We start from the raw sequence: 117,502 nt of genomic DNA on the forward strand, positions 1-117,502 counted from the left end.
GGAATGTTGTCCCACTCCTCTTCAATGTCTGTGCCAAGTGCCTGGATATTGGCGGGAACTGGAACATGTTGTCGTACACGTTGATCCAGAGGATCTCAAACATGCTCAAAGGGTGACATGTCTGCTGAGTATGCAGGTTATGGAAGAACTGGGACATTTTCAGATTCCAAGAATTGTGTACGAATCCTTGCGACATGGGGCCATACATTATCATGCTGAAACATGAGGTGATGGTGGCGGAAGAATGGGTGGGTGGCAGGGTAGCCTAGTGGTTAGAGCGTTCGACTAGTAACCGGAAGGTTGCAAGTTCAAACCCCCGAGCTGACAAGGTACAAATCTGTTGTTCTGCCCCTGAACAGGCAATTAACTTGTTCTTAACTGACTTGCCTGGTTAAATAAAGGATAAAAAATAATCATAAATTTAAATTAAAAAATGATACGCCAATGGGCCTCATGATCTTGTCATGCTATCTCTGTGCATTCAAATTGCCATCAATAAAATGCAAATGTTTTCATTGTCAGTACCTTACGCCTGTCCATACCATAACCCCACCGCCACCACGGGGCACTTGACATCAGCAAACCGCTCGCCCACACGACGCTATACACGTGGTCTGCAATTGTGAGACCGGTAAGAAGTACTGCCAATTTATCTAAAACGATGTCAGAGGTGGCTTATCGTAGAGAAATTAACATTAAATTATCTGGCAACAGCTCTGGTGGAAATTCCTGCAGTCAGCATACCAATTGTACCCTCCCTCAAAACTTGAGACATCTATGTCATTGTGTTGTGTGACAAAACTGGACATTTTAAAGTGGCCTTTTGTTGCCCCCAGCACAAGGTGCACCTGTGTAATGATCATGCCGTTTAATCAACTTCTTGATATGCCACACATGTCAGGTGGATGGATTATCTTGGCAAAATAAAAATGCTCACAAACAGGGATGTAAACAAATTTGTGCACAAAAATTTAGAAAAATATGCTTTTTGTGCATATGGTAAATCTTTTGGATCTTTTATTTAAGCTCGTGAAACATGGGACCAACACTTTATATGTTCCATTAATCTTTTTGTTAAGTGTAGTACAGATACCCCAAAACACTACGTAAGTAGTATTTCACAGTGTTTTAACTTAGTTACTTTCCACCACTGCTCAAGTATGAGATTTGGGTACTTTTCCACCACTAAATCATACGAGCATCCACATTAATGTAGATATCACAAGAGTCACAAGCTTGATGTAGTCATTGCGTGCTAGGAATATGGGACAAAATACGAACCTCTTGACAACTTTTGGTTCCCTAAAATGGAGGGGACTATGTACAAAAAGTGCTGTAATTTCTCAACAGTTCACCCGATATGGATGAAAATCTAATTGTATTTGTCACTTGCTTCGTAGACAACAGGTGTAGACTAACAGTGAAACGCTTACTTACGGGTCCTTTTCCAACAATGCAGAGTTCAAAATAAGATTTAAAAAATATAGGAATAGTGGCACAGTGAATAACAAATAAAAAATAAGGAGTAGAAAGTAACATGGCCTTTATATAGGGAGTAGGAAGTAACATGGCCTTTATATAGGGAGTAGAAAGTAACATGGCCTTTATATAGGGAGTAGAAAGTAACATGGCCTTTATATAGGGAGTAGAAAGTAACATGGCCTTTATATAGGGAGTAGAAAGTAACATGGCCTTTATATAGGGAGTAGAAAGTAACATGGCCTTTATATAGGGAGTAGAAAGTAACATTGGCCTTTATATAGGGAGTAGAAAGTAACATGGCCTTTATATAGGGAGTAGAAAGTAACATGGCCTTTATATAGGGAGTAGAAAGTAACATGGCCTTTATATAGGGAGTAGAAAGTAACATGGCCTTTATATAGGGAGTAGAAAGTAACATGGCCTTTATATAGGGAGTAGAAAGTAACATGGCCTTTATATAGGGAGTAGAAAGTAACATGGCCTTTATATAGGGAGTAGAAAGTAACATGGCCTTTATATAGGGAGTAGAAAGTAACATGGCCTTTATATAGGGAGTCGAAAGTAACATGGCCTTTATATAGGGAGTCGAAAGTAACATGGCCTTTATATAGGGAGTAGAAAGTAACATGGCCTTTATATAGGGAGTAGAAAGTAACATGGCCTTTATATAGGGAGTAGAAAGTAACATGGCCTTTATATAGGGAGTAGAAAGTAACATGGCCTTTATATAGGGAGTAGAAGTAACATGGCCTTTATATAGGGAGTAGAAAGTAACATGGCCTTTATATAGGGAGTAGAAAGTAACATGGCCTTTATATAGGGAGTAGAAAGTAACATGGCCTTTATATAGGGAGTAGAAAGTAACATGGCCTTTATATAGGGAGTAGAAAGTCACATGGCCTTTATATAGGGAGTAGAAAGTCACATGGCCTTTATATAGGGAGTAGAAAGTCACATGGCCTTTATATAGGGAGTAGAAAGTAACATGGCCTTTATATAGGGAGTAGAAAGTCACATGGCCTTTATATAGGGAGTAGAAAGTCACATGGCCTTTATATAGGGAGTAGAAAGTCACATGGCCTTTATATAGGGAGTAGAAAGTAACATGGCCTTTATATAGGGAGTAGAAAGTAACATGGCCTTTATATAGGGAGTAGAAAGTAACATGGCCTTTATATAGGGAGTAGAAAAGAAAGTAACATGGCCTTTATATAGGGAGTAGAAAGTAACATGGCCTTTATATAGGGAGTAGAAAGTAACATGGCCTTTATATAGGGAGTAGAAAGTAACATGGCCTTTATATAGGGAGTAGAAAGTAACATGGCCTTTATATAGGGAGTAGAAAGTAACATGGCCTTTATATAAGGAGTAGAAAGTAACATGGCCTTTATATAGGGAGTAGAAAGTAACATGGCCTTTATATAGGGAGTAGAAAGTAACATGGCCTTTATATAGGGAGTAGAAAGTAACATGGCCTTTATATAGGGAGTAGAAAGTAACATGGCCTTTATATAGAGGGTAGAAAGTAACATGGCCTTTATATAGGGAGTAGAAAGTAACATGGCCTTTATATAGGGAGTAGAAAGTAACATGGCCTTTATATAGGGAGTAGAAAGTAACATGGCCTTTATATAGGGAGTAGAAAGTAACATGGCCTTTATATAGGGAGTAGAAAGTAACATGGCCTTTATATAGGGAGTAGAAAGTCACATGGCCTTTATATAGGGAGTAGAAAGTCACATGGCCTTTATATAGGGAGTAGAAAGTAACATGGCCTTTATATAGGGAGTCGAAAGTAACATGGCCTTTATATAGGGAGTAGAAAGTAACATGGCCTTTATATAGGGAGTAGAAAGTAACATGGCCTTTATATAGGGAGTAGAAAGTTACATGGCCTTTATATAGGGAGTAGAAAGTAACATGGCCTTTATATAGGGAGTAGAAAGTAACATGGCCTTTATATAGGGAGTAGAAAGTAACATGGCCTTTATATAGGGAGTAGAAAGTAACATGGCCTTTATATAGGGAGTAGAAAGTAACATGGCCTTTATATAGGGAGTAGAAAGTAACATGGCCTTTATATAGGGAGTAGAAAGTAACATGGCCTTTATATAGGGAGTAGAAAGTAACATGGCCTTTATATAGGGAGTAGAAAGTAACATGGCCTTTATATAGGGAGTAGAAAGTAACATGGCCTTTATATAGGGAGTAGAAAGTAACATGGCCTTTATATAGGGAGTAGAAAGTCACATGGCCTTTATATAGGGAGTAGAAAGTAACATGGCCTTTATATAGGGAGTAGAAAGTAACATGGCCTTTATATAGGGAGTAGAAAGTAACATGGCCTTTATATAGGGAGTAGAAGGTAACATGGCCTTTATATAGGGAGTAGAAAGTAACATGGCCTTTATATAGGGAGTAGAAAGTAACATGGCTTTTATATAGGGAGTAGAATGTAACATGGCCTTTATATAGGGAGTAGAAAGTAACATGGCCTTTATATAGGGAGTAGAAAGTAACATGGCCTTTATATAGGGAGTAGAAAGTCACATGGCCTTTATATAGGGAGTAGAAAGTAACATGGCCTTTATATAGGGAGTAGAAAGTCACATGGCCTTTATATAGGGAGTAGAAAGTCACATGGCCTTTATATAGGGAGTAGAAAGTCACATGGCCTTTTATATAGGGAGTAGAAAGTAACATGGCCTTTATATAGGGAGTAGAAAGTAACATGGCCTTTATATAGGGAGTAGAAAGTAACATGGCCTTTATATAGGGAGTAGAAAGTAACATGGCCTTTTATATAGGGAGTAGAAAGTCACATGGCCTTTATATAGGGAGTAGAAAGTCACGTGACCTTTTATATAGGGAGTAGAAAGTCACGTGGCCTTTTATATAGGGAGTAGAAAGTCACGTGGCCTTTATATAGGGAGTAGAAAGTTACATGGCCTTTATATAGGGAGTAGAAAGTTACATGGCCTTTATATAGGGAGTAGAAAGTTACATGGCCTTTATATAGGGAGTAGAAAGTCACATGGCCTTTATATAGGGAGTAGAAGGTAACATGGCCTTTATATAGGGAGTAGAAAGTAACATGGCCTTTATATAGGGAGTAGAAAGTAACATGGCCTTTATATAGGGAGTAGAAAGTAACATGGCCTTTATATCCGTGTGACTATCGGCCTTCGTCGATTCCGGAGCAAACATCAATTATTCCGGAGCTAGTAAGCTCCGTCAATCACTCCTGAGTTCCATCAATCACACCTGGGCTGCAGTCACCTATCCGGACCCGTTTTACTGCCTTCGCGGAGCCCCACCGGGCCTTCACAACTGGACTGCCGACGTTATCTACCCGAAGGAATTATTCGGCTGGCTCCTCCGTCGCGACGTTACCTGAACGCCCATCTGCGGCCTGCTAACCGTTAGCTGTCTTACCGGCTGCTATCTGAATAGACAATCGGACAATTTTTTTTAAATTATTTTTATTATTATTATTATGTTTTCTTCTTGGGCCTCTATAACTATATCTATTGTTTTTATTTTTGTTGTTGTTGTGTGATTTGGATTAATCCCCTCTACCACACGGAACCCCACTAATCTACTGACGGAACGCAAGAGGTGGCTAACAACAGACCTCCATCCTATGCTAGCTTGCTACCGATGCCCTGGCTAGCTGTCTAAATCACCAACCAACCTCTCCACTCACCGGACCCTTTTGATCACTCGACTAAGCATGTCTCTCCTTAATGTCAATATGTCTTGTCCATTGCTGTTCTGGTTAGTGTTTATTGGCTTATTTCACTGTAGAGCCTCTAGTCCTGCTCACTATACCTTATCCAACCTATTAGTTCCACCACCCACACATGCAATGACATCTCCTGGTTTCAACGATGTTTCTAGAGACAATATCTCTCTCTTCATCACTCAATACCTAGGTTTACCTCCACTGTATTCACATCCTACCATACATTTGTCTGTACATTATACCTTGATGCTATTTTATCGCCCCCAGAAACCTCCTTTTACTCTATGTTCCAGACGTTCTAGACGACCAATTCTCATAGCTTTTAGCCGTACCCTTATTCTACTCCTCCTATGTTCCTCTGGCGATGTAGAGGTGAATCCAGGCCCTGCAGTGCCTAGCTCCACTCCTATTCCCCAGGCGCTCTCTTTTGACGACTTCTGTAACCGTAATAGCCTTGGTTTCATGCATGTTAACATTAGAAGCCTCCTCCCTAAGTTTGTTCTATTCACTGCTTTAGCACACTCTGCCAACCCGGATGTTCTAGCTGTGTCTGAATCCTGGCTTAGGAAGACCACCAAAAATTCAGACATTTTAATTCCAAACTACAACATTTTCAGACAAGATAGAACTGCCAAAGGGGGCGGTGTTGCAATCTACTGCAAAGATAGCCTGCAGAGTTCTGTCCTACTATCCAGGTCTGTACCCAAACAATTTGAACTTCTACTTTTAAAAATCCACCTCTCTAAAAACAAGTCTCTCACCGTTGCCGCCTGCTATAGACCACCCTCTGCCCCCAGCTGTGCTCTGGACACCATATGTGAACTGATTGCCCCCCGTCTATCTTCAGAGTTCGTGCTGCTAGGCGACCTAAACTGGAACATGCTTAACACCCCAGCCATCCTACAATCTAAACTTGATGCCCTCAATCTCACACAAATTATCAATGAACCTACCAGGTACCTCCCCAAAGCCTTAAACACGGGCACCCTCATAGATATCATCCTAACCAACTTCCCCTCTAAATACACCTCTGCTCTCTTCAACCAAGATCTCAGCGATCACTGCCTCATTGCCTGCATCCGTAATGGGTCAGCGGTCAAACGACCTCCACTCATCACTGTAAAACGCTCCCTGAAACACTTCTGCGAGCAGGCCTTTCTAATCGACCTGGCCGGGGTATCCTGGAAGGATATTGATCTCATCCCGTCAGTAGAGGATGCCTGGATATTTTTTTTAAATACCTTCCTAACCATCTTAAATAAACATGCCCCATTCAAGAAATTTAGAACCAGGAACAGATATAGCCCTTGGTTCTCCCCAGACCTGACTGCCCTTAACCAACACAAAAACATCCTATGGCGTTCTGCATTAGCATCGAACAGCCCCCGTGATATGCAGCTGTTCAGGGAAGCTAGAAACCATTATACACAGGCAGTTAGAAAAGCCAAGGCTAGCTTTTTCAAGCAGAAATTTGCTTCCTGCAACACTAACTCAAAAAAGTTCTGGGACACTGTAAAGTCTCTACGCAGACGACACCATTCTGTATACTTCCGGCCCTTCTTTGGACACTGTGTTAACAACCCTCCAGGCAAGCTTCAATGCCATACAACTCTCCTTCCGTGGCCTCCAATTGCTCTTAAATACAAGTAAAACTAAATGCATGCTCTTCAACCGATCGCTACCTGCACCTACCCGCCTGTCCAACATCACTACTCTGGACGGCTCTGACTTAGAATACGTGGACAACTACAAATATTTAGGTGTCTGGTTAGACTGTAAACTCTCCTTCCAGACCCATATCAAACATCTCCAATCCAAAGTTAAATCTAGAATTGGCTTCCTATTTCGCAACAAAGCATCCTTCACTCATGCTGCCAAACATACCCTTGTAAAACTGACCATCCTACCAATCCTCGACTTTGGCGATGTCATTTACAAAATAGCCTCCAATACCCTACTCAACAAATTGGATGCAGTCTATCACAGTGCAATCCGTTTTATCACCAAAGCCCCATATACTACCCACCATTGTGACCTGTACGCTCTCGTTGGCTGGCCCTCGCTTCATACTCGTCGCCAAACCCACTGGCTCCATGTCATCTACAAGACCCTGCTAGGTAAAGTCCCCCCTTATCTCAGCTCGCTGGTCACCATAGCATCTCCCACCTGTAGCACACGCTCCAGCAGGTATATCTCTCTAGTCACCACCAAAACCAATTCTTTCTTTGGCCGCCTCTCCTTCCAGTTCTCTGCTGCCAATGACTGGAACGAACTACAAAAATCTCTGAAACTGGAAACACTTATCTCCCTCACTAGCTTTAAGCACCAACTGTCAGAGCAGCTCACAGATTACTGCACCTGTACATAGCCCACCTATAATTTAGCCCAAACAACTACCTCTTTCCCAACTGTATTTAATTTTAATTAATTAATTTATTTTGCTCCTTTGCACCCCATTATTTTTATTTCTACTTTGCACTTTCTTCCATTGCAAAACTACCATTCCAGTATTTTACTTGCTATATTGTATTTACTTTGCCATCATGGCCTTTTTTGCCTTTACCTCCCTTCTCACCCCATTTGCTCACATTGTATATAGACTTGTTTATACTGCATTATTGACTGTATGTTTGTTTTTACTCCATGTGTAACTCTGTGTCGTTTTATCTGTCGAACTGCTTTGCTTTATCTTGGCCAGGTCGCAATTGTAAATGAGAACTTGTTCTCAACTTGCCTACCTGGTTAAATAAAGGTAAATAAATAATAAATAAATAAATATAGGGAGTAGAAAGTAACATGGCCTTTATATAGGGAGTAGAAAGTCACATGGCCTTTATATAGGGAGTAGAAAGTCACATGGCCTTTATATAGGGAGTAGAAAGTAACATGGCCTTTATATAGGGAGTAGAAAGTAACATGGCCTTTATATAGGGAGTAGAAAGTAACATGGCCTTTATATAGGGAGTAGAAAGTCACATGGCCTTTATATAGGGAGTAGAAAGTAACATGGCCTTTATATAGGGAGTAGAAAGTCACATGGCCTTTATATAGGGAGTAGAAAGTAATATGGCCTTTATATAGGGAGTAGAAAGTAACATGGCCTTTATATAGGGAGTAGAAAGTCACATGGCCTTTATATAGGGAGTAGAAAGTAACATGGCCTTTATATAGGGAGTAGAAAGTAACATGGCCTTTATATAGGGAGTAGAAAGTAACATGGCCTTTATATAGGGAGTAGAAAGTGTGTGGTGTGTGCCTGTGTGTGTTGAGATGTCAGCAGGGGTGAAAGGGGGTCCGGTGCGGCATCCCGGCAAAATAAATGGTGTGGGTACGGGTAAAACGTGTGAGCCTATCACAATTAATACAACCTGCCAAAAATCTATAGGTTATTAACAACATTATTGAACATTACTGCATGTCAGTCCAGAAGGCGAGTGGAAGCTAAGCTTTCCCTCAAGTAAATTCAATTACATTGCCAAAATTATATAATTAGCTTAATCCTGTCTATAGCCTACAGTCGGAAGGGCCAGCAATTGGGGCAGCGTGAGCTACAAATACCAAAATAGATGATTGTTGCGTTGCGACTCTCAGTGAAAAGCAGAGGGACCCAGCCAAACATGTCGCGATATTTAAAAATACAATTGCGGAAAAACTGTTTGGAAAGCTAATGGCTGTTGGTGTAAAGACACGACAATGGAAAGACTCCTAATTTAATGGAGCAAACAGTAGCCCGTCTTATTGGCACCCGCGGAGAACATCGGCCATATCCTCAGTGTGTTCATATTCACTTTTGTTTATTTTTGGACAATCATTTCCTCCCCCTGGGTTAGATGGGCTTTATATTGTATTTTAGTCTCCCCTTTTCATAGGCCAATTATATTGATCTGACAACATCATTTTTGTTGATCTGTTGTCAGTGTCACTAGAGTAGGCTATCTTGTCATTTTTGCAGTATAAAGTATGTGTGGGCACACTTGGGTGTCCCATACCGGTAAGACATTAAATCTACTTTCACCCCTGGGTGTCAGTGTAGGTATGTGTGAGTGTGTGTGAGTCGAGTCAGTGCAGGAGAGTTAGTGCAACAAAAGGGCCCGTGCAGATAGTCCTGGTAGACATTTGTATGGCTATTTAGCAGTCTTGTTTAGAAGTTTTATGGCTTGGGGTTATAAGCTGTTAAAAAATACCCTCAGATGAAAGCTTGTCCGTCTGCACTGTAACCTCGTAGTCATTGTATAATTTCAAATCCAAAGTGCTGGAGTACAGAGCCGAAACAACATCAAAATGTGGCACTGTAAAAAAATACTGTTGGACCTTTTGGACTGTATCAAATGAGTGCTCTCCTCTCCCCTTGCTTCCAACTAGCAACTGCCCGTCTCCCACTCAAATGAGTTGGCACTACACCGGAGGTAAATTTACTCAAATTGGTGGGTTGAGGCCTAGACTATTAGCCAGTCCTTCTGAACACACACACACACACACACAATGAGGCCGCGGGGAGTAACTGCGGCTTGTAGAGCTTTTGGAGTTGATGCGACATGGCGGCAAATTCAAGATACAAGAATAGTTTGCTTATTACAACGGATGAAAAAGCGGAAAGAGCCTGGAGAGGTGGAAATGGACAGTGAGGAAGAAGGTAAGGAGCTGAGAGGTGGAAATGGACAGTGAGGAAGAAGGTAAGGAGCTGAGAGGTGGAAATGGACAGTGAGGAAGAAGGTAAGGAGCTGAGAGGTGGAAATGGACAGTGAGGAAGAAGGTAAGGAGCTGAGAGGTGGAAATGGACAGTGAGGAAGAAGGTAAGGAGCTGAGAGGTGGAAATGGACAGTGAGGAAGAAGGTAAGGAGCTGAGAGGTGGAAATGGACAGTGAGGAAGAAGGTAAGGAGCTGAGAGGTGGAAATGGACAGTGAGGATGAAGGTAAGGAGCTGAGAGGTGGAAATGGACAGTGAGGAAGAAGGTAAGGAGCTGAGAGGTGGAAATGGACAGTGAGGAAGAAGGTAAGGAGCTGAGAGGTGGAAATGGACAGTGAGGAAGAAGGTAAGGAGCTGAGAGGTGGAAATGGACAGTGAGGAAGAAGGTAAGGAGCTGAGAGGTGGTAAAGGACAGTGAGGAAGAAGGTAAGGAGCTGAGAGGTGGAAATGGACGGTGAGGAAGAAGGTAAGGAGCTGAGAGGTGGAAATGGACAGTGAGGAAGAAGGTAAGGAGCTGAGAGGTAGAAATGGACAGTGAGGAAGAAGGTAAGGAGGTGTAGAGGGAAGCGGTGCGATGAGGAAGACTGGCCGTAAGTACCAAAAATCACCTGCGGTGAAGACCGCAGAGTTCTGGCCTTGCCCCGATGATGACAAGTGACAAGTGACAGGTGAGATGTATTTTTTTTTTGCCTTCTAGCTGATCTATATAGGGTGTCAGTATGGGTGGAGAAGAGGTTGGGGAATGTTGACCCAGTGGAGAGCGTGTTGAAACCAGAGAAAACACTTTGTTTGTCATGCTGAGTTTTTCGTTAACGCGCCAGAGCTTTTTGGTCCCGAACCCATTGAAGTTGTTATACGTGCCAAGCTTATTACGGTCATGTGGCAGCAGTGTGTAGGAGGGAGATTCCTAGATGTGAGAAATGTGCAGGAGAACGTGAGGCAAAGGAATGTGTAGTATTGGTGGGAAAAGTTGTGTGTGTTAACTGTCTGGGTACCCATGGTGCTGGAGGTCAGAGGTGTCCGGTGTGAGAAAGGCAGGTTGAGGTTTCCAGGAGAGCGGTACAGGAAGATGTGTCCAGGGTGAGGAATCCTAAGAGGATCCCTGTGAGTCAGCAGAGGCCCAATAGAGAGTGATAGGAATAACATGTTTCAGTAAGTTTGGCTTCTTCACGTTCATGGGCCATGGTTATCGTCTGTACTGCAGAAGTAGAACGCAAATCACATACATTGCTGTGGTAGTGGCAGCTGCAGAGAAGTATTTGGTGCACGAGATTTTACTGCAGAAGAGTTACAAGCTGTGTTGAGCGATGGTGTCCTGTCGTCCCAGGCTGCCGCCCCCGGTGTAGGATCAGATAGGGCCAAGTCGTGGAATAGTGGTGAGGTTTTAATGGGTGTAGGGTTATTTGGTAGTTTGTCATTTTGTCATCCCTTTTCCCCTTCCCTTTTGTGTCACAGTGTAATGATCACACTCCAGAACAGTAGGCAGGAACACAGGGCTTGATAAGAGAAATAGATGAATAGGAGGTTGTGACCGGCCTCACACTCCAGAACAGTAGGTGGCGGTGGTTGCAATCCGCCAATACAAATTTGAAGAAACACACACACACACTCCTCAAACATTTAATTGACACACTTGACTGCTGCAGGTGAAACGTTTGAAAACATGGTTACTGTGGCAGGATATGAAAAATGACTAAAAACAGGGCTTAACGATCAGAACCTTTTTTTCATTTGTCACCTAAAATGACATACCCAAATCAGGACCTGAAGCAAGGATATGCATATTCTTGATACCATTTGAAAGGAAACACATTGAAGTGTGGGGAAATGTGAAATTAATGTAGGAGAATATAACACATTAGATCTGGTAAAAGATAATACAAAGAAAAAAACATGTGTTTTGTAAAAGAAAGGCCATAATGTACTATTCCAGCAAAGGCGCAATTTATATTTTGGCCACTAGATTGCAGCTGTGTATGTGCAACGTTTTAGACTGATCCAATGAACCATTGCATATCTGTTCAAAATGTTGTCTCAAGACTGCCCAAATGTGCCTAATTTGGTTTATTAATACATTTTCAAGCTCATAACTGTGCACTCTCCTCAAACAATAGCATGGTATTATTTCACTGTAATAGCTACTGTAAATTGAACACTGCAGTTAGATTAACAAGAATTTAAGCTTTCTGCCCACATCAGAAATGTCTATGTCCTGGGAAATGTTTTTGTTACTTACAACCTTATGCTAATCACATTACCTTACGTTAGCTCAATCATCCCACAGGGGGACACACATGTAGAGGTTAACACATTAACTAACACTAACACATTTACATTCACGCACAACATCGGGAATGTGAGAATGTGCCATGATCCTCACAACTTGTTTATTGGCATCCAATGACACAATGGTTACTATTAGTTTTCTCACAAATGTCTCAAGCATGAAAAGGGGCTGAATTGCCAACTGCACATAGAAATGCTTCCTTAGATGTTATTTTGCTCTTTCATTCCAGTCAAATGTTTCAAGTTCAAGATTTCCCCAAAACAGGAATCTGACACAAAATGTAATCTTTTACAATTTCAGTGTGACATGCGAAGCAAATCAAACTATCTCAAAGCAAAATAATATGAAGAGCTGCCTGATTTTTTGAAAGGATCAATTGGGAATAGTTTTAGAAGAAAGCCTACTGAATTTACAGTATCTCATTCTATCAGCTGTTATTCACACACTACATAACCCCTAGATCCTCTGCGCATTAACATCAGGGAGGCAAACTAGTCAACTTTCTGCAAAATTCGAGTGTGGTGGAACAAGTATTAGCATTGTTAAGTATCTTGCTAGCTGGATCGAATTCTCCATTAGCTAGCCAGAGAAAAGTTGAGCAACATTAGCCAACTCATCTGATCAAATAATTGAGTTTATGGTGTGAAAATTAGCTTGCTAATAAAGTCAGACAGCTAACGTTACAGCTAGCAAACGTTACATCATCAGATGAGCTGACATTAGTAACATAACCAATTTGCTATAGTATTAACTGGTAGATGACTCCTTGGCGGCGGTTCCTCAAGTTATAACGCGTTAGTTGCTTACTGGACCCTGGCAATCTGTGTGAAACTAGCTAACGAACTAGCCACTATCTGTTAACTCATTAGGTGAAAATGAGTTGTTGCTTGTTAAACAAGTGGATTCAGGGATCAAGTGTAGCTGGAGCCGGGCCTGGTTTAAGATGGATGCCACTACAGAGGTGAAAGGAACCCCACACACTTCCCCTCTTTCTCACTGCTGCTGGCACATTGTGGAACAGATGTCCACAGGCAGAAAGTGTGCAATGTAATAATGTGCAGTGTAGCCCAAAGATATTGTTTTTGTTGTGTTGAACTTGACAGTAGCGTGTGTGAGAGTGAGTGAGGGGGGATTCTCTTTTATTTTTTTTACTCAGTGAATGTTATTTTTGCTCACATGTAGCCGTGTGCACTTGATCAATGTCTATAGTGGCCTCTATAATAGAGCAAAAAATATAATACCTGTTTGTTTCATTCTATTTCTACTTCAAGTGCAATATTTATGTGTGTGTGTGTGGTCACAAGCCTTCTATTATAAAGGCTGTCATAGCTAACTGCAATATTAGTGGATTGTTTTTTTTCTCAAGACTTGAGTGTTTTGCAGTCGATTCTAGGCAACACATAATTGGATTGCTTTCTTTACATTTTTTAGCTGTGAGTTAGGTTCACATTAACCACTTTTTATTTTTTCATGTAGATCATATTCTTTGTTGTTTAATTAGTTAACCTGCATTTCCCCCTAGCAGGGATTTTTTTTTACACGTTTCAGTGCAACAACAAAAAAAGGTGTCACCTTTTTGGGCCCTCACAAGTTTGCATCCCTGCAACTTAGAATCATAGAGAGTTAAGGAGAAACATTCACACAGACTTATTTGCCTACAAATTGTATCATTAATCATTAGCCTTACATGACTACATTTTGGTGACGCGCTCCTCTTTAATCGCGATGAGACATAGTGTGAGACGTCGGCTGCGTCCCAAGTGGCACCCTATTACCTACATAGTGCACTCGTTTTGGCCGGAGCCATATACGCCCTGGTCAAAAGTCGAGCGCTACATAGGGAAAGGGTGCCATTTGGGACGCAACCACTCTTTGCTTCATGGCCCCTGTCTTTTGGCCCCCCTGTCAAAGAATAAAGGAAGTTTGTTTCTTTCCACACAGACATGGACAGTAGTGATTCGCAGTTACTAGCTGTGCCACTTGAGATCCTGGTTCGGGTTAAGCGGGCATTGTGTCAAGCGGCAGTGCGGCTTGGTTGAGTCGTGTGTCGGAGGACGCACGGCTCTCGACCTTCGCGTCTCCCGAGTCCGTGCGGGAGTTGCAGCAATGAGACAAGACTGTAACTACCAATTAGATACCACGAAACTGGGGAGAAAAAGGAACAATAAAATAAAGACATGTACAGTATATATGTATATATGTGTATATATGTATATATGTATATATGTGTATATATGTATATATGTATATATGTATATATATGTGTATATGTATATGCTACATGCCCCCCTAGGCAAGTCATAAGAATTGTATTAGCTTTTTTTCCATATATCCACAGCACAATTATTGTCACCTCTGTGAATTTTATGTTTGGTTTAAAACAATTGTGTGGTATGAATTTCCCATGCGTTCGAAAATACACAACAGTGTCAACTTCTTCCATTCCTACAGTAAAGTACATAGAGCCCAGAGAACCGCTGGTCAGGAAGCATGAGGCCATCTAATTGACAAGGCCTGTGTCAGCTTGTTGGTGAGGACAAGGTAACTTGCTTTTTCCATCATACTGTTTGTGACACATGCAACCTGATGAAACAAAGTCTGGAAATGAAAAGGTCCAACTGCCCTGCTTTTTGGCTTTGTAAACGCAACGTGACTTTGGAGCTCTCGAGATAATTGGGACAAAATAGTCCAAAATATCATTATCATCCCAAGTAACTTTTTTTTTCTCCTTCCCATTTGTCATTCTCTGATTCTCACAGCTGAGGTCATTGCTTAGCAACAGATCACTGGTGCTACATGACTAAATCCCAGAGTACATAGCAACTCTTTCAGCCTTTTATTCTGTGTCTCTCGTTCTCTCCTTCCCCCAGTGCCGGTGAATTAAAGGCAGGGTGAGTACAAAAAAAGGTCTTCTAACCTTTGCCCCGTGTCGCGGTCCGTGTGAATGAGTTGAGACGAGGCAATCTGTGGCTTTTGATTTCCTCTCTCCTCTCCCCTGTTGGGTTGGGGTGGGCAGCAGCATTCACACAGGCGCAACAACAAAAGAAACGCCTGACACGGCGAGATGGGATCAAGGGCAGAGAGAGGTTACGGTTGCAACGGAAGGCAAAGTCTTCTAACGAAATTGTGTGTGTTCTACATCCCTGTTGTTGTGGCTCAACTAAGGGACAGAGGGCCGAACCCCTCCTCCATGACACTGTACAGTGGACATTAGAATAACGCTTAGCTCAACAGTGACATATCTAATCCTCACTCACTTACTCAGTCACACACACACACACACACTCTCGATCCTCAGCAGAGCCCAATGAGCTGCCCTCATGGGAATTCAGGTAGAGAGGCTTTCGTATTCACCCATGTCTCTGCATCCTATCCTGTAGTGGGACATTAAAACATGTGGCTAAACTCATTTGTTATTTAGATTCGTCAGTGGTGTAAAGTACTTACATAAATATACTTTAATGTATTACTTAAGTTGTTTTCTGAGGTATCTGTACTTCACGACACTGAACAGAAATATAGACACAACATGTAAAGTGTTGGTTCCATGAGCTGAAATAAAAGATCCCAGACATTTCCCATAAGCACAAAAAGCTTATTTCTCTCAAATTCTGTAAACAATTTTGTTTACATCCCTGTTAGTGAGCATTTCTCTTTAGCCAAGATAATCCATCCACCTGACAGGTGTGGCATATCAAGAAGCCTATTAAACAGCATGATCATTGGACAGGTGCACCTGTGTTGTGTGACACAATGCCACAGATGTCTCAAGATTTGAGGCCTCACAACCCCAGAACACCTGTATGGCATCGTGTGGGCAAGCGGTTTGCTGATGTCAACGTTGTGAACAGAGTGCCCCATGGTGGGGTTATGATATGGGCAGGCATAAGCTACGGACAATGAACACAATTGCATTTTTTCAATGGCAATTTCAATGCACAGAGATAGCATGACGATATCCTGAGGCCGATTGTGGTGCCATTCATCCACCGCCATCACCTCATGTTTCAGCATGATAATGCACGGCCCCATGTCGCAAGGATCTGTACACAATTTCTGGAAGCTGAAAATGTCCCAGTTCTTCCATGGCCTGCGTACTCAGACATTTCACCCATTGAGCTTGTTTGGAATGCTCCAGATCAACTTTCCAGTTTCCAATTTCCAATATCCAACTTTGCACAGCCATTGAAGAGGAGTGGGACAACATTCCACAGGCCACAATCAACAACCTGATCAACTCTATGCAAAGGAAATGTGTCTTACTGCATGAGGCAAATGGTGGTCACACCAGATACTGACTGGCATCCCTACCTTTTTTTAAGGTATCTGTGACAAACAAATGCCCATCTGTATTCCCAGTCGGGAAATCCGTAGATAAGGGCCTAATGAATATATTTTGAGAACTGTAACTTAGTCAAATCTTATAAGTTGTTGTGTGTTGTGCTTTATATTTTTGTTCAGTATATTTATGGATACTTTTACTTTTACATTCCTAAAGAAAGTAATGTACTTTTTGCTCCTTACATTTTCCCTGACACCCAAAAGTACTCGTTACATTTTGAATGCTTAGCCGAACAGAAAGTGGTCCAATTCACACACTTATCAAGAGAGCATCACTGGTCGTCTCTACTGTCTCTGATCTGGACGACTCACTAAACACGCATGCTTCATTTGTAAATTACGTCTGAATGTCTGTAAATAAATAAAAATAATTATGCCACCTGGTTTGCTTAATTTAAGGAATTTTGTATATTCTAGCAATTATGTTTCCTTTTGATACTTAGGTATATACAACAAAATACTTTTACTCAAGTAGTATTTCACTGGTTGACTTTCACTTTTACTTCAGTCATTTTCTATGAAGGTATCTTTACTTTTACTCAAGTAGTATTTCACTGGTTGACTTTCACTTTTACTTCAGTCATTTTCTATGAAGGTATCTTTACTTTTACTCAAGTAGTATTTCACTGGTTGACTTTCACTTTTACTTCAGTCATTTTCTATGAAGGTATCTTTACTTTTACTCAAGTAGTATTTCACTGGTTGACTTTCACTTTTACTTCAGTCATTTTCTATGAAGGTATCTTTACTTTTACTCAAGTAGTATTTCACTGGTTGACTTTCACTTTTACTTCAGTCATTTTCTATGAAGGTATCTTTACTTTTACTCAAGTAGTATTTCACTGGTTGACTTTCACTTTTACTTCAGTCATTTTCTATGAAGGTATCTTTACTTTTACTCAAGTAGTATTTCACTGGTTGACTTTCACTTTTACTTCAGTCATTTTCTATGAAGGTATCTTTACTTTTACTCAAGTAGTATTTCACTGGTTGACTTTCACTTTTACTTCAGTCATTTTCTATGAAGGTATCTTTACTTTTACTCAAGTAGTATTTCACTGGTTGACTTTCACTTTTACTTCAGTCATTTTCTATGAAGGTATCTTTACTTTTACTCAAGTAGTATTTCACTGGTTGACTTTCACTTTTACTTCAGTCATTTTCTATGAAGGTATCTTTACTTTTACTCAAGTAGTATTTCACTGGTTGACTTTCACTTTTACTTCAGTCATTTTCTATGAAGGTATCTTTACTTTTACTCAAGTAGTATTTCACTGGTTGACTTTCACTTTTACTTCAGTCATTTTCTATGAAGGTATCTTTACTTTTACTCAAGTAGTATTTCACTGGTTGACTTTCACTTTTACTTCAGTCATTTTCTATGAAGGTATCTTTACTTTTACTCAAGTAGTATTTCACTGGTTGACTTTCACTTTTACTTCAGTCATTTTCTATGAAGGTATCTTTACTTTTACTCAAGTAGTATTTCACTGGTTGACTTTCACTTTTACTTCAGTCATTTTCTATGAAGGTATCTTTACTTTTACTCAAGTAGTATTTCACTGGTTGACTTTCACTTTTACTTCAGTCATTTTCTATGAAGGTATCTTTACTTTTACTCAAGTAGTATTTCACTGGTTGACTTTCACTTTTACTTCAGTCATTTTCTATGAAGGTATCTTTACTTTTACTCAAGTATGACAATTGGGTACTTTTTTCAACATGGAGCAATTTTCTGCTTGGGAAATGAACATGCAGTTGAAGCTCACCATAAATGTAGATCGTTCAGTTTGGCCTGTGGGTGCTTGCAGGACATATGTTTTTATCAATTGTGAATCATAAATGTCTCGTACTGTTTTGTGGAGTTGTTCCCTCAGGTATTTAGTTTGACCCCTTATTTGCATTGAGTTATTTGGAAAAAGGTGAATGCAAATGTCAGTTGCATATCATCCGGGTTCCATTCCGATATTGCTGGAATTCCGTTTTATTTCAAGGTGAGTCCCTGCTGTTCTGAGGTAGAGCAGCAGCAGTAGCGGGGGGGGGGTGTCTCTCATACTAGGAGAGATGAAGTGCTGAAAGACAACATTGTAAAGGCAAATGCTTGTCTGAAGGTAAGCACACATGACACCTGACACTAGGAACAGGATCAGGAAACGAGAGTGACTAACCGGTTTGTTTACCCCCCCACCCCCACTGAAGAGACAAGTAGGAGTGATTCGTATACTGTATTTCCCTGACAATAACCTAGTATGACTCTAGGGAGGAGGTCTCTTTAGATATCACTAGTATAAAACTGGGGAATCGAGTATGTATGTTCAATATGTATTTTTTTTTACTGTGTATAAAATACAATATTTATCATACAATACACATGTGATGAGGTAGTCGGGAGTCTCAGATCTGTTTTGTGCTGTCTTGCCAAGCACAACCAGATCTGGGACTCAGGCCAGGGATCATAGAATGACATATACTGTAGAATCCCTGTGCTTAGGGACGAGGTAGGATGAAGAAACAGAGCACTCAATCGTTTAGCTTCTTGGGAAAGGTTTTCCCAGAACATTACAGATGTTTGTTCTTTAAGCTCTTGAACCTTTGTAACAAAAGTCAGGACATGGTATTGTCTGGCTGCTGCCTGGATTGCATTACACGGTGTCCATCAATTAGAGAAGAGAAGAGGGAAAATTAAATTGTGTGTGAGTGAAAAGGGAAAGGCTTTTAATTTGACTAAAAGCAGCACTTGTATAGTGAGCTTGTGCCTCCTCATCAATACATCACACATCCAAGACAAATTCAAGTCAAGTCCATTTGTGGGCTTCAACAAAAGGATCGCTCGCAGTAGATGGGAGTGTACCTTTTATGCTGGAAGTACAGTATAATACTTTCCATGTTGCTCTTTTACCTGCAAATGAGTCATTCATTGTAGTGTCTTTTACCTGTCTGAAACATGTTTATTGATTAGCTGGGGCAGTTGGCGTGCAGTCCTTTGTTAGAAACAGAGTCGGTTGATTGGTTGGGCCAGAGGGCTGTCACTTAAAGTATAATTACTGTACATTTGTCAGGCAAGTATTTCTCAATACTGCACTAATGGTTTAATTACTATTGCCTGGTGCATGATTACGATGGCCAATCAAATCCGTTGGGAAAGGATGACACTATGCAACTTTATCCAAACCAGTGCACATCGCATTCAGGAAAATGAATAATTAAAACATGAATCTTATAATCACTATTCAATCTACAGGAAGCTTGTTTCCTGCTAAAGTAATCCAGAACTAATCCAGCCACTGTTTGTTTAATAGAATCGCAAAGTCTGCCATTGCTTGGACAAGCTTCAGCATGGACCTCCGAGAGAGAGAATAATCAAATGTGAGCGAGGGGGAGAGAGACCTGTTTGGTAGATGTTGATTCTCTATTATCCAATCGTTGATCTTCTCCACTATCAACATTCTCTCTCTTTACTCAGAGGGGTAGTAAAGGGTAGGGTTCCGTATGGGACAGCTTGGTATAGGAGCTAGTGATATCAGGAGAGTCTGGGGGCCTTAACCCACCTCCACAACTTCGCATCAACAAAACCTTTGGCAGGATTTACTTAGATGCTCGGGTGGCAAAAGCATTTCAGAGAATTGAATAGCCACACAAACACACGCGTGCATGCACACACACACACTCTCGGCACACACTTCCCTATTGTCTTTTATGTAAATGTGGTGTGAATAATGCATGCCTTTGCTCCACGGAAGCACTTGCAACTTGCATAACAGTGAAATCTCCCAGCAGCTCCGAAGGAACCTTTTCCTTCATAGTGCACCACTGCCCAAGGAAACCATTTCTACCACATCGCTAACACCGATAGTTTGATGCAGAAATATGTCTGTAGAAAACACCATCTCTAATTAAGATAAACTGACACTCTCTACTATTTTCTGGCTGTTTTTATAAGCCGTTAGCAAAGGCCTATAGGGAACGTTACTGTTATGTAGCGCTACAGTTGTTGGTTGTTGAACGTGAAGCGACCCCTTTGTGTTACTCTGATCCCCTCTGCTGGCCTTTATATGTCATGACAGTCGCACTGGACCTGATGTAGATGCCCCTAGACGCTGACCTCGCATAAGTTTAGCATTTTCAGTTGCGCAATAATTATGGCTCGATGGCGATATCGGGATTTCGATTTGTTCTTCGGGAGCAATTTGCGGGCCAGAAAAAGGGCAGTTATTTGAAAACGTGTAGGTCCATACATACTTTCTCTAGTTTTAGACGTTCAAACGCGGCCTGGAGTTTTTTTTTTTTTAAACCCAAAATAATAATTTCTGCACTAACAAGCAAAACCCTTCTACTACTTAAATGTGCATTAGAATATTATTTTTTTATCACAATAACTACTAGTATAACAGCCCTTGCTAAAGGTTGCTTCCATTGACAGTTGACACAATGGAAGGCATGCTCTTGAAAGCTGAGGAGTTTGCGTAATCAATAACTAACTTAATAATAAATCAACGTAATAAATCACTTAAACCTGGATTGGGGGGCTCAGTGAATGTGGATAGAGAAGGGATTGAAATTTAAAGGATAGGTGTACATTGAAACAGATTAAATTTGTATTGCACAAGCTTGACCATACAAAAATACATAATGACACTAGAGTAATTTTTTAACACATCATATACATTGTGTACAACAAATCCGGAACACGTTATTATTATTGAGTTGCAGCCCCTTTTGCCCTCAACATGGACTCTACAAGGTGTTGACACCAATGTTTCCCACAGTTGTGTCAAGTTGGCTGGATGTCCTTTGTTGTGGTGGACCATTCTTGATACACACGAGACTGTTAAGCGTGGAAAAACCCGGCAGCGTTGCAGTTCTTGACACACTCAAACTAGAGTGCCTTGCACCTCCTACCATACCCCGTCCCAAGGCACTTAAATCTTTTGTAGTAGTGTACAATGGGTCATATGACCAATGGGTGAGTGTTTGTTATATTGTGTTGTTGTTGAATCCTCATGTACTTTAGAAGATGGATGAAGCCGAGGAGGATCCCGGCCAGTATTCATAAAGTGTCTCAGAGTACTAGTAGGAGTAGTGATAAGGATAAGGATAAGTACCCAGGATAGGTACCAGAGGTGTGTGACTCGAGTCACATGACTTGGACTCGAGTCACAAGTATGATGACATGCAACTTGACTTTGGCTTTAACACCAATGACTCGTGACTTGACTTGGACTTGAGCGTTTTGACTCGAACTGACTTGATACCCTACCCAAACCCAAATATAAAAAATTATGCTTTTTAAAAAAGTGTGCAGTGCATGAACTCTTCATTTAACGGATTACAGTTTGAATCGGACAGCAGCCAATCAAATTGTGCCAGCAGAGAAAAAGTTGTACGTGGAACGTCGGCGAGTGAATTCAGATGGAGTCCTTGGAAAGATGATACCCCAAATTATTATTTTTGAATATAAAGACTAGGCTGTATCAACAAAAAACGGATTGCAACCTGCAGAACATGCGGGAAGAAAATGACAGACGGAGGCGCACCAACTTCCAACTTTGTTCGACATTTGAAGCTGCACAAAGAACGGTAAGTCGTGGCTAATATAGCCGACAGCTATATCATTCATAACTTTGCCAGTGTAGCATGTTGGCTAACGTAACGTTAAATCAATGAGCCTCCACACAGTCAGTCAGTGCGGGAACATGATCATTGCACCCAAGATTGAGCTCCAACTGGCTAGGCAGTTGGTAGCCCAAATCCTGCCTGATGTTACTGCTGTTCCAAAGTCATTGACATATGTTAGCCTACTGTAACCACACACACTGTGTGTGTGTGTGTTAAGGTTGGGCAATTGTGTACAAGCCTACATCGCCCGATTGCGCCCCATAGCGATCCTCGGTAGTCGATCGCTATTGGGGGGTGGTCTTTCTTATGGCTACCCATGTATTTCCATGGGAATATAAAGTTTATTTGGAAAGTAATAAATATATTTTTAAAAGCATTCATGATTTGCATAAATGTAATATTCTAACTATTACTCTTGATAAAGATATGAAATGGTATTACATTTCGTGAAGAGCACATTATGACTTGTTTAGGCCTCGAAACTCAATGTTTAGGACTTGAGACTTGACTTGATACTTGACTGTCTTGACTTGAGACTTGAGACTTGACTCAGACTTGCCTGTCTTGAGTGCTAAGACTTGAGACTTACTTATGACTTGGTCCCACCTCTGCTAAGTACACACTATTAGAATAGGGATGTGATATTCAGCACATCTGCCACTGAGATCTGAGATCCATACAGGCTACCCTGCCGCCCCAATTACCCTGCCGTAATGGGACCAACGCTCACCTCAGTGTCTCCAGTTTACAGAGTGGATCCTCTAGTGCAGGCTCACGCCGGAGTCCCCTGGATTTCTCCCACTCATATCCAACTCTCTCAGGTGGGAGGGGTTTGACTTCAGAGCTGAAGCCAGAGAAGCACAGCTTTTCCCAGTGACTCTGCAACCTGAGAGCCTGCACAGAGAAATGGTTGAAAACAGCATATGTGGTGTCAATATCAAACATTTATTCTAGTGTCAAAATTGACTACAAAGTGTAAATATAATTGTTTAGGTCATAAGCCAGTCTTGAAGGGTGAAGGGTTCGTGAAACGGTTTTCCTTGGGTTGGGTTTATCTCAATCCTGCCCACATACTGGAAGCACCCAACTAATCACCAATACTTACAAACTTCAATAGCTCCCAAGTTCAATGACTTAAAAACCTCAAACCAACATTAACTTGTATGTTGGCTAACGTAACGCAAATATTGAAAGCATTTAAAGAGAACTTAAAGGCGTTTAACATTAAATTATTGTCCCAGTTACACTGTGAAATGTATCGACGGTCCTGAACTAGCCCCACAGATTGGCTATCCAAAGTTGAACCAACTTTGCCAGTCACACACCAGCCGGTTGAAGCTAATTGGCAAAAGAAGTTGGCCTCGGCTACTGCGAGACACAAGATCTGATTAGAGTGTTTCGGGTTGTTTAGAAGGGTGAGTGACCGTAACTGTGTACTGTTTTGGCCGAAGCAGTGAATGACAAAAATGACTTTAACTCAGGGACTCAGGTTTACATTGTGGACTCCCCAGTCCAATGGAGAGCAGTGCCCCTCCGGAATCCTTCAGGTCATTTTTACTCAGGTCCAACTCTCTCAGACCCGATGAGGTCGAGCTGAGAGTTGAGGCTAGGGCTTTGCAGCATCTCTCGGTGAGGTAGCCGTAAGTTAGCCTGAGGACAAATGGCGATACTCAAAGTAGTGTAGCTTCAAATTAGTATTGTTTCTAGAGCAGCTCGAAACTAAATGTATAACATGATTATGGAAATGGCTATACTATATTATGTATGAAAATATGACTACATGCAATATCGCGAACAAGGCTTTCTCAAGTTGCTCTATGGGAATGGTCTTATTTTCCCAACTGATCTGTGATCTTTATTTGGTTATTACTGATCTGTGTATGATGAGCGGTACTGTATGGCAGTACTCACACAGCTGTTCTGGAGGCTTTGACCACCGGTAGCATCCTCAGAAGACCCTCATCCGATCTGGAGTATTTTCTCAGCTCAAACACATCCAGCTCCTCTTCTGAAGTCAACACCACAACAACCAAAGCTGACAACTGTGCAGGAGCGAGATCTTCAGAGAGACTTCCTGAGCTCAGGTAGCTTTGGATCTCCTCCACTAGAGAATGGTCATTCAGCTCGTTTAGACAGTGGAACAAGTTAATGCATCTCTCCAATGAGGGATTCTCCCTGATCTTCTCCTTGATGTACTCAACTGTTTCCTCATTGGTGCGTGAGCTGCTTCCTGTCTGTGCCAGTAGGCCTCTTAAGAGAGTCTGATTGGACTTCAGTGAAAGGCTGAGAAGGAAGCGGAGAACAAGGTCCAGGTGTCCATTGGCACTCTGAACGGCTTGATCCACGGCACTCTTGTAGAGGTCGATTGTAGGTGTGGACTTGGATTGCTGTTTCAACATTAGATTTCTGTTGTCGTTCACAAAAGAGAGAAACACGTATAAAGCAGCGAGAATCTCCTGAATGCTAAGATGCACAAAGCAGTAGACCTTCCCCTTGTTCAGCCCACACTCCTCCCTGAAGACTTGTGTGCACACTCCTGAGTACACTGAGGCTTCTTTGACATCAATGCCACACTCTCTCAGGTCTTCCTCATAGAAGATTAGATTGCCCTTTTCCAGCTCTTTAAAGGCCAGTTTGCCCAGTTTCAGAATCATCTCTTTATCCGTGTTCCACTCAGGATCTGTCCCACTTTCTCCCAGAATATTTCTTGTTTCTTAACCTCGTCTGAAAGATCAGGAAGTGAAGGTTCATTTGTGACAGCATCTTGGGGATCTCTCCACTCTATGCACCACCCAACAGCCTCTCTAGAACAGTTGCTGCAATCCAACAGAAGACTGGTATGTGGCACATGATGTCAAGGCTCCTTGATGATTTCATGTGTGTGATGATTCTGCTAGCCAGGTTCGGAGAATGGATTCTCTTCCTGAAGTATTCCTCCTTCTGTGGGTTATTGAACTCTCGTACCTCTGTCACCTGGTCAACACGGGAGAAATATGATTGGCTGCTGCAGGTTGGGATGTTATCCAGAGGAGAGCATTAGGAAGCAGATTCCCCTCAATAAGGTTTGTCAGCAGCACATCCACTGAGGTTGACTCTGTGACATCCCTCAAACTGTTATTGTTCTGGAAGTCTAAAGGAAGTTGAAATTCATCCAGACCATCAAAGAAAGATAAAGGGAACTTTGAAGTCATCATTAATTAATATTTTGGATTCTTTTGTTTCCTTGAAAAAACAACGAAGGAGTTCTACCAAACTGTGTTTTTTTCCCCCTACATCAAATTCAGCTCCCTAAAAGGAAGAGGGAATATCAACTGGATGTCCTGATTAGCTTTTCCCTCGGCCCAGTCTAGAATGAACTTCTGCACAGAGGCAGTTTTTCCTATCCCCGCAACTCCTTTTGTCAGAACAGTTCTGACATGTTTATCTTGTTGTCCCGGCAAGAGTTTAAAGATGTCATTGCATTTGATAGGTGTCTCTTGTGTTGCTAGTCGCCTGGATAGTGTATCAATCTGTCTCACCTCATGTTCATTGTTGACCTCTCCGCTTCCACCTTCTGTGATGTAAAGCTCTGTATAGATCTCATTGAGAAGTGTAGGGTTTCCTTGCTGTGCTGTCCACTCAAACACACACTGAAACTTTTCTCTTCGGCTTGGATTTGAGCCTATCGTTGATTTCTGCCATAGACACCACAGCCGAGGACAGGAGACTCTGATCTCTCCTGTTGAAGCCTGTCAAAGGCAAAAATAGAAAACACTGTTTTCAGCTGGAATAAACAGAAATTGGTTCCTGTCTGTATGCCTAAAATGCCTGACTCAGAATGTAGTGGTGGCAGGGCCACTGGCAAAAATGGTTGCAATCTGACAAATCCAGAACAAATTCAGGAAAGCGTACAGTATTATATAGAGCCCTTATTGCATGGAACTTCCTTCTATCTCATATTGCTCAAATAAACAGCAAACCTGGTTTCAAAAAACAGATAAAGCAACACCTCACGGGACAACGCCTCTCCCCTATTTGACCTAGATAGTTTGTGTGTATAGTACGTGTGCTTTTTAATATAAAAAAATAAAATGTAGTTCTGTTTTTGTCTTGATGTTCTGTATTATGTAATTCTGCATTATGTTTTGTGTGGACCCCAGGACGAGTAGCTGCTGCTTTTGCAACAGCTAATGGGGATTCTAATAAAATACCAAATACCATTTGCCCCAGGACTTTTCTATCGGGTGTGGCAGCGCCCCACCACTTTAGATGTCCTTTAATAAAAAAATATTCATGCAAAAGCATTAAAAAGAGGGACAAAGTACTGTTTTTTTTAAAGGCTGATTTGCCTCATGAATTCTACACTCGCGCACAATTTATCAGCCATTCACATCGGAGTGCTGCAGGTTCTGTGTGTGTGTCTTGATTACGGAAATCACGGATCACGCGGGCCGGGCACAAAGCATGTCGAGCAAAGCTCAATGCGCAATCTGACATGCTGTATTGGATGAAAACGAGATCATGTAGGCTATTAACAGCAGCCTACTATACACCCTGTCCATCTGGGAGGGCATGTAATGTTATGTATTTACAGTGCCTTCAGAAAGTATTCATACCCCTTGACTTGTTCCACATTTTGTAGTTACAGCCTGAATTCAACATTTATTAATATATATTTTTTCTTCTACACAATACCCCATAATGACTAAGTGAAAACATTGTTTTTTTTGCAAATGTATATAAAATTAAATACAGAAATCTAATTTACATACAGTACCAGTCAAAAGTTGACAAACCTACTCATTCAAGGGTTTTTATTTATTTTTCGTATTTTCTACATTGTAGAATAATAGTGAAGACCGCAAAACTATGAAAAAACATATATTGACTCATGTAGTAACTAATGAACACGAGGGGAGACAGAGCTGGTTTCAAGCACAGGGCTCAGCAGGTGTTTATTGCAAAGGACCACAGGAGGAGGCAGGTAGCTGGGTCCAGGGGCAGGCAGAAGGTCATCAAATCAAATCAAATGTATTTATATAGCCCTTTGTACATTATTTATTTATATGTATACATATAGCCCTTTATACATCAGCTGTACAGAAACCCAGCCTAAAACCCCAAACAGCAAGCAATGCAGGTGTAGAAGCACCTAGAATAATAGTCATACACAGGGGATCCAAAAGGACAACAGTACAGGCAGGGAAAAGGCAAGTAAAGTAGTCTGGGAGATCAGGCAATAGGTAGAGAACAGGAAATCTGAAAGTACAGGCAGGGAATAGGCAAAAAGGTAGTGAGGCAAGCCAAAACGATCATACACGGGAGGAGTAAATCACTGGGAAACCAGAAAGACCTGTGTTACAAAACAAACAATACCTCACAGTGATGGGGTGCAAAGAACTGAACTAAATAGTGTGTGATAATGACATACCCTTGTGTGAGCAGGTGATTAGAATTCAGGTGTTTGGGAGTGTGAGTCGGGAGCAGATGTTATAGTAACCAAAAAAGTGTTAAACAAATCAAAATATATTTCAGATTCTTCAGAGTAGCCACCCTTTGCCTTTATTGTAAATAAGAATTTGTTTTTAACTGACTTGCCTAGTTAAATAAAAGGTTGAATAAAAATATATGCTGAGCACTTGTTGGCTGCTTTTCCTTCACTCTGCAGTCCAACTCATCCCCAACCATGTCAATTGGGTTGAGTTCGGGTGATTGTGGAGGCCAGGTCATCTGATGAAGCACTCCATCACTCTCCTTCTTGGTCAAATAGCCCTTACACAGCCTGGAGGTGTGTTGGGTCATTGTCCTTTTGCCAAAAAAATATTGTCCCACTAAGCACAAACCAGATGGTATGGCGTATCGGTGCTGAATGCTGTGGTAGCCATGCTGGTTAAGTGTGCCTTGAATTCTAAATAAATCACAGACAGTGTCACCAGCAAAGCACCTCCACACCATCTCACCTCCTCCTCCATGCTTCACGGTGGGAACCACACATGCAGAGATCCTTCGTTCACCTACTCTGCGTCTCACAAAGACACAGTGGTTGGAACCAAAAATATCAAATTTGGACTCATCAGACCAAAGGACAGATTTCCACCTGTCTAATGTTCATTGCTCATGTTTCTTGGCCCAAGCAAGTATCTTCTTCTTATTGGTGTGCTTTAGTAGTGGTTTCTTTGCAGCAATTCGACCATGAAGGCATGATTCTCCTCTAAACAGTTGGTGTTGAGATGTGTCTGTTACTTGAACTCTGTGAAGGATATATTTGGGCTGCAATCTGAGGTGCAGTTAACTCTAATGAACTTATTCTCTGCAGCAGAGGTGACTCTGGGTCTTCCTTTCCTGTGGTGGTCCTCATGAGAGCCAGTTTCATCATGGTGCTTGATGCTTATTGTGACTGCACATGAAGAAACGTATTGACTGACCTTCATGTCTTAAAGTAATGATGGACTGTTGTTTCTCTTTGCTTATTTGGGCTGTTCTTGCTATAATATGGACTTAGCCCTATTTGGTAAAGGACTATCTTCTGCATACCACCCCTACCTTGTCACAACAAAATTGATTGGCTCAAATGCATTAAGAAGGAAAGAAATTCCACAAATTAACATAAGGCACACCTGTTAATTGAAATCATTCCAGGTGACTACCTCATGAAGCTGGTTGAGAGAATGCCAAGAGTGTGCGAAACTGTCAAGGCAAAGGGAGGCTACTTTGAAGAATCTCAAATATATTATGATTTGTTTAACACTACATGATTGTGTAGTAATGTGTTATTTCATAGTTCTGATGTCTTCACTATTATTCTGCAATGTAGAAAATTGTCAAATACATAAAAACCCTTGAATGAGTAAGGGTGTCCAAACTTTTGACTGGTACTATATGTGTGTGAGTTTGTGTGTGTCTTTTTACCCAAAACATGCAAACACTATCAGTTAGAATGCATAGCAAGCAGTGTGCTGGAATGACATTCATTCTGATGGGATGGGTGGCCGAAAAGAAATGAAAGCCACATCAACCATTAAGCCACAAAATTGACCGCATTGAGGCAGACTGTCACTGTGCTTCTATGGCTATACGCACCATGCCACCCACCACTTCATTTGGTCATTTAGCAAATAAGACAGCTCATATGCCTTCATCATATTGTGTGTGTGTAGTCTGAACACAGATAAAGCCAAGGTCGGTGATTTACTGCCACCTGCAGTTTGCTTAGGAGTAGAATTCATTGGCTGATCCCTCCCGCTGACCTGGATGGAATTCTGTGATTTACCCTTAGGAAATCCCACCATGTTGACTACTTTAAAATGGTGTAAGCCTTCAATAATGCTGCCCTTGCTAAAACAGGATTTTTGGCAAGTGCGCCCTCTTATCAATCTCTGTAGTGTCTACGTACAGTGTGTGTGTCATGTGAATATGCCAAAAAGTACATGCACACACATTCTTCTCTAACCTCTTAGCTTCAAAAGGTGTGGGGTGGTCTGTAAGGACACTCGTTTGGGAGGTGGAGGCCTCCTCTCTCTCTCTCCCCAGAGACTTGTTTTGCGAGCCTTGCCCCCTTTCCTATGGGACAAACCAAGACAGTCCAGGACTAACTTCTGACCATATCAGCTGACCTGTGCTTCTGCTTTCACTTCATGTCCTGACATGGGTGAGCTGTCAACACACCATCACACATCCATGGCCAAGCTGACTTCTTTCACAAACTCTACAAACATTGGATAAACTCTGAAAACACTATACAGTGTCAATTGGACTATGGACTCTACAATGGCGGCTACAATACTTTCTGTAGCTTTCTGTATTTTGGTAATAAATTAAGAGGTTGTTTGTTTTTGTTGTTTCCAAACTAAGTTTGAACCATGTTCTTTAATGTACACTAGAGAGCAGTATTGCTACAGCGCAGCACTGTAAAACACCAGCAATGTAGAGCGCACAGAAAATCTGTTACACTTTATATATGGAGAAAACCTTTTACAGTAGTGACCTACCCCTGACATGACCTCCGTTCATGTTGCTATGTTATTAAAAATATACATTTTAATAGAAAGTTGGCAGGGGCATGATGAAAGGTCAGGTAATTCACTGCAATTGGTTTTAAGACCACTGCCACACGTGGAGAGGAAGCTATTCATTTGTATTTATAGGTAAGACTCAGCAATATTACGTAGCTGCACAAAGTAAACAGTGTAGTGGGTGAACTTCCGCGAAGATCGTTGAGGGGTGAGGGTAAAACGTCTCCGCTGTTTTAGTCCCGTAACAGCGTGAATCGAATATGTGCGCATGCGCAGGTGTCTTGCATCTCGCTCGTCGCGATATCTGCGGTGTTGCTTGGTGGCAACTTCATTTCGCTCAGTCAACCTTTAGAAAGGTGATCAGAGTTCAGATCGATGATTGACTGATATTGGGAGGGGATGGTCTATGAGGAAACAGGAGAGGAGAGGAAAGCAGAGAAGAGAGAGAGAAGAACAGGGTGAGGGGGTGAAAAGGAGAGAGTTCCACTTATTTATTGTTTTAGATTATAAAGAAATATATAATATATATAAATATAGTACCAGTGAAAAGTTTGGACAAAGCTACTCAAGATTGTTGGAAAAGCATTCAAGATGAAGCTGGTTGAGAGAATTCAAAGAGTGTGCAAAGCTGTCATCAAGGCAAAGGGTGGCTACTTTGAAGAATCTCAAATATAACATATTTGGATTTGTTTAACACTTTTTGGTTACTATATGATTACAAATGTGTTATTTCATAGTTTTGATGTCTTCACTGTTTTTCTACAATGTTGAAAATGTTAAAATCTACATCACGAGGCGATGGCTCCATCAGCTGAACGTGCCAGGTCTCGACGGGGTCTCCGGCGAGGACAAGTTGGGGCTGATGGGGAGTTGGTGAATAATCAAGGGCTGATTGCTCACCAGCTGTACAAGTCCCATAAAGCTGCCAGAAGGGCAACACACAGAAGAGAGAGTGGGGGAAGGAAGGACTCCCGTATAGTTGGTGACGGTACCAGAGGTAACAGGAGGGAGTTCAGTTTTTGATCCCCACAGGATACAGCAAGACCCGGAGCCCAGAAGACGGTGTCCCGGAGAGGGACTCATGGGGGAGACCTAATCTTACTCTGTCCGGGTCTGATCTGTGTACACGTTTTGAACCAACCCACTGCCACTATATACACACTGCTCAAAACAATAAAGGGAACACTAAAATAACACATCCTAGATCTGAATGAATGAAATATTATCATTAAATACTTTTTTCTTTACATAGTTGATAGTGCTGACAACAAAATCACACAAAAATGATCAATGGAAATCAAATTGATCAACCCATGGAGGTCTGGATTTTGAGTCACACTCAAAATTAAAGTGGAAAACCACACTACAGGCTGATCCAACTTTGATGTAATGTCCTTAAAACAAGTCAAAATGAGGCTCAGTAGTGTGTGTGGCCTCCAAGTTCCTGTATGACCTCCCTACAACGCCTCGGCATGCTCCCGATGAGGTGGCGGATGGTCTCCTGAGGGATCTCCTCCCAGACCTGGACTAAAGCATCCGCCAACTCCTGGACAGTCTGTGGTGGATGGTGCGAGACATGATGTCCCAGATGTGCTCAATTAGATTCAGGTCTGGGGAATGGGCGGGCCAGTCCATAGCATCAATGCCTTCCACCGCCAAACCGGTCATGCTGGAGGATGTTGCAGGCAGCAGAACGTTCTCCACAGCGTCTCCAGACTCTGTCACGTTTGTCACATGTGCTCAGTGTGAACCTGCTTTCATCTGTGAAGAGCACAGGGTGCCATTTGCCAATCTTGGTGTTCTCTGGCAAATGCCAAACGTCCTGCACGGTGTTGGGCTGTAAGCACAACCCCCACCTGTGGACGTCAGGCCTTCATACCACCCTCATGGAGTCTGACCGTTTCTGACCGTTTGAGCAGACACATGCACATTTGTGGCCTGCTGGAGGTCATTTTGCAGGGCTCTGGCAGTGCTCCTCCTGCTCCTCCTTGCACAAAGGCGGAGGTAGCGGTCCTGCTGCTGGGTTGTTGCCCTCCTACACGTCTCCTGATGTACTGGCCTGTCTCCTGGTAGCGCCTCCATGCTCTGGACACTACGCTGACAGACACAGCAAACCTTCTTGCCACAGCTCGCATTGATGTGCCATCCTGGATGAGCCGCACTACCTGAGCCACTTGTGTGGGTTGTAGACTCCGTCTCATGCTACCACTAGAGTGAAAGCACCGCCAGCATTCAAAAGTGACCAAAACATCAGCCAGGAAGCATAGGAACTGAGAAGTGGTCTGTGGTCACCACCTGCAGAACCACTCCTTTATTGGGGGTGTCTTGCTAATTGCCTATAATTTCCACCTGTTGTCTATTCCATTTGCACAACAGCATGTGAAATGTATTGTCAATCAGTGTTGCTTCCTAAGTGGACAGTTTGATTTCACAGAAGTGTGATTGACTTGGAGTTACATTGTGTTGTTTAAGTGTTCCCTTTATTCTTTTGAGCAGTGTATATTTTAACAGTTAACACATTTATAATTTGTCAGCATTTCAGAAATCTGCTGATTGGCACAAACACACACAGACACAGGATTACACAATTGTCTTGTCTGAACATGGGAGTCAAGGGCTCACTCCTACACAACCCACTCTGCAACCTGTAAAACAAACAAAGCGTTCTTAATTTGTTAAATACTATTAAGGTTCTTAAGGATATTGTGTCCTTCCCAAAAGTTTAGTGTTGTGCATTGGCAGTTCATTGGTATTTAAACATTTTTAAAAAGACAGAAAAAGACCATGTTCAGAGCTTTTTTTTAACCAGAAACATCAGAAATCATATTCATTTGCTGGGTTTTAAATCAAAACCAGAATGGAAAAATAAATCTACTCAATCCAATGCTTAAATGAGTGGTGCTATTGGTGCACAGAGCAGGATAGAGCAAGGTTTCTTAAACTATGGGTCAGGACCCAAAAGTGGGCCCTGGGTATTGTGAGAGGTGGGTTGCAAGTTATACATTGATAATCACATATAATAAATACTATTTCTTCTTAATTTGGGTTGCTGGAAGACAGTTCATTCCTAATTTGGGTTGCTGGAAGACAGTTCATTCCTAATTTGGGTTGCTGGAAGACAGTTCATTCCTAATTTGGGTTGCTGGAAGACAGTTCATTCCTAATTTGGGTTGCTGGAAGACAGTTCATTCCTAATTTGGGTTGCTGGAAGACAGTTCATTCCTAATTTGGGTTGCTGGAAGACAGTTCATTCCTAATTTGGGTTGCTGGAAGACAGTTCATTCCTAATTTGGGTCACGAGCTGAACCCCTGAGGTAGAGAATCAGGACATAACACAAATCATGTCATATACACACAAAGGTGATGAGAGAGAGAATGCTGTATTGGTCAGAGAGCAGACTGGGAGCAGGAACCTCAGCAGAACCCTGACCGGGAAAGACGGTCACCACCTGAGCCAAACTATTGTAACTGACCGACCGTTGGTGTACTTTGTAAAAGCCATTTTGACAGTCTACTTTCTGTGTACCAGTGACACTGGTTGTGATGGCAGTGCGTCAAATTCTACTTATCCTGCATCATCAAAAGTCTCTGCACTCACAATGACTAAGGCGGGAATGGCAACTCTTTCTGTACATGTTCCTGCTCTTGAAAGAGAAACTTGTGTTGAAGGAACAAGAGAGAGAGAAAACAGAAGAAAAGTAGGCAGCTTAAACTGGACATCAAATATCGAGCCAAACTAGTGGCCTCCATGTTTTTAAAGCAGTGAGGATAGACTCAACAAAAAAAACTCAGTCTTCAATGGCTAACACGGAAACAAGGACCAAGGACAATATTAATCCTCCTCCCGGACCCCATGAATCTCTTAGGCCTCTGGTCCATGTCTCAATCAGACCCCCAGAAATGTTTGGGTTCAACCATGTATCCGTGAAAGCCCTTGATTCCACCAGTAGACTCGGGCCTCTCTTTAACCCCATAAGTCAAACTCTCCTAACGCTGTCGGAAAATACACCGCATGCATGTCGTATGATCTGTGAAGATGGTCACTCAGGGGAACAGTGTTCAAAAGAAAGGAGATGCACAAGGAGAAGATCACCTTTCTACAGGAAGATGGATCTATTCTGGCTGCTCATAGGAACCTTGCTGCCTATCTCTCAACCAGACCAACAGCATGGAGGAGACATGAAGGAGACGGAGAGGTGCGTCACAAACAGTAACCCACGTATCAAGTGGCTAATTAGAACCATATTGCAAAAGTGTCAAATGTTCAACTATGCCATCCCAGTACAGCTTAGCTTGGCTCCGTTTTTGTTCTGTAGCGTAAAATTGAACCCGTTTCAGTTTCTTCCCTTCATTTCGGTGGCGCGCCATCTTCAGTAGGGCTCCTTGGCACGCTCCTCTAGTAACAACATACCGAAGGGCAGTTATAGAAACAGGATTGTAGGAACAAATGCAACAGAAAATATGATTTTTCTATGACTTTCTGTAAACAAATATATAGTGATGTAGCCTATCATGATGTGGTCAAAGTTACATAACCTGGACTAAAGATTCAGATAGACATAGGGATGCAAAAACTTTTCAATAAATTCTGTGGTTTCCCAGAAATTCTGGTTGGAGAATTCTAGATTTCCTGCTTTATTCCCTTCTGATTCCGTAAAAATATTGGAATTTATTGACAGTTCAATGCTTTTGCAATACAGTGCATTCCATTCCACATTTTGTTACATTACAGCCTTATTCTAAAAAAATAATCATATTATTTATTACATTTATTTGTTATTATCCTCAGCAATCTGCACACAATAACCCATAATGACAAAGTGAAAACAGGTTTTTAGAATTTTTTGCTAATATATTCAAAATAAAAAACAGAAATCTCTTATTTACATAAGTACTCAGACTCTTTGCTATGAGGCTCGAAATTGAGCTCATGTGCATCCTGTTTCCATTGATCTCCGTTGTGATGTTTCTACAACTTGATTGGAGTCAACCTGTTGTAAATTCAATTGATTGGACATGACTTGGAAAGGCACACACCTGTCTAAAGAAGGCCAGTTTTATTGCTTCTTTAATCAGAACAACAGTTTTCAGCTGTGCTAACATAATTGCAAAAGGGTTTTCTAATGATCAATTATCCTTTTAAAATGAAAAACCTGTATTAGCTGACACAACGTGCTATTGGAACACAGGATTGATGGTTGCTGATAATGGACCTCTGTAAGCCTATGTAGATATTCCATTAAAAATCAGCTACAATAGTCATTTACAACATTAACAATGTCTACACTGTATTTCTGATCAATTTGATGTAATTTTAATGGACAAAAAATGCTTTTCTTTCAAAAACAATGACATTTCTGTGACCCCAAACTTTTGAACGGTAGGGTATATATTTATATACGTATATATATATACACAATAAAAAAAAAAGTGAATCACATTTTTACTTGGCATACGCCAGATTGGGAATACCTGTTCTAGATGATTCTGTGCTTCCAACTTTGTGGCAACAGTTTGGGGAAGGCCCCTTCTTGTTTCAGCATGTCAATGCCCCCATGCACAAAGCGAGGTCCATACAGAAATGGTTTGTCAAGATCGGTTTTATGGTGGCTAATTTCTGCATTACCAAATGAGAAACAAATTTCACACAGCAGTCTGAGTTATACTTAAACTTCATGTTTAATAATAAGAGCTTTGCAATTAACTTTCAATGATGTGAAGAAGTTTAAAGCCGGATTTGGATACAAAAATATTTCCCAAGCTTTAAACATCCCAAGGAGCACTGTGCAAGCGATAATATTGAAATGGAAGGAGTATCAGACCACTGCAAATCTACCAAGACCTGGCCGTCCCTCTAAACTTTCAGCTCATACAAGGAGAAGACTGATCAGAGATGCAGCCAAGAGGCCCATGATCACTCTGGATGAACTGCAGAGATCTACAGCTGAGGTGGGAGACTCTGTCCATAGGACAACAATCAGTCGTATATTGCACAAATCTGGCCTTTATGGAACAGTGGCAAGAAGAAAGCCATTTCTTAAAGATATCCATAAAAAGTGTTGTTAAAAATTTGCCACAAGCCACCTGGGAGACACACCAAACATGTGGAAGAAGGTGCTCTGGTCAGATGAAACCAAAATTGAACTTTTTGGCAACAATGCAAAACGTTATGTTTGGCGTAAAAGCAACACAGCTCATCACCCTGACCACACCATCCCCACTGTCAAACATGGTGGTGGCAGCATCATGGTTTGGGCTTGCTTTTCTTCAGCAGGGACAGTGAAGATGGTCAAAATGGATGGGAAGATGGATGGAGCCAAATACAGGACCATTCTGGAAGAAAACCTGATGGAGTCTGCGAAAGACCTGAGACTGGGACGGAGATTTGTCTTCCAACAAGACAATGATCCAAAACATAAAGCAAAATCTACAATGGAATGGTTCAAAAATAAACATATCCAGGTGTTAGAATGGCCAAGTCAAAGTCCAGACCTGAATCCAATCGAGAATCTGTGGAAAGAATTGAAAACTGCTGTTCACAAATGCTCTCCATCCAACCTCACTGAGCTCGAGCTGTTTTGCAAGGAGGAATGGGACAAAATTTCAGTCTCTCGATGTGCAAAACTGATAGAGACATACCCCAAGCGACTTACAGCTGTAATCGCAGCAAAAGGTGGCGCTACAAAGTATTAACTTAAGGGGGCTGAATAATTCTGCACGCCCAATTCTTCAGTTTTTGATTTGTTAAAAAAGTTTGAAATATCCAATAAATGTCGTTCCACTTCATGATTGTGTCCCACTTGTTGTTGATTCTTCACAAAAAAATACAGTTTTATATCTTTATGTTTGAAGCCTGAAATGTGGCAAAAGGTCGCAAAGTTCAAGGGGGCCGAATACTTTCGCAAGGCACTGTATCTGACGCCATTTCTAATGAACCATTGAACCTGACAACACAAAAGCACAAAGATCTTTTATAGCCAAGATACACCCCTCTCAACCTATCTGACGAACAACAGCTACATAGAATGGTCACAAGGTTAAGATTTGTATGAAAGATATCTATAAAACATAGCAGACAGTTACAACAGTTTGCATTGTAAAGACCAGTGTCTGGCCCTCCTACTCCAAACTGGAACCGTCTCCCTGGTACGGTATAGAACAGAACCATTAGCTCATGTTCTCTGGAATTCTCTTTAGGCTTCATTACCCAAAGACATCATAAATCTCCTGTCAGTGATATCCAGGACTACCTGACATGATGACTCCTTGCTGTCCCCAGTCCACCTGGCCATGCTGCTGTTCCAGTTTCAACTGACCTGAGCCCTAGGACCATGCCCCAGGACTACCTGACATGATGACTCCTTGCTGTCCCCAGTCCACCTGGCCATGCTGCTGTTCCAGTTTCAACTGACCTGAGCCCTAGGACCATGCCCCAGGACTACCTGACATGATGACTCCTTGCTGTCCCCAGTCTACCTGGCCATGCTGCTGCTCCAGTTTCAACTTCCACCTGACTGTGCTGCTGCTCTAGTTTCAACTGTTCTGCCTTATTATTATTCGACCATGCTGGTCATTTATGAACATTGAACATCTTGGCCATGTTCTGTTATAATCTCCACCCGGCACAGCCAGAAGAGGACTGGCCACCCCACATAGCCTGGTTCCTCTCTAGGTTTCTTCCTAGGTATTGGCCTTTCTAGGGAGTTTTTCCTAGCCACCGTGCTTCTACACCTGCATTGCTTGCTGTTTGGGGTTTTAGGCTGGGTTTCTGTACAGCACTTTGAGATATCAGCTGATGTACGAAGGGCTATATAAATAAATTTGATTTGATATCTCATAGAGGCCCTTCGTAAAACACACACACGCAATAGTTAACAGAATACTCTATTCTGTCGAATAAAACTATTATAATACAATAATCTTGCAATTTCCACGACAGTTTGTAAGAACTTGACTGGTCTGCACAAAGCCTTAACCTCAGCCCCATCGCACACTTTTGGGATGAATTGGAACGCCGACTGCGAGCCAGGCCTAATCGCCCAACATCAGTGCCCAACTACACTAATGCTCTTGTGGCTGAATAGAAGCAAGTCCACACAGCAATGTTCCAACATCTAGTGGAAAGCCATCCCAGAAGAGTGGAAGCTGTTATAGCAGCAAAGGGGGGACCAACTCCTTATTAATGCCCATGATTTTGGAATGAGATGTTCCACGAGCAATTGGTCTGATGTGAAAATATCTGGGATTGATCAATTGACCAATTAGTAGAAAAAAGATCAGAATTGGACTGCCTGTGTAAACACAGCCTAAGGGACATAGTGTGAAAATAGGTAGGCAACTAGATTTATGTGGAGAATAGGTGAATATTGAAGTGAATGAAGGGAATTTTCTGCAAGATTATACAGAAAATACTGACAAGCCTGGTATTGTGGAGATGAATTGACTCATGTCAGCTCTATGCATTACACTTCTATCTGCAGCGGTGTGAACTTCCACTCCACTGAACACTCCCCAGGTGACCACACCCTCCCTGCTTTGTAGACATGTCACTACAATCTGAGACAGAAAGCCTTTTGCCTTCTCATGGAACAGCTGTGCCCACAAAAGGCATTACATATAGACGTGACACATTATGCATTCAAGTTGACATTGACTTCTGTGTAGCTATGGCGACAGAGATATAAGTTTGGTTGACCTCACACAGAAGGGTCAAAGTATACCCCCCACTAAAATAATCACACCGACCGAAGTTTCATTCTGATTCAAGTTATTTCAATTGTTTATTAACTGTAGTATGATCACGAAGACCATCTGTTAATTATTTTAGTTCTAAATACACCACTTATCTGAATTAAGATGAACATTTGAAACAAGCTCCATAGGGCATTAATAAATTACATTGTAAGGTATACAAAAAAACATTACATACATTAATGTTGAATAATAACTATATCCAATATAAAAAAATCAGTGCAACAGTGTTGAGGTACAGTGCAGGTAGAATCCTATTGGCCTAAAACCACCATCTTTCCATTATAATTGACCTAAAACCATGTTGCATTGCAACCAAGCAAAAGTTCTCATTAGGAAGGCATGGTAAAACATGTATGTTCAGAGCTCATGGACCAGGGGCAGGGCTGATGTTCAAGTGCTTAGCAAATTTGCCCGAAGCGTGTCTCTGTGTGATTGACTGAAGCAGTAGCCAATGGCCTGCTCGGTTTCCTGGATCCTCTTTCGGAACCGGTCTCTATCGCGGGCTAGTTCCTCCCAGGGTCCTTTGCGAGACATCTGCCGGGCAAAGGGCCAAGTATGCATCACATGGACCTGGACAAGTGGTGAGAACCGCACCTAAAATACACAAACAGGTACACACACGTCAGATGAGAGCATTTGACTGCAGTGTTGGGAGACAGTCACGCAACATTACTATCCGCTGACTCATGACTCTCCTATCATATGACAGGTTTAGTCATTACAACCTCTGTTGCTAAGCAACAATAAATAAGGGATTGGGTAAGCACACAAGTAAGCCTACGCTGTGTACGAGGCAGATGAGCCATTGAACGACCTCACCATCAACTGTACTACAATTTACATTGGGGGAGATTCCACACTAGCGGAAGCAGGAAATATATTTTCGGTAACTCAAGATTGTTCGGGCAATTTTCACATGGAAACTCCATTGAGAGGAAGGCCGTTTAACATGCTTTTTACATTTGTATCCCAAACAATCTGTACATAATACAGACATCGTGGTGGCATTACACTCCTTATAGTGTTCTCTAAAATATGGAGCATGTCTGGATTCTGAAATACAATGGTTGACATTTATTCAACATTAAAAATACTCATCTCAAAACTACCCCTTTTTGTTCATTTTAAGACATCGTTTGGAACAATATACTCTAGAAGTACATCAAATTTCCAGAAGGGGCTCTCTGCTAATGCTGAAGTTATGGTACATTTTCTGAGCATCACCAACAAACACAGTGACTGGTAAATGGATTCAAATGGAACTCCCATCTGCTGGTGATTTGCAATCCTAAAGGAGGGCTGTGACTGGTTAATGACCTATAACTTCACTTCCTATGTATAAAATGGATTATATCGTTAAGAAGTACCAGAGAGCCCACTCTGGAAATGTGACATGTTTAAAGAGAATAATGTTCTAAACAATGTCAAAAGTTAGCTAAATCAATAAAGTGTAGCTTTGAGATATTCATATTTAAAATGTTGAATAAATGAATGTTTTTTCTTCCAGAATCTAGACATAATCCATGTTTGAGAGCTCACTATAAGGAGTATAAATGACACCAAGATGTTGTCGGTTCACCGGTCTCAAAGGAGGCATATATAAATGTCTAAAAAGGGCCTAAAATGGCCACTCACGATTATCTCATACAGTTTGTGATACAAATGGAAAAAGCATATCAAACATCCTTTCTTGCCCAAATAAGTTTGTGAAAATTGCCAAAACAATCTGGAATACAGAAAAATATTTGTGCTTGTGTGGAATCGCCCATTACCTTTCTTATATATTTGTTTTGTATTTCTGAGTAAATAAGTGGTTCCCCCTTACTAATATTCAGTTCCTAATATTCAAGTATTATGTTTAGCCAATATGTAAACTTGAGCTATTAATAGTACATCATGTTTGGTTGCTAATGTTTATATGGGAAATGTGATGGACATATCATTTTTAAGGCAGTAAAACTACAACTATAGACTGAGGGATGTAGAACAGGGAAAACTAATAACCTTTTTAAGAGGGTGGTTGATCTTCTGAGGTTGTCCTTGTCCTCCTGTTACTTTAGCTTCAGGTCTCCTCCAGGGCACTAGTGTAGTAGCTGGGTGGCAATGCTGCTTTAGCGGTCTCTTGGGTAGACAAGGCTGTGTGTGCCTGGTTGTTTGGAGGCTCTTGGCCACAACGCCCCTCCGCTTACCCTGGCCGGGTGGTGTCTGTGTGGGACAGGTCTGTGGGGTGAGTGGGTCTCCAGTGCTGAAGGCAGGTGCCTCTGTGGTTGTAGGGGAGCTCTGGAGGCAGGCACGGAAGTTCAGAGGGTGGTAAGGGTCTTCATTTTGGGAGCGGGACCTCCATAGCTCCTCCTCTGTGTCATCCTCAGAGGAGGAAGGGCCAGGGGTCTCGCTGTCAACGGTGTCAGAAGAACATGAGGTCAGGACTGAGGCCCTTTCAGCCTCCTGGGAGTGTGTAAGTGTTTTGTCTGTGTGAGGGACTGAGCTGGCTACAGATGCTGTGAAACACAGGGGGTTGTATGGGTCGACGGGGCTGGTGAAGAGCGCCCAGAGTCTGCCGCTCTCCTCTTCATCCAGGTCTGCGCACGAATCCTCAGAACTCCCCCAGCTGCTTTCGCTATCTGAACGACTGGTCCAGATGTTCAAGCCACCGAGGCTCTCTTGAAGTTCTCCACCCGGCCGACTGGACAAGTTACAGTCGAGGCCGCCGCCGCCAACTTGATCTTCAATTTTTGTTTCCTCCATATTGGAGCAGCTTGAATTGCAGGAGGGGAAAGAGAAGGGGTTGTAAGGGTCGCTGGAGATGGCCAGGGACTCGCAAAGTGCTTTACTGTCCTCACTGTCAAATGCTCCCATGTTGCGGTCATCCTCTTTACCCCAGTAAACACTCAGATCATCTTCGGTGGCGTCATGTATGGTTTTAAAGTCAAACACTTTCTCCTTGTTGTTGCGAGACATTTTATCCAAGCTGGAGCTACAGTCAGCGCTGCTCACTAACAGGTTACATTCACTTGGAAAGCCCAGTTTCCAGCTGGGGTGGTGTCCAAGATAAAGTCCATAATCGCTATCCATCCTGGCATGGGACACAAAGTCATCCAATCTGCAGCACATCCCCTCAGCCTGTAGACTGGACAGAAAGGCCCCTGTGTGGGAATTTCCGGAGACAGAGTTGATTCTTAGGTGAACTTCAAACCTGAACATATGGAAAACTGTAAATAAATAAATAGGTTAGGCTACCTATATATTTTGCCAAAACGTCCCTCTTTTTGCCTGATTAACCCAGACTGTATGGTTTAAACAATGTACAAATTGTTGACGTCATACCAAATAGACATGGTTCTATGTCCGGTGTTGTTATTTGGACAATAAGTACCAACCCATTCTCCCCCCCAAAATGTTTTATCAAATAAGGACATTAATGAACTTGTTATATTGTTACGGTCGCATGTTTTACGGTACCAGGTCAAAACAAGTTACAATCCGTGCGACCAGAGCCACATTTCCCCACACATAAAGGAAGTGAGGTTTCTGCATCCATTTTTTTAATTTAAAGCAAAGCAGTTCGACAGATACAACAACACAGAAATGGAAATGAACGTTACTGTACCTGACAAGAAACTGTAGTAAATGACATGGACCAACGACCGTAGTTGTTCCCACAGTACGGTCAGTATATGCATGATCCACGGTAGGAGTGCCATACCACGGTCGCCAAACCTCTCCATCGCAGTTCGATGAGAACTAGTCGCAGAAGAATTGATGCCACTTGATGCCATTTTAACTCGAGCCATGTCTATAATTCGAACAATTATCCTCACGTATTCTGATATCGCTCGTCGAAAACAACTAGATTACTCTCCCTCGTCAGTTGTCGTACCGTAAGAAAATACTTCATTTTCCCCTGAAGTATTACTTTCTACGTTGGTAAAATATCTCAAACGTTGAGTAGTCGTGCAGGCATATTTTCAGTTGTGTTGTTGTAGTAGAGTGAATGTCGAACGATTGCGACGACACTCTCCTTAAATAAACAAGTTCGCGTCGTCGTATCATGCTGTGATTGGACAAGGTAAGCGTCAGTCACACCCAAGTGCCCCCTCCTCATTGTAAACTCTACCGCCACTCACGTGATTCAGTGACGCATGGAAAGTGCATGGAAAGTTCCCGTAAATTCCCCTTGGCTGCCACTGTAGTTCAGTCTAAAATAAACGTATGACAACACAATAACACAAATAGAAACTCCCACTACATATCCATATTATGCCGCCATGTAATTCATTGAGACGGCTTCATAAAAACATGTACAAATTATTCTCAAAAATAAACACAAGACAAATACATATTTGAATCCCAATTATTTATTTATCCAAAACGTGATGATTATGCCACCAAAGCAGAAGCTGTCGAAGACTCGCTGGAGAAGAAACATAAAGGAAATGATTAGAGACAGGAAAACGCAATAATACTCTCACAAACCAAAAGTGAACCACCTAACCAAGCATGAAGAGAATACAAAGAACTGCTTTGCGTTTCAATTTATAACACAAATCAGGGCACCCCACTTCAACATTTTTTATATTTTTAAAATAATGACTCACATTCTAATTGGTTATATTTGACCCAAGATCAGACAACCCGGAAATAAACCATGGTTATTGTGTATAATACAGTGCTATATGAAGGGGACTGGCAGAGTTGGCAGTGCAGCCACTCTGATAATTGACCTCCAGCATTCCTCTGGCACAACAGAAATATCTCAGCTCTTACAGGACAAAGAGTAGGACATAGAATTGTGCAGGAGTCATAGCGACCAAATTAAATGGCATAGACAGAGGTCTGGTACAGTAATATAATGGACATGTTATGGAGCAATTTGAGCTTAATTAAGTATGGCAGTTTGCCATACAAAAGAGCAGTAATTGTGTTTACTGGTACATACTACTTCCAGTTGGGAGCAAGTACTCTCTTGGTCTTGTAGTAACGGGCCAGTCTGTGGATCCTGCTCTCGGTGAGAATCAGGCGGAACTTGGCATCTTTGTCCTGCAAAAAAAACAGGGGTACAGACATTAGCATCTCTAGAAACAAAGTAGTTTAACAAGCTATTCTTAAAAGAGTGCACACTTGACTCATCCCCACATGCAGTACAAAAACACCAGACCCAGACAGGAGAGCTGTCCCTGATATGGCTCAAAATGTAACACATCTTGTGAGAGACCAAAACGTGTTTACATCGGTCTACTTTTGACGATTGTGCGATGGGGGTCACTTTGGCCATCAGATATAAATATACTGAACAAAAATATAAAACGCAACATGCAACAATTTCATTGATTTTATTGAGTTACGGTTCATATGAGGAAATCAGTCAATTGAAATGAATTCATTAGTCCCTAATCTATTAATTTCACATGACTGGGAATACAGATATGCATCTGCTGGTCACAGATACCTGCTAGGGGCTAGGAGCAAAAGCTAGGAGCATGAATCAGAAAACGAGTCAGTATCTGGTGTGACCACCATTTGCCTCATGCAGCACGACACATTTCCTTTGCATAGAGTTGATCAGGCTGTTGATTGTGGCCTGTGGAATGTTGTCCCACTCCTCTTCAATGTCTGTGCCAAGTTCCTGGATATTGGCGGGAACTGGAACTTGTTGTCATACACGTTGATCCAGAGCATCCTAAACATGCTCAGTGGGTGACATGTCTTGTGAGTATGCAGGCCATGGAAGAACTGCGGCATTTTCAGCTTCCTGGAATTGGGAACAGAGACTTGCAACATGGGGCCGTGCATTATCATGCTGAAACATGAGGTGATGGCGGCGGATGAATAGCACAACAATGGGCCTCAGGATCTCGTCACGGTATCTGTTTATTAAAATTGCCATCGATAAAATGCAATTTTGACCATTGTCCGTAGCTTATGCCTGCCCATACCATAACCCCATCGCCACCATGGGGCACTCTGCTCACAACGTTGACATCAGCAAACCGCTCGCCCACACGATACAGGTGGTCTGTGATTGTGAGGCAGGTATGTTGTACTGCCAAATTCTCTAAAACGAGGTTGGACGAGGCTTATGGTAGAGAATTAAACAAATTCTCCGGCAACAGCTCTGATGGACATTCCTGCAGTTAGCATACCAATTGCACAGTCCCTCAACTTGAGAGATCTGTGGCATTGTGTTGTGTGACAAACTGAACATTTTAGACTAGCCTTTTATTGTCCCCAGCACACGGTGCACCTGTGTAATGTTCATGCTGTTTAATCAGCTTCTTGATATGCCACACCTGTCAGGTGGATGGATTATCTTGGACGGGCGGCAGGTAGCCTAGTGGTTAGAGCGTTGGGCAAGTAACTGAAAGGTTGCTAGCTCGCTTAAAGGGACAGCGTTCTGAATAAAATACGGCTTATGAAAATATCTTCCTCCCTGCCTTGAAGTAAACACTGAAATGTTACAACTAGATTTCACCCATCAAGCCATATTAGATCCTTCCTTGAGGTAGGCCAATGACTGATGTATTTTCAAAGTGTCCCATCATAGCCTATTATGTGAGCCTGCTCACCTTTCTGTTCCTCTCCAGATGCTTCCTGACAGCCACAGCCTTCTTGATGAGGTGGTACAGGTCCTCGGGAAGATCTGGGGCCAGGCCCTTGGTCTTGAGGATCCTCAGAATCTTGTTGCCGGTGACAAACCGCACCTGGGCCACACCGTGGGAGTCCCTCAGAATGACACCTGGACAGAGAGGGGGAGGAAGGAAGGGACAGAGTCAACTGGACAGTCAAGAGAAATGACCATAATCATGGTTGGATACCTTTCTGTTTGGCATGACACCAAAGCAGTTTGCCCATGAGGAAACAGACAGGCACCCCTGTTAGCCTAAATCCAGCTTTATTCAGAACTCACCCAAAGATGACAATTCAACAACAATGAATAGATAAAGCTCTCTCATTCATGGACCGTCAGCTGGTATTTGCTATTGTTGCACTTACCAATCTGAGATGGAGTCAATCCCTTCTTGGCCAGCTTGAAGATCTGTTCCTTGACATCATCAGATGTCAGCTTCAGCCACTGGAAGAGAACACCATAAGAGTGTTATGCCATTGAAGGCCGGGACATGAGGAGGGCTGACTTTTCATCCGATGATGACCTCACCCAGACCAAAAACGGATATGAAAATGTTCCTTAATCCAGGCTTGGAAGGATAGCTACTCCCGATTATAAGGAGTACACTGACATCATCCATGCCTGGATTGACAAACCTTTTCATATATACCTGGAGTCTGGGTTCAGCAAGCAGACCAGGAAATGAGCAATCTAAGCTCCAACCAGTGTAACACCTAGCCACATTCTGTAACCAGGTGTGTGAAGCTCCCGTACAGAGTTAATTATTGGCTCCATACTCACCAATTACAGAAGAATGTCCACCAAACTAAATTTAGCAGTACTTTCTTAATAATTTCAGAAGGCTCCGTTGGCTTATAAACTCCTGTGGCTAGTTGCCCATGAAACCAGGCAATTAGAAAATGGTGAGTTGTTTAATAAATTTTTTCCAATATGCACAAATAAAATAATATACATGCTATCATAATTTTTTCCAAAATAATCTCATTGATCAAGACAGGTGGGTGTCATTTTCCACCTTGCCTCCTCTGGGATTTGAACCAGCAACCATTCGTATACATTATTTGTCTTCAGGAAGGACTGCGCAACAGCTTTTTTTTTGAGAGGAATTGGAGATTCCATATAGGCTGATACTTAAAAAAAAATCCATGTCAAGGTTTGGCATTTCGAGGAGAGGCTTTATTACTGCCACTTTTTGTGAGTTTGGTATGCATCCGGAGGAAAGGGAGCTGTTTATTATCTTCAACATAGGAGGGCCAAGCACAGGAAGTAGCTCTTTCACTAGTTTATTTGAAATAGAGTCCAGTAGGCAGCTGGAAGGTTTAGAGGCCATGACTATGTTTGTGAATGTATAGAGATACGTGATTTAAAAACTTGATTGTCTCGATTGATCTTAGGTCCTGGCAGTTCTTGGCAGACTCGGGCAATTGAGTTTTGGAGAAATACGCAGATTCAAAGAGGAGTCCATAATTTGCTTTCTAATTCTCTTTTCGTCTAAGAAGTTCATGAATTCAACACTGCTGAAGGCCATCCTCTCTTGGGGAATACTGCTTTTTAGTTAGCTTTGTGATCATATCAAAAATACATTTGATTGTTTTTATTCTACTCAATTAGGTTGGAAAAGTAGGCTGATTGAGCAGCAGTGAGGGCCCTTTGATATTGCACGGTACTATCTTTCCAAGATAGTCAGAACACTTGCAGTTTGGTGGAGCGCCTCTTCCATTGCAATTTTCTGGAAGCTTGCTTCAGGGCTCGGGTATTTTCTGTATAGCAGGGAGCTCATTTCTTGTGACAAATGATTTTTGTTTTTAGAGGTGCGACTGCATCTAGGGTATTTCTTAAGTGATAATGCCCGTGAAGCCAGTGTTTGGAGGATATATTGGCACAGGTGTTGTTAGTCGAGGGCTGGCAAACCGTGCCAATATATCCTCCTAACACCGGCTTCGTTCGTTCTATCGGTTCAGTCATTTTGTTCTGTATCTATGGACGCGACCCAGTTGTTTTGTTCTAAATGTTCAATTTCCATACTAGCTGGCAACGTTCTTATCCCTTGCTTGCTAGCTAGCCAACTATGGCTAACTTAGTCACGTTCTGCAGCCAGAATAACAGCAAAGTAGCCGCATTTGCATTTGTTTACGCTGTTCTCTAGTGACATTTATTTGGACACATCCATAACAATGAGCTAATGAGGCGCAATTTACTCTGTGCGCAGTCAGATGGAACAGAGTAAATAGGCATTTTAATGTCAGATATTTAGCCGGTGCTAACTTGTGGAATGCGGTTTTAACCAATCAGCATTAAGGATTAGACCCACCCATTGTATTAGGAAGGTTACATTTAGATCCTCGGTTCGGTGGTTAACCGATTTTTTTTACTCCAACGTCCTTGGGTAGGTGGAGGGAGTCTGGAAGGGAATCCAGGAATCGTTGGGTTGTCCGAGAATTTATATAGTGTCTTTTGATAATCCTTGGTTGGGGTCTTGAGTAGATTATTTGTTGCGATTGCAAAAACATTTATATTCCCAATATTTATTCCACAGGACAAAACTAAATCCAGGGATTGACTGTGGCAATGCGTAGGCCCGGAGACATGTTGGACAAAACACTGAGTCGATGATGGCTCCAAAAGCCTTTTGGACTGGGTCTGTGGACTCTTCCAAGCGAATACTGAAGAATATTATCTGGGCGGTCTCTCTATAAAAGTTGCTGAACGCACACCAATACACACACTATCACAATAATATAATAACATATAATATGTTTCTAAACATTTCTGTAAAAAGTTAGACGCACAAATATCACAACTCCCAAGACTAACATCTCACCATTACAATAACAAGGGAGGTTATCGTTTTCTTTTGGGGGGGGGTATGATATTTGTGAGTCTAACTTTCTCACTCATTATTCACGAGTCATTCAGGATTATCCATGAATGTAGAAGTGTTTTAAAAAATGATATTCTTATTTACAATAAAAAGGGTTGGCTGTTTGAGTGATAGTTGTGTATTGGTGTGCAGTCAGCGACTTTTATAGAGACCACCCAGAATTCTCTTTGCCATTTGAGACACAAAGGATAGCTGCGTTCTAAGACCTGCTACCTCCACCACATATGACAAAATTAACAGTACAAAACCAAAGATATGGATTATGCAATTGATCTTGTGTCATCGTGTTGACTACAACCTTTTACTAACATCGCCAATCTGAGGTAAAGAGGATGTGCAATTCTCCCTAATTCAATGTGGTCAAAACGCCAGCTTGCAGTAACATACGGTCCAGATGCTGGAAACTAGCGTAATAATTCAATATCTTAATTTAGGATGATAGTAAATGAAGCAAGATTTTTTCAATAATCACACATTTCTCACTAGTGGAACCATTTTGAGATTACAAAAATGCTCTTATTCACAATTTAACCGGGTGCTCTAGAAAGAACTCCCATATCTACAGCAGCCCATTCATTTGACTTCCCTACCATCAGGTAGGTGTCCACTCACCTTCTTACCGAAGGCTTACTTACCAGTCTTATGTAGACACTAGCTGCCTACATCCACTCGTATAGTATACAGCAGACCAATATTGACCCAACAATACTGATGAACCGTTGTACTTACAGTGGGGACACTTCGCCTGTAAGGCAGCGCCGACTGGGACAAGCCCTTTCTGCAACAGACATGGCATTCACATTAGTTGGACAATTTATAAGTAGCTAAACTGGCAGCAAACAGGTTGAAAAATGTTTGTGTGCGGTGCAATTCATTGTTGGCTACAAATTCAGTGAACCGACCGAGATGGTGATAAGACTGAGTCCGTCAAATACTAAAGTTTGTAGGGTGTTAGTTCACGTGACAGAATCTGAACGCTGACCGGGAATACGGTTTGATTCTGGTGCTCACCTTATTAATCATGATATTGTGGTGGAAATTCAACACCAGAGACACCTGAAGCCAATATTCAATTACTATTTATATTCAATGACTAATCACTATTTATTATCAGTTAATTGTAGAGGTTACAACACATGTACAAGTCTGTCACAAGCTCCGCCAGGGCGGTCCCTTCAGTCCTCTTATATACTGCTATATAAAAAAGCTACATAAGCATTGTTCATAGGGTTGGTTCCTGCAGGTGACTGGTTAACCAAGAAACTGAGCAATGTCTCCTTTCTTAAAACCTCTTGAGTGTAGGGGGCAGTATTTTGATGTTTGGATGAAAAACGTACCCATATTAAACTGCCTATTTCTCAGGCCCAGAATCTAGAATATGCATATAATTGTCAGATTAGGATAGAAAACACTCTAAAGTTTCCAAAACGGACAAAATATTGTCTGTGAGTATAACAGAACTGATATTGCAGGCGAAAACCTGAGGAAAATCAAACCAGGAAGTGGCTTCTATTTTGAAAGCTAAATGTTCCATAGCCTGCCTTCGCTCCATTTAAAGGGATATCAACCAGATTCCTTTTCCTATGGCTTCCCCATGGTGTGAACAGTCTTTAGTTTCAAGCTTTTATTTTGAAAAAATGAGCGAGAAAGATCACATCCCATCATTGTATGGCTGGGTGCCAGCAGCGTTTTGTATGCGCAACAGCTTGGAGCTTCATTTTCTAATTTTCTCTCTCTCTCTGAAGAAGCTACATTCCCGGTTGATATATTATTGATTATATATTGATTATAAAAACAACCTGAGGATTGATTATAAAAAACATTTGACATGTTTCTACAAACATTACGGATACTATTTGGAATTTTTACTCCTTTATTCATACTATTTCATCCTTCCACAAGATATAGTCCCGAAACAAATCTAGGGTTGCTACCCAAGCCAGCTGGTCAGTCGTTCTATTGGAACGGTTGCCAGAGATGCGACCCAGTCGTTCAGTCTTTTTGTTCTGTATCTATGGACGCGCGACCCAGTTGTTGGTTCTAAATGTTCCATTGCCATACTGGCTGGCAACGTTATTATCCCTTGCTTGCTAGCTAGCCAACTACGGCTAACTTAGTCAAGTCAAACAGTGCAGACAGAATAACAACAGTAGCTGCATTTGTTTAAGCTGTTTTCTAGTGACATGTATTTGGATACATCCATAACAATGAGCTAATGAGGCACGATTTCGCCTAGCATAGAAAATATGCTCACTTGTCAGGACAATGTTGTTCAGAGGAGTTAGCCAACAACACAGTTACAGTAACACAATCACTTCTAATTGACACTGGAAAACTGCAAACTAGCTGCGTTTCGTTTGACCTTTTTTCAATTGACTTTTCTTTGCACATATATCTATAAAACTGATTAATGATTTCAACTGGCTCAGAAACGCTGCTTGCATTCTTTCTCTCGCCCCGACCCCTACGCATTCATTACTATGGGACAGTTGGAGATCAAATTTGAATATGAAAACAATGTTGGAGACAGTTTATCCAAATTTCCGCTGTTGAAAACAAAATATTAGTCTAAATTGAATGTGAGTGTCTACATGCTTTTTATAATAGTGGAGATCAACTTTATAAACTTCCTGAGCTGATGACAGTGGATTGCAGTCAGATGGAACAGAGTAAATAGGAATTTTAACGTCATAGATTTAGCCGGTGTTAACTTGTGGAAAAGACACTGTCTGAAATGCACTTTTAACCTATCAGCATTCAGGATTAGACCCAACAGTTATATAATTAAGCTATAAGGCCGAAGGAGGTGTGGTTTATGGCCAATATGCCACGGCTAAAGTCTGTTCTTTCAGCCAATCAGCATTCAGCTAGGGCTCGAAACACATTTTGGTGCTATTTTTGGAAAAGGCTTTGCCATTGACCTGTGTCTCCAACACCCTACTCAGCAAATTGGACGTAGTCTATCACAGTGCCATCCGTTTTGTCACTCTAAAGCTCTATATACTACCCACCACTGCGACCTGTATGCTCTCGTTGGCTGGCCCTCGCTACATATCCGTCGCCAAACCCACTGGATCCAGGTCATCTAGAAGTCTTTGTTTGGTAAAGCCTGCCTTCGCAGTTTACTGGTCACCATAGCAACACCCACCCGTAGCACACGCTCCAGCAGGTATATTTCACTGGTCATCCCCAAAGCAAACTCCTCCTTTGGCCACAGAGAACTTTCCTTACAGTTCTCTGCTGCCAACGACTGGAACAAACTGCAAAAGTCACTGAAGCTGGAGACTTATATCTCCCTCACTAACTATAAGCATCAGCGGTCAGAGCAGCTTACCGATCACTGCACCTGTACACAGCCCATCTGTAAATAGTCCACCCAACTACCTCGTCCCCATATATTTCTTGTTTTCAACACAGTATCTCTGCTTGCACATCATCATCTGCACATCTATCACTCCAGTCAGTGTTAATGCTAAATTGTTATTTCGCAACTGTGGCCTATTTATTGCCTTACCTCCCTAATCTTACTTTTGCACACACTGTATTTAGATTTTTCTATTGTGTTATTGACTGTACGTTTTGTCTATCCCATGTGTAACTCTGTGTAGTTTATGTCGCAATGCTTTGCTTTATCTGGGGCCGGGTCGCAGTTGTAAAAGGGAACTTGTTTTCAACTGGACTACCTGATTAAATAAAAGTGAAATTTAAAAAATCTGACCACACTATGCTTCTGAGAGTCTGTTGTGTCATTTGGTATGCTCCGTTCAGCCCTAAAAGTAAAGTTTATTTTACCACTATAACACCCTAACGTTAGCTAAAATGGCCCCATTGAGACAAGACTACATTGAAAAGAAAACAGGGAGTTACCGTTAGTTCATAACGTTATAAGCTAGTGATATAGTGTGTTGGCTAAATAACGTTAGCTAGCAGTAACCAGTTATACGACTGGCTGTAACTAGCTTGTAGCTGGCTAAGTTAGCTTGCTAAATGGGGCAATGTTTAAACTCTTAATTTATTGGGACTGGGGCGATTTAGACGGTTCAATGTGGATGTCATGTGTAGACAATATATTCTCATTGCATAAATGGTAAATATATTTAATAACTGATGTTTAAAAAGCTGTTTTGTACGCTGAAAATAAAGCTTACCCGGGAGCGTGCATGCGACCCATAACAGCAGTAGAGAAAGAGAGAGCCTTGGATGGCCGGTCGTTCGTGAACGAACAGCTCTTTTGGTGAACGTTGGGAACCAAGGGAGTTGTTCATTTGGCTCACTGATTTGCATACTGTTAATCAAAGATTTTTATAACTAAACCTCATTGTTCAATCTGTGCTGTTAATATTGATTTTTGAGCTCCAGACATCTATTATCTGGATATAAATGATACATTGTCTGAAGATGGTAATTCCTCAGTGCAGCAACAATATAGTGAAGGTGGTTTCTCTTTTTTTTACAGGCAATCTAATAATTTGATCAGGTAAACACTTATTTTAAATCACGTTTCACGATCTTATATAACGGTAAGCAACGTTTTAGGCTTTAAATTGCAGATTTAGAATGTGTTCATGATTTTAGGGCATTTTCTAAGCATTAGTGAACGAAGAGCCGTTTGTGAGCCAAATTAACGACTCTTAGGTGAACAGAGCAAAATAATCCGGTTCTTTGAAAATATTCGAAATGAACATGAATGCCTCCACGCGATTGAAAAAACGACTTTGCGCCTGCGTGGGAAATTACGTCAGATGCGCTTGAGTAGAAGAAAGCCACAATCCCGCACTGTTTTCAGACAACTGAACTGCAGCCACGCCACTTGTCTGTAAAGGTGAGGGATGGCGCTGGAGAAACACAACCATTCTCAAACAACCTTATTTTCGGTCAAATGTGTGGTACTGTTTTTTTGGGGCTATGTCATCATAAGAATGCTTTTCACTGACTTTTCCAGCTAAATAAGACTCCTGAACATCTAATCAAATGGCTACCCGGACTATTTGCATTGTTCCCCCCCCCCCCCCCCCCCCATTTTTACGCTGCTTATTATCCATGAATGGTCACTTTATACCTCGACTAACCCGTACCCCTGCACATTGACTCTGTACCGGCACCCCCTGTATATAGCCTCGCTACTGTTATTTTATTGTTGCTCCTTAATTATTCGTTTTTTTCCCTCTTTTTTAATAAAGATTATTTTACTAAATACTTTAACATGTATTTTTTGAACTGCATTGCCAGTTAGTAAGCATTTCACTTTTAGATCTAAACCGGTTGTAATTCAGCGCATGTGACAAATGACATTTGATTTGGAAAAGAGACCATCAGGTGCATAGAAATACAAAATAAGATGTACAATTATCAATGACAGCCAATATCACTGATTCGATTGGCCCTTTGCCAACATAAACAACAAAAAACACAATTAACTTCAGTCTTTGTTCAAAAAACATTTAATTCGCTTTAGGAAAGAAGGGATTACAGTACACACCGATTCATTCTGGTTAAGATAACCAATTACGAATAAATAACTGGCCATGTTATTAATACAAACTCAGCATGTTTATTTTTAATTTTTTACAGTCATTAAAATAGTGGATCGTCACCATTTGTCTTTGTTGATATTCTCTTTAAAACCCCTCCAGGATAAATTCATTATTTCATCTTTAGTTTTGTAGTCGGCTCAGAGGAAGCAGCGTATCTCTTGCCCTGGATGTCTTTCCCTTTTTTTGTCCATATGGCTCCAGGTCAAGTAACCCCTACAGCACAGATCTAGGATCAGCTTACCCCACCCCAAATTCTACCCTTAAACCAATAGGTGGCGATATAACATCTGACCTTAGATCAGTGTTTAGAGGCAAACTTATCCTACATCATCAAATGCACAACAAGAGTGTGTTCGTGATACAAATCCCGAAAAGGAGTCAAGTAATTACCATTAAAAAGACATGGTGGTGTGCAGACAAGTTGGAGCTGATCCTTTCCAACACCTTCTGATGCTAGTACTGAACCCCGCTCACAGTGGAAGAACTGTTGACATTATTTGACAGAATAGATTTCTTTTTCAATTGGGGTATCACAATTTCTATCAAATATACTGTGATAAGGTTAAAGTGGAGCGTAGTAGAGATTGTGAACACAAACAAGGCACCCTGTTTGGTTCCCCTTTGGAAGAGTGGTTTGCCATCATCATCAGTTCTTTTGGCACGTGATTGGGACAGTTGGAGTCTGGTTTGAGACGGACACATCCCCAGACATTCTCAGCTAGCTTAGCAGGAAACCAGACGCTTCCTATTCGTCTATGTAGAAAAAAGTTACATGTAAAAATGAGCCCCTTTTTAAAAAATAAACGTGTCAATCTATATATACTCTTCTGAAAGTAAGCCATTTTGGTCCTCTAATGTCAAAATGTACAAAACATTACAGCTCTCGTGTTATAGTTTAGGAACAAACAAAATAAGTGGAGATTGTTTGCTATGATGAGGAAACAACCATGATTAGTGAGAGTGAGAGAAAGGCCCCGCACCCAGAAACAACCCCTAGTCTAGCCCCTATCCCTTAGGCACTTGTGTAGATCTGAAAGGTCGGTGCTACAACCATATTGCTTATAATTCTTTAGGATCTACATGAACGGCCTTCAGGGGTAGAACGGGTTTCTGGACAGGGTCAAAGAGAGGTTGGGAATGAGGTGAGCTTGAGGAGGAAGGGGGTAGAGTTTAGAAGCACCCCCCCTGGGGAGTGGCCAGTTCCGCTGCCCTTATATGGGTGTATCTCTGGAGTTTTTGAAGAGGTGAGAAGTGGAGTTGTTCCCAGGTGGAGTCGTCTAGAAGTAGGGCACGGCGGTCAGCTTGTACCAATTGACCGTCTCCTTGCTGAGGTCGAAGTCCTTGAGTTTGAGCGTGACGCCGCCCAGGTAGCAGTTCTCTCTCAGCGACTCGGCACTAAGCACGCTCAGTTGCAGCTCCCGCAGACCAAGGGTCTCCTTGCTGTAGCCACTGTACACCAGCTAAGGAGGAGGTATTTATATTAGTTCGCATTCGTCACAAAGGCAGATGAGGAGAACAGTTCCAAAGTGACAGTCGGTCAGGACACAAAGCCGTTAGCTATGACAATTTGCTAGGTGGCCTAATGAAAATGTGCCACACTGATTTCACTCACCATTTCGTTGAAAGTGGGGTTCCTGGTCTTCCTGGAAATCTTTGTTTTGCACTTGGAGGTTTTGTGGGGGTCTGGGAGCAGGTAGGTTTTCACATAAGGGTTAGGGTCTGTCTCCTCCTCAGTTACCTATAAGTAGGCAGATGGACATGGACATGCTTAGTGAGCATTAACTAAGGCCAAACTGAGGATTCATGCATGTAATTCAATTCCATAACATTTTATTTATCCTATCAGGGGTAAAAAAAAATGGATCTTGAGATATGTGGGGATATGTAAGGATAAAGGTATCAATTAATTATACTGCCAAAAGTTTGAGTTGTGCGCTAGTTAGGATTGGGCCCTGTGAGCCACCCTACTCACCAGGTCTCGGATGTGCATGACCATGATGAAGAGTGTGCTGTTCCTGTAGGAAACAGACAGCTTCACCTCCCCCTCCACTCTGCCTGAGGTTGGACTCAATGGTGGCGCCTCTGCAGGAGAAATAACTCTTTCAAAACTGTAGCTGCGACAATGGCGATACATATCAAATCAAATGGCTACCCGGACTATTTTTGTATTGACCCCCCCCCTTTCTTATTTTTACGCTGCTGAAACTCTTTGTTTATTATCTATGTAGAGTCACTTTACCTCTACCTACATGTACATATTACCTCAATTACTTTGACTAACCTCTAACCCCGCACGTTTATTTAGTAAATATTTTCTTAACTCTTATTCTTCTTAACTGCACTGTCAGTTAAGGACTTGTAAGGAAGAATTTCGCGGTAAGGTCTACACCGGTTGTATTCGGCGCATTTGACAAATAAAATGTGATTTGACATATACACATAGGACTCAGATTTACCTGGTGCTTTGGCCATCGCCTCGAATCCTTCCGTCTTGTCGTCTCTCGCGATCGGATGGAAGAATGTATAGATAAGATCACACTGATAGAGAAAGAGAGAAAATATTGAGAACCCCTTATTTGGATACTCCGTAGAGCATTGACAAATGGACTATCGGTAACCTTTCAACTAACTATGTACTGAACTTAACCCTAATCGTAGGAAGCCATTTGTTATCCAACAGATAGTATGACCATCTGTAGAGCACATACAGATGGACTATCCTGACTAGCCTAAAATGTGACCAAAATATTGAGTGAAAATAGAGTGTGTTGGGCTTTTATAACTGTGTGTGTCTGTGTGTGTCAATCACCTGGGTGACCTCTGTGGAGCTCCTCAACAGGTTGTGGACATAGCTGTTGAGCTCAATCTTCCTCTTGGCCGCCACATCCTTGATGTGTGTACGGCCCAGCACCATCCTATTAGGGAACCTAGGGAGGGGACGGGGAAAGTTTAGTGCACTGACAAGAAGACGTGCATCTGTGGAGAAGTGGGGGCTACACTATTAGGGAACCTAGGGAGGGGACGGGGAAAGTTTAGTGCACTGACAAGAAGACGTGCATCTGTGGAGAAGTGGGGGCTACACTTTTGGGGGTGGAAGGGAAGATTTACCCACATACAATGTAAGGCTCTTCGAGTTAAAGCACAACAAATATTCTCAATATTATTACTGTCGTTGTAAAATCTGAGGTTACCTTTGGCTTTCTGAGGTTATATGTATGGCAGACTTTCAAAGTGTTTTTGGGAACAGGGTGCTGCCATGCCACTTCCAGACAGCTTTAGTTGCTATGAGCAACACCTACAAAATGTGGGTTCTCCCAAAAATGTGTGTGTGCACGGGTGCGCGTACCCTGGCAGCTTCCACAGAGGGAAGAGGATGCACAGCTTGTTGTGGAGCTCCTGGAACTCGTCGAAGGTGCGTAAGAGAAACTGGGCCTCGCTCTGCCCCTCTCGCAAGAGTCTCACCACATAGGTCTACAGGAGGAGGAAGACGAGGGGGAGGGAGAAAAAAAAAAATAGGATTTTAGCTTTTTGTTAGAATTATATTCATGTTATGACTTCTCGATATGTAGATTTATTCAAACTCTTGATATGCCAGATATGTGTTGTTCTGGTATCCCTATAGGGCAGCTTTGCCCTGCCACATAGGTCTACAGGACATAGGTCATAGGTCACATAGGTCTGTCAGTGCAGCAGTGAGACCAATGAACACATGTACGTCTATGGTTGGAGACTCACGTAGTGCTTGTCGGGGTTGTATCTCTTCTGGAAGGAGAAGATGGAGGCGTCGCGGATGCGTCCCTCCTGCTTCAGCGTGTAGGTCTTGGGGGAGAAGGAGAGGATGGGCTCGTCGTTGGACGGCAGGCCAGAGAAGCGCATCTGGGCCAGGTTGTGGATGAAGAAGTTGAACTTGGTGGCCACGCTGCCCAGGCTGGTCTCAATCAACCTGGAGGGAGGGAGGGCGGGCGGGAGAGTGAAGAGGAGGTTCAACTTCAGACAAAGGGAGTATTTTTATTTTTATGATACACTATTAGCTGTGTTTTCCGCTTTGCCTCTGTGAAAATGACTGAAAAGAGACTGGAGGTAAATGGAAGACGAAATTGATAAATAGTAGCATTTCACATGAATGTTTTAGGATTGCAACTGGGAGTTCTATGGCGGTTCATGACGACATTGTTCTGCCACCAGCTGGGCATTGTGGGGCAGTCGGTAGTTGCAAATCAAGTATAGCGCTGCATTAATTGTCACTGCTGAAACGCAATAATAAAATCAAAGTGACATTTCATTTGTGGCTCCTGGTCGCCTTTTCACATCGGTCGTTCAAGCGCAAGCCATTCAAGCTACTAAACATAGTAAGGCTTAAGCACGTAATTCTTGTGCCTTTTGCATTGGGAGGCTGAATCACGACTGTGGCAGGGGCTCAGAGAGGAGCGGTGCACCATGTTCAAAGCTATTCAATCGGTGGAAAAACAGCCCACTTTACAGACAGTACCTGGTGAAGAAGATGGTGGCCTCTGCGTCGGTGGTCTGGGGCTGCAGCGCGTCGTACACGTACTTAAGGTCTTGAGCTCCAGTAAGCTCTGGTAGGCCTGACAACGTCATCTGTTAAATCGCGCACGCACGCATACAGACAAAGACACACACAATTACAACCCATTAATGTACAGCGAAAGGATTTACTAACAAAAGACTATTAGAAACCGATGACTTAGGGAAGGTCATACTGTAACAAGGGAGCTTTGATTCATGAGGCTAGAATAGAGCATTTGAATCGCTACGGTACACTCAAGAAATTCCTTAGACCAAGAAGAGGGCCATCACCAAGGCCTAACAAAGGGCATTACCCAGGCAACACCAAAGTAACTCATCAAGTTGACGTCACACTTTTGGGGGGGGGGGGGGGGGGGGGGGGGACCATTTAGAAACACGCTTTGTGCCCCATCTATCTGACAATGGTCCTGTGGACCATTTTTGTGAATTATTTGTGATGCCAAGCTGAAATGCCAGGTGAATTCCTAGAAAAGGCCAATGTAGTTGTTCCACGTCAACTGTTTGTGCTGTCTTTCCCACTCCTATGGTCATGTTAAAATGTTTACCATGACAACAATCATAGCGGTAGCACAAACTGATCTGGAACCAGGGCTAGGACTTGACTGCAGAGCCTTATCTTACCAGTGAGAGCAGGTTGAGGAAGAGGCCTGAGTGTTTACGGATTAGGTTGTAGGCCTGGGAGCACAGGTCCACAAACAGCTGGAAGCGACTGGTGGGCCTCTCCCCCCCGTTGATCACGTAGGCCATGTCAGAAGTCAGCACAAATGGAGCACGGTCCCTGGGAGAAGGGGCGAGAGAGAGAGAGAAAAGATGACTAAAACGTGGGAGATAGAGAACTAAAAACAAAAACAAAGCACATGTCATGTAGCCTGGTTAAAACAGGGAGCATTTGGTCGAGCGTAACCAGGCTACATGGCACGTTGTCTGGCACAGGTCTGAATCAGAACACTGATCAAAACCAGCAGACACTCAGGCCCCGTCTTAAACACAAGCACAGAGCCCAAATCTCTACATTTCTGTCGTTACAGGTCTATAAAGCGTTACTCTTAGAACTGAGGAAACATTTGCCTTTTACTAAAGGGAGGGAGGTTAGCGAGAAACAGTTACAAAAGGGCAGGGGAGAGAGTGCGCTAAATTTGACCCCAAGCTAGCATTGGAGGCAGATGTTTAGACTGCTAGGCCACCCCAGGCCACAGCGCGTACCTTTTGAAGCTGCCGAACATCTGGGCGTGGCCCAGGAACTTGCCGAAGTCGATGTGGAACATGTGACCGGTGGAGCGCAGCATGATGTTGTCGTTGTGGCGGTCGCAGATACCCAGCACGTAGGTGGCCACGCAGCAGCCCGCACACGAGTAGATGAAGTTCTCCGACGCCTCGAGGGACAGAGAGGAGGAGTGAGACACACATACAATTTTTCACACTATTGTGCCGACCCAAACCAGACTGCGCTGGCTTGGATATTTCCTTTTAACATTGTCCTCTTCAGCAAGGTTCCAGCAACTCTGGTGGATGTGTAACCGGGCCGTCTCAGTACAGCTCAGTTTGACTTGGCTCGATTCAGCACAGTGTAAAAAGTCCTACAGTAGCTGGTTCTCCCTCTAATAGGCAGAATCCTCACTAGAGATCTGCATACTGGACATTTCAGCCAATTAGTGCAGTGATAAAGGAGAAATCTGTGTGTAACATGCGCATTGCAGGTGCAGACAAGAAATAAACCGATCATATTATCGCCACTTGTTCATCTTCTCAACCTCATCCTCTGTCGGAGTCTGGGGTCCAAAGATTAAAAGGGTCAAGTTTAAGGGTCAGACAGTTACCTTCTCGTACTCATCCTCAGCAGGGTTGTACTTGCGGAGCCACTCTGCCAGCGGCTTGTCCTTGAAGGAGCCGGTCACGCCATACTCCGCCTGGATCTTCCTCAGGGTGTCTGAGGACGGCACCAGCTCCACCATACCTGCCAACACACACAGCACCACAACACACACACACTCTGTCACAACTACAGACATAGCATGAGTACGCATTGCATTACAATTAGTAAACCGGATGTGTGTGTTGTGAATTCTAGTGTGTATTAGTGCCTTTGTCTTTGCCAGTGGAGATGCATTTGAAGTTGACAATGCGCAGGTCCAGTCCCTCCTGAAGCCAGATGCGGTCCATAATCCGGATCATCTGCAGAGCCAGCATGTCCTGCCGCAGGTCCTCTCCCACCTAACACACACGTACACACACGCAGGCAGCAAGGCAGAAACACAGGCAGGCAGGCACGCACACAGGCAGACATGTACGCAGGCAGGCAGACACGCACGCAGGCAGGCAGACACACACACACAGGAGGCCCACACAGACCAAGACTCACGTTAGTTAGAATATTTATAATTAGGCGGGTGCTTATATTGGTCCTATTTCCCAGATGTACAAGCGTGTATTCATGCGTATTAATATGCATGTGTGACTTGGAAATGTGTTTGTTGCAGCCAGGGTCTGCCATTATCAACGCGACCCTGGAACAATTAGGGTTAAGTGACTTGCTCAAGGGCACATCAACAGATTTGAACCTTGTCGGCTCGGAGATTCGAACTAGAGACTTTTCGGTTAACGCTCTAACCGTTAGGCTACCTGCCACCCCTAAGTTATCATCCACAGAAACATATTTTATTCTCATTCAGAGTTTCTTTCCATCTGTCTGTCAATGTCTGGTCAAGCAAAGACTTCCCTACACATCCTATTGACAGAGCCCTATGTTGAGATATTGTCATGCCACCAGGTGGTGCTGTTTTAACTACGAAACCAAAGACAAGATGCAAACGATTGTAGTAACTGATCTCTTTTCTATGTTGGAAAAAATGACACTTAAAGGCAGCAAATCAAAACCAAGGGAACTCTTTAGAATCTATTCCTGCATTCCTCCATGCTTCAAACACTCCCAAAGCAATGACTAACTGTCCATTAATTCATGCGGAGAACGGCTCGAAAATGTGTCGAGGTATTTCCAGTGACATGTCACGGACTACTAAGTATTACACCTCTGATAAATTGCTTGTTCATGGAAGTGCATATTTCATTGAGTCTGGCGTCACAGAAAAATAATCTAGTAGTCTAATCTGTCTAGGAGTGATGATCTAGGATCAGGTCCCCCCCTCTTATTTATTATGATTTAAAAGGCCAAACTGCACTCCCAGCCCTGCCTCCCACCTTGAACATGACATTGATCTCCTCTCCCAGAGGGTCAGCGTTCACCAGGGCCAGCTTCAGGGGCACCGCATTGGAGTTGAAGAAGGAGCACGACTGTACACAGACACAGAGAGAGGGAGCAAGAGAGAGAGGGGAGAAAGAGTAGAAAGAGGAGAGAAAGAAAGTAGGGAGAGAGTGAAAAGGAGAGAAAAAATAGAAAGGGGAGAGAGAGGAGAGTGCCTGTGGTTAATTATACAAGCCTGCCCTGGCCATGGGAGCACTGGCCTGCTTTTGGGAGACAAAGGGGGGATGATTTTATTCAGTGAGGGGGCATCACCTTGGATTGTCTGGTACGAGATTGGGGTCAGATACACCGGTGAGCACAACACACACTAACACATACAGATCATCTCATATACAAAACGCACACAGTACACAAAACGCACACACGCAGCCACACACACTTGCCCAGCTGTGAGAAACATGGTGGGGGTGTGCGGACGGAGCACAGCGCTCAGTCAGAAAGGAAAAAGGGGAGCCGCCGAGGACAGGGAAGAGCATGCCTGCATTACACACTTACAGTTGATGTACGGGACTAGATCTTGTATTCTAGTCAATGGCCTCTTACAAGAGGTGGTAGGGGGGTAACTAGGAAGTAACTGAAGTGACCTGTAGATTAAGTGGCAGTTAGCATTTGGATGGTGGAGGTTATGATCAGCCACTTGGACAACTACAGTATGGGTCATCGAGATATGGCCATTTGTTGTTGAAATGATGCTGATCAGTTGACATGTCAGCCTCCAGTAAGCGACGGACCAAACAAGGAACCCCATGGTCAAATGGGCATTTTCTGAGTGTACGGTCAAACTTTAAGCTGGTAACAGATCCGTTTGTGCCGTCTTGTATGACCATAGGAAACAGACCTGGGACCAGGCTGGTCGTGCTTTGGGTCACTGTTTCCATTGTTGGACAACGGACGTACCTTGATGTTGAGTTGTTTGGCCTCCAGGCTGGGGCTGAGGGGCAGTCTGCAACTGTTCCTCTGGAAGAATGACTGCACCCTCTCCAGACCTTCCTGGAGCACCACCTACACACACAAATAGTTGAATTAATGTCAAGCCTTCACGGTTGAAATTATGATGTAAAAAATGGGCACTTAAACACAATTGGTAAATAACATAAGTAGTTAAACAAGACATCCGGACCATAACTAAATACAGTATTTTATTTGTATATTATTTTGCCTTTATTTGACTAGATAAAGTCAGTTAAGAACAAATTCTTATTTTCAATGACTGTCTAGGGACAGTGGGTTAACTGCCTTGTTCAGGGGCAGAACGACAGATTTTTACCTTGTCAGCTTGGGGGATTCGATCTCGCAACCTTTCGGTTACTAGTTCAATGCTCTAACCACTAGGCTACCTGCCACCTCTACACTCTAACCACTAGGCTACCTGCCACCTCTACACTCTAACCACTAGGCTACCTGCCGCCCCAACAGCAGACCGTAAAATAAAGTGTTATCAAGCCCTTTAAGAGGCTTGTGAGATACTACTGGAATACCATCTACTGTATGTGTGTGTGTTCGAATGCCTCCTGGCCCTCTCACCTGTCGTGCGTAGCCCCCGGCCTGCCGGACCTTCTCGGCCAGCGCCCCCAGCAGAGTGACCAAGCGGGTCTGTTTGTCCAGCTCGGCCCGGAGGCCGGCCCCACACAGACAAAGCAGGGCCCCCAGCACCTGGTCGTACCTCCGGCCAAACGCTGGGTCCTGCACCGCATCCCTCAGTAGCCTGGTGGGGAGAGTGAGGGGAGTATAATGGGATCGGACAAACCAGGGTCGTGTTCATTATGCACCAAACGGAAGAAAATGGACTTAAACCAGGAGGGACTTCCCAGACTTGTAAGAAAGAACACAACGCTTTTTCAAAATGCTTTCAAAACATTTTCCATTCCGTGCCCTAATGAACAAGACTCATATTTCTGACTACCTATTGCGGCATTTGAGGGAACCAGCCACCTTGCGTTTATGGAGTAGAAGGAGGAAGTTTCCCAGTCTAGATACCCATTTAAAAATCAGTTTTGGGTACCTCCTGTTCCATAAAAGTCTACATTATACCACTTAGCAAAACTACTCTATTCTATATACTATGCTTCATAAGCACACACACACACACACACACACTACTAGAATACTACTTTCACAGTCCCCAGGTCCAGAACAAATTCAAGGAAACATACAGTATTATACAGAGCCATGAGTGCATGGAACTCCCTTCCCTCTTATATAGCGCAAGGGAACAGCAAACCTGGTTAAAAAATAAAATAAAAAAGCAACACCTCACGGCACAACGACCTACTTGTCGTGTGTATGTACTGACATCAGGTTTTATTTTATTTAACTAGGCAAAACACCAGTCTCAACGTCAACAGTGAAGAGGCGCCTCTGGGATGCTGGCCTTCTAGGCAGAGTTCCTCTGTCCTGTGTCTGTGTTCTTTTGCCCATCTTAATCTTTTCTTTTTATTGGCCAGTCTGAGATATGGCTTTTTCTTTGCAACTCTGCCTAGAAGGCCAGCATCCCGGAGTCGCCTCTTCACTGTTGACGTTGAGACTGGTGTATTGCAGGTACTATTTAATGAAGCTGCCAGTTGAGGACTTGTGAGGCATCTGTTTCTCAAACTAGACACTAATGTACTTGTCCTCTTGCTCAGTTGTGCACCGAGGCCTCCTACTCCTCTTTCTACTCTGGTTAGCGACAGTTTGCGCTGTTCTGTGAAGGGAGTAGTACACAGCGTTGTACGAGATCTTCGGTTGCTTGGCAATTTCTCGCATGGAATAGCCTTCATTTCTCAGAGCAAGAATAGAGTGACGAGTTTCAGAAGAAAGGCCTTTGTTTCTGGCCATTTTGAGCCTGTAATCAAACCACAATTGCTGATGCTCCAGGTACTCAACTAGTCTAAAGAAGGCCAGTTTTATTGCTTCTTTAATCAGAACAGCAGTTTTCAGCTGTAAACATAATTGCAAAAGGGTTTTCTTAATGATCAATTAGTCTTTTTAAAATGATAAACTTGGATTAGCTAACAAAACATGCCATTGGAACACAGGAGTGATGGTTGCTGATAATGGGCCTTTGTACGACTATGTAGATATTCCATTAATCAGCCGTTTCCAGCTACAATAGTCATTAACAATGTCTACACTGTATTTCTGATAAATTTGATGTTATCGTAATGGGATTTATTTTGGTCTTTCTTTCAAAAACAAGGACATTTCTAAGTGACCCCAAACTTTTGAACGGCAGTGTATGTACATTGTAAAGTTTGTCTGTAATGTATTTTTCGTTATGTGTCGGACCCCAGTAAGACGAGCCGTCGCCATTGGCGAATGGAGATACTAATAAATAATTCAAATCAAATACCAGATAGCTCCAACTGCTGGTGATTTTATTTACCCCCCACCAAGTTTTCAGAATAATTATTGACTTGGTACATAAGACTGTAAAAACACCAAGAAAACATCTCCAAGTGACTTTCATTTTGTTCCAATGTTTTCCGACGCGTTACAGATATGTGATTGTATGCAAACGTAAGCAAGTTGAGGTGATTTAGTCAAATGTTAAATCTGTTTGGGCTTCTTGCCATACTTGACTATTTTTATGAGCTGCTGCCAACTGAGCACCTGCCAACAAGGCTGGTGAATTCTACATTCTTATCCGTCAACTCCACTGTATATCCCCCTGAGCGTGAGCACCTGCCAACAAGGCTGGTGAATTCTACATTCTTATCCGTCAACTCCACTGTATATCCCCCTGAGCGTGAGCACCTGCCAACAAGGCTGGTGAATTCTACATTCTTATCCGTCAACTCCACTGTATATCCCCATGTGTGTGAGCACCTGCCAACAAGGCTGGTGAATTCTACATTCTTATCCGTCAACTCCACTGTATATCCCCCTGAGCGTGAGAACCTGCCAACAAGGCTGGTGAATTCTACATTCTTATCCGTCAACTCCACTGTATATCCCCCTGAGCGTGAGCACCTGCCAACAAGGCTGGTGAATTCTACATTCTTATCCGTCAACTCCACTGTATATCCCCATGTGTGTGAGCACCTGCCAACAAGGTTGGTGAATTCTACATTCTTATCCGTCAACTCCACTGTATATCCCCATGTGTGTGAGCACCTGCCAACAAGGCTGGTGAATTCTACATTCTTATCCGTCAACTCCACTGTATATCCCCCTGAGCGTGAGCACCTGCCAACAAGGCTGGTGAATTCTACATTCTTATCCGTCAACTCCACTGTATATCCCCCTGAGCGTGAGCACCTGCCAACAAGGCTGGTGAATTCTACATTCTTATCCGTCAACTCCACTGTATATCCCCATGTGTGTGAGCACCTGCCAACAAGGCTGGTGAATTCTACATTCTTATCCGTCAACTCCACTGTATATCCCCATGTGTGTGAGCACCTGCCAACAAGGCTGGTGAATTCTACATTCTTATCCGTCAACTCCACTGTATATCCCCATGTGTGTGAGCACCTGCCAACAAGGCTGGTGAATTCTACATTCTTATCCGTCAACTCCACTGTATATCCCCATGTGTGTGAGCACCTGCCAACAAGGCTGGTGAATTCTACATTCTTATCCGTCAACTCCACTGTATATCCCCATGTGTGTGAGCACCTGCCAACAAGGCTGGTGAATTCTACATTCTTATCCGTCAACTCCACTGTATATCCCCCTGAGCGTGAGCACCTGCCAACAAGGCTGGTGAATTCTACATTCTTATCCGTCAACTCCACTGTATATCCCCATGTGTGTGAGCACCTGCCAACAAGGCTGGTGAATTCTACATTCTTATCCGTCAACTCCACTGTATATCCCCATGTGTGTGAGCACCTGCCAACAAGGCTGGTGAATTCTACATTCTTATCCGTCAACTCCACTGTATATCCCCATGTGTGTGAGCACCTGCCAACAAGGCTGGTGAATTCTACATTCTTATCCGTCAACTCCACTGTATATCCCCATGTGTGTGAGCACCTGCCAACAAGGCTGGTGAATTCTACATTCTTATCCGTCAACTCCACTGTATATCCCCCTGAGCGTGAGCACCTGCCAACAAGGCTGGTGAATTCTACATTCTTATCCGTCAACTCCACTGTATATCCCCATGTGTGTGAGCACCTGCCAACAAGGCTGGTGAATTCTACATTCTTATCCGTCAACTCCACTGTATATCCCCATGTGTGTGAGCACCTGCCAACAAGGCTGGTGAATTCTACATTCTTATCCGTCAACTCCACTGTATATCCCCCTGAGCATGAGCACCTGCCAACAAGGCTGGTGAATTCTACATTCTTATCCGTCAACTCCACTGTATATCCCCCTGAGCGTGAGCACCTGCCAACAAGGCTGGTGAATTCTACATTCTTATCCGTCAACTCCACTGTATATCCCCTGAGCGTGAGCACCTGCCAACAAGGCTGGTGAATTCTACATTCTTATCCGTCAACTCCACTGTATATCCCCTGAGCGTGAGCACCTGCCAACAAGGCTGGTGAATTCTACATTCTTATCCGTCAACTCCACTGTATATCCCCATGTGTGTGAGCACCTGCCAACAAGGCTGGTGAATTCTACATTCTTATCCGTCAACTCCACTGTATATCCCCATGTGTGTGAGCACCTGCCAACAAGGCTGGTGAATTCTACATTCTTATCCGTCAACTCCACTGTATATCCCCCTGAGCGTGAGCACCTGCCAACAAGGCTGGTGAATTCTACATTCTTATCCGTCAACTCCACTGTATATCCCCATGTGTGTGAGCACCTGCCAACAAGGCTGGTGAATTCTACATTCTTATCCGTCAACTCCACTGTATATCCCCCTGAGTGTGAGCACCTGCCAACAAGGCTGGTGAATTCTACATTCTTATCAGTCAACTCCACTGTATATCCCCATGTGTGTGAGCACCTGCCAACAAGGCTGGTGAATTCTACATTCTTATCCGTCAACTCCACTGTATATCCCCCTGAGCGTGAGCACCTGCCAACAAGGCTGGTGAATTCTACATTCTTATCCGTCAACTCCACTGTATATCCCCATGTGTGTGAGCACCTGCCAACAAGGCTGGTGAATTCTACATTCTTATCCGTCAACTCCACTGTATATCCCCCTGAGCGTGAGCACCTGCCAACAAGGCTGGTGAATTCTACATTCTTATCCGTCAACTCCACTGTATATCCCCCTGAGGGTGAGCACCTGCCAACAAGGCTGGTGAATTCTACATTCTTATCCGTCAACTCCAAAAATCGACCCGCATTTGGGCTGGTGGTTGGTGTTCATTTTAGGCCCCGGTGGAGACTCACCAGTACAGGTAAAGGGTGATGTTGACGTTGCCCTGTGCTCTGGACAGCAGGAAAATCACTAGGGCGTTCTTCAGGTGACACTCAAACTTCAGCGCCTGAGAGAGCGACAAGGACACGGAAAAGGAAAGTGGGTGAGAAAAGCATTCAGGGTCACTAACAAATTGTTTACCTGTGTGTGTGTGTGTGTGTACTACAGACTGTTCACCTGCACGAGCTGAGGCAGGTAGTCGGCCAATTCGTCATCACTGCTGGATTCGATCCAGCCGACAGCCACACTCCTCACCTCTGTGTCAGCAAACCTGCAGGACAGAGATCAAGACAGGCAGGTCAAACTTGAGGGTGACCTTTAACCTACACACTCACGTAAAACGTAAACCTCCCACTTTACAAATATGACTTATCTACCGCAGGTTTCTATTGACCACAGCTTAAACTCTAGCTTGACACACTCAAACTTGAGTGTGTGTATGTGTGTCTGCCTCTCTCTCGGTGTCTGTGTGTCCACCCCACGTACTTAGAGTCGAGCAGCTCCAGGGCACAGACGGGTTGGAGTGAGGGCCAGTTGTGGAGGAGGGCGTGAATCTCAGCCATGCTGCCCCAGTCCCAGCTGGGGGCGCTGGCCAGCACCTTGGGCAGGCTGTGGGTGTGGGCTCGGCAGTGGTGCCGCTGGTCCCACAGCAGCTGCCGGTCAGCCCGCGTCAACCTGGGATTGGGAGGGAGGAGGAGAAAGCGGGGTGATACCGGTGAGTCAGAACATAGACCACTGCTACCGCTGACAGGATTCTCACAACAGAGACCCTATTAGAAATCACTTTCTTCAGATTCTATACGTAATTTATGGTCATCACCATCTGGGTCATGTTCAGTTAGCCACGAAACAACAACAAAAACAGGTCTGAAGCAAAGTCAAATGGGTTGGAACTATCAATACTTGACCAGTAAGAAGCGCTTGTGTTTGTTTTCCATTGCAAAACATTTTGCTACGGTGTGGTAATGAACACTATGAATGAAAGCTATACGATAGACGGCAGTGCAGCACTCTCTTGCCACAAATCCCACCAACAGCTCATATAATGCTCATCCCCTCTGATGACACAGGTCCTGGGGACACCTCTGGGTGACACATTATGGTTTTTGCAATAGCACTACACAGCCGATTCAAAGAATCAAAGCTTGATGATGACTTGGTTATTTGAGTCAGCTGTGTAGTGCTCGGGCCAAAAAACAAAACGTGCCCCCAGTTTGGGAAACCCCTGGTCTACAGGCTGTGGACAGCCTTTCAGGTTAGCTCTGGTTCTGAGATAACCTTTTTTAGGACTCGGAAATACACCCAAACAAAACAGAAGGCAAAACCATATGGTTATAAATCGGAGTAAATGAGAGAAAGCTCAGAGAAAGTAAAAGGGATTAGCGCTTTAGAAGAAATTGCTCTCTGTGGAGGCTGGGAAAAAGGGTAATGAATCTGGCTGGCAGCCTGGGGTGGGTTTAAGTAGGTATTTATATGCCCACAGTTAAACGTCTGGGGGAACAGACACTGAAATGAGAACAGACATCTATGGTCTGGGAGGACTGGAAAGTAATTTGGGGATAAAGCCTTCATAAGGCACTACATAACACCATTATAATAATGACCTAACAGTTGTCATAATGGCAGCTGGTATCAGCTTATGACAACAGACCTGACAAAGTTATGACACAAACTGTTATGAACCTTCCTTCATAAGGCCCTACACATCACGGTTATGAACCTTCCTTCATAAGGCCCTACATATCACTGTTATGAACCTTCCTTCATAAGGCCCTACATATCACTGTTATGAACCTTCCTTCATAAGGCCCTACATATCACTGTTATGAACCTTCCTTCTTAAGGCCCTACATATCACTGTTATGAACCTTCCTTCATAAGGCCCTACATATCACAATCATAATTATGACATAGCACATGTTATAAACCGTGAGACACTAGCTGCCATGACGGTTTATGACAAGTGCTGTGTCATAATTATGATCGTGATATGTAGGGCCTTAAGAAGGAATGTTCATAACAGTTTGTGTCATCATAACTCATGTATTATATCATGACGACAGACACAGTACCCGAAGGTAGAGGCTCGGCTGCAAAGCTTCTCCACCCGGCGGTGCAGGTCAGGATCCAGCTCCTCCAGGGTGTTGGGGTCAGGGCAGGGGCTCTCCTGGGGCCCCACGTACAGCACGTCCACTGCTGGGCTGGGGAAGTCGACCTGGGGGGGGGGGGTGTCATGGAATGGTTAGGCAGACACACAAACTTGCATGGGTACACAAACATTAGGTCACCACAAAATGGGAAATGTGTTTGAGATAGGGGACTGTGTCAGAGAGACTTTGGGTAATGTTTGAAATTAAAAATTAAAAAGCTTTTTCTTCAATTTGCTTGAGGTTAAAACTGATCTAACACGATTGAACAGGTGCTTGGCTTCACCTGTCCAATTGTGTTGAATCACTGATTGCTTTGAAAAAGGGGAGGGAAGATTTGCATTTGAACAGGACCTACACACAAGAAAATCGCAGAACGTTGACTTGGACGGCAAAGGCCCGCTCTAGTAATTTTCTATGGGTACAGTATTACTGTGTAGAGTCGGGGAGTCACCTGCAGTATGATCCTCTCGACCAGGTTCTTCCTCCGGATCCCGGCTGCAGCAGAGGAAGCCTGAGGAGAGGTCCACAGACACAGCAGCTTGGTTCCCCTCGCCAGCACCCTGGAAAAACACACATAAGCATTAGCATACAAAGCTACACACACACACACACACACAAAACACCCCAACATTCTGAATCCCCAATAGACAGCTATTTACACAATCAACTCTTAAAATACACTCAGTTCGAATGCCATACAACACAACAAACACACAAACAGCAATTGCACAGTCAACAACACTACTGAAAATGTGTCGCGCATCACCGTCGGAAGTCAAATAGGGGCAGGGAGATTTTGCCCAGCACTTCTGGTCCTTTGCGCTGTTTGTTCGAGTCTGGGGAGCCGCTGGCGTTCTGGTTCAGGACCCCAAAGAGGGAGAGAGTCAGCATCGACTCTAATGGAAGCAGGGACACCGCCATTGGGAAGTTGATCCTGGAAAGAGGGAACAGAGTGAAAATAAGAGTGTGAAATGGGAGTGGAAAATGGAGAGGGATTGGAGTGAGAATAGTGAATAAGTATGAACGTGCATAGCTTATGAGTCTGTATTCCCACTCGCCTGCGAGTAGATTCTTAGATCATCATCATACGGTTTGTGGCTCAGTTGGAATGAGGGTTCAATTCCCGCAAGGATCACATACAAAAACACGTACAGCATCCCCTCACTGTCCTGCAAGATGCTTTGGATCAAAGTGGAATCTGCTATCTATCTACTCGTAATTGTATCCAGATATAGGCTGAACGATACACTGATTATGGGTAACAACAGACCTCGCCTTGTCTTGGCTATCAGTTTTGTATTACTTTCATGTGGTTGTGTTGAAGCCTGCATGACAGAAAGCGAAGAACATTTGATCCTAGTCTACATTTTGATCCTAAAGAGGCAAACGTGAAAGGTAGAGGCACATTATTCAACATAAACACTATTATAACGAGCCATTGTATTTCTATGGCTAGTGGGTAGTGAGTCACGTACATTTCGTCCCATTTGATGTGGTAGAAGAAGCTCTTGTAGGTGCCCACTTTCTTGGACTGGATGGGCTTGAACAGGTTCTTGCCATTGTGAGTCAGAGCACACATCAGGTAGTACTTCTCATAGCTGCAAAAAGAAGGGAGCAAGAAATTAACAAATTATGAATGAACAAGTTAAAATCCCATCTATGTACAGAGAGAGAATAGACTTGTCCATAACTGACAGTCGTCCTCTGTACCTAATAAAGCCACACTCGTGCATTCTTTAATACACCACTAACAGAGCTCTCAGAACCATTTATCAAATGCAGATTTTGTTAAAGTTGGCTCCTCTTATTTAAACAGTTCCATTTCTTTCACATTATGAAAGACATTGCATTTGATGAGCACAATACCAGGCAGTGAACCATTTGGGATTCCAAAATATTTCTTATTGCTCAATGCCATCAGTCTTGTGCTTCGACACAGCATGGTATGCGTGCCTCCCCTGTCGCTGGTGACATGATGCATCGCTGTGCCTACAGATGGTGTGTGTGTGTTTGCATGCGTGTTTGTCATAGGACGCTAGCCACAAAAGAGCAAAGCACTCAAGCCTTGATGACGAGGGACGATTCCAGCCATGAAATCATTTGGGAACACAGAGTAGCTGTTCGTTCGGGACTAAACATTTTCAGGGGAGCACTTCTGGCCTTGTGATACGGGATAAACATTTTCAGGGGAGCACTTCTGGCCTTGTGATACGGGATAAACATTTTCAGGGGAGCACTTCTGGCCTTGTGATACGGGATAAATATTTTCAGGGGAGCACTTCTGGCCTTGTGATACGGGATAAATATTTTCAGGGGAGCACTTCTGGCCTTGTGATACGGGATAAATATTTTCAGGGGAGCACTTCTGGCCTTGTGATACGGGATAAACATTTTCAGGGGAGCACTTCTGGCCTTGTGATACGGGATAAATATTTTCAGGGGAGCACTTCTGGCCTTGTGATACGGGATAAATATTTTCGGGCCTCCTTTGGTATGGTGCTCAAAAATGTTTTCCATATCTTCTAAAAATAGCTCTTGGACGAGGCCCTATGGATGATGGGCAGAAAGAAACAGCCTGTTATTAACCAGATCCTCTCTTTTTGAAGCAGTCATCTGCCAACCATAAAAATACTTGGGTCCTGGACGGCGTTTTACAGTGGCATTTTGGACCTCCCCCTCTCCCATCAAGCCCGGATTTTTTTTTAGGCACCAAAAGGAAAAAAAAGTGACTGAAACAGGGAGGTACTGTAAGAAACGTCCAATAAGCGTCCAATAAGAAACGCACATTGTTGTTTTCCGTTGCAAAACATTTTAAAGCTCTTTCTGTTGTGAACCATATTGAACACAACCCTGGAGTGAGACAGTCACAAAATGTGCCACTCCCCAAGTCGTGCAAGATTGTGCTCACTGAATGGAAAGGTTGGCTCAAGTCTATTCCAGACAGAAAGACACCATAAATAGATTAAAGCCTTGGTGGAATTGGATACAGTGACGGTGAAATAAGACACGGAGAGAAACAACGGAGGAGCAAGACAACAAGAGTATCAGTTCTGAGGCCAAGTCATTCTTAAAAAGGTGGAAACTATAGTCTCAGTTGTCTTCCTTACTGCAATCCAGAAAACGTAAAATGGTATATTGGACTGGGGATAAACACACCTGCTGATCCAGACGGCGGGGATGCCGTGCATGGCGAACAGGGTAAACTGCAGATGGTCCGTGGTGCCCGAGGCCTCCTTGCTGCCACGCCCCTCCGCAGCAGACTCCCCCTCGGTATGCTGGGAGTTGGAGGAGGGGTCGGGTGAAGAGGAGGAGACGGGACAGAAGGAGCGCAAGTACAGCTTGGCCAGGTCGTAGACAGCGTCCGTTAGGAAGCCCATGCACTCCTCCACGGGGCTGAGGTGACCTGGATGGGTCAGAGGGTTACGCTCAAATGATTTGAACTGTTTTTGTGGTTGATTCATGGAAGCAGGAATTGCCCCACTGTGTGCCATTATGGACTGATCAAAGTCACATTGCGGAGTCACATATGTGTGATGTGTGTGAAAAATGTGACTGGTTGTTGTAGGACTCACCATTTGCCGAGGATTTGGAGCCCACCTGAGATAGAGAAGTACACATATGATAACTGCCAGAATTACAGCCCTTGTAAAACTATCCTACGCCCTATCACTGCAGTGAGACACAGAAAGACAGAGACAGGTAGAAGTGACGTGACCAACCAATAGACATGCAGTACCAGTGAAAAGTTTGGACACACCTACTCATTCCATGGTTTTTCTTTATTTTTGCTATTTTCTACATGGTAGAATAATAGCAAAGATATCAAATGGATGTCATATGGAATCATGTAGTAACCAAATAAGTATTTTATATTTGAGATTATTCAATGTAGCCAACCCTTGCCTTGATGACAGCTTTGCACACTCTTGGCATTCTCTCAACCAGCTTCATGAGGAATGCTTTTCCAACAGTCTTGAAAGAGGTCCCACATATGCTGAGCACTATATGGCTTCTTTTCCTTCACTCTGCGGTCCAACTCATCCCAAACCATCTAAATTGGGTAGAGGTTGGGTGATTGTGGAGGCCAGGTCATCTGATGCAGCAGTCCATCATTCACCTTCTTGGTCAAATAGCCCTTACACAGCCTGGAGGTGTGTTGGGTCATTGTCCTGTGGAAAAACAAATTATCCCACTAAGCGCAAACCACATGGGATGGCGTATCGCTGCAGAATGCTGTGGTAGCCATGCTGGTTAAGTGTGCCTTGAATTCTAAATAAATCACAGATAGTGTCACCAGCAAAGCACCCCCACACCATCAAACCTCCTCCTCCATGCTTCACGGTGGGAACCACACATGCGGAGATCATCCGTTCACCTACTCTGCGTCTCACAAAGACAAGGCGGTTGGAACCAAAAATCGCAAATTTGGACTAATCAGACCAAAAAGGACAGATTTCCACCGGTCTTATGTCCATTGCTCGTGTTTCTTTGCCCAAGCAAGTCTCTTCTTATTGGTGTCCTTTAGTAGTGGTTTCTTTGCAGCAATTTGACCACGAAGGCCTGATTCATGCAGCCTCCTCTGAACAGTTGATGTTGATGTGTCTGTTACTTGAACTCTGTGAAGCATTTATTTGGGCTGCAATCTGAGGCTGGTAACTCTGTTTAACTTATCCTCTGCAGCAGAGGCAACTCTGGGTCTTCCATTCCTTTGGTGGTCCTCATGAGAGCCAGTTTTATCATACTGCTTGATGGTTTTTGAGATTGCACTTGAAGAAATGTTCAAAATTCTTGAAATTTTACATATTGACTGACCTTCATGTCTTAAAGTAATGGTGGACTGTCGTTTCTCTTTGCTCATTTGAGCAGTTCTTGCCATAATATGGACTTGGTCTTTTACCAAATAGGGCTATCTTCTGTTTACCACCCCTACCTTGTCACCACACAACTGAGTGGCTCAAACGCACTAAGGAAAGAAATTCCACAAATTAACTTTTAACAAGGCACACCTGTTAATTTAAATGCACTCCAGGTGACTACATCATGAAGCTGGTTGAGAGAATGCCAAGAGTGTGCAAAGCTGTAATCAATGCAAAGGGTGGCTATTTGAAGAAACTCAAATATAAAATACATTTAGATTTGTTTAACACTTTTTTGGTTACTACATGTGTCATTTCATAGTGTTGATGTCGTCACTATTATTCTACAATGTCGACAATAGCAACTATAAAGAAAAACCCTGGAATGAGTAGGTGTGTCCAAACTTTTGACTGGTACTGACCCTTTATATATTAATAGAATGATTATACATGATTGGACCCACCTCTGGCGAGCGTGTCCTGGGGAGGTTGACAGAACGCTTAACCCTTCTCACTGCTTCTGTGATGGCCTGCGTCTCCACCTCATCCAGGGCACAGCAGAGGTTCTTCACTGTCTGCACCACCCGATCCACCGTCTTATACTGGGTGCTCTGAGATGGAACAAAGTCATTGTCTCATGTGTGTGTGTGTGTGTGTGTGTGTGTGTGTGTGTACAATCTCTGTTTGGTTACTCAACAATTCAAGTGATTCTTGAAACAGATGTGCCATTTAGAGCACATGTCATCCAGGAATTTATAGGCCTGTCGCAAGCATGTGTGAACTATACGCACACAATTTTTTATTTTTTTTAATTTATTTTACCTTTATTTAACCAGGTAGGCAAGTTGAGAACAAGTTCTCATTTACAATTGCGACCTGGCCAAGATAAAGCAAAGCAGTTCGACAGATAAAACGACACAGAGTTACACATGGAGTAAAAACAAACATACAGTCAATAATGCAGTATAAACAAGTCTATATACAATGTGAGGTGAGAAGGGAGGTAAAGGCAAAAAAGGCCATGATGGCAAAGTAAATACAATATAGCAAGTAAAATACTGGAATGGTAGTTTTGCAATGGAAGAATGTGCAAAGTAGAAATAAAAAATAATGGGGTGCAAAGGAGCAAAATAAATAAATAAATAAAAATTAAATACAGTTGGGAAAGAGGTAGTTGTTTGGGCTAAATTATAGGTGGGCTATGTACAGGTGCAGTAATCTGTGAGCTGCTCTGACAGTTGGTGCTTAAAGCTAGTGAGGGAGATAAGTGTTTCCAGTTTCAGAGATTTTTGTAGTTCGTTCCAGTCATTGGCAGCAGAGAACTGGAAGGAGAGGCGGCCAAAGAAAGAATTGGTTTTGGGGGTGACTAGAGAGATATACCTGCTGGAGCGTGTGCTACAGGTGGGAGATGCTATGGTGACCAGCGAGCTGAGATAAGGGGGGACTTTACCTAGCAGGGTCTTGTAGATGACATGGAGCCAGTGGGTTTGGCGACGAGTATGAAGCGAGGGCCAGCCAACGAGAGCGTACAGGTCGCAATGGTGGGTAGTATATGGGGCTTTGGTGATAAAACGGATTGCACTGTGATAGACTGCATCCAATTTGTTGAGTAGGGTATTGGAGGCTATTTTGTAAATGACATCGCCAAAGTCGAGGATTGGTAGGATGGTCAGTTTTACAAGGGTATGTTTGGCAGCATGAGTGAAGGATGCTTTGTTGCGAAATAGGAAGCCAATTCTAGATTTAACTTTGGATTGGAGATGTTTGATATGGGTCTGGAAGGAGAGTTTACAGTCTAACCAGACACCTAAGTATTTGTAGTTGTCCACGTATTCTAAGTCAGAGCCGTCCAGAGTAGTGATGTTGGACAGGCGGGTAGGTGCAGGTAGCGATCGGTTGAAGAGCATGCATTTAGTTTTACTTGTATTTAAGAGCAATTGGAGGCCACGGAAGGAGAGTTGTATGGCATTGAAGCTTGCCTGGAGGGTTGTTAACACAGTGTCCAAAGAAGGGCCGGAAGTATACAGAATGGTGTCGTCTGCGTAGAGGTGGATCAGGGACTCACCAGCAGCAAGAGCGACCTCATTGATGTATACAGAGAAGAGAGTCGGTCCAAGAATTGAACCCTGTGGCACCCCCATAGAGACTGCCAGAGGTCCGGACAGCAGACCCTCCGATTTGACACACTGAACTCTATCAGAGAAGTAGTTGGTGAACCAGGCGAGGCAATCATTTGAGAAACCAAGGCTGTCGAGTCTGCCGATGAGGATATGGTGATTGACAGAGTCGAAAGCCTTGGCCAGATCAATGAATACGGCTGCACAGTAATGTTTCTTATCGATGGCGGTTAAGATATCGTTTAGGACCTTGAGCGTGGCTGAGGTGCACCCATGACCAGCTCTGAAACCGGATTGCATAGCAGAGAAGGTATGGTGAGATTCGAAATGGTCGGTAATCTGTTTGTTGACTTGGCTTTCGAAGACCTTAGAAAGGCACGGTAGGATAGATATAGGTCTGTAGCAGTTTGGGTCAAGAGTGTCCCCCCCTTTGAAGAGGGGGATGACCGCAGCTGCTTTCCAATCTTTGGGAATCTCAGACGACACGAAAGAGAGGTTGAACAGGCTAGTAATAGGGGTGGCAACAATTTCGGCAGATAATTTTAGAAAGAAAGGGTCCAGATTGTCTAGCCCGGCTGATTTGTAGGGGTCCAGATTTTGCAGCTCTTTCAGAACATCAGCTGAATGGATTTGGGAGAAGGAGAAATGGGGAAGGCTTGGGCGAGTTGCTGTTGGGGGTGCAGTGCTGTTGTCCGGGGTAGGAGTAGCCAGGTGGAAAGCATGGCCAGCCGTAGAAAAATGCTTATTGAAATTCTCAATTATGGTGGATTTATCAGTGGTGACAGTGTTTCCTATCTTCAGTGCAGTGGGCAGCTGGGAGGAGGTGTTCTTATTCTCCATGGACTTTACAGTGTCCCAGAACTTTTTTGAGTTAGTGTTGCAGGAAGCAAATTTCTGCTTGAAAAAGCTAGCCTTGGCTTTTCTAACTGCCTGTGTATAATGATTTCTAGCTTCCCTGAACAGCTGCATATCACGGGGGCTGTTCGATGCTAATGCAGAACGCCATAGGATGTTTTTGTGTTGGTTAAGGGCAGTCAGGTCTGGGGAGAACCAAGGGCTATATCTGTTCCTGGTTCTAAATTTCTTAAATGGGGCATGTTTATTTAAGATGGTTAGGAAGGCATTTAAAAAAAATATCCAGGCATCCTCTACTGACGGGATGAGATCAATATCCTTCCAGGATACCCCGGCCAGGTCGATTAGAAAGGCCTGCTCGCAGAAGTGTTTCAGGGAGCGTTTTACAGTGATGAGTGGAGGTCGTTTGACCGCTGACCCATTACGGATGCAGGCAATGAGGCAGTGATCGCTGAGATCTTGGTTGAAGACAGCAGAGGTGTATTTAGAGGGGAAGTTGGTTAGGATGATATCTATGAGGGTGCCCGTGTTTAAGGTTTTGGGGAGGTACCTGGTAGGTTCATTGATTATTTGTGTGAGATTGAGGGCATCAAGTTTAGATTGTAGGATGGCTGGGGTGTTAAGCATGTTCCAGTTTAGGTCGCCTAGCAGCACGAACTCTGAAGATAGATGGGGGGCAATCAGTTCACATATGGTGTCCAGAGCACAGCTGGGGGCAGAGGGTGGTCTATAGCAGGCGGCAACGGTGAGAGACTTGTTTTTAGAGAGGTGGATTTTTAAAAGTAGAAGTTCGAATTGTTTGGGTACAGACCTGGATAGTAGGACAGAACTCTGCAGGCTATCTTTGCAGTAGATTGCAACACCGCCCCCTTTGGCAGTTCTATCTTGTCTGAAAATGTTGTAGTTTGGAATTAAAATGTCTGAGTTTTTGGTGGTCTTCCTAAGCCAGGATTCAGACACAGCTAGAACATCCGGGTTGGCAGAGTGTGCTAAAGCAGTGAATAGAACAAACTTAGGGAGGAGGCTTCTAATGTTAACATGCATGAAACCAAGGCTATTACGGTTACAGAAGTCGTCAAAAGAGAGCGCCTGGGGAATAGGAGTGGAGCTAGGCACTGCAGGGCCTGGATTCACCTCTACATCGCCAGAGGAACATAGGAGGAGTAGAATAAGGGTACGGCTAAAAGCTATGAGAATTGGTCGTCTAGAACGTCTGGAACATAGAGTAAAAGGAGGTTTCTGGGGGCGATAAAATAGCATCAAGGTATAATGTACAGACAAATGTATGGTAGGATGTGAATACAGTGGAGGTAAACCTAGGTATTGAGTGATGAAGAGAGAGATATTGTCTCTAGAAACATCGTTGAAACCAGGAGATGTCATTGCATGTGTGGGTGGTGGAACTAATAGGTTGGATAAGGTATAGTGAGCAGGACTAGAGGCTCTACAGTGAAATAAGCCAATAAACACTAACCAGAACAGAAATGGACAAGACATATTGACATTAAGGAGAGGCATGCTTAGTCGAGTGATCAAAAGGGTCCGGTGAGTGGAGAGGTTGGTTGGTGATTTAGACAGCTAGCCAGGGCATCGGTAGCAAGCTAGCATAGGATGGAGGTCTGTTGTTAGCCACCTCCTGCGCTCCGTCAGTAGATTAGTGGGGTTCCGTGTGGTAGAGGGGATCAATCCAAATCACACAACAACAACAAAAATAAAAACAATAGATATAGTTATAGAGGCCCAAGAAGAAAACATAATAATAATAATAAAAAAATAATAAAAAAATTTAAAAAAAAAGAATTGTCCGATTGTCTATTCAGATAGCAGCCGGTAAGACAGCTAACGGTTAGCAGGCCGCAGATGGGCGTTCAGGTAACGTCGCGACGGAGGAGCCAGCCGAATAACCCCTTCGGGTAGATAACGTCGGCAGTCCAGTTGTGAAGGCCCGGTGGGGCTCCGCGAAGGCAGCAAAACGGGTCCGGATAGGCGACTGCAGCCCAGGTGCGATTGATGGAACTCAGGAGTGATTGACGGAGCTTGCTAGCTCCGGAACAATTGATGTTTGCTCCGGAATCGACGAAGGCCGATAGTCACACGGATAGCAGCTAGCTAGCTGTGAGATCCGGGCATGAATGTCCAGAGAGCAGTCGAAATCCAGGGACATGGAGAGAAAAATTGGTCCGGTATGCTCCGCTCCGAGCCGCGCTGCGCCGTACAGAACTGGCGATAGACTTTCGAGCCAAAGGATAGCCGATGACCACAAACCGTGGTTAGCTGAACACCAACGACTTACCAGTAAAGGAGCCAACTAGCTTCTGAACTAGCTTCTGGATTAGCTTCTGGCTAGTTTCAGGCTAGCTTCTTGGAGTTTCTGGCTAGCTTCTTGGAGGATTACAGATCTGAGGTAAATAATACTTTTTTATAAATATACATTGGTGAGGCGGGTTGCAGGAGAGTGTTTTGAAGATGAGTTGATGGAAAATAAAAATAAAATGTATGTGAAAAAGTTGTAAATATATATATATATACAGGACACGACAAGACGAGGACAAAAGACGTCTGAACTGCTATGCCACCTTGGAGACAATGAACAACCACTACTCAACGCCTGATAGCAATTTTACACCACAACCATCACACACATCCGCTATCACAGAAACATTTAGGGTCTTCAGTTCAGTGTCAAAGACGTGAATTAACTTCATAAGCTACCTCATTCTGCAGGCAGATGTTGACTTGATTGTGGTAGCCTTCCAGATAGTCGGCCAGGCCTTGTCTGAGAGAGAGAGAGAGAGAATGATCCAATCACAGAAATCTCAGCCGTTATCGGGAATTCTAGACGGCCATGTTTGGCTCCAGACAATGGCTAAGATGATGCGATAAGGAGCAAAAAGAAAGGCATGTTCCTACCTGGTGACGTTCTCCTTGAACGGCCTCTCCACTTGGCCCAAGTGCCTCTCCAAGTCCACCTGAGAGGTGTCGTCTTCCGCCTGCGTGCGCACAACAAACCATGACATTTCACTGCGGCCTCCCTCAAATCACACTAGGGTTTCAAAGTCGGCTCATTTCTGGAGTGCAGTTTGACAAGCTTTAGATGAAAGGTCTTAATATGATTGCATCTGACGGTGAACGACGGCACTGTTGAAGTGTATGGGAAGAACCTTGAACTTACAGGCCTGACACTGCTAGGTTTCAAATGGCGTGTGTCGGTCTTACCAATAAGTGTGTCGGTCTTACAAATGGCGTGTGTCGGTCTTACCAATAAGTGTCGGTCTTACAAATGGCGTGTGTCGGTCTTACCAATAAGTGTCGGTCTTACCAATAAGTGTCTGCCTTACCAATAAGTGTCGGTCTTACCAATAAGTGTCGGTCTTACCAATAAGTGTCGGTCTTACCAATAAGTGTCGGTATTTCTTGAATGTTTGCTTTAACAAGGTATTTATGATCTGCCCGTCTCCCAGCCTGTCTGCCCGTCTCCCAGCCTGTCTGCCCGTCTCCCAGCCTGTCTGCCCGTCTCCCAGCCTGTCTGCCCGTCTCCCAGCCTGTCTGCCCGTCTCCCAGCCTGTCTGCCCGTCTCCCAGCCTGTCTGCCCGTCTCCCAGCCTGTCTGCCCGTCTCCCAGCCTGTCTGCCCGTCTCCCAGCCTGTCTGCCCGTCTCCCAGCCTGTCTGCCCGTCTCCCAGCCTGTCTGCCCGTCTCCCAGCCTGTCTGCCCGTCTCCCTGCAAGTTCTCTTTTCTGGACATCTGTCTGTTTCATTAACTTTCCTCCAGGCCGTTGACCTTTAGCTGGTCTTATGCTACTTTTGAGCTTTAAAAACACACATCAAAGTGCTATGTCACTGATTGGTAGGTTGGTTGGTTGGTTTGGGTCTTACCGTTCGTGCCAGATCCCTTCTCATGGTGCTCTGGGAGAGCAGCTGGAGCTTGATCTCTGCCTCCCACTTCCTGCAGTTCTGTACGTACTCGTGGCTGCCCAGGCTGTGCTTACTATGGAGAGGACACAGGGCCACAGGGGGTCTAAGGTCAAATATGATATCAGGGTCTTGCTCATTAGGTACCAAACAGAAGGAAACAAAAGGGACAACCTGGATTTGGTCCAATAAGAAATGCACAAGTTTATTTTTATTTCAAGAATTTTACAAAAGGTTTCCCGTTGCGTGCCCAAATGAACAACACCCAGCAGTTATAGCATTATGCTCGGAACATTGTGAGGAATGAGCCCAGTTCCGTTTCAGCACTTAGCCCCAAGCCCTTACCACCTATCCTTTGGGTGTTCATAGATCTCAAATTATGGGGAAAAGGACGAGTCAGCAATATGGTAGTGGCTCCAACTAGCCTTGGTAATGGTGTTCAATGCTGAGGAAGTAGGCCAAATGGAACTAGGCCATAGTAATTCAGATTTATCGGTTAAGGCCGTTGGTGTACACAAGGACATTGAGCCCAAGTTTAACTTAGAACTAAACACTTAAAACCCACTTAAAGTTAAAGAGTTCCAATGAATCGAAAGGGCCAGAGGGGGACCTGACCCGAGAGAGATGCTATGCTTAGCGGGGGCTGGGAGCAATGGAAACATTCCAGGACCTTCTGAGGGCTTGCCAAGACCAGACAAGGCCGGGAGAGTAGAGATAAACACAGTGGGGAATTTGTAGCTCGACAAAGCGAAACTGACCCAAGTCTCTAAAAATTTAGTGCATGCAAGCAACACACACAGAAAGACACACTGTGTCATATTGTTAATAACCCATCCATAACCGCCTGACTATATCTGATAAAGTGAAAACCAGAGGCTCGCACCCAAACTATTTTTTGTCGGGGACGTAGGATTTTATTCAAGCTCAATTTAGATATGCCTATTTTTCTGCTTATAATTTTCAACACTTTGGTAGACTATTTGTTAGTCAACTTGTCTATAATTAGATACATGCAGCTTCTCTTCTGTCATTACTTGTTGCCCTAGAACACTAAATCAACCCTTGCTCACCAGAAAATACATGTCATACATCTATAGAACACATGCTTCAATCTAGTTGACATTGGTATATTTCTCATTCATCTCTTCTTCTCTCCTGCAGCAAAGACGTTGAAGGACCGTGGAGAAAATGCAACAACAAAAACAAAAAAATGGAAATGATTTTCCATCCAAACATCAGTTACTAAAATCAGCTTTTATGACGCTGATAAAGATGGCAACTTTACAGACGGTCCCTAACCACACATTCATTCTCTCAAGACGCTGAAATAAATCAATCGTATTTCTCCACTCCTGTTCCCGAGTGAAAATTTACATTTGGTGTATCATTTTACTGAAACAACGTGCTTAATGCTGCCGGAGATAATATATTAGGCTATGTGAAAGGTTATAGCCTACAGTCAGCATCCAGACTTCAGTTACTATTCCATTTAACCCATCTGAACAGTACATGTCCCTTGACGTACCAAACTTGAAGTCCCCGTCTTGTGACTGTCGAATTTGTATAGCGCCTCACAAATCACACAACATATTTCCCAAACATTAGGCTACTGTTCTGGCCCTCCCTTCTCTATTTTCAACCTCACTATTTTCCCATTTAAAAAATAAATAAAAAATTGAACTCCAACATTGTCCTTTTTTTCCCTCAGTGGATCGAAGTCAACATTTTCTGCCCAAGTTCCCAAAAGCACTTGGCAATTGCTGTGTGTTTGGCGCACGTAGTTAGTGCGTAAGCTTAAACTTCAGGGCCTAACGCTAGAGATAAATATTGCTATAAAAACCTCAATGTAGCCTAGGTATGAATTGTATAATGCAGAGTTCACTTAATTCAACCCACCCGTCACCCACGCACCCCTTCAGCAGCACAATATTTCACGACCCTAAACCTGTCGGGCCCGCGGATATAACTGCAGGTTATGAGTCAACCCGGCGCATCACCAACACACACTTTACCTAAGAGGATTTATGCCAAAGAAGTTTTTAAAAGAAAACCTCCTTTTGCACAATCCCTCTGTTCTTAATTAGTAATAGCAGCCCCTGCCCTCCTGACTGTTGCTTTTGCAACAGAACTAGCAAAACGGCCAAAAGGAAACATTTTCCTAACACAATTAAAGACAAATGGCTCCCTGCTTGAGGAATGTTGGCAGTAAGCTTGTTGATATTGTTTTATCTCACTCCTCTTCTCCTCTCTCTGCGAGGGCGAGAGGACACTTAGAGGCAGGATTGTGGGAAACACAGGTGTCAGCGTGGGGTTGTGTGTGGGCTTATAGGATTGTGGGAAATGTGGAGGCCAGGGTTTTACATTTGTGTGTGTGTGTGTGAGAGAGACTTTGCGCATATGTGCGCGACTCACTTTTGCAGCACCTCCTCTTGGCCGCAGACCTTGAGGACATAGCTGCTGATGTCCACCTGGTTGAGGTCATCATGGACCCAACACAGGGCTTGCATGATGAGGAGCTCTACAGGAGAACTCACTAAGGGTGGGGGGGGGGGGGGGGGGGGGGGGGGGGGGGGGGGGGGGGGGGAAGAGAGTGAGAGTTAAAGCAAGTGGTATACAAAGTCCCCCGTTCAGTTTCCTTAAAAGTGCATCCTTCCTTCCTTCCTTGAAGGAATCACTGATTAGACATGATTGGACAAGTGAACACAAGGACACCACCACACTAATAAAACAAGGTGCCGTTTGTCCACCTCTCTCAGGTAGGAGAAGGAGAAGCAGCAAGATGCTCACTAAACGAGGAATCAAGCTTCTGATCCACCCAATAAAGTGATGAATTCAAGTCCAAGAGGCTCGACGAAACGGGTCAGAAACTATCGCTCACGGAAAAAAAGGAGTCAACAATTGGCCAGATAGCTGTTTCATAAAACAATATCGCGAAGGTCCTCTCAGATGGGATTACAGTGTGGGTGGTTCAAGTCAAACTATATTCATACCTAACCTGGTCTGAGATCTGTAGGTGCCGTCTCGCCCACTCGTCACTGGCGTAACAATTTATTTTTTATTTATTTCACCTTTATTTAACCAGGTAGGCAAGTTGAGAACAAGTTCTCATTTACAATTGCGACCTGGCCAAGATAAAGCAAAGCAAAGCAGTTCGACACATACAACGACACAGAGTTACACATGGAGTAAAACAAACATACAGTCAATAATACAGTATAAACAAGTCTATATACGATGTGAGCAAATGAGGTGAGATAAGGGAGGTAAAGGCAAAAAAAAGGCCATGGTGGCAAAGTAAATACAATATAGCAAGTAAAACACTGGAGTGGTAGATTTGCAGTGGAAGAATGTGCAAAGTAGAGATAAAACTAATGGGGTGCAAAGGAGCAAAATAAATAAAATAAAATAAATACAGTTGGGAAAGAGGTAGTTGTTTGGGCTAAATTATTAGGTGGGCTGTGTACAGGTGCAGTAATCTGTGAGCTGCTCTGACAGTTGGTGCTGAAAGCTAGTGAGGGAGATAAGTGTTTCCAGTTTCAGAGATTTTTGACAATGACCGTATATGAGTTGGCAAGACGGCACAAACAGATCTGAGACCAGGCTAATTTGATCTCCCCGATCGTAAATCGAATTAAAACGGTTCAGTGAATGATCTCAGGCTGCATTACGATACTATGTTATTGGAAAAGCCTCATGTTCGTGTACATGGGCATGTTTCCTGGGAAATATTTGGTGGAGAATGAAACGTGTGTGTGTGACTGTGTGTGTGACTGTGTGTGTGCAGTGCATGTGTAACCTGACACAAAACAGATTGTTCTGCCACTTCTAAAGGGGGGGGTTCTTTCCTCCGTTTGATGCCAGCACACACACACAGACCACCCCGGGCTCTCCAGCAATAACAACCCCACACCCTACAGAGGAATGGACTGGACTTAGTATTAAGGATTCAATACTAGAAGGCCCATTGGTGAATTTAGAGAGCGTTATGATTGGTCACATCTTGGTAGTGGCTGGGTGCTGTGAGGTGGCTTTCTAAGGATCCCTGTGAGGCTAACTGGTCAACAACCGAAGAGAGGGCATTTTGGGAGCATGTTGCCAAATCGGTTTGTGCTGCCTTGCCTCTTATGGTCATTGGAGGATACAAGACAGCGGAAACAGATCTGGGACCAGGCTGGCATTCCGGAGAGTGTGTATTGAAAAAAAAGCCCTCTTGCGTGTCGCTACGAACTCACACATGGTGCTGGAATGTTTGCGACTTGCGTGGTCACACACGCACACCAACGTAGGTGCTTGGGGGCTGGGTCTGGTCTAAAGCGGGAGAATCGAATCAAACCAAATGTTATGTCACATGCGCCGAATACAGCCGGTGTAGATCTTAAAGTGAAATGCTTACTTAAAAGCCCCTAACCAACAATGCAGTTTTAAGAAGAATACCTAAAAAAAATAAAAAAATTAAGGAACAAATAAGTAAAGAGCAGCAGTAAAATAACAATAGCGAGACTATATACAGCGGCACCGGTACAGAGAATGTGCGGGGGCCACCGGTACAGAGAATGTGCGGGGGCCACCGGTACAGAGAATGTGCGGGGGCCACCGGTACAGAGAATGTGCGGGGGGCACCGGTACAGAGAATGTGCGGGGGGCACCGGTACAGAGAATGTGCGGGGGGCACCGGTACAGAGAATGTGCGGGGGGCACCGGTTAGTCGAGGTAACTGAGGTAATATATACATGTGGGTAGAGTTATTAAATTCACATATGCATAGATAATAACAGAGAGTAGCAGCAGTGTAAAAGAGGGGGGGGCAATGCAAGTAGTCTGGGTTGCCATTTGATTAGATGTTCAGTAGTCTTAAGGCTTGGGGGTAGTTGTTTAGAAGCCTCTTGGACCAGTACCCGCTTGCCGTGCGGTAGCAGAGAGAACAGTCTATGACTAGGGTGGTTGGAGTCTGACTGGTGTCTACGATTACAATACTAGTCTCGAAACACAGCAGGATGCTAGCAACTCATTAGCTAGCACTTGAATAGCCAGCCAATGAGTGATGTCAATTGAGGGCTCACATCCAATCAGCTGCCAGGAAGGGGCCAGGTCCAGGTCCAACATAAGGGAAAGCAAGACAGTGAGAGAGAGACAGTATGATGGCAAGAGAGAGAACATAAGGGAAAGAGAGAGAGAGACAGTATGATGGCAAGAGAGAGAACATAAGACAAAGAGAGAGAGAGACAGTATGATGGCAAGAGAGAGAACATAAGACAAAGAGAGAGAGAGACAGTATGATGGCAAGAGAGAGAACATAAGACAAAGAGAGAGAGAGACAGTATGATGGCAAGAGAGAGAACATAAGACAAAGAGAGAGAGAGACAGTATGATGGCAAGAGAGAGAACATAAGACAAAGAGAGAGAGAGACAGTATGATGGCAAGAGAGAGAACATAAGACAAAGAGAGAGAGAGACAGTATGATGGCAAGAGAGAGAACATAAGACAAAGAGAGAGAGAGACAGTATGATGGCAAGAGAGAGAACATAAGAGAGAGAGAGACAGTATGATGGCAAGAGAGAGAACATAAGAGAGAGAGAGACAGTATGATGGCAAGAGAGAGAACATAAGAGAGAGAGAGACAGTATGATGGCAAGAGAGAGAACATAAGAGAGAGAGAGACAGTATGATGGCAAGAGAGAGAACATAAGAGAGAGAGAGACAGTATGATGGCAAGAGAGAGAACATAAGACAAAGAGAGAGAGAGACAGTATGATGGCAAGAGAGAGAACATAAGACAAAGAGAGAGAGAGACAGTATGATGGCAAGAGAGAGAACATAAGACAAAGAGAGAGAGAGACAGTATGATGGCAAGAGAGAGAACACAAGACAAAGAGAGAGAGAGACAGTATGATGGCAAGAGAGAGAACATAAGGGAAAGAGAGAGAGAGACAGTATGATGGCAAGAGAGAGAACATAAGACAAAGAGAGAGAGAGACAGTATGATGGCAAGAGAGAGAACATAAGACAAAGAGAGAGAGAGACAGTATGATGGCAAGAGAGAGAACATAAGACAAAGAGAGAGAGAGAGACAGTATGATGGCAAGAGAGAGAACATAAGACAAAGAGAGAGAGAGACAGTATGATGGCAAGAGAGAGAACATAAGACAAAGAGAGAGAGAGACAGTATGATGGCAAGAGAGAGAACATAAGAGAGAGAGAGACAGTATGATGGCAAGAGAGAGAACATAAGAGAGAGAGAGACAGTATGATGGCAAGAGAGAGAACATAAGAGAGAGAGAGACAGTATGATGGCAAGAGAGAGAACATAAGAGAGAGAGAGACAGTATGATGGCAAGAGAGAGAACATAAGAGAGAGAGAGACAGTATGATGGCAAGAGAGAGAACATAAGACAAAGAGAGAGAGAGACAGTATGATGGCAAGAGAGAGAACATAAGACAAAGAGAGAGAGACAGTATGATGGCAAGAGAGAGAACATAAGACAAAGAGAGAGAGAGACAGTATGATGGCAAGAGAGAGAACATAAGACAAAGAGAGAGAGAGACAGTATGATGGCAAGAGAGAGAACACAAGACAAAGAGAGAGAGAGACAGTATGATGGCAAGAGAGAGAACACAAGACAAAGAGAGAGAGAGACAGTATGATGGCAAGAGAGAGAACATAAGACAAAGAGAGAGAGAGACAGTATGATGGCAAGAGAGAGAACATAAGACAAAGAGAGAGAGAGACAGTATGATGGCAAGAGAGAGAACACAAGACAAAGAGAGAGAGAGACAGTATGATGGCAAGAGAGAGAACACAAGACAAAGAGAGAGAGAGACAGTATGATGGCAAGAGAGAGAACACAAGACAAAGAGAGAGAGAGACAGTATGATGGCAAGAGAGAGAACAAGACAAAGAGAGAGAGAGACAGTATGATGGCAAGAGAGAGAACACAAGACAAAGAGAGAGAGAGACAGTATGATGGCAAGAGAGAGAACACAAGACAAAGAGAGAGAGAGACAGTATGATGGCAAGAGAGAGAACACAAGACAAAGAGAGCGGGGCCTTTCAGATCAGAGAACTGCAGCAGACAGAGCTAAAAACGAGGGCTTTGACTAAGGTGACATCCAACACGCTCAAAGCCACCAGACATCCACCAGTTCCCTGGGTTTCCTCTCTCCCCATGCCAAGGTATGCAAGGAATCTCTAACCTAAATCTTGCAGGTGAAGATTCTAGCCTAAGAAAGAACTAATCGTTTTTTTTCCCTCCCCGGCAACAGAAGCTAGCTCAGCTCTGTCTGGCTGTTACATACAGTAAGAGTGTCAGAGGGGAGCAGAGAAGCTGTAACAGTAGCAGTTGGGGAAAGAGTCATCTGGGAATGCGTTTTTGTTCACCCCGGGAGATTTTTCCACACGCCAAATTTAAGAAGCTGGTGGAATGCCGGTGGAAGTGGAACAGAGGGGCCCGTCTGAAGACCGAGAGAGAAACGCGACAGATTACTTCACAAGAAAGAGAAAGAGGGAAAGAAAATATCTTTTCAGCCAGCTCTTGTTCCCTCCGTACACTTCCCCCCACTCCTAAAAGAGAGAGAACTGAAGGCCATTGTTCCTGTCTGCCGACATACAACCCTGGGGGGAATCTGTACTGTACAGCCTGGCTGTACAGTACATGAGAAGAGGCAGCATGACCAGTTGGTGTGGTTACAGAGAGACTGGGTTAGTGGGACTGGCCACACACACAGGAACGAGCAAGCAATACCAGTTTGGTTTTAAAATAAGAAAGCAATTAAGGATAGATAGAATCCACACACAAAAGGCTGGTGTTGATTCGCTGCCAGGACCCAGGGAGTTCAGAGCAGACTCCATTAGAGAACTTGGTCACATTGGGCCAGGCCAAGAGAGATCAGTGACTGGCATTGGAGGGGTGGATCCAAGGGCGGCACTACAAACCTGGGGTCAGCCAATGACAACGCAACCCCAGAGATCGAACCAAAAGCCCAGTGGGCGAATGAGTGAACATAATATAGAGAAGGCCTTTGGCCGACATAGCTGCTCCAGGGCAGTGGCACAACCTTTTATTGGTGAGGAGAGGGAATGTGGTGTGTTTCCAGAAAAAAAACTAGCTGTCCCGAATGCTGCTTCCTCTTTTGGACCTCTGGCCCAGTAGTCTTATCTGTCATCTGAAGAGCTCTGTCTTAAAGGGGACATGCAGTTGGGTCAATTAGACCTGGCAGAGCTCCATTCTAAAGAAGCCCCTTGATGTCATTGCATGTAGTAATGACCTACCTTTATGGTTATAAAGGTATCTTATCAACCAGCCTGCACACCCAGGGTCCAGGGTTGAGGACACTGCGCACCTCTGTATGGGTTAGGGTTGGAACATTTTTAGAAACTTTCCCAAAATCCCTCGGTTATCCAGCAATCCCATTTGGAGGATTGTGCCTCTACGTGTTCGCGCCTGAATCTTGGAATTCTCCAACCGAGGTTTCAGAATTTAGCAAACCTCATAAGGGTGTTGTGATATGTGCTCACCGTCGCAGGTGAAAGTGACAGGCTCCTGGGACTCAGAGATCTCGATGGACACCTTGACGCTGCAGCCGTTGTCCCCTCCCCCGTCCCTCTGTGGGATCACCGCGCTCAGCACGTACCCCGGGTTGGTGTGGAGGTCATCGTGGGCGAACTTTGACCTCAGTCTGAAAAAAATAAAATAATAATCAGCCAATTCAAATGTAGTACGTCACCTTTACATAGAATTGATTCTCTAGTTTTTATTACCTTAGTTTGCAAATCTGGAAGTTTGCTGGCCTATTACACATGCAGATGCAGAAACTAGTAGATAACGGACTGACTAAATACCTGTGATTAGTTCTCCTACCTAACTTCCCCCTCCCGTACTTCCTTATGGGATCTGAAGTTCTTCTAAAACTCTTCTGCTTTGGCGATATTTGCTGCACATGTACTGCGTTTTCTGCCAATAAAGCATTACTCAACGGAATTGATTGAACTAATGTATTGATGCTTCCTGAACTGTCATGGAGATTACTCTCAATTACATGTGAAGACTCGTCGTGGTCTATAACGATGGCTTTCCCATTAGGGATGGGGGTAGATGGGGCAGCTTTTACGCTGTGTGCGTGTGTGTGGTGCACTGCTTTGTTGGTGATGTTATGTTACCATACTGGAGAGCGATTTCCAGAGCCAAGCTACATCATCACTCCACCCAGAGGACTGGAGTGAGGCTGCACACCCAGTCACACAAACACGCAATTACAGCACACACACACACACAGTACTGTGAGCGCGCACACTCCTTTTCGTACACTCACACAGTACTAAGTGTGTGCTCAGAACACACACATACTGAACACACACACACAGCTTACATTGCTACGTCTTCACAGAAGGCTACAACTTCCAGGTTCTGGGCTTCCTTTTCCTCCAGGGCGGTGTACTTTGCCAGTGCTTTCCCACTTCCCTTATCGTGCTGCGAGACAATGAGACAAAACAAAGGGGACAAAATGGTGAGCAAAACAAGAAGAAGTAGGTGCGTGAGACAATTTACTGGTGTTAAATTAATATGGAACTGGAATTAAAATTGGTATTAGTTTAGGAAAGGTACACATTAAATGCAAAAAGTACAATTAGAGTAAGACCTTAACACCTAATTGGACCTACGCACATATACACTCACACCCCACCCCCCCATTCACATAAATGGATCACTCCTACAGACAGCGAGGCCGTGGCTTGCTGTATAAAGCAGGCAGACAGGCATCGAGGCATTCAGTTACTGTTCGATTGAACGTTAGAATGGGCAAAACAAGTGACTGAGTGGGGTATGATCGCCGGTGCCTGTTGCGCCGGTTCCAGTATCTCAGAAATGTCCGGCCTCCTGGGCTTTTCACTCACAACAGTGTCTAGGGTGGACAGAGAATGGTGCGACAAACAAAAAAAACATCCAGTAAGCGGCAGTCATGGGGGCGAAAACAGCTCGTTAGTGAGAGAGGTCGAAGGAGAGCGGCAAGAATGGTGCAAGCTAATAGGCAGGCAACAAACAGACAAATAACAGTGCAGTACAACAGTGGAGTTCAGATTGGCATCTCGGAACGCACAACTCGTCGATCCTTGTCACGGATGGGCTATTGCAGCAGACGACCACACCGGGTTCCACTAATATCAGTTAAAAACAAGTGAGCACGCGATCACCAACACGTGTGGAGTGTAAAAACATTGACTGGTTCAACGAATCCCGGTTCCTGCTGTGTCATGCTGATGGCAGAGTCAGGATTTGGCATAAGCATCATGAGTCCATAGACCCATCCTGCCTGCTGTCAACAGTTTAGGCTAGTGGCAGTGGTGTACCGCCATCCAATCTGCGTGATGCCATCGCATCAGCATGGACCAACATCTCTGTGGAACGTTTTCAACTTGAAGAATCCATTCCCCGAATAATTGAGCCTGCTCTGGAGGCAAAGGAGGGGTCCGACCCGGTATTAGAAGGCTGCACCTAATAAAAACTGTCCGGTACATTTACACATTATACAAACTGACAGAGGCTTGATTAATTTAGTCCTATGCATTGTGCTAAGTAAGTGAGGTGTATGCAGGCACCTAAAATAAGACACATTTCGATATATGAAAGCAATGAATCCTATCAAGTGAATTTTCCTAGTGGGGAAAAGCTACACACACTAAAAGGGCCCCCCTAGGAATTGAGTTCAGAGATTCCTGGATGCCGTGAAAAAGCTGCCGGGAACTGGCAGGAGGAACGCCCCATAATTTGACTAACTAGTTGGGGCTAAGAATGCGTTTCCTGTGCAACAGGAAATTACAAGTTAAAATCCCGCCTCTTCTCCCTGGTCTGCTGTGAGTCAGCAGAAAAGCACACACAGGCGGTGGAATTCAATGACATCACGATGCACACAGAGGAAGACTTTGATTCTGCTCTGAGGGAATAGGGAAGGGTTACAAAAATGCCTGGTATGAGAGAGTAACTTTCGTGTGTTGTTCCATGTGTGTTGTTACTTGTTACAGACATTTGAAAACAAAAACGCATGAAAAAAAACACGTGTGCTTTCTAGTGCACTTATGAAAAGTTATCAATCATCTTTTTCAACAACAGAGCAGAGCTTTTCGGGGCATACTGCACAGCATAGCTACCCCTGTCAAAGTAACCGCACTTCTTGACCCATTCTCCACTTCAGTGACTCGTACGCTGAGGTTTATGCAAAATACAGTTCATGTATTTCATGTGCCCTACTCTCTTTCCCATCTTCTGGTGCTTCCTGGTGAAATACTGAATGGGTGGAGCATAACGTGTCAGAAGAAATAGAGGCTAGAAATCTTTTAACAATGTACATGTTTTGGTGAAGCTGCCATTTAATTGCCCTCCCTGTTGCACACAAAAAGCGTACATTCCCACTGTCACGAAGACATTCATGGCTGATTGAAGATGAAATCGTCAATATTGTGATGATCACTTACTTTACTTGGCACTTACTACAGACACTGATTTATTTAACCTCTTGCGATGGGAAAACATGTTTTTTTGCTAAGTTGAACATGTGCTCGTCATGACAGAATGTAAACATTTTGTGAAATAACACAGGTCATTTTTGTTCAACAAGCTACACTACCCTAAAAAGGGACTCATTTCGTGGAACTACCCTTATATAAAACTTTTTTTTTAAATCACACACACACTTCATTTTAACACCCACTGATCGACAGTCGACACACAGTGCCTACACACACACTTCATTTTAACACCCACTGATCGACAGTCGACACACAGTGCCTACACACACACTTCATTTTAACACCCACTGATCGACAGTCGACACACAGTGCCTACACACACACTTCATTTTAACACCCACTGATCGACAGTCGACACACAGTGCCTACACACACACTTCATTTTAACACCCACTGATCGACAGTCGACACACAGTGCCTACACACACACTTCATTTTAACACCCACTGATCGACAGTCGACACACAGTGCCTACACACACACTTCATTTTAACACCCACTGATCGACAGTCGACACACAGTGCCTACACACACACTTCATTTTAACACCCACTGATCGACAGTCGACACACAGTGCCTACACACACACTTCATTTTAACACCCACTGATCGACAGTCGACACACAGTGCCTACACACACACTTCATTTTAACACCCACTGATCGATAGTCGACACACAGTGCCTACACACACACTTCATTTTAACACCCACTGATCGACAGTCGACACACAGTGCCTACACACACACTTCATTTTAACACCCACTGATCGACAGTCGACACACAGTGCCTACACACACACTTCATTTTAACACCCACTGATCGACAGTCGACACACAGTGCCTACACACACACTTCATTTTAACACCCACTGATCGACAGTCGACACACAGTGCCTACACACACACTTCATTTTAACACCCACTGATCGACAGTCGACACACAGTGCCTACACACACACACTTCATGGGGAAAAATGTCATGTTAGTTTTGTTTTCAGAAAAAGTCACATCTTTACAGATGTTTTATGTTAATAGGATGTCATGACTGCGTCTATTTGTAACTGCTGACATGAGAAGTACAACGTTAATGATCAGTCTGCCTTCTTTATGTTTTGTCATTTTCGGGGGCCAGAACAAAAAGAGAGACAATGACGACAGGAGATTCAGCATTATTTTATGAGCTACTTTGCTCAGCTCAGCGGTTCCTATAAAAACTTCACTCCACAAGCAAAGGCATCAGGGTTGTGTTCATTAGGCACCAAAAGGAAGACAACGGACTGAACTACGGAGGGACTACTTGGACTCATCGCAAAGGGTTTTAAAACGTTTTCCATTGCGTTGCCTAATCAACACAATCCATTTTACGGAGAACTCTTACAGAGACTAACACATTCTTGTTTTGACATAAAATATCACGAAACTGATACATATCTACAAATCAGTGTGTTAGTAGCTCTGACACGGCTGTGATGGCAATCTCTCGCTCTCCGAGAAAACTTGTACATCCCAGCTAGCCAGGTCTCCAGTTGGCAGGAAAAGAGTGAGAGGCATTAGCTGTGTTCGTGTTTTGAGACAAGATCCTTTCATCGAAAACAAACACGCAGAGATAATCCAATGAGGCGGAGATGATCACACACTCTCTCACACACACACACACACACACTGCAGGACAGACACCAGGCTGTACAGTTAGACAGTCCTGTCTTTGTTTTCTCCATTTCATCCTCTGAGCCGCTTTTAATGGGGGGGGTGTACTGGAGCCTGAGGGGATGAGTATGGCCCATGTGACTCACACCATTCACGTCATTCTTCTGTTCTGGTTCACTTTGGTCTAGTCACCCTACTGTTCTGAGTCAGGTCCGGTCTGCTTAACAGCTCCTCTGTCTTGGGTCTGTCTTAAAATGGTACAGTACACCACTTCATGGTCCAAGGCTTGTGCCGGTCTGCTGCCTGTATATACAGTCCTAGAAAAATGGTAGCTTCTTCACTGGCCCAGGTTTTTAGTGGTTTGCTAATACTGTAGACTTCCATTGACATGAGCCTCTTCTACTTTCCTCAACCTTACACTGACTGGACTCCACCCACACACTCGTTTAAATAACCTTATTGGGTTCCCCCCCCAACCCCAAAACCTAACCGTAACCCCTAAAACTAACCTTTATTCTACCTTATCCCTAAACCTCCTAGAAATAGCATTTGACCTTGTGGGGACTAACAAAATGTCCCGTTAGTATAAATCATATCAAGCGTTATTCATACAGCACATGTAAGACATGGAATGCAACACAATGTGTTATTCATACAGCACATGTAAGACATGGAATGCAACACAATGTGTTATTCATACAGCACATGTAAGACATGGAATGCAACACAATGTGTTATTCATACAGCACATGTAAGACATGGAATGCAACACAATGTGTTATTCATACAGCACATGTAAGACATGGAATGCAACACAATGTGTTATTCATACAGCACATGTAAGACATGGAATGCAACACAATGTGTTATTCATACAGCACATGTAAGACATGGAATGCAACACAATGTGTTATTCATACAGCACATGTAAGACATGGAATGCAACACAATGTGTTATTCATACAGCACATGTAAGACATGGAATGCAACACAATGTGTTATTCATACAGCACATGTAAGACATGGAATGCAACACAATGTGTTATTCATACAGCACATGTAAGACATGGAATGCAACACAATGTGTTATTCATACAGCACATGTAAGACATGGAATGCAACACAATGTGTTATTCATACAGCACATGTAAGACATGGAATGCAACACAATGTGTTATTCATACAGCACATGTAAGACATGGAATGCAACACAATGTGTTATTCATACAGCACATGTAAGACATGGAATGCAACACAATGTGTTATTCATACAGCACATGTAAGACATGGAATGCAACACAATGTGTTATTCATACAGCACATGTAAGACATGGAATGCAACACAATGTGTGTTACAGGAAAATACAAACAAAACAAAACAAATATTTACTACACACCTCACATAAGAGGATAAAAATCTAATTTTAAAAACTGACCGGCTAAAAAACACCCAAAGGAAAAGCAGAGCTAAAGAGTGTTTTAAACACACATTTTAAACACACATTTTAAACACACATGCCCACTCACAACTTCACTCTCTCCACATAGTGCAATCGGAAAGTATTCAGACCTTGACTTTTCCCACATTTTGTTACATTACAGCCTTTAAAAAAAAACAACAACTGAAATATCACATTTACATAAGTATTCAGACCCTTTACTCAGTACTTCACAGCCTGGAGTTTTCTTGGGTATGAAGCTACAAGCTTGGCACACCTGTACTTGGGGAGTTTCTCCCATTCTTCTCTGCAGATCCTCTCAAGCTCTGTCAGGTTGCACAGTCCGGGCTCTGGCTGGGCCACTCAAGGACATTCAGAGACTTGTGCCGAAGACACTCCTGCATTGTCTTGGCTGTGTGTTTAGGGTCGTTGTCCTGTTGGAAGGTGAAACTTCTCCCCAGTCTGAGGTCCTGAGCACTCTGCAGCAGGTTTTCATCAAGGATCTCTCTGTACTTTGCTCCGTTCATCTTTGCCTCGTTCTTGACTAGTCTCCCAGTCCCTGAAAACCATATCCACAGCATGATGCTGCCACCACCATTCTTCACCATAGGGATGGTGAAAGGTTTCCTACAGAAGTGACACTTTGCATTCAGGCCAAATAAGTACAATCTTGGTTTCATCAGACCAGAGTATCTTTTCTTATGGTCAGAATCCTTTAGGTGCCTTTTGGCAAACTCCAAGCGGGCTGTCATGTGCCTTTTACTTAGGAGTGGCTTCCGTCTGGCCACTCGACCATAATGGCCTGATTGGTGGAGTGCTGCAGAGATTACCAAGGCCCTTCTTCCCCGATTGCTCAGTTTATCCAGGTGGCCAGCTCTAAGAAAAGTCTTGGTGGTTCCAAACTTCTTCCATTTAAGAATGATGGAGTCCACTGTGTTCTTGGGGACCTTCAATGCTGCAGAAATGTTTTGGTACCTTTCCCTAGATCTGTGACTCGACACCATCCTGTCTCTGAGCTCTACGGACAATTCCTTCGACCTCATGACTTGGTTTTAGCTCTGACATGCACTGTCAACTGTGGGACCTTATATAGACAGGTGTGTGCCTTTCCAAATCATGTCCAATCAACTGAATTTACCACAGGTGGACTCCAATCAAGTTGTAGAAACATCTCATGGATGATCAATGGAAACAGGATGCACCTGAGCTCATAGTAAGTCTCATAGTAAATACTGAATACTTTTACATATGCAAGTTAGTTAAACAAATTCTTATTTACAATGACGGCCTAGGAACAGTGTGATAACTGCCTTTGTCAGGGGCAGAACGACAGATTTTTACCTTGTCCGCTTGGGGAATGCTTGGGGAATGCTTGGGGAATGCTCTAACCACTAGGCTACCTGCCGCATTAAGTCAATAAGGTATTTTTATTTTACAAACCTGTTTTTACTTTGTCATTATGGGGTATTGTATATAGATTGATGAGGGAGGAAAAAAACTTTCATCCAATTTAGAAAAAGGCAGTAACGTAACAAAATGTGGAAGAAGTCAAGAGGTCTGACTACTTCCCGAATGCACTGTACGCTGTTTCTACTCTGTTATCTACACTCATTACCTAGTCACTTTTACCCCTACCTACAAGTACATATTACCTCAACTACCTCGTACCCCTGCACATTGATTTGGTACTGGTACTCCTTCTATATAGCCTCATTATTGTTAGTTATGCTGTTATTATTTCTCTATTTTTATTTGCAACTTTTCTTACTTTGTAACTCTGCATTGTTGGGAAAGGGCACGAAAGTAAGCATTTTATGGTAAAGTCTACACCTGTTGTATTCGGCGCATATGAAAGTCACAATTTAATTGGATTCTTCCTGGTTTACACTTTCTAGCGTCAGGAGAGCCAGTGAACCAAGTAAAGTTTGACTTCCTCTTTCAAATCAGAAAGTTAGTGATTCCTCTGTCCTAACCTCCACTGAGACATTATAGAAATGTCCTTTTTCAACAAAGGATGCAGTTGTTATTATCAACTAGGACTCAATCAGCTGATTCAGAGGATTCCGTTAGTGTCTGGCTCTCAACTACAATTTCCACCCACAAGGCACTTCCTGTTTGTCGTGACTAAACAGGGTGAAAGGTGGAGAAGACCGAGATAATTGGCTTGAGTCACCGAGTTTACTTTTAGCCATACATGTCACTCTGTAGGCCTATCCACCACCACCACAGAGTGTATGAAAGAACCGAAAGCAGCAGAAGACTCATGGTTATAATTTGGTCTTAATTGCAGAAGTATACCTAAATGAGACAGATTTTCTTGCAGAGGCACACAAAGGTGTTTTAAAGCTTTTCAAAAGGAGGATGAAGATTAGAAGAGGGCTGAGGAGCCCTTCGGTTATGGTTAGTTCCACCAACCAATTCACCTTTGTGTCCCTTTGATATCTTTAGACCAGATTTTTAGACCAGATTTTTTTAAATATTCAGAGACTTGATAAAGCGCTAAAATTCAGCATTTTGACATTCTTCTGTGCACTCCCTGTGACATCCTTGAATATTTAAACCCACTTAACCCCAAGATGTATCCAAGGTTTCACCATCATTGTAAAGCCTTTGTTTTGTTGCTTTCATTAGAAGACATTTTAACGGAAACCCTGTCGCGTGAACTGAACTCTCGTTTTAATATGGTGAAACTTTGAGTCAATACATGTTAGAGTCACCCTTGGCAGCGATTACAGCTGTGAGTCTTTCTGGGTAAGTCTCCAAGGGCTTTGCACACCTGAATTGTACAATATTTGCACATTATTATTTTGGTTGTGGATCACAATCCATTTTCAAGTCTTGCCATAGATTTTCGAGCTGATTTAAGTCAAAACTGTAACTTGGCCACTCAGGAACATTCAATGTTGTCTTGGTAAGCAACTCCAGTGTATATTTGGCCTTGTGTTTTAAGTTATTGTTCTGCTGAAAGGTGAATTTGCCTCCCAGTGTCTGTTGGAAAGCAGACTGAACCAGGTTTTCCTCTAGGATGTTGCCTGTGCTTAGCTCTAATCCGTTTATTTTTTATCCTAAAAAAAAAACGTGTTATTCCTTGCCCATTACAAGCATACCCATAACATGATACAGATTGAAAATATGAAGAGTGGCACTCAGTGATGTGCTGTGTTTGCCCCAAACATAAAACTTTGATTTCAGGACAATCATTTTTGGCATATTTGTTGGCAGGTTTACTTTTGTGCCTTATTGCAAACAGGATGCATGTTTTGGAATATTTTCTATTCTGTACAGGCTTCCTTTTCACTCTGACTCTGTTTAGGTTAGTATTGTGTAGTCACGACAATGTTGTTGATGCATCCTTTCACAGCCATTCAATTCTGTAACTGTTTTAAAGTCACCATTGACCTCATGGTGAAATCCCTGAGCGGTTTCCTTCCTCTCATGCTACTGAGTTAGGAAGGACACCTGTGTCTTTGTAGTGACTGGGTGTATTGGTACACCATCCAAAAAGTAATTCATAACTTCACCAAGCACAAAGGGATATTCAATGTCTGCTTTTCTACTTTTGCCCATCTACCAATAAGTGCCCTTCTCTGCGGGGCATCTTTGTGGTTGCATCTGTGTTTGAAATAAACTGCTCAACTAAGGGACCTTACAGATTTCATTTTTTAAATTACTCCTTTATTTAACTAGGCAAGTCAGTTAAGACCTAATTCTTATTTTCAATGACGGTCTAGGAACAGCGGGATAACTGCCTTGTTCAGGGGCAGAACGATAGATTTGTACCTTGTCAGCTCAGGGATTCGATCTTGCAACCTTTCGGTTACTTGTTCAACGCTCTAATCATTAGGCTACCTGCCCAGTGGTTAGAGAGATGAGGTAGTCATTCAAAAATCATGTTACACACTATTATTGCACACAGTGAGTGTGTGACTTGTTAAGCACATTTTTACTCCTGAACTTATTTCAGCTTACCATAACCAAAGGGGTTGAATACTTATTGACTCAAGACGTTTCAGATTTTCATTTTTAATTAATTTATAAAAAATTCTAAAAACATAGTTCCACTTTGACATTATAGGGCCACATCTCGATTTAATCCATTTTAAATTCAGGCTGTAACACAAAATGTGGGGGTGGGGGGAATCAAGGGGTGTGAATACTTTCTGAAGGCACTGTAGCCCCCCACAAACACACATTTGATGAAAGATTACTATGGGGCTGTAAACCGATACAGGGGTGAGTGGGTCTGTAGAAGGTAACTCTGTGCTGGCCCCACTGGTTGATAGTGGTGCTTCGCCCGGCCACACTCAGTCTCACACTCAGTCTCACACTCAGTCTCACACTCAGTCTCACACTCAGTCTCACACTCAGTCTCACACTCAGTCTCACACTCAGTCTCACACTCAGTCTCACACTCAGTCTCACACTCAGTCTCACACTCAGTCTCACACTCAGTCTCACACTCAGTCTCACACTCAGTCTCACACTCAGTCTCACACTCAGTCTCACACTCAGTCTCACACTCAGTCTCACACTCAGTCTCACACTCAGTCTCACACTCGGCCTAAATGAGAGCGCCTGCTGCCATGGCAACACTGGGTCGCTCTGGGGCTTGTCAGATGAGTCCGCCGTGGGGCATGTTGGGGAGCTGTATGATCTTGTCCCTGCTTAGGATATACCAACACTAAGTACTGCTGCCTGGCAACGAGGCAGACAGGCTCGGGCGACACACACACAGGGTTAAGGGGTATAATGTCCCCAAGATGTTGTCTGTATCATGTACGCTTCAAGGATCATTGGGTCTTACAGGAGGCATGTATAGGTCTAAAAATGTCCTAAAAATTTTAAAATTGCATTTTTTTATTTGTATTGTATGTGATACAAATGTAAATCGAATATAAAACACCTTCCTCCCATAGCATTTTATATATGTTAGAATTGCCAGAACAATTTGAAATACCGAAAATATTTTCCGGTACTGCTGGCTTAGAATCGCCGTCACACGGTGTGGGCATTGCAAGGTGGAACATTTACTTGGCTACAGGTATGTGCTATGGAAACCAAAATGGATGTTTTCGCAGTGCCTGTATGATGTCATTGATGTGAGACTTGACCTGGTTGTTTTGGCTAGGCTTTTGATGAACCCTTTGATATTTCTGGTTCAGCTACAATCATACCCATTTGTTTAGGCGTTAATTATGTTGGGTTATTTTGAATGAGCCATGGTAAAACTTGGTTGTTTTGGCTGTGTTATGACTGCCTGTTTAGGTTGTGGTATGGTAGTGTACAGATTTGCTTAGGAGAAAGATTGTACAATTTATTTTTAACGTTAGATGACTAGACGTACCTGATTGTTTGGCTTTTGCTGGGATGAGGACGCTGGGATGGTAAGGGAGTGGTTCCTGGTGACTGCTGCCCCCGTCGACAACCTCCGGGGCTGAGAGCGACCCGCGAGTTGACCCGTCACCTCCACGGGTGGACTGCTGCCATCAGCCACGCCCTCTGTCTCGTCGAGCAGCACGGCATCCCAGGGGTCCCCTCCAGCTGGTCCTCCCACCACCATTACTGTACCGCGCGATGCCAGGTAGGAGCCCTCCTCGCCCTCAGCTTTGCGCTTGTTGAGCGGGTCCAGGTCTAGCCACTCGAAGCGGCTGAAAGCAGGGGATTCCACAGCAGGTTGCGGTGGGTTGGGCGCCAGGGACGCGACGCTGGTCGACGAAGAATCCAGGTCAGTGCTGGCCGACCTGCCGTTCTTCAAGTATTCCGAGGTACTGTGGATCTTGTCGAAGAGCTTGGCCATCTCCAGGGTGACGGTGGGCTGCTGGAACACCATGGCCCCGGGCTGCTGGATGGGAGTGAAGGCCATGAATGAGGTCTGCGGGCCGGGCAGGCCTATGTAGGGCGGCATGGCCGGTGAAAAGCCATTGTGGAAGGAGAAGTTTTCGGGGTTAGGGAACGGAGCAGAAGGGAACATGGGAGCCTGCTGGTGGGTGGGTGTGGACACGCCCGAACTGGAGGGGGTGGAGAGCATGGAAGGCGTCCACTGGCCGCTGTTGAAGGGCGAGGGGCTGCAGGTGGCGTGGCCCCCCGGGTAAGAAGCGCTGAGGTTGAACCCCAGCAGCAAGGAGGGCCGCGAGGCCTTGCTGCTGTTGGCCCCGAAGCTGTCGTCCAGCAGGAGCTTCTCTAGCTCCTGGTTGGTCAGCTTGTCGACGTCGATGTCCCGGAACTTGTCCTTCTCTACCTGCTTCTTGGCCTCGGGGAAGACGATGAGATCCTTCTCCGGTCGGTTGCTGGAGGAAGGAGTGGGCCTGGGAGCGGCAGCGGGATGAAGTTTGTTTTGTGAGGAAGCAGAAGAGGAGGTGGAAGACGAGGTCGCCGGGAGCGTCTGTCTCTTCTCCATTTGTAGTTTCGCTAAGGCCTCCGCCTCCATACGAAGGGCCTCCTCCTTACCCACAACCCCCTTTGGCTGGGCCACATCCAGCTTGAACCCATTACCACTGGATATCTGGGCCATGGTGTCAACTGGAGGGTGCCATGTACGCAGCGTTTGTAGTTCAGCTATGGTGTCAACAGGTCAGACGGGAGTTCTGCTTCTTCAAACACCTGGGAAAGGATGGGAAAAGACCGCAAGTCACAATACAGACATCACCAGGAACAATAGAGACATCACCAGGAACAATAGAGACATCACCAGGAACATTACAGACATCACTAGGAACAATAGAGACATCACTAGGAACAATAGAGACATCACCAGGAACAATAGAGACATCACCAGGAACAATAGAGACATCACCAGGAACATTGCACAACCATGAAGTGGTCTGACAGGCATTTGTTCTGCATTTAGTGAGCGATGTCCATAGCTAATGGAAACGTCTGCACGACTAAAAACTAGCTGATACTAATGCATTTATACTGTTCCCTATAGAATTACAGCTAGGCTGTTTCAAATCTATTACCAAGATATATTTGTGTTTTAAACACACTGGACCTTTCACTATGGCTTGTACAAAAATCCAAGCACAAGACCAACCGACATCCTGAAGTATCACCGTCCTTCAACATGGGGGAGGGAGGGGGCAATTCCACAGTAACAGAGTGACGCTGAGACTCACTTTTTCACTTTCAAATGCATGTATGTATGTACGTTAAGGGCGGACCCCATTTAGTCGACTCGTTTATTGTTTGGCCATTAAGCTGTTGGTCGACCGAGATTGAGATTTCTTTAGTAGAGCAGTCGCAATCCTTATTTTTTTTCTTATGGTGCACAATACAAAAGTCTGATTCGTGCCAGTCTCTTTGGACTAATCCATCGCGGAGGCCAGGGAGAAGGCACAGTCCATCACTCTAAGACATTTGATACCTACATCGTATACAGTGCATTTGTTAATGTATTCAGACCCCTTCCCTTTTCCCACATTGTGTTACAGCCTTATCCTAAAACAGATTACATTTAAAAAAATGTTCCTCAGCAATCTACACACAATACCCGATAAGTTAAAAGTTTTAGCAAATGTATTAGAAATAAAAAACAAATACCTTATTTACATAAGTATTCGCACCCTTTGGTATGAGACTCGAAATTGAGCTCAGGTACATCCTGTTTCCATTGATATTCCTTGAGATGTTTCTACAACTTGGAGTTCACCTGTGGTAAATTCAATTGATTGGACATGATTTGGAAAGGCACATTTGAGAGTCGAGTTTGAGAAACAGACCCCTCAACTGGCAGCTTCATTAAATAGTACCCACAAAACACCAGTCTCAACATCAACAGTGAAGAGTCGAGTCCGGGATGCTGGCCTTCTAGGCAGAGTTGCAAAGAAAAAGCCATATCTCAGACTGGCCAATAAAAAGAAAAGATTAAGATGGGCAAAAGAACACAGACACTGGATAGAATTATGAGATAAGATAAGATTGGAAAAAAAGTGTTTTTGACAGACAAATCTAAGATTGAGGTGTTCGGATCACAAAGAGGAACATTCGTGAGACGCAGAAAAAATGAAAAGATGCTGGAGGATTGCTTGATGCTATCTGTCAAGCATGGTGGAGGCAATGTGATGGTCTGGGGGTGCCTTGGTGGTGCTTTGGTGGTGGTAAAGTGGTAGATTTGGACAGGTAAAAAGGATCTTGAAGAAGGAAGGCTTTCACTCCATTTTGCAACGCCATGCCATACCCTGTGGGCGGCGCTTAATTGGAGCCAATTTCTTCCTACAACAGGACAATGACTCAAAGCACAGCTCAAAACTATGCCATAACTATTTAGGGAAGAAGCAGTCCGTTGGTATTCTGTCTATTATGGAGTGGCCAGCAGTCACCGGATCTCAACCCTATTGAGCTGTTGTGGGAGCAGCTTGACCATATGGTACGTCATTAGTGCCCATCAAGCCAATCCAACTTGTGGGAGGTTCTTCAGGAAGCATGGGGTGAAATCTCTTCAGATTACCTCAACAACTTGACAACTAGAACGCCAAAGGTCTGCAAGGCTGTAATTGCTGCAAATGGAAGATTCTTTGAGAAAAGCAAAGTTTGAAGGACACAATTATTTCAATTAAAAATAATTATTTATAACCTTGTCAACGTCTTGACTATAATTCCTATTCATTTTGCAACTCATTTCATGTATGTTTTCATGGAAAACAAGGACATTTCTAAGTGACCCCAAATGTTTGAACGGTATGTATGTATGTATGTATGTATGTATGCATGTATGTATGTATGTGTGTATGTATGATGCACCAACATTAAATTCTTGGCCGATACCGATATCCTATATTTTCCTTGACTAAAAGAAACGATACCGATGACAGATATTTAACATTTGAAGCATTCTAGTACAGTTAAATAGTTATCCGCTGCGTACGTGTGTGTTAATGCACTGCATCTCAGTGCAAGAGGCGTCACTACAGTCCCTGGTTCAAATCCAGGCTGAATCACATCCGGCTGTGATTGGGAGTCCCATAGGGCGGTGCACAATTGTCCCAGCATTGTCCGGGTCATCATTGTAAATAAGAATTTGTTCTTAACTGACTCACCAAGTTAAATAAAAGGTTACACACACCAACAAGTTATTTTGTTGGCATTTACGTATGTCTCCATTACCAGTAAAACATAATCAACACCTTTCTTTCACTTACTTGCTGTGCTGTTTCGTTGTTCATTTGTTTCATTCTCAAACAGGATTTCTGTGGAATGCCGTTTGGGTCTTTGCTTGTCAAAAAATATATCTGTTTCAGTAGGTATAGCTAGCTAGCTAGCTAGCTAGCTAACTATATAGCTAGGTGTCATCATCTAAAATAACCCTAATTTATAAGACAGTTCTTATTTCATGAATGGTGTTCGGACCCATCTATGACGGATTAGCCACAATAGTGGACTTTGCGGTTGGCCTTCAAAATAAAAGTATTTATATAATTATTTGTGTTCATTTGCATCACTGTCAATGACATTGTTTTATTTTGCCTAATCCTTATTGTGGCTAGCTTAACAACACATAACTTGGTTCAGTCGAGCCTCACTAGCCAGATGAAGCTAGCTGGCTGCTTATAACATTAGCTTTGGGCAACAGGGTTAAGTAGCTGGCTAGCGATTTATTTTCATGAACTGAAATTTCAATTGGCAAACAACAAGTGGCAACCTAGCTGAAATTTTCTCAACAAGGATTCCTAAATCATTGCTAAGAATAATTAAAATGACTGCAGTTTCTACTGGTCATTGTTTTCAGGTTGGTTGTATTTGTGCTAGCTAGCTACCAAGCTAAAGCTAGCAACCTCAGAAGTTGCAGTCGAACAAATGATGCTTTATTACCAACTCGGTACTGTAAACACATTGTTCGTGGCCGGTGTTTGCTTGCAGACATTTTTGTACAGCTTTGACAGTGCTACTGTATCTTTTTTGACATGCAAAGACCCAAACGGCGTTCCATAGTATATATGTCTGTGTAATTACGGTAGTTCAACATCTGACAAATAGTGCACTTGGTAGTGTGTACCGGTGCTCAACCAGTCGGCGAAAGCCAACATCACCCACGACAGAGAACGGTTGATTGTCAAGGGCATTGAATTCCATTATCTTGGCTTTAAATGAAATTTTCTTTGCTGAAATCTCCATACTCTATCAAATGACTGCTCGACCCACACAGCAGACATTGTGCGGGCTAGGTTAGGAATGCTGTGAGGCACGTGTAGCGCAAAATGTTATGCGGCGTTAATACTTCATGTACCTACGTTATATAAACTCAACAAAAAAAGAAACGTCCCTTTTTCGGGACCCTGTCTTTCAAAGATAATTCGTAAAAATCCAAATAACAGATATTCATTGTAAAGGCTTTATACACTGTTTCCCATGCTTGTTCAATGAACCATAAACAATTAATGAACATGCACCTGTGGAACGGCTTACAGACGGTAGGCAATTAAGGTCACAGTTATGAAAACTTATGACACTAAAGAGGCCTTTCTACTGACTCTGAAAAACACCAAAAGAAAGTTGCCCAGGGTCCCTGCTCATATGCGTGAGCGTGCCTTAGGCATGCTGCAAGGAGGCATGAGGACTGCAGATGTGGCCAGGGCAATGAATTGCAATGTCCGTACTGCGAGATGCCTAAGACAGCGCTAAGGGGAGACAGGATGGAGAGCTGATAGTCCTCGCATGGCCTGCTGTGGTGGAATGGAGTGCGTGTGGGGGTTTGTAGGGGAGAAGGTGGTTAAAGGTAAGGGGGACAAAGTGGTGAAGGGCTTTGTAGGTCAGAAGGAGGATCTTGTAAAGAATGCATTGGGAGGCAGGGGTGGAGTTCAGGACGACGACGGGGGGGGTGCTACCAGGACTTAGTGTGGGTAAGGAGTCGGGCCCCGGGGGGGGGGGGGGTGCTACCAGGACTTAGTGTGGGTAAGGAGTCGGGCCCCGGGGGGGGGGGGGTGCTACCAGGACTTAGTGTGGGTAAGGAGTCGGGCCCCCGGGGGGGGGGTGCTACCAGGACTTAGTGTGGGTAAGGAGTCGGGCCCCGGGGGGGGGTGCTACCAGGACTTAGTGTGGGTAAGGAGTCGGGCCCCGGGGGGGGGGGGTGCTACCAGGACTTAGTGTGGGTAAGGAGTCGGGCCCCGGGGGGGGGTGCTACCAGGACTTAGTGTGGGTAATGAGTCGGGCCCGGGGGGGGGGGGGTGCTACCAGGACTTAGTGTGGGTAAGGAGTCGGGCCCCGGGGGGGGGGGGGGGGTGCTGCCAGGACTTAGTGTGGGTAAGGAGTCGGGCCCCGGGGGGGGGGTGCTACCAGGACTTAGTGTGGGTAAGGAGTCGGGCCCCGGGGGGGGGGGGGTGCTACCAGGACTTAGTGTGGGTAAGGAGTCGGGCCCCGGGGGGGGGGTGCTACCAGGACTTAGTGTGGGTAAGGAGTCGGGCCCCGGGGGGGGGGGTGCTACCAGGACTTAGTGTGGGTAAGGAGTCGGGCCCCGGGGGGGGGGGTGCTACCAGGACTTAGTGTGGGTAAGGAGTCGGGCCCCGGGGGGGGGGGTGCTACCAGGACTTAGTGTGGGTAAGGAGGAGTCGGGCCCCGGGGGGGGTGCTACCAGGACTTAGTGTGGGTAAGGAGTCGGGCCCCGGGGGGGGGGGGGGTGCTACCAGGACTTAGTGTGGGTAAGGAGTCGGGCCCCGGGGGGGGGGGTGCTACCAGGACTTAGTGTGGGTAAGGAGTCGGGCCCCGGGGGGGGGGGGTGCTACCAGGACTTAGTGTGGGTAAGGAGTCGGGCTGTAAAGTTTTGAACCATTAGAAGCTTATGGAGGGAGCTCGAGTTGATGCCGGAGAGTAGTGTATTGCAGTAGTCAAGACGGGTAGAGATGAACGCATGTATGAGGGTTTCAGCAGCAGGACAGGAGAGGGAAGACCTGACTTTGGAAATGGTGCGGAGATGGAATTATGAGGATTTGACAGTCTGTCTTATGTGTTGGTCAAAAGAGAGTGTGGAGTCCAGGATGACTCCAAAGTTGTGTGCATGGAGGGAGGGAGAGAAAGTGAGGGTGAGGTTTCTAGTTTTGGTGAGGGTGGATTTGGTGCCTATGAGGAGGAGTTCCGTTTTATCACTGTTGAGCTTGAGTAAGTTTGGTTGCATCCATGTTTTTATTACAGAGAGGCAGGATTCAATATGGGTCAGAGGTAGGTTGAGGAGGGATTTGGTGCCGAGGTATATCTGGGTGTCATCGGCATAGCAGTGGAAGTCAAGGTTGAAGTGACGGAGGATCTGACCAAGGGGGAGGATGTAGATGATGAAGAGTAAGAGACCCAACACAGAGCCTTGGAGGACAACCTGTACAACTGCAGCTGAGGTGTAGCCATTGAGAGAGATGTAGGGGGTCCAGTTGGTGAGGTATGATTGTAGCCAGAAGAGTGCGGTGCCCTCATCACCCAGACCCTCAAGCCTGGTGAGGAGGATCTGATGGCTCACCATGTCAAAAGCAGCACTCAGGTCAAGAAGAATCAATATGTTGTACAGTACTGAACGAATACTCTACTTTTCTTTACGGCAACTGTGGTTTGTGACTATAATTTCCCATTGTGGCCAATTCAATTGCAGTCATTCTGTTACTGATTTTTTGGCCACTCATTGATTTGGGAAAAGAAAAGGGAAAGGGGGATACCTAGTCAGCACAACTGAATGCATTCAACTGAAATGCGTCTTCCGCATTTAACCCAACCCCTCAATCAGAGGAGCGGGGGGCTGCCTTAATCATAATTCATAAACAAAATTGTTAGCAGCAACAATACTATGACTAATAGGGTTGGGCAATATTTGGGGAGACCTCTTCTACGATATGCTACTCTAAATATCGCGATAACCGATATAGGCCTAACCATTTTGCGTTTTCAAGTCTTGCCATAGAATTTTTACTTAAATCATATTGAAAGTCTAACTCGGACACTCAGGAACATTCAATGTCATCTTGGTCAGCAGCTCCAGTGTATATTTGGCCTTGTGTTTTAGGTTATTGTCCTGCTGAAAAGTGACTGTCTCCCAATCTCTGTTGGAAAGCAGATATTTATTTTTTATCCTAAAGTAATTTTTTATGCCTAGTCCTTGCCAATGACAAACAAACCCATAACATGATGCAGCCACCACCATGATTGAAAATAGTGGTACTCAGTGATGTGCTGGATTTTTTTGTTGTGCCTTTTTGCAAACAGGATGCATGTTTTGGAATATTTGTATTCTGTACAGGCTTCCTTCTTTTCACTCTGTCATTTAGGTTAGTATTGTGGAGTAACTACAATGTTGTTGATCCATCTTCAGTTTTCTCCTGTCACAGCCATTAAACTCTGTAACTGTTTTAAAGTCACCATTAGCCTCATGGTTAAATCCCTGAGTGGTTTCCTTCCTCTCCGGCAACTGAGTTAGAAAGGACACCTGTATCTTTGCTGTTGAAATTAGTTGGCAGGCACCTTCACTTCAACATTATTGTGTTTGGGTGTGTTTCTAATACATTTTAAGACTATCTGTGTAACCAGAAATCAAAGCCTTTGCTTATTCCACATTTTTAGGGTGGGAAATGGTTGAAAAACATATCATGCCTATATTTCTCAAAAATATACACTATTAGCATTCATTTGACACCAAATTTGATATGATCCTATAAATATCCCGTTTCTGCTAATGGGTCCTTTTACATGGAAATGACCAGCGACAGCAGGGAGGAAAGGAAATAATTTAAATCTATTTGAGTCATGCTGCCTCAGAAATCCATGACAACCCCACTTACAAAATTATGCACAGTCAGGGTAAAGGGGAGTCCATAAAAGGCCGGTTAAAGTTTAGTGTGCCTGGCTTGCACAAGGACTGTCACATGGGTTGTACACTACAGAACAATGTGTTTCGAAATAAGAACATCCTATGTGTTGTCAAGAAACCGGCAACACGTGTGTGCATTTATCAAGTTCTTGAAACAACATAGATCTAAAACAAAATAAACAAATTCTTATCACTACCCAGTCCCTCAGTCAGATACTCTCTATCAGGCGACACAGGCCTCTCCCGAGTTTCCCTCACACCTCCCATTGTGGTGAAGGCTAGCTGTGCCTGGGCTCTCTCTAGCTAGCCTAGCACTAATGTTTGTGAGGAATTTGGCATGTAAGGCAGCTAGGCGGGTCTCTCACTCTCTCTTTGTAGCATTGTGTACTCTATGGCCCAAGGGTGTCTTATCAGCTGTGCTAATATCAGAGCCTGGGCAGAGATTCCGGTGGTGGAAAACCAACGGCAGCAGCACTCAAGCATTTGTCTAGCAGCGTAGTGAAGCCACATTCTGCCAGACAGACGTCAACTGAGTTTGACCTGGGTAAAGGAAAAAGAGGTAGGCAGACTGTGGTGGTACTGGATTCATTTTTTGGATTCTTCATCACCATGTAACCCTGCCTAATATTTTCAGAGTGTCAAGTTTTGACCTCAGTCTTCCCTTCAAACAGTAGCTTAAACCCTACTCTGAGTAGATGCAGTGGACTATGGCATCTGTAAATGTTATAGGCTAGGCTACATATAGTGAGGGATCAGGCCTATATACATTTTTCATCTTGAAGCGTTGGACTACCCATCCCATTCAAATGAAGGGCCATTGAAGAAGAGAGAATGTAGACCTATGCCATTTAAATGTGTGGACATGACTCACCAATAGAGTTCAAAACTTAATGTACCCAAATGTCTCTTACATGTAGCCTACATATTACAATGAGTGGCTACAGGAAGACAGGCTAAACCTTCAGCCACTAAACCTAATCCCCAGAACAAAGGGTCCTGACCTGAGATGCCATCATGTTTTAGAAGCCCTTAAAAGGCAGCGGGTAAATGAAAAGAAAAAGTTGGAGAAAAGGAATAGAAATAGCTCAAAGTAAAACAAAAACAAGATATATACCCATGGTGCTGGAAACCAACGACTTCAAAACGGATCTGAGAACATAGTTAGTTTCCCCTCAAAAGTAGTTTGGGCTAAAAAGACAGGCGATACTGGGAGCTAGCGGCTACCATTCTCCTCCAGTGGAAATGTCTGCTTGACTGGAATAATTTAAGGATGCAGGGGTCAGTTTGAAACATTCAGAGATCATTTGTTCACTGGATTGAGTAGAATAGTCTCTTTACAAATTGCCTAATAAAAATGCAAGTAGCAGGCCGCCACTACCAATCTGAAGCACACATACCGGGCAGCGGATCAAGGTACAAAATAACATCTTTAAGACAGGACTAAGTAACCAAGTCATGCTTATAGCTTTTATAGATTCAGTCTGTACAACGATGGCCAATGACTGAGACAAAATCTCAAATGCTGATCTTCCTGCTGCTTTGGGTCGAACTGAGAGCGTGTACAGAACATATGGCTCAGTCGGTAGAGCATGGTCCTTGAAATGCCAGGATTGTGGGTTCGATTCCAGGGGCCACCCACACACTTTGGATAAAGGTGTCTGCTATATTATTAACATCTAGCCTATAAAAATAGACTGGCAAGACTTTATGGTGTCCATGCTTGACAGTAGAGTCCCAATAACCTAAACACAACTATGTCAAATTTTGTCCATGTAAAATGAGATTTGAAGTTAAAGTAGGAAACAAAGTGGCAATTGATGATAGGCTAACTCCCCAATCAAAATGGCAGGTCATAACCTCAGTACAATACCAGTATATGCACTTTCATGCTCATGGTTAGCAGTTGCAGAATCTCTCACAGACACAGATCCAGCCTTTCCCTCTGGGAGTGGGAAAATAGATACCACCCACTCAAAGGAGTCTTTCGCAGTCTAAAAAGTATCTTCATGTTTTTGGGAAGCTCACCCCCTGATCAGCAGCAGCCATGACGACAACTTAGCAGGATGCAACGGGCAGTCAGCAATATCAAAGAACACTACAGACTGAGAAGTTTACGTAATGTTCACTGGGGAAGGTGCAAAATAACTTAATCAACTTCTAATTTGATGTTGAAAAGGCTTTAGATTTGCGACTTGATTGAGGCAAACAGTGACACTTCATTCTATTGGCACAAATTAATTCTCTGACAGTCAGGGCTACAGATCGCATATTTATCTCAACTATCCACATACGGGCCTACATTGGGGTAAGTGTAGACCACCAGCGATTTAAAAAATAATAATAAGGCACGCCGGACTCGAGCTGAATTCCCTTTGAAGCCTACTAGGTCTCAATAGAATTCCTCTGCCACAAATAACTTCCCTGCTGTGACTTTGATGTACACACATGTCAATGTAAGACTCATCAGATACATTTTTTGAAAGTTGACTAACTAGCTAGAACTGATGAGTGAATAAAAGTATTGTCAACAGTTTGGCTTCAGTGGATAAGTTAATATATATATATATATATATATATATATTTCAACGTCGACACGCGTGGCATAACTACGTGCCATTTGTCTTTGAATAATTTGTTTATGTTCGATGATCAGAACTTTGCGCATCACTGGTTCTATCATTTAAAGCACTCAGTGACCTGCCAACAAAGTGAAACACAAGAAGGAAGAAACGCAGGATTTTGAGTACGAGCAAGGCTCGAATACCTTACGGATATCTGCCAATAGCTCTCGGTAATCTTAACTTTTTACATACATATATTTCCGGTAAATAAATATAATTTCTCACCTTTCAGCGGTACGATGTTTGTAATCATTTTCCTGCAGCTGCAATTGTTTTCCATCCATCCACCCGCTCGCGCAGATAAACGTCAGTTCCTGTTGAAGTAGTTTGATCACATTTCACCAAAATCATTTAAAATTATGAAACAGCGTCATCATGTGGCATAAAATACACTAAAATAATAAGGCAGGAAAAATCTCTGGACAATGTTGATGAAGTTATCTACATCTCTGCATATATATTTTTTTATTTATGCATGATATTGGTGTCACTGTCGTCAGGTTCCCAAACAATATGAATAGCAATTTATTTTGTATGTTCCATTGGTAGTCCGTTTTCTTTTTTATTGATAGCTTGAGCGCAATGAGAAATAACAAACAGAATGCCAGGTAGGTTATTCAAATAACATAACTAGCAATAGTTGTGTCACCTCAAGAAAATCTCTCTCTATCTCTTTTTCGGTTAGTGCTACCCGAGATCGTTGGGATCTCAAATACAGGCTACAACTGAGACGAATGATACAGTTGGTTGGACCACTTCCCAATTCAGCATCTCTTTTGACGTGTTCGTGCGGATCACTTTTGTCAAGATGTTCACCGCTTCTAAAGGTTTGTTGCATTATGGGGATATTGTCTGTGATCAAAGACCATTAAGTTTTGACTGTAGTCGTCTGCAAGTTTCTGCAGTTGCTCTTAACCAACTTCATCCTGCAGCCATTACCTACAGTGTGGGAGGATCTATTGTCAACCAATCATTAGGGAGTTTTTGTTTGACCCACGCGAACGTGACCAAAAATGTGACTGAAACAGGAACCAACTTTGCCGCATGGCATGTATGCAGTGGATATGTACAAAAAAAAATATTTTTATTTTTTATTTAACCTTTATTTAACCAGGTAGGCCAGTTGAGAACAAGTTTTCATTTACCACTGCGACCTGGCCAAGATAAAGCAAAGCAGTGCGACACAAACAACACAGAGTTGCACATGGGATAAACAAACATACAGTCAATAACACAATAGAAACATCTATATACAGTGTGTGCAAATGTAGTAAGACTAGGGAGGTAAGGCAATAAATAGGCCGTAGTGGCAAAATAATTACAATTTAGAAATTAAACACTGATGTGATAGATGTGCAGAAGATGAATGTGCAAGTAGAGATACTGGGGTGCAAAGGAGAAAAAAACCAAATGGGGATGAGGTAGTTGGGTGGGCTATTTACAGATGGGCTGTGTACATGTGCAATAATCGGTAAGCTGCACTGACAAGTGATGCATAAAGTTAATGAGGAAGATATAAGACTCCAGCTTCAGTGATTTTTGCAATTGGTTCCAGTCATTGGCAGCAGAGAACTGGAAGGAAAGGCGGCCAAAGGAAGAGTTGGCTTTGGGGATGACCAGTGAAATATACCTGCTGGAGCGCGTGGTATGAAGCGAGGGCCAGCCAACGAGAGCACACAGGTTGCAGTGGTGGGTAGTATATGGGGCTTTGGTGACTAAACGGATGGCACTGTGATAGACTACATCCAATTTGCTGAGTAGAGTGTTGGAGGCTATTTTGTAAATGACATCGCCGGATCAAGGATCTGTAGGATAGTCCGTTTTACGAGGGTATGTTTGGCAGCATCAGTGAAGGAGGCTTTGCTGTGAATAGGAAGCTGATTCTAGATTTAATTTTGGATTGGAGATATTTAATGTGAGTCTGGAAGGAGAGTTTACAGTCTAACCAGACACCTAGGTATTTGTAGTTGTCCACATATTCCAAGTCAGAAGCGTGCAGAGTAGTGATGCTAGATGGGCAGGCAGGTGCGGGCAGCAATCGGTTGAAGAGCATGCATTTAGTTTTACTTGCATTTAAGAGCAGTTGGAGGCCACGGAAGGAGAGTTGTATGGCATTGAAGCTCGTCTGGGGGTTTGTTAAAACCGTGTCCAAAGAATGGCCAGATGTATACAGAATGGGGTCATCTGCATAGAGGTGGTTCAGAGAATCACCAGCAGCAAGTGCGACATCATTGATGTATACAGAGAAAACAGTTGGCCCAAGAATTGAACCCTGTGGCACCCCAATAGAGACTGCCAGAGGCCCGGACAACAGGCCCTCCGATTTGACACACTGAACTCTATCTGAGAAGTAGTTGGTGAATCAGGCAAGGCAGTCATTTGAGAAACCAAGGCTGTTGAGTCTGCCGATAAGTATGCGTTGATTGGCCAGGTCGATGAAGACGGCTGCACAGTCTTGTCTTTTTTCGATGGCGGTTATGATATTGTTTAAGACCGTGAGCGTGGCTGAGGTGCACCCATGACCAGCTCGGAAACCAGATTGCATAGCAGAGAAGGTACGGTGAGATTCGAAATGGTCGGTGATCTGTTTGTTAACTTGGCTTTCGAAGACTTTAGAAAGGCAGGGTAGGATAGATATAGGTCTGTAACTGTTTGGGTCTAGAGTGTCTCCCCTTTGAAGAGGGGGATGACTGCGGCAGCTTTCCAATCTTTAGGGATCTCAGATAATTTTAGAAAGAGAGGGTCCAGATTATCTAGCCCAGCTGATTTGTAGGGGTCCAGATTTTACATCTCTTTCAGAACATCAGCTATCTGGATTTGGGTGAAGGAGAAATGGGGGAGGCTTTGGCAAGTTGCTGTGGGGGGTGCAGAGCTGTTGACCGGGGTAGGGGTAGCCAGGTGAGAAAGCATGGCCAGCCGTAGAAAAATGCTTTTTGAAATGATCGATTATCGTAGATTTATCAGTGGTGACAGTGTTTCCTAGCCTCAGTGCAGTGGGCAGCTCGGAGGAGGTGCTCTTATTCTCCATGGACTTTAGTGTCCCAAAACTTTTTGTGCTGCATGATGCACATTTCTGTTTGAAAAAGCTAACCTTAGCTTTTCTAACTGACTGTGTATATTGGTTGCTAACTTCCCTGAAAGGTTGCATATCGCGGGGGCTATTCGATGCTAATGCAGTACGCCACAGGATGTTTTTGTGCTGGTCAAAGGCAGTCAAGTCTGGAGTGAACCAAAGGCTATATCTGTTCTTAATTCTACATTTTCTTGAACTAGGCATGCTTATTTAAGATGGTGAGGAAAACACTTTTAAAGAATAACCAGGCATCCTCTACTGACGGGATGAGGTCAATATCCTTCCAGGATACCCGGGCCAGGTCGATTAGAAAGGCCTGCTCGCTGAAGTGTTTTGGGGAGCGTTTAACAGTGATGAGGGGTGGTCGTTTGACTGCGGACCCATTACGGACACAGTCAATGAGGCAGTGATCGCTGAGATCCTGGTTGAAGACAGCAGAGGTGTATTTAGAGGGCAGGTTGGTCAGGATAGCATGACAGAACTCTGCAGGCTATCTCTGAAGTAGATTGCAACTGCGCTTCTTTTGGCAGTTCTATCTCGGCGGAAAATGTTGTAGTTGGGGATGGAAATGTCCCAATTTTTGGTGGCTATCCTAAGACAGGCTTCAGACACGGCTAGGACATCAGGGTTGTCGGAGTGTGCTGAAGCAGTGAATAAAACAAACTTAGGGGGGGGGCTTCTGATGTTAACATGCATGAAACCAAGGCTTTTACGGTTACAGTAATCAAAAAATCATAGCGCCTGGGGAATAGGAGTGGAACTGGGTAGGGCTACAGGGCCTGGGTTAACCTCTACATCACCAGAGGAACAGAGGAGTAGGATAAGGGTACGGCTAAAGGCTATATGAACTGGCTGTCTAGTGCGTTGTGGACAGAGAATAAAAGGAGCAGATTTCTGGGCATGGTAGAATAGATTCAGGGCATAATGTACAGACAATGGTATGGTAAGATGTGAGTACAGTGGAGGTAAACCTAGGCGTTGAGTGACGATGAGAGAGGTTTTGTCTCTGGAGGCACCAATTAAGCCAGGTGAGGTCTTCGCATGTGTATGGGGTGGGACAAAAGAGCTATCTAAGGGATCTTGAGCGGGACTGAGGGTCACGTTTGCATGGGGCAAACAAAAAAAGTCTAATGATTGGTTAACAATAGAAAAAAATACTGTCACATACACTGGATAGGTGCAGTGAAATGTGTTGTTTTACTAGGCTAATATATGGAATAGTTTTAAGATGGTCATACCTTGGATCATTAAGCTATTCGATTTAGAATTTTAGGACCCCTTTATGTATAAAGAAAGTGATAAAATATTGAATTTGGCCTTTACTACTACAGCCCACAGGAACACATTGAATAACACATTCATGAATGGCCAAAAAATGACAGTCAAAAAATAAATCATAAGGAAAAATGTTTTGAAGTTTTGAATATTTGCCCTCATACTTAATAATAATAGTCTGGGTATCCATTTTATTAGAG

The 117,502-nt window shown here is 43.5% G+C and overlaps 3 protein-coding genes, 1 long non-coding RNA gene, 1 other non-coding gene and 1 pseudogene across 7 annotated transcripts; all 6 read right to left on the reverse strand.

The window, feature by feature from the left end:
- Positions 1-22,894: 22,894 nt before the first annotated feature.
- Positions 22,895-25,347, reverse strand: LOC109867650 (NLR family CARD domain-containing protein 3-like; annotated as a pseudogene).
- Positions 25,348-38,904: 13,557 nt separating this feature from the next.
- On the reverse strand, positions 38,905-42,977 carry LOC109866935 (protein phosphatase 1 regulatory subunit 15B). Of its 3 annotated transcripts, none has more exons than XM_020455858.2 (3): positions 42,511-42,977; positions 40,908-42,046; positions 38,905-39,497 (listed from the first exon to the last, which is right to left on the reverse strand). In XM_020455858.2, the coding sequence occupies exons 1-3, from the start codon at positions 42,692-42,694 to the stop codon at positions 39,294-39,296; spliced, it is 1,527 nt and encodes a 508-aa protein (XP_020311447.1). In that variant the 5' UTR covers positions 42,695-42,977; the 3' UTR covers positions 38,905-39,293. The 3 variants fall into 3 exon arrangements, with proteins under 3 accessions (XP_020311447.1, XP_031656915.1, XP_020311446.1); XM_031801055.1 differs by having other exon boundaries at positions 40,908-42,096; positions 42,511-42,938; XM_020455857.2 differs by having other exon boundaries at positions 38,911-39,497; positions 40,908-42,112.
- Positions 42,978-43,238: 261 nt separating this feature from the next.
- On the reverse strand, positions 43,239-52,643 carry LOC109867350 (40S ribosomal protein S13). The gene is made up of 6 exons (XM_020456470.2): positions 52,558-52,643; positions 49,139-49,187; positions 45,894-45,972; positions 45,467-45,636; positions 43,840-43,940; positions 43,239-43,314 (listed from the first exon to the last, which is right to left on the reverse strand). The coding sequence occupies exons 1-6, from the start codon at positions 52,578-52,580 to the stop codon at positions 43,281-43,283; spliced, it is 456 nt and encodes a 151-aa protein (XP_020312059.1). The 5' UTR covers positions 52,581-52,643; the 3' UTR covers positions 43,239-43,280.
- LOC116356433 (small nucleolar RNA SNORA19) lies at positions 43,571-43,698 on the reverse strand. Its single transcript, XR_004204928.1, has one exon. It is a non-coding gene; the product is annotated as a small nucleolar RNA SNORA19 (small nucleolar RNA).
- Positions 52,644-53,834: 1,191 nt separating the features above from the next.
- On the reverse strand, positions 53,835-113,290 carry LOC109867651 (phosphatidylinositol 4-phosphate 3-kinase C2 domain-containing subunit alpha-like). The gene is made up of 33 exons (XM_031801056.1): positions 113,180-113,290; positions 101,904-103,159; positions 91,318-91,418; positions 90,467-90,627; positions 84,366-84,486; positions 81,918-82,029; positions 80,955-81,034; positions 80,757-80,820; positions 75,537-75,683; positions 73,789-73,813; positions 73,373-73,619; positions 71,692-71,814; positions 70,983-71,150; positions 70,668-70,776; positions 70,139-70,281; positions 68,553-68,741; positions 68,244-68,337; positions 68,039-68,133; positions 63,275-63,455; positions 62,648-62,752; positions 61,687-61,779; positions 60,573-60,702; positions 60,309-60,445; positions 59,695-59,864; positions 59,113-59,269; positions 58,433-58,542; positions 57,679-57,886; positions 57,290-57,414; positions 56,753-56,870; positions 56,400-56,481; positions 55,916-56,025; positions 55,556-55,681; positions 53,835-55,403 (listed from the first exon to the last, which is right to left on the reverse strand). The coding sequence occupies exons 2-33, from the start codon at positions 103,068-103,070 to the stop codon at positions 55,221-55,223; spliced, it is 5,181 nt and encodes a 1,726-aa protein (XP_031656916.1). The 5' UTR covers positions 103,071-103,159; positions 113,180-113,290; the 3' UTR covers positions 53,835-55,220.
- LOC116356270 (uncharacterized) lies at positions 64,887-68,024 on the reverse strand. Its single transcript, XR_004204754.1, has 3 exons — positions 67,356-68,024; positions 66,998-67,211; positions 64,887-66,925 (listed from the first exon to the last, which is right to left on the reverse strand). It is a non-coding gene; the product is annotated as an uncharacterized LOC116356270 (long non-coding RNA).
- Positions 113,291-117,502: the final 4,212 nt, after the last annotated feature.

The sequence above is a fragment of the Oncorhynchus kisutch genome, linkage group LG22 (assembly GCF_002021735.2).
Source record: "Oncorhynchus kisutch isolate 150728-3 linkage group LG22, Okis_V2, whole genome shotgun sequence".
NCBI classification, from domain to species: Eukaryota; Metazoa; Chordata; class Actinopteri; order Salmoniformes; family Salmonidae; genus Oncorhynchus; species Oncorhynchus kisutch.

Coding starts and splice junctions, on each gene's coding strand:
- LOC109866935 (XM_020455857.2), bottom strand. CDS start 42,694: ATGGCTCGAGTTAAAATGGCATCAAGTGGCATCAATTCTTCTGCGACT. Junction 42,113..42,510: donor TTACTACAGTTTCTTGTCAG/GTACAGTAACGT, acceptor ATTTATTTACAG/TTTTCCATATGTTCAGGTTT. Junction 39,498..40,907: donor TCAACCACCCTCTTAAAAAG/GTTATTAGTTTT, acceptor TGTGTATTTTAG/GTGCGGTTCTCACCACTTGT.
- LOC109867350 (XM_020456470.2), bottom strand. CDS start 52,580: ATGGGTCGCATGCACGCTCCCGG. Junction 45,637..45,893: donor ATTGACTCCATCTCAGATTG/GTAAGTGCAACA, acceptor CTCTCTGTCCAG/GTGTCATTCTGAGGGACTCC. Junction 43,941..45,466: donor ATCTGGAGAGGAACAGAAAG/GTGAGCAGGCTC, acceptor TTTTTTTTGCAG/GACAAAGATGCCAAGTTCCG.
- LOC109867651 (XM_031801056.1), bottom strand. CDS start 103,070: ATGGCCCAGATATCCAGTGGTAATGGGTTCAAGCTGGATGTGGCCCAG. Junction 82,030..84,365: donor CAAGAGGAGGTGCTGCAAAA/GTGAGTCGCGCA, acceptor TCCTCTCCATAG/TAAGCACAGCCTGGGCAGCC. Junction 55,682..55,915: donor TCATGCACATCCGAGACCTG/GTGAGTAGGGTG, acceptor GCCTACTTATAG/GTAACTGAGGAGGAGACAGA.